This window comes from Chrysemys picta, chromosome 16 (genome assembly GCF_011386835.1).
Source record: "Chrysemys picta bellii isolate R12L10 chromosome 16, ASM1138683v2, whole genome shotgun sequence".
Taxonomy (NCBI): Eukaryota; Metazoa; Chordata; order Testudines; family Emydidae; genus Chrysemys; species Chrysemys picta.
Window position 1 is genome coordinate 15020343 of NC_088806.1, and position 140296 is coordinate 15160638.

Consider the following 140296-nt stretch of genomic DNA (forward strand, 5'->3'; position numbering starts at 1 on the left):
AGCAGGCTCCAGTAGGTATCCCACAATGCACCACAAGGGAAGTCCCAGAATTTATTGAGCCTAACGATGAAACATTGCACCATGGGATATCTGCACAGAATGAAAAGGCACAGAGCTGTGTGACCACAATACACAGGAAGGATCTTAAGTTGCATAAACAAAGCGGTGGGGATGCACAGTATAGTTACACCCGTAGAGTTATAGCAGAGAAGCACACCAAACAAATAGTCCCATGTAGACAAGGCCTTCGATGCTGCAACGTCTGCCTGAGTCTACAAACAGCCTGAAGCAATAGCTGTGAGAAGTGTGACCATCTCTTCTGTCCATTGATCTCACTGGGGTGTTAACTCTTAAGACCACTGATGACACTTTAATGTAAGCAATAACTATTTAATTGCTGATCATGTTAGCAGCAGGAGTGGGGAAAGGGGTAAGAGTGAAGCCCATGTAGGCGGGTATGTGACAGTCAGAGTCCAGACATACCAAGGAGAGAACAGAAGGTCTAAATCCAGAAAAACAAGCAGTTAAACCAACTGATTTCATGCTATGTTATTTTACTGTAATAATATATTGGGTGAGATCTTTTATGCACACTTGTAATGCACAGAACTTAATAGTCATGATGAGATACGTACACAGGTTATGGGGTGTGTGTGTGTGTGTGTGTGTGCGTGTGTGTGTGTGTGTGACATTAGCATCACCTCACAACAGGGAATTATGCACACTTGTAATGCACAGAACTTAATAGTCATGATGAGATACGTACACAGGTTATGGGGTGCGTGTGTGTGTGTGTGTGACATTAGCATCACCTCACAACAGGGAATGAAGCAATCAGGCAGGGAGGGGCTACTTCCCCCAACCACCCAGCCTGGCTTCAAGCACCTACCCATTGTCCAGCCCAGGAAAAAACAATGAGGAACCATGAAAGCAAATGGGAACAGCTTGAAAGTGCTTAGACAAGCCCAGTCTTTGGTAGCTAGGAAAGGAGGGCATGTTCCCCACACTGGTGAAGAAAAAGAACCACCAACCCTTTTAACATGGAAGGGGCTTGAACTGAAGATCACTGAGAAGTTGTGGGTCAGTCTTGAGGCACAAGGCTGTCTGAGAATGCTGGATTCCTTCGATAGCTGGGTGTGATGCTGGCAGAGCAGGTCATGGCAGAGTGTATTCAGGCCAATTCACTTGTGTATAGCTCTCAGTGACCGTTGAAGGGAAAAGAGTGCATTTGGCTTTTAGACTTCATAAAGCTAATAGGACATTACTTGCCTTGTTTTTCACTTAGCTGTATCCTATTAGAGTGTACTAGCCCCCATTTACATTGTGTACACCCCTGTAACCAAATAACACATCAAAGAAGTCTCATGAATGCTAGTGAAGGACTTTAACAGAAAAGTGCTAATTTCAAAGCCCGTGGCCCTTGTGCGTAGTGACCAGAGGTCAGAGACCCAAAGTGCATTCCTCACTCACCCTCACCAGAGGGAAAGCCCACGTGGGTGGAGGCACTGGCAGCTTGCTTTCTGTCAGAAGAAGCTATACGCAGGCTTCAAGGAAAGATGCTTCATCTCTGCACCGTTTGGACTCTTACAGGGAAGTGTACTGGATGCAAAGCAGAGATCCCCAGAGACAATCTGGGTCCCCTGACAAGACTTTTACATCACTGCTACCATTGGGAATTACAAACTGTAACTCACCAGTGCATACATTTTACCTGCTTGCACCTCTCAATAACTCGCTTCCTTTTCTTAGCAGATAAACCTTTAGTTAGTTTACTATAGAATTGGCTGCCAGCGTTGTCTTTGGTGTAACATCGAGTATCAATAGATCTGGGTAAGTGACTGGTCTCTTGGGACTGGGAGCAACCGGATGTGGTATGACTTCTGGTTTAAGTGACCTTTTATCATAAAGTTCAGTTTGTCTGGGTGGCAGGATAGACTGGAGAGTCTAAAGGGACTGTCTGTACTCCATGGTAAGGCTCATACAATGATCCAGGAGTTCACATTTGTTACTGGTTTGGTGAAATCTAATTAGAGTCATAGGGTCATAGAGTTTAAAGTCAGAAGGGACCATTATGATCGTCTAGTCTGACCTCCTGCACAACGCAAGCCACAGAAGCTCACCCACCCACTCCTGTAACAAACCCCTAACCTATGCCTGAGCCATTGAAGTCCTCAAATCAAAGTTTAAAGACGTCAAGGTGCAGAGAATCCTCCAGCAAGTGACCTGTGCCCCACGCTGCAGAGGAAGGCGAAAAAACCCCAGGGTCTCTGCCAATCTGTCCTGGAGGAAAATTCCTTCCCAACCCCAAATATGGCGACCAGCTAAACCCTGAGCATGTGGGTTCACCAGCCAGCACCCAGGAAAGAATTCTCTGTAGTAACTCAGATCCCACCTATCTAGCGTCTCATCACAGGCCATTGGGCATATTTACCGCTAATAGTAAAAACCCAATTAATTGCCAGAATTAGGCTATCCCATTATACCATCCCCTCCATAAACTTATCACGCTTAGTCTTAGCCAGATATGTCTTTTGTCCCCACTGCTCCCCTTGGAAGGCTGTTCCAGAGCTTCACTACTCTGATGTGGAAAAATTGGAAAGAGTCCAGCAGAGGGCAACAAAAATGATTAGGAGGCTGGAGCACATGACTTATGAGGAGAGGCTGAGGGAACTGGGATTGTTTAGTCTCCAGAAGAGAAGAGTGGGGGGGATTTGATAGCTGCTTTCAACTACCTGAAGGGGGGTTCCAAAGAGGATGGAGCTCGGCTGTTTTCAGTGGTGGCAGATGACAGAACAAGGAACAATGGTCTCAAGTTGCAGTGGGGGAGGTCCAGGTTGGATATTAGGAAACACTATTTCACTAGGAGGGTGGTGAAGCACTAGAATGGGTTACCTAGGGAGGTGGTGGAGTCTCCTTCCTTGGAGGTTTTTAAGGCCCGGCTTGACAAAGCCCTGGCTGGGATGATTTAGTTGGGAATTGGTCCTGCTTTGAGCAGGGGGTTGGACTAGATGACCTCCTGAGGTCCCTTCCAACCCTGATATTCTATGATTCTATGATTCTATGGTTAGAAATCTTCATCTAATTTCAAGTCTAAACTTCCTGATGGCCAGTTTATATCCATTTGTTCTTGTGTCCACATTGGTACTGAGCTTAAATAATTCCTCTCCCTCCCTGGTATTTATCCCTCTGATATATTTATAGAGAGCAATCATATCTCCCCTCAGCCTTCTTTTGGTTAGGCTAAACAAGCCGAGCTCCTTTAGTCTCTTTTCATAAGACAGGTTTTCCATTCCTCGGATCATCCTAGTAGCCCTTCTCTGTACCTGTTCCAGTTTGAATTCATCCTTCTTAAACATGGGAGACCAGAACTGCACACAGTATTCTAGATGAGGTCTCACCAGTGCCTTGTATAATGGTACTAACACCCTTATCTCTACTGGAAATACCCTCGCCTGATGCATCCCAAGACCACATTAGCTTTTTTCACGGCCATATCACATCGGTGGCTCATAGTCATCCTGTGATCAACCAATACTCCGAGGGTCTTCTCCTCCTCTGTTCCTTCTAATAGAACACACCGCCAGCTTGGGGTGTCGGACCTGTTCCTGACAGTCTGCCCTGAGATAGGCACTCACAGCTGTGAGCCACTCCAGACAACGTGACACTCTCTCACCAACAGAGTGTGGTCCAATAAGAGATATTCCCTCCCCCACCGTGTCTCCCTTCTTTGAGTCATTTTCAGCCTGACTCCCTCATCGGGGCAAGCCCGTCAGCCAGCCTGCTCCTGCCTCCCGTGCAGGAGAACTCCACCTGTCATTGCCCTGCATCCCACCCCCTCCCGGAGCACAAACCTTTCCACTGAAATGTTTCTAGTGAGGAACTGACCCCAAACGGAATCCACCCAAGGCAACTCTTCAGACAGGGCTGGCCCTGGTGTGCAGCTCTCGGGGCAGCGTATTGGCCCAAACCCTCCGGAAGCAGCCAGGGAGTTCGGCTGTGTAGAAAGGATCTCACCTGAGGCAGGAGGCATCCGCCTATTTGTCTCATTCTGTCACTAAAAGCCCTCCTGGGCTCTTCCTACTGCAGAGACCCTCCTGTCGCTGACTCGCCAGCTTCCTCGGAGATGCCCAGATCCTCATTCTCGTCATTTCTTTCTCCACTTGTGGAGGCACTTGCCAAGGCACCTTCTGGCTCAGCAATGCTGGCAGGAACAAGTTTCAGTTTCCATTGGCTCCCATTTACCGTGCAACAGCCAGTATCCCCATAGGTATCTAGATGCCCTTCCTCGACGCTGGTACCTGGTACACAATCACACTCTCTGGATTGTCTTCCCCAGTGTGTGGTCTGTGCATTACCGTTCCCTAGGCAGCTTTCCCTTCTGGGGGGCGGGGGTAAACTGGAGATGCCTTGCCCTAGTCTGATTGCCTCTGCTAGGCTAGCATGTGATTGGTGGGATGTGACAGTGAGCGCTGCACCCACAGCCATCTCTCTATCTACCTCCAGCGGTGGCATGCAGGCACATGCAGGGTGGCCTCTCTGTGTATCTGAACACGGAGGAAGGGTGCTTGGCCCTGCTTTCTGCCTCTGGCAGCCCCTCACCATTTTGGGATGGCAGGGCACCTCAGCGGGGCCCAGCTATTTGCCCTTCCTTTGTCTTAGCCTTGTTCTGGGCCCTTTCCCCCTGGGCGTGCCCACAGTCGCAGTGAGGGCACTGCCTCCTGCCTCCATCTTGCTGGCCTTTCTGCACCATATTTCATTTCTCCCCCTGACTGGCTCAAACCGTATTGCCGAGGCCAGTGGGGAGATGCCCCCAGGGCTGCATCTCGCTCAGCGAGCTCAGAGCAACGAGCTGTTTGGATAAATCTCTGCCGTGATGGTAACGGCAGGTCCCTATCAGCAAGAGCTCCCAGGGGGCTGGAGTCAGTCTCACTGCAGAGCTGGGGTTTGCTGGTTCTGGCACATTTCAGACAGATGTCCCAGGGCTCAGATGTCTGACCCTGTGTTCTGTCCCAGGGACTAGACCACTCCTTAGGGGCCTTCACTGGTTAGCAGGCCACAGAACAGACTCTGGTCTGTGAGCTCTCCAGCACTGCCGTCTCTGGCGATGCAGCTGCTGCTGTAGGTCAGCTGTCCTCCAGCCTTGCTTCTTTCCCTCTATCTCCGTTCTCTTCCTTTTGTTCAACATACCCCTTCTGGCTGCTCCTTGCACTGGGGCTGTGTCTGCCTTCAGAGGGAAGTCCACAGTGGAGGCCAGCCAGGTTATACAAGGAGAGGCTGGGTGAGTTCAAGAGTTCTGGGCCTGAGGGTGGTTGGGCCAGAGACAGGGTGGCTGGAGACCAGGGGTGGCTCTATGTATTTTGCTGCCCCAAGCACAGCAGTCAGGCAGATTCGGCGGCGTTTCTGTGGGTGATCTGCCGGTCCTGTGCCTTCGGCACTGAAGCCACGGGACGTGCCGCCGAAGGCTGCCTGACTGCCGCCCTCATGGTGACCTGTACGCCGCCTCCCGCGGCTTGCCGCCCCAGGCACTCGCTTGCTGCGCTGGTGCCTGGAGCTGCCCCTGCTGGAGACCCAGGTACTTAAAGCTGTTTGTCTGAGGATCGTCTCCTGGGTGACTGTCCCATAGTGTATTTATTGCCCTGTTAGTCACTCTTGCTTCCAAGCAGTAACCCGGCTAGAATTAACAAAGATGTGCCCCAGCCCAGCTCGGTGTCACATCCAAAGCCTGGCATGGCAGTCACCTGCCACCACCCACTCCCAGAAACTGCCACCACCCACTCCCAAGGCACTGAAAGCCAGAAGAGCTTTGGTGCTGGGCTCCACTCCAGCAAACTCCTGTGCTGTCCAGACACGGTGCTATGGAACACCCAGTTCCAGCAGGGACGCCTCACCTGTTTTCCAGCTCATTAGAATTTCCCACCTGCCTCACAAAACGTTTCGCTGCGAGGAGCCAGGCCAACAAGAGTATTCTGAAAGTCCAGCTCACAAGGCGGCTGCGTGTGTGAAGGGATAGCAGCAAAACACAGCACTGAATCGTCTCCTGTAAGAATCTCTTTGCAAACATGAGTCACCTCGTCTTGCAGACCAATTGCTATTGCTATTCACATTGGCTCCCTGCATTCCTTAAGCCTTGATCAATGTTGGGAAAGATGGGGCTACGTGTGGTGGAAATCCAACCAGGCTACAGAAAAGGGAATTAATGAAACAGAGTCAATCCTATTAGTTCCGGCCCAGATGGCTTGGAGGTAGAGGACGGGGCAGGAGGGGGAGAAAGGAAGGCTCTCACCATGACTATAAGCCGAAGAATGGGAAAAACTGAACTGTAACAAAATGAACCACTTCCTTGTTTACGTCCAAACTTGAACAACGAGGAGGATTCAGGAGGATTTTTAAGGGAGTTTAGCTGCGTTTTGGTCAAGAGCTTCAAATGCAAAATGAAGGCGATGGCTCTTTTCACTGGGGGGTGATAGATTCTTTTCCCCATTGCTTGTCAGTAAATGTGTGTCAGTGCTCGTGGGCTAATGGTGACATCTTCTCCTCTCCCCCAGCTAGTGCACCTCCTCTCCTACCCCGGCTTGTGCACCTGCCACATACCACGGCTAGTGCACCTGCCACATACCCTGCTAGTGCACCTGCCACATACCACAGCTAGTGCACCCGCCACATACCACAGCTAGTGCACCTGCCACATATCCTGCTAGTGCACCTGCCACGTACCCGGCTAGTGCACCTGCCACATACCACAGCTAGTGCACCTCCTCCCCTACCCCGGCTTGTGCACTTGCCACATACCACAGCTAGTGCACCTGCCACAAACCTTCTGCTCTTTGGGGTAGATCTGGCAGCCACTGGAGTCAATGAAAGAGATCCTATTGACTTTAGCAGTGGAGGGCCAGGTCTTAGTGAGCAGAGACCAACAGGGTAGAGGTTTGTGATGCAATAACTGGCCTCTAGAACAGGAGAGCTCAAACTCCTCCTCTCCGTCTGCAGTGATCCATGTCCTACAGAGGAGGCAGACGGCACTGAGCCAGGGCAGTCCCTGGAAGGGAAGGAACAAGAATCACTCCCTCCCCGTCGCACACAGAGACCCTCCCCTGCACGGTGCACAGCACAGGAGTCGTGGGTGCTTTGGGGTTACTCTTCCTGCTGTTTTCCTTGCTCTTCAGATTCCCCTCACAGTCTCCCAAACCTGCAGCTTTGGCTCCCCGCGAGCGGGTGGAGTCCGTCAGATGCCTCAGTAACGACCAAGGTCGGCTGGTTTTGTGGTTTCTAAAGTGCAGAAGAGCTAAACCAAAGCACAAAGCCAAGAGGAGATCCCAGCCTGGTTCCCCAGCCCAGCAGCCCCCCTCTCCTCAGAGACATCCCCCTGCCTGGCACGCAGGGTGCTGAGGTTCCTGTATTCCCTCTGAACCACGGTAAGCAGGTCAGTCCCCAGCCTGCTGCCTGATTGTGCTCTCTGCGTGGGCCCAGGTGTGCAGAGCTAGCACCCAGCCTCAGTGCCCATCACACACACAGCTGGCCCCTTCTCAGGTGACTGTGGCCAGGGGGCCTGCTCCAGCTGTTCTCATTGGCCACAGTCTCCCCAGCTTCCTGCATTGTTCTTGGTGACTGGAGGCCAGGAGGCTTCTCCCCTTTGCTGAGTCCGGGCTCTGGACAGTGCCACGGGAGTAGGGCCTTTACAGAAGCATGATGGGGGTTTGTTCTTCAGTGTGTCTGCAGTGGGTGAAACCGCCCAAATGTTCCCAGCTCTTGGGCTCCCTGTGACAATGTCTCTCTCACCTAGGGTGACCAGATGTCCCGATTTTATAGGGACAGTCCTGATTTTTGGGTCTTTTTCTTATGTAGGCTCCTATTACCCCCAACCCCGTCCTGATTTTTCACACTTGCTGTCTGGTCACCCTACTCTCACCCGAGCAGAGCTCCTCTTCGCCCTGATTTCCCTGCATCCAACCAGTGCTGCCTTCTCCAGCTGAGCAATCCACGAGCAGCAGGTGAAAGGGGATGCCCCAGTGACCCTGGGGCGCAGGGTCTCTATTTAGCCACAGAACAACAGCCTGACGTGCTCCTCCCCTCACCAGCAGGCCTCAGCCCTGACCTGGAGGGGCCTGCGGCCTCCATGCCATCCTTGGCCTCTCTATGGGGGCCTGAGGGCAGAGCCCCTTATGCTGGTCCTATGTGCAGGGTGAATGACAGCCATTTCCTGCTCCTGGGGGGTGGGTTCTCTCAGCCCTTATTCTCAGCTTGGCAGCCTGTTTCTAGAGTCTTCTATTCAGATACTTTAACCCATTTCATGTATCGTTCGCATCCCTCCCTGCAGCAAGTGATAAGTCTTGGACCAGGGCCATACTGTCCCATGATTCAGGCCCATTTGCTGAGCTTTCGCTACTGACCAATGGCCAAGCAAAGAACTGAAGGGATATCATCAGCTTCCAAAACACTTTCACGGGTTCGTAGATTTTAAGGCCAAAGGTGGCCATGATGACCATCTAGCCAGACCTACTGACTAGCCCCCTCAGTGACTCCTGCACCCAGCCCAACACCTTATGGTTGAGCTAGAGAAGATCTTTTAGACAGAGACACCCAACCTCCATCAGAATCCACCACATCCCTTGCTAAATTGTCCCAGTGGTTCGTTACCCACGTTGTTAAAATTTGCATCTTATACCCCCTGTGAATTTGGCTAGCTTCAGTTTCCAGCTGTTGGCTTGTGTTCTGCCTGTCTGCTAGAGTGGAGAGCATGGAAATCATGTCTACCCCTGTAGATACTTACCAGTTGAGGGGCTATACTGAGTGCCATGCCATGGAAGGTGGATGATCTCCTGAGGGAGACAATAGACGTAGATTTTTAAGGCTAGAAGGAACCGTTTTAAGGAAGTTGGAACCCCTGTCACCATCCCAGGAATACGAGCACTTCCTCTTTGCCCCTGTCTTCAGCGGGTGCTCCCCAGCCCATCCTGGCTGTCCCGTGTGTAACTCCCTGGAAAGTTGCCCGGGGTTAGCCCTGCCCCCAGGGCAGCTGAAGGTATATTAGGATGCACTGACCTGGAGCTGCTTTGTTGACCATCCCAAGAATGACTGCATTGTTTCTGAGCAAAGAGACACTGAAGTGAGTGTCATGGGATGAGGAGGGTCTTGCGCTGGGGCTGAATTTCTGACACATCTCCATCTTTCCAGTAAACAGCCCTGGGTACAGAGCCCTGGGTACAGAGCCCAGGCCAGGATTCTTAGGGCATAGACTCATAGACTCTAAGGTCAGAAGGGACCATTATGATCATCTAGTCTGACCTCCCTCATCTAGTCTGACCTCCCTGAAACACTTTGTTTTACTGCAGGCCTGAAGCCGCACTGAACTGGATGGCTGGTAGGTGCGAATGTGATGCCTGCTCCCCTCCGCCCCCACAGACGGCTGGGAAGTTGTTGACTTTATTTGCAGGATGAAGTAAATTCCAAGCCAGTCTGGGTGGTTTAATAAAAAGCCAGCGGGGGCATTCACAGCTACTCAGTTGAAGGGCAGTGGAGACAGGTAATGTGAAGCTCGTTTAAGTTCATCCCCAGCCCCGCCTGGGGACAGTCTCTGGTTTGGATAGAATGCAACAACCATCTGTTTCACGTCAGAAATAGGGGGAATCTCAGCGGCTTAAACATGGCTCCCAGCGTCTCAGCCAGACAGCGCCGAGACACCTAGCCTTTCTCTAGGGGGCTGCAGCCTATGCCATGACTTTGAGACAGATGGGTCCCTAATGTGGCTCCACAGTGATATGATACATGGATGGGCACCACCTTACCCAGTGGAGACCTCAGTGGTCACACCAGGCTGTAGCTATGGGGGAGGAAGTGCTGTCATTCAAATCCCCCATTTACTCTTGGAGCTGAAATTGCTCATTTTGGTCTCATGCGAAAGGAGATGCTTTTCTAGTCAATACTGGTTGGGGAGTGGAGGAAAACGCGTCAGGCACTGCATGAACCCTATAGCTGCTTGTTCGGTGTGTGCATCCACACACTGCTTTGGGTGATGCTTTTGAGTCTGGCCTGTGCTGTGCTCAAAGGGACACAGGGACTGGGATCATTTCAAAATGAGGGGCTCAAAAGTGATAAATAAAGGGAAAGAATCATCGTCGGAGAATTTCCCAGTGCTCTACTTGGGTGGGTATCAGTATCCCCCCGTCACTGGTGGAGAAACTGAGGCATGGGGCACATCAAGGTCACATCAGGAGTTAATGGCAGAGTCAGGGATCGAATTTTTATGGGACTTACTCCCAGTCCCTACTTGGTCCGCTAGCACGTGGTATGACAGTGCTCCAGGTCCGTTCAAGACATCATTTTCCTACCCATCTCTCTCCCTCTCTCCTTAGTGGCATTACTTAGTGCCCTCTTCCCCGCAGTGAAATGGGTTGTGCAGAGGAGAGCTGCCCTGCAGGGTTAATTACACACATGCTGTATACAACACATTTGGAGCAGGCACACTGCATGTCTGCGCCCGAAGGTTAATGGCTGATCCCTTCATCTGCCTGCCTCGCCTTCTGCTCTGTCTCACTGAAGCTTTTACCTTTAAATCAAACACTTTAAGGTTGGCTGGGCCCATATAACTAAATGCTTTATGGCTCCCCAGGCAATTCAGAATGGAAAATGGATTCCCATTGGAAGAAGAAGAGCTCCCACATAAGAGGAGTGGCTGATTCTGAGAGGTTCCTTTTATATCCCTGAGACTTGTCTCTGTTGAAGCAATTTGGGTGTTGGTTGTATTGGGAACGGAGACTAGAAGCTCACCAACATCAAGTGGCCCCTATTCCGGGCTCTATTAACCCCAATATTGTCCCTTCCCTCTCCTTGCCATTTTGCAGCTGCCAGAGGTGCTACCACCATAATCAATAGCAATGGATTAAGGGGTGGTGCTGCCTCTTCTCAGCTAAACCTACAGGACCCAAGCCCATTTGGTGTGAGGTAGGGAGTTTGGGTCACATGGAGGTTTGTGATCTGCTGAAAAAAATTGCCCCAGAATCAAACTCCTCTGTGATCAGCAATAAACAATGCCACTATATGCAGTGAAACACTTTTTCTGCAGCTGTAGAGAGTATATTAGGTAGCTAATGAGAGGCGTGCAGGCAGGTGGCTAAGACACCTGGCTCTGCTGCAGGAGTTTGATTTATTGTAGTAGGTTAAAGCCCTTCACATCTGCTAGCCCAAAGGTTAGCAAGTGCTGCTGAAGAATAGAGACAAAGCACAGCTGTGGGTTTGCTTCTGGCTTGGGGCTACTCCTAATTCTAGCTTCATGTGGGGGTGGGGAGAGTGGAGACTATGTTGATCAAAAACCTCATCTAACCTATTAATAAATGGGATTTTAATCTCTTGTAGCACCCTATGAATGCTACCCTCAGCCCTTTATAGCTTTCCCATGTCCCTTGGTGCCTCCATTGACTCTCACATTTCTCTTGCACCTGTAGGTGTTTGGAGTGACTGTGAGGAGCAGCTGGAAGGCTCTGTGCATGGAGACCAGGGTACCTCCACCTCCTTTTGCCTTTCCTGGGCTAACAGGCTGGAGTCCCTGCTGCAGGGATCACTCCTCTAGTCCAGGGAACCCTCATGGTTTTCCTCAGCTCCTGCAGGCTCTTCAGAATGGGCAGATGCCTCAAAACACCATGGATGGGTTGGAGGCCTGGGCCGGACAATCAGTGAGATGGGGATGGGAATGTGTACAGCATTTGCAACCTCGTGCTCCTGTGGATTCCAAACTGCTCCTCCATCTACTCCACTCCCTGGGCTCCATGGGAGTGGAGAGGACAGAGGAGCAAAGGCCACGGGGCAGGACAGCAGGAAAAGTGAGTTGGACTGATTCACTCTGAGCCCAGTGCAGTCACTGGGCCACAAGCGTCCAGAGCAAGCTTCCCCTAGGAAGAAACGCTCCCTAGGGTCTCCCCCCACTGCCAGAGCCAGGATGCTCATTCCCTCCCCTCCAGGGCCCTGTGGAAAGAACACACCTCTGAGAGCGTTGCCTTACTCCACTGCTCACCTGGCCTCTCTGCAGGGCCCTAGAGCAGAGTGCATGTGGCACCATCTCCAGCTGGCAGGGGTCAGGGGGGCCTGCCGGCCATTTTCAGGAGATGAGAGGGGTGCCTTTCCTGGCTCTCCATTGCCCAGGGCTCAGCGCAGGAGCCAGCTGCTCACAGACAATGCTGTTTCTTAGCTTCACCTGATTACCAAGCTCTGTGTGAGGTAACAGGGTACGGAGGCCTCCACCCCAAGGTTACCAGTTCAGATCTGAATTCAGCTGGCAGTGACTGGGGGCCTGGGGCTGGCTGTTGGGGGCCTGTGTGACATGGGTCAGTGCCTCTCAGTCCAGCTTCTAGCGGACAGTTGTCCGTAACCCCAGCTCTACCTCCTCATGTGGCCCCTGGCGACAGGTCCAGCAGAGAGGCCAAGAACTGGTGAACAGGGCCTGGCCCCTTCTCCATGCAGTCAGGGCTGAGTGGGAGCAAATGTAAGCAGAGTCAGGATGAGCTCTACCCTGACATCTGGTGGTGAATTGTGGCGAGTTGTGGAAAAGAACTTCAGGGGCTGATCTTGTTTGCATAGGCACACCCACCCCATTTAGCATGAGCCCACAGCAGCCCAAATGGTCGCTTTGGATGTTGTGGAATCCCGTTTCTCTGTTATTGGGGCAGGAAGAGTTAAGTGTTGTTACCCTGATTACTTGAATCAAGTAACAGAGGGACTCGCCATCAACTAAGTAGCACTCGCTAGACAAGGGACATGGGTTCCAATTCCCAGTGAGTGGAGAGAGACTGGGGATAGGTATTAGTACTTGAAACAACAATTGTACCATCTCTCTCAATGGTGGTATATCAGAGCTAATTTTGATTCTATTAGGTGTCTAGTTACAGATTGCTGTGCTGAATTCATTTTGGGCCAATGGTGCACCAGCGCTAAGGCTCCCCTACTACAAGCTGAAATTACTGAGTGCTGTGGGGAGGCCTGAAGATATGTTGCTGAGCGGCTGGCAGAGCAGTTTGCAGGATGGCTAGAGCAGCTGGGGGAGTGGCCGGTGGAGTGGAGCAGTTCGTGGGATGGCTGGAGTGACTCGTGGTGTAGGCTGTAGCAGAACCCCACGAAGAGGTGGGGCAGTCAGCCTCGGACCATGTAAGGTGCCCTTTAACACCCCTGCGTGCCCCCCCCCCCCGGCTGGGAGGTAAAACTCTGCAGATAAACTTTTGAACTCTGGGGCTGCACTGACCAGGGAGGGAGACTTTTGGGGTATTGGACTTTTGGGTGATTTTTGGGTTGCTGGACTTAAGACCCTGAGGGGAAAAGGACTGCCAAACTTACTTTGGGGTGGGTCTTTTGCTCATGGTTTGTGTTATGAATCCTGTTGGTGGTGTTTCCCCAACATAATGCGGCATAGTTTCCTTCCTTTTAAGGAAGGAAACAATGGTTATGATTATCTAAGTTTTAAGGAAGTTGGAACCCCTGTCACCATCCCAGGAATACAAGCACTTCCTCTTTGCCCCTGTCTTCAGTGAGTGCTCCCCAGCCCTTTTAATAAAGGAAGGAAACAATGCGGCATTATGTTGGGGAAACACCACAAACAGGATTCGTAACACAAAGCATGAGCAAAAGACCCACCCCCAAGTAAGTTTGGCAGTGTCCTTTTCCCCTCAGGGTCTTAAGTCCAGCAACCCAAAAATCACCCAAAAGTCCAATACCCCAAAAGTCACACTCACACTCAGGCTCCATGCTTGTGAGAGGGGAAATATTGTCTCTTAGAGGCGCCCGGAGGGGGGGTATGTAATTGTCCCAGGTCACTGGCTGGGGGCTTGAACCGGTTTTGCATTGCGTTATTGAAACGGAACCCCTAGATACTGAACCCGGCCCTTGTTGCTGCCAGCTCTGACGGGCAGAAGGGTTACACAGGTATTGCCACTGCCTGTGCTGGGGTGCACTCTCTGTGCCTAGCCCTAGACAGAGGCCTCTGCTTACCAGCCGCCCCTTCCCCGCAGCCTGCGCTGGGGCTCTGCGAGGGCTGTGGCAGGAACCAGGGCAGCATGGCTGCAGTACTGCTGAGCTCCAGCTAGTCCCAGTTGCTGGAAGGGCCCTTTGGGGACACAGGCATCTGGACTGCAGCTGCTCTAATTTGTGCCAGGGTCAACCCCCACTGGCTCCAGAATAGGGGAAGCCCCAAGCTGGCTTAAAGCCACCTCCACTCTGTTCCTGCCGCAGGTGCAGAGACTCAGGCCCTGAGCGCTGCCATGGCACCAGTGTCTCTGTGGCCCTGGTTGGTGTCCCCATGGCCACACAAGGGCCTTTTGCTTAAACCATTATTGGACACCAGGAGGTGGAAAAGCTCCAAGGAACATGGCTCAGCGGAGGCATCTAAACCAGTTTCTAGTCTAGGGGATCTACCCCTGCAGGATTAGCACCCACATCAGCCCCAGCCCTGCCCTCTGCCCCAGGGGGGAAGTGAGAAGAAACCTAGAATCCAGAGAGCTGGTCTGGAGCCAGTCCCTGCCACGTGCCCCAGGAGAGCAGGCCTCAGGTGTACAGAGAGCCTGCCGCACACGGGGCTTTGCCTGGGCCCTGGCATGGGGAATGGGCCCTGGCATGGGGAATGCTAGGAGGGTTAAATGCCTCAGGGGCTGCCTGGGTCACTGCAGAGGCAGACTGGGGAGGTTGGGCCCTGGAGCCATCTCAGAGGCTGCGCAGTAATTGGCTAGGCGGCTGCAGGCCCACACAGCCGTTCCCCTGGCTCCACGTTCACCAGCCAGCGCTGTGTGAGCTCCACCACAGCCCATCTCCAGCGTGGCGGCTCCCCCGGCTCTGCAGCGCCCTGCCTTGTTCACACACATCCCCTCCCCCCGCCACTCCCCCAGGCTAGTGGGAAAATCAGTGGAACAAAGCGGGGCTGGAGCAGTATTTCACTGGGGGCTCGGAGCAGCCCCCTTTGTCAGATGCCAGCTGGGAACGAGGCACAAAGAGAAGCCCCTTCCCTGCAGCCTGGGCCACCTCCATTGAGCTGCAGTCAAGCAGAAGTCGGTCAGAGCCTCAGCACGTTGCTTTGCTCTTTGTTGAAGCACAACCCCCCCCCCACCCGGCGACTCGCCCCCTCCCCGACATGCCCCCCTGGACTGGGCAGCCTGCAAATGAGGTGGACGCTCTATGTTAACTAACTCAGAGAAACATCCCCAGACTCCATCCTTCCTTTCAGGGCGCAGGCTTGGCAGCAGGGAGGTGAATGGGCCAGAGGCCGGGGCTGGCCCACCGGTTGCCATGGGAACAGCGCATCGCCTTTGCCAAGGGAAACAATAAGCTCCGGGGGGAAGAAAGGCATCCCCCAACGTGCTCACCTGCAGGGAGGGAGCGGGGGGGCTTTCCCAGCCAGCTGCCCTTGCTGTGCTCCCCTTCCCTCGCGAGCTGTCAGCGTGCACACCAGGCCAACAAAGGCCCGTGGCTCCGGGCAAATGGCCTCTCCTCGGGAGGCATCCGAAAGCCCCGTCCTCCCGGTGGGATGATTAGGGACCAATTTAAAGGTCAACCCCAGAGAAAAAAGGCCCCTGCTGCTCGGAGCTGTGCGGGGCTACCTGCCTGCCAGGCAGGAGTGTGTCTGCACAGCCCCCACTGCGCCGGTTCACAGGTGAAAGCGGGGGCGGACGTGCTCCAAGGCACGCGGCAGCTAGGCTGAGAAGTGATCAGATGGGGAGGGAGCCCCTTCCGCTGCCAGCCCCAGACGGGGGCGGGGCACAAAGGCCTGTACAGCCTCCAGCCCTCATTGGGGGTTATGGGTAACAGATCAATGACAGTCCTTTTGTCAGTCAGGGAGGGGGGAGTGAGGGTGTGCCTAGTGGGCAGAGCTGGCAATCCGGCCTCAGGTTCAATTCCTGGGTCAGCTGCTTACGCCCTGTGAGAACTTGAGCACGTCACTCAGCCTCTCCGGGGCTCAACTTCCCCACTGCAGCATGAGAATGACCAGGGCCTGTGCGTGTTGGGAGATCCTCTGCTGGAAGGGGCTATAGCACAGAGATGAGCCAGGACAGACAGTCAGACAGACAGCATACCTGCACCTGCTGGATGTGAGTTGCACATACTGAGTTGTGCGCATCCCTGCACATGCTGTCTACCTGCAGTTGTGTGCGTCACACTGATGGAAGACGGCAGGGCCCCCTGACTTACAGAATGTTCCATTACTGTCGTGTTCTCCTTCATAGTTGTCTAACCTAGAAACTTTAATGTGCACAAAGCCCTTTGCACAGCAATTTCCCTGTACACAAAGGGCGTGATTCTCTGTTGCCCTGCGCCTTGTGCATTTACACCAGTGCAAATTGAGTGTAAAATGTTCCCAGCTCAGAATAGTTTTTCACTGAGTTTAGAGCACTCACTTGGGACCCTAAGGCGCCACCTTCCTGACCTGTACTGGCCACCTGCATCGCCAGGTTGTGTGCACAAGGAACAGCGGCCTGTGCGGGCGGGGTGGGTGGGTGGGGAAGCAGGCTAAGGCCCCTCTGCCTAGTCCCTGCTCTGGCCAGTGCAGCACAGCAGGCATGGAGGTGGAAGGGAGCATGGCCAAGAGAAAGGCTAGTGCCGTGTATTTGCCCCATGGAGCAGAGGGGAAGCTGGGCCCAAGGTCGGATGCTCCAAGGCCCTATGATGCCCCAGCTCTGCTCCTGGGCCAATGCGGAGCTGCACGGCCCCGCACTCAGGCTGAATCACATGGTGTCAGTTAGGGCTGGTCAAAATGTTGTCATTGGCACTTCTCAGTGGCAAATGGGGTTTCTGGTGAAGTGAAGATTTGTGGGGGAAGTGCCTGCTCGCAGCCGGAGATTTTCAGTGGGCAGCTTCAGAGGGAAATGAACATTTAGACAAAAATGAACAAGAAATGGGTTTTGTTGAAATTTGCCAACCATCCTTAGTGTCATTCCATCCCATGGTGATTTATGGGTGTACAGTGTCAAAGGGGGGAACTGGAGCTCTCAGCTCCTGGGAGCTGCCCAATGTACCGACCGTCCCCTTGGGGAACCCAGCCCAGCCCTGGATGGCCAGGCAATGGGGCATGCTAACTATGGGAAACTGAAGCAACACAAGAGGGGGGCCGCTAGAAAGTTGGCTCCTTCCTGGGAATCAACAACCAAGGTAGCCTCCCGTGTGTGTGACTCAAAAAGACTCCATATTAATCAAGACTTCGCTGATTGACACCTTCCTTTAACCCCTTAGTGACCAGCCATCCCAGCTCTGCTGTAACCAGGATGTTACCATGGGGATACCTTGGTTTAGTTCAGTAGTGGATGTAAGGAAAACAAGCAGAAAGGAAGTAGAATAGCTCAAGATAAACCGCCCCTCAGCAAACACTTGGGGGTTGTTAGGGGACGATGGCAGAGCCACTGGCTCAGAGGAGTCTGGCTCGGTAACGGGCTGGTTTTTGACAAGCAGAGCCCAAAGCCTGGAAATCCAAGCGCAAAGGCACTGTGGCTGGATGAAAGAGACTCTCTCCTGTCAGAGAAGAGGCAGTTGCAGGGGAGCTGTCCAGACTGACACAGGCACTCGCTGGGGTGGCCAAAAAGCTGGGCCTGCCAAGGTCACTGTCAGGGGGCAGCAGAACTCTAGGGACGAGAGCCGTGTGTGGACTGGCTGCTTTGACAACCCTTTCTTCTGAATGCTTTGTTCCGACCAGTAATCTACACACAGCTTCGTTGTGAGACGGCTGCCTGGCCACTGTACTCACCACTGGTCACAGACTCCTGGAGGGAAGCACTACGGTGCTGACATGGGGTGACGGAAGCTCCCTAAAAGTCGGGGGGAGGGGCCACTAGTGCCCGAACCATGGCTCCGCCCCCCCATGCTGCTCCTTCGCCCTGAGGCCCCGCCCTCACGTTGCCCCTTCTCCCTTAGGCCCAGCCCTCGCTCCATCTCTTCCCCCCAAGACCCGGCGCTCCGATTCACTTCTCTCTGCCCCCTCCCTCCGTCACTCACCCTTACAGCTGGTAACAGGCAGAAGGGCACAGCCCTCCCACTTTAAAAGTGATGGGGCCCCGGCCACCTTGTTCCAGCGCCCCTGGTGCCGACCCCCGTCACCCCTGCTGCGGAAGCCTGGTGGATACCGAGGGTGCAGTAGCCCAGGGCCCGTGCCAAGGGTGAGAGAGCTGTAGCATTCTGTCCTGGGAGAGGTGAGGGCAGGAGGCCCAACACACCACGGGGCTGCACTCAGTGAAGCCAGAGGTGCAGCGAATCCAGTAATGGTGACATCTCGATGGCAGCGCGTGTGGAACGGGGAAGTGGCGAAGTTCCAGCAAGTGACGACAGCAGTAGAAACAAGTGTTGTAGAGAGAAATACAAGAGAAAAATGTCCCAGGCTCTTAGGGGTAAGAGAACAGGAGCCAACAGAGAAGGTTAGTTGTGAACACCTCAGGGAAGAGGAGCTAGGGAAGCTGTCCAGGGAAAGGAAGCTAAACCCTGCAGAGCTGAAAAGGACAGAGCTTTGCTTCATGAAGCTGTCCAAAGGCAGAGTTGACCAGGAGCTGGGAAGAGGGTCCTGGCTCTCTGGTAGGGCATGCAGGTGTTTAACGGGGCGGTCACCCTGCTCCGACTCGGAAAGGGTTACAAGCCAGCGCTTGGAGAGGGCTGGGGCTGAAAGCAGCCGAGGGAGGCTGATTGGGTAGGCAGCCGCAGGTGTGGCCACACCCAATTAGGGGCCAGCTGGCCCTGATAAAAGGGCTGAGAGCTAGGCAGTGGGAGTCTCACTCTAGTGCTGGAGTGGGAAGGACCTGGCTGCTGGCTAGAGAAGGGTATCTCAAATAGAGCAGAGCTGGGGCAAGGCCAGGCGAGTCCCCAGGCTGAGGCCATGCTAAAAGGGCCTGTCGTGGTACTGAGGCTGCAGCGGTGCAGCCAGGCCAGGAAAAGGTAGCAGGTCCAAACCCCCTTGCCAATGATGAGTGGCCACTTCAGACTGCAGTTTGCCCCTGAGGGAAGGGGCTAGATGAAGACTGAGGCAAGGTGGGCTTTAGGGAATTGGGGTTCCTCAGGGAGGGGAGGACCCCTGAGTATGGGTTACTGCTGGGGGCAGTGCCTGAGCAAAGGGACACTGCAGGCCGGGAGGGATGCGGGACCTGAACTAAGGTGTGGTGGAGAAAAGGGAGAAGCAGGGGGCAGCAAGGGAGACACTGGCCAGCAGGAGGCATGCCGAATCTGGAAGAGCTAATTTCCAGACCAACCAGCAGGAGGCACTGTGCCAGTGATTGTTCCGACGTGTTACAGGGTGCCCCAGGAGACACAGGCCAGAATGGACCAGCAGGGATGGCAAGGCTGCAATGAGGTGCCAGAGGGAGGTGTGCAGGAGGATGTCAGGCGCAGAGGGGAGGGATAGCTCAGTGGTTTGAGCATCAACCTGCTAAACCCAGGGTTGTGAGTTCAATCCTTGAGGGGCCATTTAGGGATCTGGGGCAAAAATCTGTCTGGGAATTGGTTCTGCTTTGAGCAGGGGGTCCCTTCTAACCCTGATATTCTATAATTAAGCTCTGCCTGCATTAGGAGAGTTTGCCCATCATCTTCTTTCATATGCGATAGTGGAACAATGAAAGCAACAGAGTGGCTCCAGTTGGATCTTAAGGTCTCTTATCCAGAGCAGAGGGGGTAGCCATGTGAATGGCTGCAACACCTCCAGGATGAACATGGATTGGGCAGTCATCTGTGATGTGTCTAATAGTTTGCACCAGGCCACAGTTGCCATTCAGCAATTCCCTCACTTTCCCTCTACAGAGTAAGCATGCGTGGGTTAGAGCTGTCCATACATGCTGTGGGGAGGAAAGCCCGGCACTTGCACAGTTGGGTCATTGATTAGATTTTTCTTTGATGCGTTGGCAGCTGTCCAGGCTTCAGACCATCTTCTGTGAATGTCCTTCTCTTCCGCAAGGAGGGCTGGGGCACGAGACCAGATGGGTTTTCTTGATTTGAGTCGGAGGCAAGGGGGCCGTTCTCAGCCAGGGTGGGGTGGTAGTGTGGGATTTGCCATGATCTTTATGTACTCCCTAACTGTCACAGCGTCTTGTTGGATATTTGCCGGCGCAATGTTAGCCAGCACTGATAGCCATGGAAGTGGCGGGGATGTGGGGGTTTGCCAGTGTACAGTTTGACTTTCAGCTCCAGCTTCAGCTTCGAGTCTGCAGGGCAGGCAGTTTGAAATGCAGCCTTGTGACAGATGTGGAGACACCGAGAGACAAGGCCCACGTGGAGCCCATGATGCCATTTTTATAGCGTCCCTTTTCAGACCATAAGTCTGCTGTAAGGTCAGGCGGTGATGTTCTAGCAGCAACCACAATTCAGCCCTCCCCTGCACATCACAGGAAGGCTTTGCATTGCACGGTCTCACACACCCCACAGTCGTTGCTGTAATTAGATCCGGCAGAATTATTCCATTTGTATAAATCATTTTTGTCTGTTCATGTCCTGATCCTGGTCTCTAGGAGCCTCTTCGTTACTCATACGTATTCACCAAGTCATTCCAGTGGACAGCTGTAGCCCGCATTCACTCCAGCAAGTTCCTCTTCATTATTTGTAGCATGTGGCTAGTCACTTAATACTGTGTCTGTTCTCTGACTGGACTACAGACACTTCTTAAGCAGGAGAGTAATTAGCAACACCGTCCCACTCACACTGGGGCTAAAGTTCGTGAGACTCTGACTTTTGGTGAGTACCAAAGACAATGACTGAAAAGGACCTTGAAGTCATTGCCGATAATCGGCCGAGCACAAGCTCCCAGTGCAGCATTGTGACAAAAGGTGCTGACATGACCCAGGGATGTATAAAAGGGAAATCAAGCAGCAGCAAGGAGTTGGGGCTTAACTCTGTATTGGGCACTAGTGAGACCATTACTGAAATGGCATCCACCCAGCCAAAGGATATTGATAAATTGGAGAGGGTGCACAGAAGAACCACAAGAATGAATGCCTGATAGTGAGAGAGATTGAAGGGGCTCAATCTATTTAGCTTAACAACGGGAAGACTGAGGTCTGGTCTATACTACCCGCCTGAATCGGCGGGTAGAAATCGACCTCTCGGGGATCGATTTATCGCGTCCCGTCGGGACGCGACAATCGATCCCCGAATCGGCGCTCTAACTCCACCAGCGGAGGTGGTAGTAAGCGCCGCCGACAAAAAGCGGCAGAAGTCGATTTTGCCGCCGTCCTCACAACGGGGTAAGTCGGCTGCAATATGTCGAATTCAGCTACGCTATTCACGTAGCTGAATTTGCGTATCTTAAATCGACTCCCCCCTGTAGTGTAGATGTACCCTAAGATGTGCCTTGGTCGGGGTCTACAAGTGCCTACGCGGGGAGGAGATTTCTGAGAGCAGATGACTCTCTAATCTCCCAGCAAAGGCAGAACGTGAGCCAATTGCTGGACACTGACGCTGGACAAATTCAAACTGGAAATAACTATTTCACAGGGAAGGGAATTAGTCACTGGAACAGCTTAACCAGCAATGCTGCTAAGGCTCCATCTCCAGAAACCTTTACCTCGAGATCAGGTGTCCCTGTCTGAAAGCTCCACTCCAGCTCACCCACAAGTGCTGGGCTGGAGGCAGGAGTCACTGAGGTGGGGCGGGGAGAAGATGTCTCTGGCCTGGGCTATGCAGGGGGTCAGACTGGATGGTCAGGATGGGCCCTTCTGGCCTTGTCAGCTATGAATCTATAGGAGTGCACTGAACTCACAGCAGACATTTATCAACCAGGCTGTGACTCCTTCTGTGCATTGTTTGGCCAACTCCAGTTGTGTCACGATGGGCCCAAACCAAACCCACAACTGGGCAGCCCTGGGCGATGGGGAAGGAAGCTTCTGACAGGCCCTTGTCTGTTCATGGGCCACACCGGAGTTGTGCGGTCCAGCAGCCCCACGCTTTGGGCACTTTCAAGTTTGGGGTCAGCCCTCAAGGCACTAAGCCACAGAGATGAGGTGACACGGCTCTGCCTCTGGAGCTGAGGCGAGGTGCTGATGGCTCTGCGAGCTGGGGGCAGGCAGGCGCCCAGAGGAGAGAGCTTTGCTTGTTGGGCGTCTGCATTCTGGGTGGGCGGATGGCTGGGTGGGGAGGAGCTAGGCGGAGCTGGGAAGATAGATGGCTTTGCACAGGAGCTAACTGGGTACTCTTTCATTTAATTATGTTTGTTAAATCTTTCTGAGTGAATAAAAAGTCCCAGAAAACAAGGGGAAAGGGAAACTGGGCTGGAGGAAAAACTGGATTGAACCATAAGAACAAAAGGAGCCCCCCTGATTTTCAGCAGTGGAATGATGAAATAATTGGAGCCAGTGCAATAACTGTAATTGTAACCATTTAAAGTGCCTGTCTCCTTTTGACAAATGAACATGTCTTAGGCCCCCTCCGAGCTGCACCATCTCACTCCAGTTTGACAAAGGAGCAGCCGACAAGCGGTTAAATCTATCAGGGGACGGTCAATTTTGTTTGAAAACAGCCTTTTCTAAAGCGGGGGGCATTCCTTTATGGAGCCAGTCTCGCTGGGCCGGCTGAGGGCGCAGGCACGGCAGAGAAAGGGGTTAAAGGCAGAGATGGCTGGTGCTGAGAAGGAACCACAGAGACGTCGTTTGCCTTTTCTCCACTGATCAGTTAATTTAGTTCTTCACAATATTGCGCCCAACTCCTGGTGGTGCTGCCCCCCCCTCGCTGTTCTGATGTCACAGATGGTGCAGAGAAAGCAGCCCCTGTGGCGCCACGCAGCCCCCTCACAGCATGGGGCCTACATGCCTTCCTCCCCCATTGTCCACAACTTCAAAAAGAAGAAGGGGGGAAAAAAAGGAGGAAAAAAAGTACAAAAGCAGCTGAAAAACATGCTTCATAACAAATTCCCAATACCTTCCCCAGCGGAGAGGCTGGAGCCAGGCAGAGCCGTGCAGGCAGGGCGGGGGCAGGAGCCTCGCCTTTGGATCCTTTGACTGGAAAGAACTTCTTGTGGGAAGTTGCTTCTCCGAGCCAGGATCTGGCTGGGAGCGTTTCTCCTCGAGATGCTCTCGGCACTCCTCCTGCTGGGCTTGGCTTCCCTCCCCTGGAGCTGGGGCTCCCAGGTGTGCCAGTGTCGCTGCACCTGGCCAGAGGGACAGGGGAGGAGGGGCCTGCAGGGGCCCAACAGGCAGACGAGGCAGCTTCAGCACCACCCGCGCAGGCAGCGGCACCGGCTGCGAGGTAAGCACCTTTCACCAGACTCCTGAGTCCCACAGCCGGCTTGGCTAGAGGCAAGCAGCCCGGGGAGCAGCACGACCCACAAACACCTGGCTGCCCCAAGTGGTGGTTGTCACTGCAGCGCATGTGGGAAGAGCAGCCAGGCTGTGGGATGGTTCTTTTACTTCCTCTCACCTCTGGGGAATTGTTCGGCTGAGAGGATGCTGCACCCCAGGGATTTAGAGGCTGGTGATAGACACTCCAAATATTTACCTCCTTGTAAAAGCTTGCCTCAGCCTATATGCACAAGCAATGGCTGAAGGGACGGAAAAGGAGGTCTGGGTGATCGGGATGGGTCAGAGCAATGATTGGGGGTTGATATAGTGACGGGGGTGAGAACTGGTGACGAGGGTAGGAGTAGTGACTGCACTGGGAGAACTGGTGTGGCGGCGCTGGATTCTCCGAGCATGGGGAGGAAACTGCTTGTTTATTAATATTTATTCTTTGTTAGATACCAGTGCTCAGAGCCATTCATGGCAAACAGACAGTCCCTGCCCCAAAGACCTTACAAGCTAGGAGACAGGGCGTACTGGGAAATCCAGGGGGAGGAACTCAAAACAGGTGGGCACCACAGAGGTGTTTTTAGGGGGATTTGATCATATTTGTCCTTGAGTCTATGCTGACCCCGTCGGTGTTCCCACTGCCGCCACCTCCAATCCTCAGAGATACTGTGTCTCTTTCCGTTGTTTCCAAGTAGCACTTCAGATAGAAGCCAGGCAGGTGAATCAATGCACTTTCTCACCAAAGTTTCAAGAGCCTGACACTTCCCAGTAAAATGGTGATCAAACTAATGAGCGCGGTCTGGGGGACAACTGGAGAAGAGAGGTGTAATTACCAGGCCATGTTAGAAGAGAACGAGGTGGTCGGAGAGGAGGAAGTGCTCTCCGTTTGTACTGACCAGTCACTAACCCATTGCCTAGGTCAATCTCTGTCCTGAAAGTCAGTGACCAGCCAGGGCCTCTCTTTATTCTTCATGGCTTTCCAAACTGATCCCCAAAGCTCAGATCACCTGATTTCAGAGCTGTACTTGTGACCCAAGCCCCAAGAACTTCCAGGGGGCTCACACTGATCCTTGACACGAGGGGGTCTCAAGCCGGGGGTCATGACCCCTCAAGGGGTCGCGAGGTTATTACATGGGGGACGTGAGCTGTCAGCCTCCATCCCAATCCCCGCTTCACCTCCAGCATTTATAATAGTGCTAAATATAAAAAACTGTGTTTTTAATGTATTAGGGGTGATCGTGCTCAGAGACTTGCTGTGCAAAAGGGGTCACCAGTACAAACATTTGAGACCACTGCTTTATGCCCTCAGAAACTAACAGCAGGAGAAAACACTGGTGTTGGCCAGAACGCGGGAACATTTTCCTTTGGGCCATGTGCACAAATGCTGCCACCCAACGTGGCTTTCACACAGATTTTGTGCACCGTGCGCACACGGTGTGCACCCAGCAGGGTGAATCAGCCGGCCACTCGAGCACCCTGGCGTAATATCTTTTTTCTGCAGACTGGAAAAGCTGACTTCTGCCAACCCAAAGCCTGTGTCTGAGTCACACTGCAGGTGTAATACAACAGCACAGCACTGTTTGCCGTGCTGCAGGTACTCCTTAGACCATTTCTAGATATCTATTTCTGTGGCCTCTAAATATCAACACTCCAGGCTGTGGCTGCCTGGCCCTCCTTGCCCTGCATTGCCTGGTATGTGACATCAGGGGCCGATCACAGATGCCTGCACTATGCAGACAGGAGAGCAGGGGACACCAGTTCTTGTCCATTGTGGTAGTGGGCTTCCTTCCTTTAGGGATAGGGTTTGGCAAAGGAAAGGAACCCGTCCCGCCCCAGGAGGTGACCTGGATACCCACGCTGGTGCTTTGGACATTCCTAGCACCAGGTTTAAACCCAGAAACTGTGCATGTTTGGTTTGAGATCTGGGACCTGTCATGTACTCGGTAGGTTGCAGAGCAGATACAGTACTGCACGAGTAGCAGATACAGACTGACTACAGCGCTCCCTTCCCAGAGAGATGCGCACCAGAGGTGCTGACTGGAGAGTCATTTAATAAGTATTTTACACACTGCACCACCTAGTGGCTGAACAGCATAATACCGTCTAGCATTCTGCTAGTAATGGCAGCTGCCTCCTCCAGAATAACTTTGGTCCATTGTGCATGAAAATCAAGAGTCTTAAATGCAGCATGGGCTGCCCTGACTCCAGCAGCTCTGTCACATTAGTCTGCAGCTGGATCACAGCCAGCCATTCTCCTGCTCCCCATTCCTGGAGCCTGCTGCCCCGCCCTGCAGGATCCGGGTAGACCAAAGGCAGTGGGTGTTTGTCATGTCCTGCATGCGGAGACACAGTCCCTTTCAGTGGGAATGTGGTCACAGAGGGTGGCTTAAAGCTTAGAGCTCTTGTAACACTTTGCAACCGATTGTGGATGAATCCTGAAATGAAACCCTTTCCAAGCCCTACTCATGGGAGGAAGGACGACTCATGTGAGTCCAGGATCATAGGATCCCTACATCATTCTGGTTGTGTAAGAAAGTTAATGAACGTACTGTGTTTATAGATACTGACTGTGACCCTGCAGCCCATAGTCTTCTTAGTTGTATGATTATGATGTAGTTATGACATAATTATGATGCATTTTGTACCAGATGGATCATGTGAGGTGTCATTGGAAAAGTTATGATTATGATTATCCTATTTGTATGCATGTATCCTTTTTGTATCTGAAGTTATAAATATTTACTATGTGTCCGTGTTCCAAATATGCTTACTCTGAGTAACACCCACAGCTAGCCTCTCAGGTAAACAATGAAGAAGCTAGACAGGGCTGGTGGCCCATCAGCAAAGACAATGGACCATGAAAGGACTTAGCCTTCCTGTAAATGTTTCATCCGGCCTGTAAGTAATGCCTGCTATGACTCAGCAAGGGCATGTGACCAGACCACATGATACTGAACTCCATTTTGGGTACCTGTATTTTACCACAAACTGGGCTGTGAACTGAGTTTGGAACAAAAGGGTTCCCGCCATATAGTAAAGCTATATTAGGTGGGGTATGACATCATCTGGGGGCCTCACTCCCCACACAAGGACACCTGGAAACATCTGAGAAACAAAGTCTGAACTGGGGGAAGTGCTGGTCTCGGGCTAAAAGGATGTCTAGCCTGTGTATGGAAACCTGGTGGATTGCTCGTATCATCAGCCAGGGTGAGAATTTGCTAATTCATATCCAATCTTTCTAGTATTTTAGGCTTAGTTTGTAGTTTTGTTTATTTGCTAGGTAATCTGCTTTGATCTGTTTGCTATCCCTTATAATCACTTAAAATCTATCTTTTTGTCGTTAATAAACTTGGGGATTTTTAGCTTTATCTAAACCAGTGTGCCTTTGAGTGAAGTGTCTGGGGAAAAAAATCTCAGCTTGGTTAACACAAGTGTGCATATTCCTCTCCACATTGAGGGAGGGGCAAACTGAGTAATAAATTCATACTGGTCAGGTTTTTGACCAAGGCAGGATGGTAGAGCTCTGGGGTACAAGGCTGGGAAGCTGGGGGTATCTTGGCTGTAGCCTCTCTATTGTTGGTTCATGCAGTGGCTGGTCAGAATCTGCATGTAACTGCAGCTGGGTGTGTCCCTGCCTTTGTGAATGCTGGTGGAAGTGTAGGACCCGGAGTGGTCTGCAGATTGTCACAGCAGTACAGTGCTGAGAGGGAGCCCAGGCTGGAGGGTCAGTGGGCTCAGTGGTACCCCGGTCCCAGGTGGCACCCCAGGAAGAACCCATCACACCGACTTCTTCTCCCCAGCCCCATATTTCCTAGATAAGAAATCCCTCTCTAAGAATTTAAGAGTCATCTGCCTTATTTTCTATATTATGCATCATTGTAACTGGCTGAGATTAAATAGCATCTTTATTATCATCACCGGTAGCTGGGAGACGTGTGCTTTATACTCGTGGCTAATTTTTGTAACTCAGGAGGGCTGCACAGAGTCGGGTCTGTTCATGCAGTGAGCGCCTGCCATTGGAATAATTCTCTCTGTCTGTATGTAAAGGTATGGGGAGCCTGGCTGGCTGAAGACAAAAGGAAAGACTCTGCTGTGTGTGTGAAGCGCTGTCAGCTTTTCTTTTGTAAAGTGCTGTCAGCTTTTCTTTTGTAACTTGTTGGCTTGCAGCTGTAGTGGTACTTGGTGGTTGTTTGGGGCTGGGTGTGCTGAGAACACGTCCTTGTGGGATATTCCTCCAGCAGGATTTCTGACTGTGCGTGCATTAGAGAGACTTTAGCGACTGGGCCTCTGGGGCATCTCGGAGTGATGCTCGACACAGAGTGGAGTTTCAGAGGGGAGAATTTACTGACTCATGGTCTATGCAAGAGGACAGAGTCCTTCACAGCAGGATTCTCAAAAGGGGCTGCGGGACTTAGGAGCACAGGTCCCCATGACTCTCAATGGGACTTGGGCTCCGGACGCCATCTGGCACCCACACTTGGGAACTAGTTTCTTTACTATTTATTCCTCTGACTACTGGTCAGGTGTGAGTTCTTACCTTTGACCACGTGCTCAGCCCTGGAGAAGACACGAATGAAGCCAGTCCCTCCCTAAGGAGCTCACATCTCACAATGATCATGTTTGCATACTCTGATGGATGGCAGTGGGACAGGGCATTGCTTATTTAATGCTATAATCTTCCTGAATTAGAGGAAAGGCTTACGAGAGAGGCCCTGCAGGAAAGCTCCAGGCTCCAGCTCTGGTAGGATCGTTGTTATTCATAGAGCTGCACACGCACATGACGAAATCATGTCCCTGTCCCAGACAGCTCACAATCCAAGAGGCTTATGAAGTTCAGTGTCTCTAGCTTATCAAAGTAAAGGGGAAGAGGTGACTTGATCACAATCACAATCCCCTATGCAGGAGGGATAGTTCTGCTGGGAAAGACCTCTTCCCTCTGGCAGATCAAGGCAGAAAAGATCCAGTGGCTGGCAGCTGAAGTTTGACACATTCAAACAGAAACTATTGTGCACATTCTTTTTAGGTGACAAATCTGAGAAATGGTCCCAGATTAAGGTGTCATTAGAGGAGGTTTTGGAACAAATTGATAAACCAAACAGTAATAAGTCACCAGGACCAGGGCCGGCTCTAGGCAAAACAAGCTGGTGCTTGGGGCGGCACATTTTTAGGGGCGGCATTCTGGCGCGGGCCGTGCCGCCCCTAAAAATGTGCCCCGGCCACCCTAACTCACCTCTGCTGCTGCCGCTCCCGCGCCGCTGCTCGCCCTCCCTCCCAGGCTCTCAAACCCGGGAGGGAGGGGGAGAGCCCCAGCTGCCGCGGCGCGTGAAACAGCTGATTCGCACGCCGCGGCCGCTCGAGGGGGAGGGCGGCCAAAATTGTTTTCGCTTGGGGCGGCAAAAATCCTAGAGCCGGCCCTGACCAGGACCAGATGGTATTCACCCAAGAGTTCTGAAGGAACTCAAATCTGACATTGCAGAACTACTAACTGTCATCTGTAACCTATCATTTACATCAGCTTCCGTACCAAATGACCGAAGGATAGCTAATGTGACGCCAATTTTTAAAGAGGGCTCCAGAGGTGATCTCGGCAATTACAGGCTGGTAAGCCTGACTTCAGTACCGGGCAAACTGATTAAAACTCCCAATAAGACAGCTGAACTTTTCTTGATGGCCAGTCAGGATCAGGTCCGTCCGGGGGACTCCAGTCTCTGCACGGTGTCATTGGCAGAGTGTTGAGATCTGGCAGCTCTGATCTTTAGGGGGGTGACCTGGAGTTGGTTCCCAAAGAACTTCCTTTTGGACCCCACTTTATATAGTGAAATTTGAGTCCTGTTTAGTTATACCTTAACCAATCATTATACTAAATTTTTACTAACCAATCCTAACATAGTGTAATAAAATTCTCCAACCAATCCTACCCCACCATCTTAATTAATTTACCCCTAGCAAAATGAATTATATAACAGACAGAAACAATCAAAGAACCAGACCAAGACCATACAGATAAACAATAGGAAAGTGGGGACCATAATGACAAAACAATAAAGAAATGAGGATTTCACAACCACAACTATTGATAAGTGATTTCTTGACAGACAGGGGCGATGCTATCAAACTAAGTTTTCTTTAACCATCTTAAGATCTGTTTCTTTATCTGGTGATAGTGGGGGCCATTAGGACGGGGTCTCCTTCTCAACAGCCCGATATGACATTGTTTTAATGTAATTTAGGCCTGGTCCACACTAACCCCCCACTTCGAACTAAGGTACGCAAATAATAACGTGAATAACGTAGCTGAATTCGAAGTACCTTAGTTCGAACTTACCGCGGGTCCAGACGCGGCAGGGAGGCTCCCCCATCGATGCCGCGTACTCCTCTCGCCGAGCTGGAGTACCGGCGTCGACGGCGAGCACTTCCGGGATCGATTTATTGCGTCTAGACAAGATGCGATAAATCAATCCCAGAAGATCGATTGCTTACCTCCGGGTCCGGCGGTAAGTGTAGACCTACCCTTTGATGGAATGTGAGGATGTGACTTCCTGCTTCTCAGCGAATGGCTGCGGCTCGGCTGCTCTTTTAATCTGGCTGCAGACGAAGGCCTTATCCTTACAGTTGGGAAGAGGAGTAAATTAATGTTTGGGAAGTACTCCGATGCTCCAGTGCTGAGTGCCATAGTGAAGCCCAGGAGCAAAGGATTCCCCTGCCTTCAGAGCAGGGTCTGAACAGTAAATAAGGAAGGGGACTAGCCGCCTGGTTCAGCGAGCGCTGCCCAGCCTGGGCACTGATGAGGAGGGGTCCTCTGGAAAAGCTGGCATGTGCTGATGTAACTAAAGATTGGGTGCATAAGCACAAGGGTCTGCGCCAGGTTGCTCAGGTGACCTTCTGGCAGTTCCTGACTTTGGAGCACTGTGATTCTGGGTGGGGTAAAGACGTACCTTACTTGCTCCGCTGCTTGGGCACTCGCTTGGCACGCCTCTCTGCCAGCCGCCTGCTCACCGCTCTCATCGTGCTTCTCCGCTGCCCGCTCATCACACCAGCCACTCATTCATCAGCTGACTGGCAGCCGCCTTCTGCTGTCACCTGTCCCTCTGCTTTGATCTCTGTACATTAGTCTCCTAGTAATTTTCAGCTTTGCAGTCTGGGCAGAAACACTGCCCCATCTCAAGTGATTTCAGCTCTCAGTGATTTTTAGTTAGCATATAGACTATCAGGGTTGGAAGGGACCTCAGGAGGTCATCTAATCCCAACCCCCTGCTCAAAGTAGGACCAATCCCCAACTAAATCCCCAAATGGCCCCTTCAAGGATTGAACTCACAACCTTGGGTTTAGCAAGCCAATGCTCAAACCACTGAGTTCTTAGGCAGGGTACAAACACAGTCCTACCACAACTGATTTCAGCTGTGTTTGGGCGTTTAACATAATAAAGAGACTCCGAATGAAGCCTATTTAGTTTTAGTCTTTGAACAGTGGGGAGGACCCTTGAAGCTGTACAGCCTTCTGATGGGGGATATCTGTCCCCACCCTTTTTCCTTTCACAGGGCTCTGACATTCGAGCCCCTAGCTTAACGGGGTTCTCAACTGAGGGTGGCCCCCTCATTTGGGACAGGTTAAGCACAGTCCTGCTTTCCTGTATTCCTACAATAATTACAACAGTGGTAACCATATTTCACTACCCCTGCATTCAGTACCAAGGTGATATGTACCCAACACCCGCCAAAGTTGATCACGTTGACACTGTTGAACCTGTTGAATATATAATCAGAGCAGGAGCAGTTATGTATTGACATAAACACACCCAGAGTCTCTTCCCCTCCCAGCTAGCTGTCAGGGAAGCATTCATTCAGACCCTGTTGACATGACAAACAAGGTGTGATCTGGCTGGGGAGCACGGAGGGAGGTGGGAGGCGTGTGCGTGTGCATGTGTGTGTATGTGTGTGGGCGTGGCTCTCAGCTGGGAGGGGAGCCAGTGCCCTTACTGCTATGCCTGCCAGCAGTGCCAGTTTGGCAGAGCAGTCCCATGCCAGGTCCCATCCCAGACCGTGCCCCCAGGAGCCTAGTGAGTTGAGTTGTGGTTCTTTCCCTGAAGGGCAGGGGGAGGAGGCAGACTTAGAGGGGCTGGGACAGGTGCTGGGGTATTTCAGTGCAGACTCAGGGAGGTTCTACGCTTGGAGGGTGGGGGAGCTTGGCCTCCACTGGCCTCCCACCAGGCCCTGTTGCTTGGTTGTCCTGCCTCCCCGCAGGCTGTGTAGGAGAATGTCCTGCGTCCCCGACCCGTCAGTGTGCAGAGCAGCCGTGTCTCACCTGACAGAGCCACCACCAGCCCAGTCTCCACTCACCCGGCCCAGCCTCGGCCCTTAGTCCCCACAGAGGCACCTCCTGGCCCATGCAGTGTCACTGGGGCTTGGGTGCGGTGTGAGTCCAGAGGCCCTGCTGCAATGCCGGGGTCTGTCCCTGCGTGGCCAAGCTGGTCAGAGCTCCCTCCTGAGGGCTGGGCTGCTCTCCCAGCCTGGTTGGGGTCATGCTCCTTGGGCTGATTCCCCCCCCAGCCCCAGGACCAGGCTGCATTTGAGCTTGCTCCCTGCAACAGCAGGCTAGGCCCTCTTCCAGGTCCATCCCTGTTCCCATGCAAGCAGGGCTGAGCTCCACTGTGGCATTCCCCTCCTTAGCTGGGGGTAGGGTTACCATACGTCCGGTTTTTCCCGGACATGTCCGGCTTTTCGGCAGTCGAACCCCCGTCCGGGGGGAATTGCCAAAAAGCCGAACATGTCCGGGAAAATGCCGGCCGGGCACTTCCCCTCCCGCGGCTGCTCTGCTCCTCCCCTGACTCTTCGGCTCTGTTTAAGAGCCGAGCTGCCCGAGCGCTATGGGCTTCAGGCAGCCCCCTTGCCTCCGGACCCCAGCCGCCGGCCGGGCACTTCCCCTCCTGGGCTCCGGCGGCGCAGGGTCCGGAGGCATGGGGGCTGCCCGAAGCCGGTAGTGCTCGGGCAGCTCGGCTCTTAAACAGAGCCGAAGAGTCGGGGAGGAGCAGAGCCTCCTGCCGCGGCGGCTCTGCTCCTCCCCTGACTCTTTGGCTCTGTTTAAGAGCCGAGTGCTACGGGCTTTGGGCAGCCCCCGTGCCTCTGGACCCTGTGCCACCGGAGCCCGGGAGGGGAAGTGCCCGGCCGGGGGCGCAGGGTCCGGAGGCATAGGGGCTGCCCGAAGTCCAAGCGCTACCGGCTTCACGGTTTGCCAGGCAGCCTCCAGACTCTGCGCCCCCGGCTGGGCGCTTCCCCTCCCGGGCTCCAGCTGCGCTGGGGAAGCGCCGGCCGGGGCGCAGGGTCTGGGGGCTGCCCGGCAAACCGTGAAGCTGGTAGCGCTCCGGCAGCCCTTTTCGCGTGGCTGGAAGTGGGAGGGAGGAGGGGGCGGGGTTAGGGCGGGGTTGGGATGGGGCTGGGGGTGGGGAAATGGGCGGGGGCAGGGCCAGGGCCCCGTGGAGGGTCCTCTTTTTTTATTTGTTAAATATGGTAACCCTAGCTGGGGGACAGGCTGGAAGCTCTGGGCAAGGCCCATCTGCCCTCTGTGCCCTCCCCCTAACTGCTCAGGGCATGTGGGGTGGGGCTGGCCCATCTGCCCGCATCCTCTAGCTGACCATGAGAAGTGACCTGACCCCGTCCTGCTGCTGCAGGCTCTGGGCTCTGCTCCAGCTCCTTTCCCGGAGGGAGTCAGCAGCACATGTGGCCCTGCCCAGGACGTGTGGCACTTTCACACCTCTACAGCACAGCGGGCAGGCGAGCCAGATGTGCCCATGAGCTGGCCTAGCTGGGAGCCCGCTGAGCGGGTGCCCTGCAGCCTGGGCAGAATGCTGCTCCAGTCTGCCAGCGAGCTGCTGCTGTAGCCCAGGCCCCCTGCAGGCCAGGCCCCCCCAGCTCCCTGTGCCCCCATCTGCAGACTGTATTGCAGTGTCGCCTGCACTGTCAATTGCATGGAGAGTCCCGCCGTAGCTGGTGTTTCCCCAAAGCGCCAGTGTCTGGAGTCAGGGGATGGCATGAGAATCTCCGTGTCCTTTGCAAAGAATGTCAGTCCTGAACCTGCCCCATCCCCCATCAGCGCAGGCCCCAGAAGGCAAAGGACAAGAGCCAGTGTTGTTCGGAATGCATAGTCTTGTGATTTGTAAGCTAATCTCATGATTTTCAGGCCCTGACCCACCACCCTCATAGGCCCAACAGGGCTCAGCCCTGGTCCTTCTTGGCTAAGGAGCAGGGAGCACAGACTGGCTCTGGGGAGGGACACAATAGGGCTGGGAGCAGCGGAGAGAGGCCCAGTATGGATTTGAGTACAGGGTTACTCGTATTTGGGTGAGGGAGCAACAGAGCTTGGGGTGAGTGGGTCAGGGTGCTGGGTGTGGGGGGGGCAGTGGACTGGGGGGCTTCTGTGCCAGATGTGACCCCCCTGTGGCCTCACTTCTGTGCTGGGTGGGGGCTCCACCCAACAGCCTCAGTTGTGTATCCGGTGGGGGGGGTGTCCCCCTGCAGCTTCAGTTCTGTGACAGTTCCAGGTGGGGGGTTCCCCCCACCCCCAGCCTTTAGCAGATATAAAAATCCTGCCTGCAGCTGCTGGTTCCCTACCCCCCCCCCCCCCCCCACCTCCGCTGCTCCCCAGCAACCCCAGGATGGAGAGGCGACAGGGAGGCTTCCTGTCCCAGCCCTGATCTACAGAGCCACATTCAGCAGATCATCTAATGGCAACAGTGGGCCGGATCGAACACAATGGGAGCTGGAAACATGAGTCATCTGGCAATCCTGGCCTTTCCCATCGCCCCCCCCCCCGCCCCCTCCCCAGGAAGAGCCAGCAGCTCCCACGCCTGAGGCCCCAGGCTAGGCCCCTGACGTGAGGCCGTGCAGAACTCTGCCGTGCGATGAGCCGCCCGCCCTCAAAGCGGCCGTCGCCTGCGCTCCAAGGAGGAGCACGTGTCGCGGAGGGCTGGGGGGGGGGGGGGTCCTGAGTACGCCAGGAAAACAGGAGACTAAGACCAGAGTAAAGCTCGTCTCTCCTCCCCTGCCCTGTGCCCCATTCACAGTGACCGTGCCCCCGCCTGTGTAGCACCCCCAGCCGTTGGCTGAACAGCCTGCCAGCCATTGCAGAGCATTGAGGGACTCTTTCTAATGGTCCCATCGTTGTAGTGCCAATGGGCAGCTCCTTTCTGTGGGGGGGCGGGACACCGTGGGGCGAGGAGGTTTCTCTCAGGTGGGTTGGGGCAGGGCGTGGGAGCCCTGGGCTACACTTTGATCAATGCAGAAACCCAAATAGACAAACGCTGCCACCGATTCTCCACGTGCCCCTGGGCAAGGCCCTGCCATCCCGTGACCCCAGCCCAGCAGTACCTAAGTCTCTGCTTGAGGCCCAGGAAAGCCAGCACCTCTCTGCCCACAGCTGAACTTTGAGGTTTCCCCCCAATCCTCTCAACCAGTCTGGGATCTTGAGAGGGTGAAAAAATCCTTTTGCCCTTTATAGCAATTAGTGCCGCCTCCCCCCCACCCCCCCAGAAGGACCTCCGCAGGCAGATCGTGGAGATGCGGCGAGCTCTCGGCCGGAAGGACCGGTCTGATCACCCAGGCTGACCTGCCGGCACAGAACTTCACCCCAAGATCCCTGCACCAAGCTCATGGCTCGGACTGGTCAGAGCAGGGCCCCCACATCCCTTGCACTCTGGGAATTCCCCTCACTGGTAGCCACTGCATCTTATTTCCCGTTTCAACTTGGCTGACTCCAGCTTCCAGGCATTGGCTCGTTCTGCCTTTGTCTGATCTGTCCGTCTGTCATATGCAGTATTGTTGTAGCCGTCTGGGTCTCAGGATATTAGAGAAAGAAGGCGGGTGAGGTGATAGCTTTTATTGGACCAACTTCCATTGGTGAGAGAGAGAAGCTTTTGAGCCATGCAGAGCTCGTCTTCAGGTTGGTCGGTCTGTCTATCACATGGCTTTATTCTGCCAGCTTCCATGTCAAATCAAGAACAACAGCAAAGTTCCTAGTGAACTTCATGGAGTTTGTGGCACTTCTCCCTTTTTGGGGCGAAATCTCTGCTGGGGGAGGGCGAGATTAAATATCGTTAGTTCACCGTTATTAATGTATTTTCTTACCATGGATTTTCAGGGTTTGTTTGGGTTTGTGGTTTGGTCGGTCGGTGTGTGGGGGTAGAAAGGGTTTTGGTGTCAGGGTTGGGGGGTAGAATGGGGGCTGGGTTAGTGTCAGGGTTTGGGGGTTGAAGAGGGTGCCAGTGTAGGTTGTTGCAGGGAGTGTTAGGTTTTGGGAGCTGGGAGGGTCATTCTCATGCGGGATAAGGCCTGTTAGAGGAGCGAGCTGTGTGGTGTCAGACTGCGATGGGGTGTACAAACCCCACGCTACAGAACAGGGGGTTAAGGAGCACCCAGCCGCACCTGCTGGGTGTGTTGAGGTTAAAGGGCTCAGCACAGCTCGTGGTGCTGTGTGCCAGGGAGCAGCTGGAGGAAATGGCATGTCTGGGGGAGACAGCTAACCGAGGTCAGCAGCCAAATCGGGGCCCATGTTGCTCATAAGCCACAATCTTCCTTGCCGAGGCTGGAAGTTCTGCACATCTGATGTCACGGTCAATGCAGAGAGGCCACAGAATGCATTGCTCAGCCCAGGTAAATCACCTGCCAATGACACGGCAGAAGGTCGAGTTCTTACAGAGCAAGAGGAACGTGCACCAGGCTTGCTCTGCCCAGATCACAGAGAATCTAGGAGAAGCTTGGAGGTTCTTTTGGTGGGTGCAGAGGTTGAGGGGAGCAGGAGCTGTGAGAGGCACAGACATTACACACCCAACAGCCCAGGCAGGACAGGACAGGAGGTCTGTGTCACTGAGCAAAGTGTGTGTGGCACCTGCACATGCATGTGGCAGACTTGGGTGTCGTTCTCAGACTAGGGCCCCACTTTTGTGTGAAAACTCCTTCCTTCCAATTGCACATGCTGCTTATTTCCAGTCGTTTGCAACTGCACCATGCTGCAAATGCATCCTCCTTGCACTGACCCCTGCCTCTGATGGACCAAATTGAGAGCGGGTGTTAGGGGAGCATCTCCCCAAAGCCCGTTACCCTCTTTCGAATAGTCTGACTGTGGCTGCCGTGTGCTGGGGTGGATTAGTTCTATAAAGGATTCTCTTGTGAGTGCTTCTAAACAAACTCCTCCTTGTAATCAGGGCCACGTTTCCCTGTCTTGTCCGGTTAACACACCTCTGACAATGCTCTTGTCATTCACCAGCGACCAGCGTCTCTCAGGCTGCAGTTGCAATGGGATTTGCTGCCAAAAACGTCGACCGCCCCAGTGGGAAGCTAGTGCAGAGGGGGGCGTATTAAGCACCATGCTCAGTGCAGGTGCACACTGCATAGCAGTCTCCAATTGCCCTCCCCAGAGCTGCCACCGATGGCTCAGACCCTGCTAGGGGCAGGTGACAAAGGACAAGGGTTCACTGTCTCCGAACAAGTACCTCACTGATGCACACACTCACCCAGTCCCTCCCTGCAGGATCTGGCACCGCAAGCTCATGCCCTGGCCAGGAGGGTGGATTTCTGAAGCCATCCAAGGGACCCCCTGACTGTTAGAGAGTTGCCACCTGCCAGGGGCTGAGAGCTGGGAGTGAGAGAGCGTCTGAGAACCAAACCAGGGCTGGCTAGAGCTGCCCCAACGCCTCTCCTGCTAGGCAGCCGTGTTCTCCTTAAGCATGTTCTGTTTACGTTCATTGCAGCACTTCCTGCCTGCTCTGGAATGTCCTGCTATTGTGAGCCCCTGCTCCCTGCCAAGTCCTGCCGTGGGGACAGTTTCACAGGGTGAACGATAGGAATAGTCCTTGGGATCGAACCTCGGTAGTAACCGTTTAAAATGGGATGATGCAAGCTCCTCCCGTTCCTCCCGCCCCCGTGGTGTGACCCAGTCTCCAGTGCGCTCGGCGCAGGGGCCCTCTGCGCAGTCTGGTTCTGCAGCAGGCGTGCTGCGTGTGCTCCGAGTGGGGTGTTTCCCTTTGCGGGGACTGGCCAAACATCCCAGTGCTGCTCTGTGCATTCGGGGCATTGTCTGCACTCGCCTTTTTCCCTCCAATCTCCCGTCGTCACTGGCGCCGGCGCCGCTCTGCTGAGGCAGCCTCCGATATTTTACCTTGTCCGGTGCCACACGGGGTTCACTGACACTGGTTGGAAAGTCTGGGGCCAGCCTGCCTCCAATTGGAAATGGTGCAAAATCAAGTGCAGACACCGCCTGAGGGCAGCACAGCGTCTACCGGCCTCTGCCCTGCACTAAACACCTGTGGAGCTAGGGCAGGCGGGGCCACATTACGGCGCGGGGCTTCGATGCGCCGTCCTGGCTGGGGCAAGAGCTAAGCAACTTCTAGTCAATTCAAGGCGTCACCAACTCTTGCAATTTTATCTCAAGTCTCATGATAGTTGGCGTTTTTCTCGAAGTCCCCGCGCCTGGAACCAGGAGAATAAAACTCGGCCTTCATAGAAAAAAGGAGCCTGGTTCCAGAGTGGAGAGATGTGGAAAAATGTGGTCCGAGTGCAACCTCCGTGCTTGGACCCCAGAAAGCAAAGCCCCACCCCCACCCCGCAGTGTGTTATTTTTCAGAATCTCCTGATTGGAAGCCAGTCTCATGGTTTGGGGGCTGGACTCCTAGTTTTGGGATGTGTGGGGTTTCAATCGTTCCCAAGTGAAGTGTCTTGGGGCTTTGGACTGGATTCCCAAGGGGATTCTGGTCCCATTTCCTTCCGGGACCCTTAGCCAGTGGATAGCGCACCCATGTTCAGACCCCCCAGCTATGGGGTTACCATATTTTGTGCCTCCAAAAGGAGGACACTCCACGGGGCCCTGGCCCCGTCCCCCGAGCCCCCGGCCCGGCCCTGCTCCGCCGGCCCGGCCCCCGAGCCCCCGGCCCGGCCCGGCCCCGCTCCGCCGTCCCATCCCCCGAGCCCCCGGCCCGTCCCGTCCCCGCACCGCCGGCCTGTCCCCCGAGCCCCCGGCTCGGCACCGCCGACCGCCGGCCTGTCCCCCGAGCCCCCGGCTCGGCACCGCCGACCGCCGGCCCCGCATGTCCCGATTTTCCCGGACATGTCTGGCTTTTTGGGATTTTCCCCCGGACGGGGATTTGGAGCCCAAAAAGCCGGACATGTCCGGGAAAATCCGGACGTATGGTAACCCTAGACTACTGGCGGGTGGTCACTCTCAGGCTCTCCTGCTGAAGCTGCTTCACTTTGTATAATAATTCAGTATTCAGGGGAGCAGGAACTGGAGCCCAGGCTTGGCCCCCTCATCCCCAGCTCAGTGCCCCACCCACTGGGATACAGAGTCATTCTCAGTGTCTCGCTCCGGCCCAAGGCCTGGGCAAGGATTTGATGCCATGTGGAACAGCGTCAACAAGCGAAGGTGAGAGGCCCACACTGCGGCCCGGGGGTTGGGCTACTCACCCAGCAGGGGTCAGAGCTGGGCTCAAGTCCCTGTCTAGAGTGGGGATACCAGCGTGGTGAGTGCTCTAAGCACTGGACTCAAGGGTGTCAGGGGGCACAGGACCACCACCTCCTTGCCCTCCTCCAAGTCTGTGACTCTAGCCCTTAGTTCCTTTGCTTTTGTTAAAAATGCCCAAAACAAAACAAGGGTGTTTCCAATTTGTCAACATTTAAAAAAAAAATTCAGGTTTGGTTCGACCCAACGGGAGCCATGTGTCTGATGTGTCAAAACTGCCAGTCAGTTATCGGCCCCGCACTGCTGATCGCCTCCCCGAGAGCAGCAGCGCTCCAAGCTCTGTGTGTGCTCTGAGACCAGTCTCTGCAGCAGGAGGGCCTTGGCTCTCTGGATAGGTGCCTGGACATGCCATGGGACTGGGACCTGGGGCAGCCCAGGGCTAGCCACAATGAGGCATGCACCGACATTGGCACAGCACCAGTCTTGTGGCCCACCCAGCCCTTTGCCTCCTTCTAGCACTGATTTGCACTTCGGCACTGCCTTCTGTAGCACTTTCCATCCGAGGATCTCAAAGCACTTCACCAGCATTAATGAAGAAGCCCTCCCAATGTGGTAGGTCAGTGCTACCAGCCTGGAGCAGCACACGTGTGACAGAGCCGAGACTACAGCCTACACCTCCTAAGGCGTGAGTCTGTGATGTAACTGCTGGGCAACACTACACCCTGTATCAGGGGATGGGATGCTACAAAACTGCCTATGCGTAAAGCTCAACGGTAGAATTAAAAGCAGTTCCAGCCTGGGACTGGCACCCTGGTAAATGCCTGTCTGTCTGTCTGGAGTGCAGCAAATGCTCCTGCTTGTTTAGTCTGGCAGACCAGGGATCCGGGGAAGGGTGGAGCAGAGAAGAAACCTACTCTCATTTTGCGCCCGCTCGTTTAGACAGGGACATGGGCTGTAAATACAACCGGGCCTGGGGCTGGGGGCTGCGGGCGGGCAGCTAGTCATCTATAAAAAAAGAGAATTCCTACGGCAATGGGCTTGTTTGTCTGCGGCGCTGGCTTGGCAGGGGCGGATCCCAGCTCTCCTGCCATGCAGCAGGAAACAGGAAGGTTTGTGCTCCCCCCCTCCTGCCTGCGCTCTGACGAGGGCTCATTAAACAGCCCTATTTTCAAACTGAAGTTGCAGGCAACAAAGCTGGAGTTCACATACACTCCCCTCCACTCAGCAAACAGGCGCCAGCCTGCACCCGGCAGGGAGAGGAGCCTTCTGAGGTGTGTGGGGGACAAACCGGTGGGAGCTGCAGAACCTCAGGCCCAGGTGCAGCGCAGCAGCTAAGGGGCGAGTGAACAGGTTCACCCTTCGCCTCGAGTCCATCTGCACCGACCGTCCCAGCGACTGGGAGAGCATGGCAGCACCGCGGATTGCACTGCAGAGGCTCCTGCTGGGTGCAGCCTTGCTGCAGCTGGAAGGTGAGTTCATTCCCAGGGCCAGGCCCCTGGCACTGTCCTTGTGGCGGGTTATAGCCAGCAGGGCTGACCGGGGCAGGCAGGGACAATCTGTTACTTTCCTTCTCCGCACTGTCTGCGGGTAAGATGGGAACCCCCTGCCTTAGAACTCCTGCTGGTGTCCTTGGAGGAGCGAGTGCTCGCACTGCCCGTGGCGAGCTATTTCCTACGGCTTGGAATTGCCTTTTCCCTGAGATCGGCACAAGAGAGCCGGGCAATGTGCAGTGGCCACCGGGTGTGGCCGGGGGAGGACAGTCTGCCAGGCTGGGGTTGTCTTGAACCCTGTTTTATTGGAGGTTCTTTCCCATGTAGCACAGCTCCTGGGTCCGGCCCATCAGCCGGTTGCTGAGCAGCTCCGAACACCAGAGCAGACCAACCAGGGAAACGCTGATTCCTTGGGACGGAGCTGTTGTCTTGCCTCTTTCCATTTCTTTTGTGCATCTCAAACTGCGAGTGCCTCGAGGTCAGAGGCTGCTTTTCTCGATCTGCATCGCTCTGTGTTCAGCTCAGGTGCCAATGCTGGCAGCGCAGTGCTCTAAGCGCTGAGCTGGGGTGCAGCTGTGTCTGCCTGGGGTCGGCACAGACCCACCAGCCGGCTCAGTCTCTGCTCACAGAGGTGGCAAAGCCGCTTTTTGTCCCTTCCCAGGCGGGTGAAGGAAGCATTGGAAACACTTAGACAGAGCGGTTCTGGAACTCTGAATAGGGACAATGCAGCTTTGAGTCACTGCAAATTATCCTCTTTCACACGGGCTCGAAATGTTCCCAACGGCCAAGCTCCCACCGCTGCCCTGGCTGGTGTCGCTGAGCATTCGCTCCAGGGGTCGGACCCTGCAGCTACTGTACAGAACGGAGAGTAATTCCCAGACAAAAGCGCCTTCATTTCCTGCAGTTAGGGCTGTAAACAGGAATCGGGAGCGAGACGGGAAAGAAAGCAGAATGCAGCATTGGTGTGTTTTAAAATAACATAAACAGCTGAAAAGGAGGAAATTCAAAGTTAATGTTACACAGACACGCACACACACAAACCTACAACAACATGGAAATGCTGAGTCCAATACCCTTAACTCTGCCCTTGTAGTGCCGGCACCTCGCCTAAGGCAAGTGCTTCCCAAATTTTTCATTCTTGCAGCCTCCTCGTCACCCATTGCTGGTGTGGCCGGGCTCTACTGAATCCCACGCCGTGCGGTGAACACACCCAGACCAGCCCTGGTGCATATAGCAGCTTGCTCATGTTCTGCAGCAGAATGCAATAACAAATGTAACATTTCACCTTCTGCCATGTCAACCATTTGTCTGATGTTCCTGGTTCTGTTCCCGCCACCCTTGTTCATGCCAAGCTCCCTACTCTTAAGACAGTCCCTGGGACACCAGGCCTTGTAGTGTTGTCACCCGTCTGAGTTTTACCCGGACACTCCGGTTTTTGGCTTCTGTGTCCAGGTGCCATTTAGGGTTGCCAGGTTTCGACCAGAAAGGCCAGTTGAAAAGGGGACCTGGCAGTGTCCAGTCAGATGTACTGACCGGACACCAAAAGTCTGGTTACCACAGGGCGGGGGCAGGCGCCAGGTCATTAACCTGTGCCAGTCCCTGCTCAGCCAGGGCCACCACCTACCTGCAGGCAGGCTCTTTGTCAGACTGCAGCAGTGCCTGTCCAAGCCCCGGAGCAGAGGGAGCCAAGCGATGAGGGGAGAGGGAGAGGAGTGAGCCACGGGGGCGGGGCCTTGGAAGAAGAGGCAGAGAAGGGGTGGGACATGGAGGAAGAGGCAGAGAAGGGGCATGGCTTTGGGGGAAGAGGTGGTACAAGGGCGGGGCCTTGGGGGGAAGAAGTGGGGGGGGCTTCGGGGGCCAGTTACCAGCAGTTGGAAAGGTGGCAACAACCCTAGCCCTGTAAGGAAGGAATGCTCACATGTTAGTGGCAGGATCAGATCCCATGTCTCTGGTACTGACATGGCCCCATTGTCATGGGATTGGAGTGCTGGATAGATTTGGCTGGATTTATCCACACAAACCCCATGATCTAGGGCAGTGATGTGAACCCCCATTACCCTGGTGAACTAGCTTGCTCTCTGTGTTAGGGTTTTGTCCTGCCACCCATCACTGGAGTACCTGAACGCCTTCCAGGGGAAAATCACTAGCAAAGTCCCTAGTGGACTCCATGGAGGCTCTGGCATTTCTCCCTTTACAGGGCCAGAGCAGAGCTCTGCTTGGGACAGAAGTTTCTGTTTGTTTGGGCTGAGGAAGAGGAGGGCCTAGAGTCACACAGGAAGCCTGGGGGAAGCAGGGACTTGACTCCGGTTGTCTCTGTGGCAGGCTAGTGCCCAAAGCACTGGCCCAGCCTTCTTCTCCTCTAACTGTGGGGCATGCTTCAGTTTCTTTGATCCCCCAGCAGTTCCCTGCTCTCTTGGCATCACCCAGCACCCTTCTCACCTGGGCTGAGGCCTCTGGGATTTTGCAGCTCTACCTGACGCTAGGTAAGAAGCCTCAACAGTGTCCCCGGGAGCAGAATGGATCCCGGTGCCAGATTCTTGCTGTCCAAGTGGGTACGAAAGCCCCCCACTCCCCCATCAGGCCTCCACAGAAACTGCCACAGTTCCGGTGGGCAGGGTGGTCCCTGCGGCAAGCTGCAGGCCAGGCAGTGGGGTCAGGCTGAGGGCTGATGGCTGCCAGAGCTGGCTGAGAGCACACGGCGCTCTACACCGTGTGGGAGAGCTACTGCTCTGGTTTGTGCACCTTGGAGCCCAGCTGCAGCCAGCTCCAGTGTCACCTCCACCGCATCACACCCAGGGCTCAATCTCACCCCAGGGTCTGCAGGTTGTATGGCCCTCGTTGGGTCCTCACGGAGCCCAGGCACTGCAGGGATGTGCAGTCACGGGGGCACATCCCTGTCCTGCTCTTTGGCACTGTGGGCTTTTAGTGACTGCTGCGTGTAGCTGGACTTTCAGAAAGCCTTTGATAAGGTCCCTCACCTGAGGCTCTTAAGAAAACTCAGCTGTCATGGGATGAGAGGGCAGGTCCTCTCATGGACTGGTAACTGGTTAAAAGACTGGAAACAAAGGGTAGGAATAAATGGTCAGTTTTCACAATGAAAAAAGATAAATAGTGGTGTCCCCCAGGAGTCTGTACTAGGACCTGTGCTGTTCAACATAGTCATAAGTGATCTGGGAAAATGGGTAAAGAGTGAGGTGGCAAAGTTTGCAGACGATACAAAACTACTCAAGATAGTTAAGTCCCAGGCAGACTGCAAAGAGCTACAAAGGGAGCTCACAAAACCGGGTGACTGGGCAACAAAATGGCAGATGACATTCAGTGTTGATAAATGCAAAGTAATGCACATTGGAAAACATAATCCCAACTATACATATACAATGATGGTCTAAAATAGCTATTACCACTCAAGAACGAGATCTTGGAGTTGTTGTGGATAGTTCTCTGAAAACATCCACTCAATGTGCAGTGGGAATCAAAAAAGCGAACAATGTTAGGAACCATTAGGAAACGGATAGACAATAATCCAGAAAATTTCATAATGCCACTATATAAATCCATGGTACTTTTGAATACTGTGTGAAGATGTGGTCGCCCCATCTCAAAAAATATATATTAGAATTGGAAAAGGTGCAGAAAAGGACAACAGAAATGATTAGGGGTATGGAACAGCTTCCATATGAGGAGAGATTAAAAAGGCTGGGAATGTTCAGCTTGGAAAAGAGATGACTAAGGGGGATATGATAGCAGTCCATAAAATCATGACTGGTGTGGAGAAAGTGAATAAGGAAGTGCTATTTACCCCGTCACATAACACAAGAATCAGGACCCATAATGAAATGAATAGACAGCAAGTTTAAAACAAACATAAGGAAGTATTTCTTCACACAATGCATAGTTAACCTGTGGAACTCGTTGCCAGGGGACATTGCAAAAGCCCAAAGAATAACTGAGTTAAAAAAGGAATGAGATACGTTCATGGAGGATAGGTCCATCAATGGCTATTAATCAAGATGGGCAGGGATGCAACCCTATGCTCTGGGTGACCCTAAACCTCTGACTGCCAGAAGCGGGGACTGTATGACAGGGGATGGATCACTCGATAAATTGCCCTGTTCTGTTTATTCGCTGTAAAGCACCTGGCACTGGCCATTGTTAGAAGACAGGACACTGGGCTAGATGGACCATTGATCTGTCCCAGTCTGGCCGTTCTTATGTTCTGTTCTAATATTATGGCCCTTGTGTGCATCTCCAGCAGCTGCAGACACAACCTCACATCCCCTTCACCAGTAAGGACCTGCCCATGTTTATATATACATTCAGATTCCAAGGTGAAGAACAAATCCCATGATTCCCCTGACCTGGCCCCACCCTCAGGGCCCTGGTGCAGGGAGGCAATGGCCCAGCACATCACAGTCCAAGGCCCCACATCCAGAAATGTGGGGGAGGGGAGGGACAGTCAGAGGATGCCAATGCGGCTCAATGGAGGGGCCTTCTCCACCACCACAGGAAAAGTGGATTGGGGCTCCATCGCAGCGCTCTGGCAGCATCAGGAAATGTGACCTGCTCCTACACTAAGACCCCTTTTCCTGTCAGCATGGGGCCTTGGCGTGGCTGAGAATCAGGCCCAGAGTGACTTGGCTGGGAGGGTGGTACTACTGCACTGGGCCTGGCATGAATGCCTGGTTCTGAGCCTGGACACTGGGCACGTCACCTAACCCGTCTGCTGACCAGGCAGGGTGTTAACAACTCTCCAGACCTCGCAGGGGTTGGGCAGTCTGGCTAAGTGGCCTGCACAGTGTAGTGGATGTGCAGTATTATTAGAAAAGGCAGTCAGCAGCCCAGGGGTTGGGCTAGAGTCAGCAAGTGCTGGCTTCCAGCCCTGGGCTCACTGCTGCGCACCATCTGACCTCTGCTGCTCTGTGCTGTTGTGATTGGGGAGACCCGTCCCCTGGTTCACTGACTACTACAGCAGCCTCGGTGCCTTGTGCATGCCAAAGGGTAGGATATGGAATGACACATCCCAATGAGGGGCTTTCTGGATAATGGGATCTGTCAGTGGATAGTTGGAAGTTGATAGTAATTAATATAAATCAGAAGTTAGGAACTGTAGTAAATCGATAAGGGAAGCAAAGGGACACAAGGAAAAATCTATAGCCAGCAGAGTTAAGAACAATCAATATAAGCTTACAGAAAATAGATCCTATCAAATTAACAATATCTTTTTTTGATGAGACTGCAAGTGATAAAGGTAACAGTGGTCATGGGATATACTTAGACTTCTGTAATGCATTTCACTTGGCACCGCACAACATTTTGATTAGAAAACTAAAACAATTTACAATTAACATGGCACATATTAAATGGATTAAAAGTTGGCTATCTGATAAGTCTCAAAATGTAACTGTAAACAGGGAATCATCATCAATTGGGTATGTTTCTAGTGGGGTCCCGCAGGGTTCGGTTCTTGGCCCAACACTATTTAACATTTTTATCAATGACCTGGAAGAAAACATAAAATCATCACTGATAAAGTTTTCAGATGGCACAGAAATTGGGGGACTGATAAATAATGAAAAGGACAGGTCACTGATTCAGTGTGGTCTGATCACTTGGTAAGTAGGTGCAAGCAAATAATATACATTGTAATACAACTAAATGTAAATGTGTGCATTTAGGAATCAAGACAGTAGGCCATACTTACAGGATGACTCTGTCCTGGGAAGCAGTGACTCTGAAAAATATTTGGGGGTCATGGTGGATAAGGGGGAGGGATAGCTCAGTGGTTTGAGCATTGGCCTGCTAAACCCAGGGTTATGAGTTCAATCCTTGAGGGGGCCATTTGGGGCATAAATCTGTCTGGGGATTGGTCCTGCTTTGAGTGGGGGGTTGGACTAGATGACCTCCTGAGGTCCCTTCCAACCTGATATTATATGAATCAGCTGAACGTGAGCTCCCAGTGCAACGCTGTGGCCAAAGAGCTAATGTGATCCTGGGATGCATAAACAGGAATCTCAAGTAGGATTAGAGAAGTTATTTGACCTCTGAATTTGGCCCTGGTGCTACTGCTGCTTAGAGTCCTGTGTCCAGTTCAGTTCTGTGCTCACAATTCAAGAAGGATGGTGATAAATTGGAGAGGGGTCAGAGAGGAGCCACCAGAATGATTAAAGGATTAGAAAACCTGCCTTATAGTGAGAGACTCAAAGAGCTCAGTGTATTTAGCTTAACAAAGAAGGTTAAGGGGTGACTTGATCACAGTCTATAGGTACCTACATGGGGAACAAACATTTACTAACGGGCTCTTCAGTCTAGCAGAGAAAGGTCTAATGTGATCCAATGGCTGGCAGCTAAAGGCAGACAAATTCGGATTGGAAATGAGGCGTGAGTTTTTAACGGTGAGAGTCATTAACCTTTGGAATAATTTACCAAGGATCGTGGTGGATTCTCCCTCACTGACAAGTGACAATGTTGAAATCAAGATGGGCTGTTTTTTCTCAAAGCTCTGCCCTAGGGATTATCTGGGGCAGGTGTCTGGCCTGTGCTGTACAGGAGGTCAGACTAGCTGTAGCCGCTTTGGTCCCGAGATGGGTTGTAATTGTTTGTGCTACCCCGCATGGGTTCTGGTGAGGGGTACATGTACATCATGAATCGAGCTCTCTGGTGACCTGCTGACAACAGCCGCCCCAGTGCTGTTCAGACACGACCCCACGGGCAGTGAGGCCAGGCCCCTAGCCTCGCTGTAACCCTGCCCTGGCTGGGCTGATGCCAGGGGGTGGGTCCGGGACGCGTCCTTGCGTTGTGTCAGGAGGGGCCTGTGCTCCTGGGGAGGGATCTCACCCAGGGATCAATGGCCCCTGGTTTGTTTTCTGGAGCCTCCCCCCGTGCTCTGGTTCTGTGGGGCTGTGCGCCATTCACTGCCTGTCAGGGCTGTTCTCCAGGCAGGACAATGCTGCGATTGTGCAGCCCTGCTCCCAGGGCGGGTCACTTTCTGCAGACACATTCACATGGAAAAGTTTCCTGACAAAGAGGGAAGGAGAGAAAAGCTGGAGGCGAGAGGGGGGGACGGACACCAGCCCCCAGGGGAGAGCACCCTCAGCCAGGGACTCCGCACAGCCGCTGAGGAGTGCAGCTCCCATTTGGAAACCAGGACTCGGTGGTCACAAACCCCGTCCTGGCCACTCTCTGACACTTGACTTGCCATTTTCGGAGCAGTTTTGCTTCCACGGAGCTGGGGCCCAGCAGAGAGAGGATGGCAGCCCCAGGCCAGCCGGACGGGGAGGGCGTGGGCCTGTCCAGTGAACTACACAAACCCTATGCCTTGGGCTCCCCCTCTGGCCCAGCTCGCCGCGAAGCCTCTGTCTGTTCTCCTTCTGCAATAGCTTTTGGGGCATACGTAGCGCATGACAGCAGTGGGGCCACTGACTGTCCCAGGCACAGCGCAGTGTTGTCCCGGCAGTACCACGCGGCTCCCCGACACCAGCCCAGGCCCCAGGACAGCCACACGGGCCAGTGAGCCCACTGCAAGCCGCGTCCACTGCATGCGAACCAGACACTGTCGGCTGGAGGAGAGGGGCTAAGAGGCCGTGGGGTGCTGAGCGGAGGAAGGGACTGGTGCTCCAGGAGCTCAACCATTGGCTTGGGGCGCTAAGTGCTACTCCTGGGGGTGGCAGAGTCACTCTGTTAGCCTTTCTGAGTGCTAGTTTCCTGACCGTCCCCGGGGAAGGGGATTGACGTGCAGCGCCTCCAGGGCTGCCTGTACTTAGCAAAGGGTTGTTAAGGGCTGCAGGTGTCAGCGGCAGGAATGGAGCCCATTGCTGGCCCCTGTGCTGGGCCCTGTCCACTAGACCATGCTGCCCCCAGGCCACTAGCGCTGGGCAGTGGCAGTGCACGTGGATTTGTTCCCACCCACTGTGAACGCTTTTCAACCTCCCCATTCTGCCGAAAATCAAAACCTCATTAAAGGAACTGGCAAAAACCTGCTCAACTTTAGGGGTGGGGCTGTGACCATGGATGCGAACAGCGCCACCTGCTGGCTAACCACCCCCATTCACTGCACTCACATCGCATACTGCTACTCACCGGGGAGCCCATGCCTTGGGACGCGGGGCTGCCCTCCAGCTGCCCAGCCAGCAGAGGGGGAGAAGAGATGCTTCTTGCCCAGAGGCAGAGAGGAGGCCAGCAGCAATGGGCAAAGGACAGCAGTTCCCCCCCAGCGTCAGCCCCCTCCCAGGCCAGCGCCTCTCTGCGATGTAGGGACTACGCTACAACAAAGCCGCACCTGGATCTGCGCGAGAGGGGACAGAGACTATAGAGCAGTAGGAAGGCAGCAGCGGTGCTGGCTTTCCCCAAGGTGGGAGCTGCAGCCCCAGGGGAGGTGACCCACTGTCCAGCATCACCATGTCCTACTGCCATCCCCCAACACATACACTGGACTCACCCCCTGGTGTCAGCCCAGCCAGGGCAGGGTTGCAGCGAGGTTGGGGCCTGGCCTCACTGCCCGCGGGGTGGTGTCTGTACAGCACTGGGTCGGCTGGTCTCCCAGCTGGTGTGACTCAGCATTGCTCCAGGGGGGCCAGCGAGCTGCCGGCAGCCCAGGAACTGGTGTGTATGACTTGCATGGCTGTAGCTAATTCCGGGCAGGGGAGAGCCGGCCCTCTTGTGCATTGCTCTTTTTTCTGTGCCAGTGGCCAGTGGACCTAGTGCTAATACGAGCAGAGACAGAGGCTTTGCTGCCTGGCTCGTCCGTGCAAAGGGAAACCAGCCAGAGGGAAGCTGGGGAGGTGTTAGAGATGGCCACAGACAGCACTGTCAGGTGGGGACTCCCCATGCTAATGTTGGGTTTTAACTCCCACCCAGGACTCGCCCCAACACCGTTCTCAGCTGTATCAGCAGCAGTCACCTTGGTCGGCCAAACACAGCCCTAGCGGCCCCAGCCACCGTTCAGGCACAGAGTCATAGAATCATAGAATATCAGGGTTGGAAGGGACCTCAGGAGGTCATCTAGTCCAACCGCCTACTCAGAGTAGGACCAATCCCCAACTAACTCATCCCAGCCAGGGCTTCGTCAAGCCTGACCTTGAAAACCTCTAAGGAAGGAGATTCCACCACCTCCCTAGGTAACCCAGTCCAGTGCTTCACCACCCTCCTAGTGAAAAAGTTTTTCCTAATATCCAACTGAAACCTCCCCCACTGCAACTTGAGACCATTAGTCCTTGTTCTGTCATCTGGTACCACTGAGAACTGTCTAGATCCATCCTCTTTGAAACCCCCCTTCAGGTAGTTGAAAGCAGCTATCAAATCATAAGAATGGCCATACTGGGTCAGACCAAAGGTCCATCAAGCCCAGAATCCTGTCCTCTGACAGTGGCCAATGGCAGGTGCCCCAATGGGAATGAACAGACAGGTTATCATCAAGTGATCCATCCCCTGTCACCCAATCCCAGCATCTGGCAAACAAAGGCTAGGGACACCATTCCTGCCCATCCTGGCTAATAGCCATTGATGGACCTATCTAGCTCCCTTTTGAACCCCGTTAAAGTATTGGCCTTCACAACACCCTCTGGCAAGGAGTTCCAGAGGTTGACAGTGTGTTGCGTGAAAAAATACTTTCTTGTGTTTGTTTTAAACCTGCTACCTATTAATTTCATTTAGTGGCCCCTTGTTCTTGTATTATGAGGAGTAAATAACACTTCCTTATTTGCTTTCTCTATACCATTCATGATTTTATAGACCTCTATCATATCCCCCCTTAGTCGCCTCTTTTCCAAGCTGAAAAGTCCCAGTCTATTAATCTCTCCTCATACGGAAGCTGTTCCATACCCCTAATCATTTTTGTTGCCCTTTTCTGAACCTTTTCCAATTTAAATATATATATTTTTGAGATGGGGCAACCACATCTGCATGCAGTATTCAAGGTGTGGGCGTACCATGGATTTATATATAGGCAATATGATATTTTCTGTCTTATTATCTATCCCTTTCTTGATGATTCCCAACATTCTGTTCACTTTTTTGACTGCCATTGCACATTGAGTGGATGATTTCAGAGACCTATCCACAATGACTCCAAGATCTTTTTCTTGAGTCGCCCAGTTTTGTGAGATCTTTTTGTAGCTCTTCACAGTCTGCCTGGAACTTAATTATCTTGAGTAGTTTTGTATCATCTGCAAATTTTGCCACCTCACTGTTTACCCCTTTTTCCAGATCGTTTATGAATATGTTAAATAGGAATATGTTAAATAAGACTGTCCCCTGGGGGACACCACTATTTACCTCTCTCCAGTCTGAAAACTGACCATTTATTCCTACCCTTTGTTTCCTATCTTTTAACCAGTTACCAATCCAGGAGAGAACCTTCCCTCTTATCCAATGACAGCTTATTTTGCTTAAGACCCTTTGGTGAGGGACCTTGTCAATGGCTTTCTGAAAATCCAAGTACACTATATCCACTGGATCTCCTTTAACCAAATGCTTGTTGACCCCTCAAAGAATTCTAGTAGATTGGTAAGGCATGATTTCCCTTTACAAAACCCATGTTGACTATTCCCCAATAATTTATGTTTATCTATGTGTCTGACAATTTTGTTCTTTACGATAGTTTCAACAAATTTGCCCGGTACTGAAGTGAGGCTTACTGGCCTGTAGTTGCCGGGGTCACCTCTGGAGCCTTTTTAAAAATTGGCGTCACATTAGCTATCCTCCCATCATTTGGTACAGAAGCCGATTTAAATGATAGGTTACAGATGACAGTTAGTAGTCCTGCAATTTCACATTTGAGTTCCTTCAGAACTCTTGGGTGAATACCATCAGGTCCTGGAGACTTATTACTGTAAAACCGCCTCTAATGACACTCAATTTGGGACAGTTCCTCAGATCTATCATCCAAAAAGAATGGCTCAGGTTTGGGAATTTCCTTCACATCCTCAACAGTGAAGACTGATGCAAAGAATTCATTTAGTTTCTCCTCAATCCCCTTATCATCTTTGAGTGCTCCTTTAGCATCTCGATCGTCCAGTGTCCTCACTGGTTGTTTAGCAGTCTTCCTGCTTCTGATATATTTAAAAGATTTTTTGTTATTTCTTTTGGAGTCTTTGGCTAGCTGTTTTTCAAATTCCTTTTTGGTCTTTCTAATTATATGATTACACTTCATTTGCCAGAGTTTATGCTCTTTTCTATTTACGTCCTTAGGATTTATCTTCCACTTTTTAAAGGATGCCTTTTCGCCTCTCACTGCTTCTTTTACTTTGTTGTTTAGCCACGGTGGCACATTTTTGGCTCTCTTACTATGTTTTTTCATTTGGGGTATACATTTAAGTTGAGCCTCTATTATGGTGTCTTTAAAAAGTTTCCATGCAGCTTGCAGTGATTCACTTTTGGCGCTGTACCTTTTAATTTCTGTTGAACTAACCTCCTCATTTTTGTGTAGTTCCCCTTTCTGAAATTAAATGCTACAGTGTTGGGCCGCTGTGGAGTTTTCCCCGCCACAGGGTTGTTAAATGTAATTATATTCTGGTCACTATTACCAAGTGGTCCAGCTATATTTACCTCTTGGACCTGATCCTGTGCTCCACTCAGGACTAAATCAAGAATTGCCTCTTCCCTTGTGGGTTCCAGGACCAGCTGCTCCAAGAAGCCGTCCTTAATGGTGTCAAGAAACTTTATCTCAGCATCCCTTCCTGAGGTGATATGTACCCAGTCAATATGGGGATAGTTGAAATCCCCCATTATTATTATTTGCTTTTTTATTTTAATAGCCTCTCTAACCTCCCTGGTCAGGTGGTCTGTACTATAGCCCTACTGCTATATTCTTATTTTTCAAGCATTTAATTACTATCCATAGAGATTCTATAGTACAATTTAGTTCAATTAAGATTTTCACTTCATTTGATTCTACACTTTCTTTCACATATAGTGCCACTCCCCCACCAGCACAACCTGTTCTGTCCTTCCGATATATTTTGTACCCTGAATCCCCCCTCATTCTTCTCTTCTGCAGACTAAACAATCCCAGTTCCCTCAACCTCTCCTCATAAGTCATGTGCTCTGGCCCCCTAATCATTTTTTTTGCCCTCCACTGGACTCTTTCCAATTTTTCCACATCCTTCTTGTAGTATGGGGTCCAAAACTGGACACAGTACTCCAGATGAGGCCTCACCAATCCCAAATAGAGGGGAATGATCACGTCCCTCGATCTGCTGGTAATGCTCCTACTTATATAGCCCAAAATGCTGTTAGCTTTCTTGGCAACAAGGGCACACTGCTGACTCATATCCAGCTTCTCGTCCACTGTAACCCCTAGGTCCTTTTCTGTAGAACTGCTGCCTAGCCGCTCGGTTTCTAGTCTGTAGCAGTGCAGGGGATTCTTCGTCCTAAGTGCAGGACTGTGCACTTGTCCTTGTTGAACCTCATCAGATTTTTTTGGGCCCAATCCTTTAATTTGTCTAGGTCCCTCTGTATGCTATCCGTACTCTCCAGCGTATCTACCACTCCTCCCAGTTTAGTGTCATCTGCAAACTTGCTGAGGGTGCAGTCCACACCATCCTCCAGATCATTAATGAAGATATTGAACAAAACTGGTCCCAGGACCGACCCTTGGGGCACTCCGCTTGATACCGGCTGCCAACTAGACATGGAGCCATTGATCACTACCTGTTGAGCCCGACCATCTAGCCAGCTTTCTGTCCACCTTATAGTCCATTCATCCAGCCCATACTTCTTTAACTTGCTGGCAAGAATACCGTGGGAGACTGTATCAAAAGCTTTGCTAAAGTCAAGGAATAACACATCCACTGCTTTCCCCTCATCCACAGAGCCAGTTATCTCATCATAGAAGGCAATTAGGTTAGTCAGGCATGACTTGCCCTTGGTGAATCCATGCTGACTGTTCCTGATCACTTTCCTCTTCTCAAAGTGCTTTAAAATGGATTCCTTGAGGACCTGCTCCATGATTTTTCCAGGGACTGAGGTGAGGCTGACTGGCCTGGCATCTCCTTCCCCTGGATCTGTGGCTGAGGCCTCTGTGCAGCATGGTGGGCTCATGGGACCAAGAGCTCAGGCTGCTTCTTGGGCTTGTTGCCCCAGCCAGAGCGCCAACTCTCCAATTGTCTTAGATTATTGTGTCCAGTTTTTGTTCAACATCTTTATTATGATCTGGAGGATGGGATTAATTGCACCCTCAGCAAGTTCGCAGATGACACTAAGCTGTGGGGAGAGGTAGAGACAATGGAGGGTAGGGATAGGGTCCAGAGGGACCTAGACAAATTGGAGGATTGGGCCAAAAGAAATCTGATGAGGTTCAACAAGGACAAGTGCAGAGTCCTGTCATGACCCGGTCTGTGGTGTTTCTATTCCTTTGGGCCAAAGAGAAGTGATCAATGACAGTTGCGCTGTAATTCTGCCCCCTGGGGCAGTGTCCAGCGAATGGGAGTGGAGCCTGCCTGGCGACGCCTAGCATCAGATGGGGTTTCCTGCGCTTTACTTAGTTTGGAAGTTCTTTGGGGCAGGGACTGTCTTTTTGTTCTGTTTCTACAGCCCCTACCATGATGGGGCTCCTAGGTCCATAGGCGCCAACTCCATGGTTGCTCTGGGGCTGGAACACCCAGAGAAAAAAAAATAGTTGGTGCTCAGCCCCCACCAGCCCCCTGCCCTTCAGCTCTTTGGTGGGCCCACCTATCAGCTGTTTGGCAGCGGGTGGGGCAGGAAGAGGCGGAGCAAGGGTGGGGCCTTGGAGGAAGGGCCAGAATGGAGGCGCGGCCTTGGAGCAGAGCAGGGGTGGAACACCCACCCAGAAAGAAGAAAGTCAGTGCCTACGCCTAGGTTTATGGCAATGCAAACAATAATACTGTTAATAATTAATATCCTGCTTCTGCAGGACTGAAGGGGTAAGATGGTGGGAATTGTTCTCCTTCAGGGGCCCACCTGGAAATGACAGTTTGTCACCAGAGATTAGCTCAGGCAGCAGCCATCTTCCATAGAAATGCTGGAGCCGAGCTGGAGGAGGGTCAGGGGATGTTTGGTTGCTGGGATCTCAGAATCTAAACCCAGCTGAGCCACTCAGTCTAGCCCCTGGAAACACCTCAAAGAGCGGCTTTAGAAAGGGTGTAAGAGAATGACTGGCCAGGGCTTCCCACTGGTGATCGTGAGGCTGTGATGTGACGTGGGGTGGCAGCGTGACGGGGGAGGATGCGGCGAAAGAGAAGTTGGATGATGTCATGTTCTGCCATTTTATCCCTAGGATCAAAGTCCCATTCTGAGGAGTTCCCGCCCTACATCATTGATCACCCAACAGACTTGGTGGTGCGTTGGGACCAGCCTGCCACCCTGAACTGCCGCGTGGCAGGGAGCCCGGCACCCACTATTGAGTGGTACCGCAATGGGGAGTATGTGGAAACGAGCAAAGACAACGTTTATTCCCAGCGCACCCTTCTGCCCGATGGGTCGCTCTTCTTCCTCCGCCTCAACCAGCGGAAGGGCCAGTCCGACGAAGGGGTTTACACCTGTGTAGCCACGAACCACCTGGGCACAGCCAGCAGCAAGAACGCGTCCCTGTACATTGCCGGTAAGGCGTTAGGAGCTGCCCACTGGATTGAGTGCCTGGAAATGGCCGTGCTTACTGGGCAGCCGAGAGATTTGACTTTGCTTTCAGTGCTTTGCTGAGCCTGCTAACAACAGAGGGGAGGGATAGCTCAGTGGTTTGAGCATTGGCTTGCTAAACCCAGGGTTGTGAGTTCAATCCTTAAGGGGGCAATTTGGGGATTTAGTTGGGGATTGGTCCTGCCTTGAGCAGGGGGTTGGACTAGATGACCTCCTGAGGTCCCTGCCAACCCTCATATTCTATGAATACACAGCTTTCCCCCAGCTCTTTGGTTTAACAAATCAGCTGGGGAACAAACAATATTAACCCATGATGCATCAGTGAAAGAGGATAAATAATGCCAGCAGCAATTTCCCATGTCCCACTCAGGGGTAGCCACAGGGGACCTAATCTGAATGGCGCTAAGCACTCTCAACTTCTTCAACTTCTACTGAAGTAGGGTTGGGCCCATCAAGAGTTTTCACACAAGAAATGAAGCGAAAGCTGGAAATTGAGAGTTCTGGGTGGTAGGTAGCTCCAATGCAGCCTCTTAGCCCCTGCTCAGGCTGAGACACACAGATATGTTGAGAGGTCCCCATGTCACCACTATGAGACACCGGGGTAGCCTCCTGCATGCCAGCTCCCTAACGCATAGCCTTCCAAGTATGCCCTTGCACTGGGCTTTGGTTGGAGAAGAGGAATGTATCGACTGAAGGGTACTTCTCTTTGTCTGGTCTGTGCTTGGATGGGAAGGCAAATGAGCCAATTTCCTGCAGTATCTGGAGCTCCGGCCCAGACACTGCCATCTGGTACGTTGTCTCTCTGTCCAGAACCTGAGTAAAACTCAGGGAGACGCTCATTGCAACTGGACTGGGAAGAATGTGCTGAAACTCCCCAGGCAACTCGCCTGCTATTTATAAGGTAACTTTCCAAGGCCTCCATGCCATGGGGATGATGGTTATTCACTCAGTGCCCGCTGAGTGGGAGACACTTTGCAGATCAGTAGGAAGTAGAGCGGAGTGACTAATGAATTTTTTGGTTCAGGGGCTGTCATGGCTGATTCCCCACTCTGGCACTTTGAGTGCAGAAGGTGGTGGCCCGCAAGGATTCTAAAAATTAATACTGGTCACTCCAGGCTTGTATTAAATTCCCAAGTTTAGGACTTGTTGGGACCTTTAATGGGTAGATACTGCCACTACCCAAGTGCAAAAAAAACCCTTTGGACCCAGGAAGGCGCACTTGGGAATTTCTCGCTGTGGGGTACCCTCAAGCCCTTTCATCCCCACCCCCCTTCCAGGGAAGAGCTGAGAAAGAAACAAAGGAATACTTAACATATGCACAAACCTCCTAGGACACAAAAACCCAATCCTGTTCTCAAAAAAGGTAAATTTTATTAAAAACAAAAAGAAAGAAAATACACCTGGAACTTAGGCTATTGATAGATTTAAAAAGAGCAAATATAATAATTAAACATCAAAATGGTTTTCTTGAGATTAATGGTTGCAAGCAAAACAAAAGCGGTTGGGGGTTAGCACAGAGGAGTCCACAAGCCAGTAAGAAATAAAAGAAATAACCCTAATCGCATCTTCCTAGATAATCCCTGATTTACTTACATATCTGGGGTTTCAGATAAGTAATTCCTAGGTATAGATTTGATGATTTTTCGTACCTGGTTTAGCTTCTTACAGCATCTCTGCTCTGTGTCTCCTCTCTCCGGAGAACAACAACAGACAGACAAAGGGAAAGTTTTTTCCCAATTTTAAAAAGTTCTAGCCCTCCCATTGGCTCTTTTGGTCAGGTGCCCACTCCCTCCCTTTTACCTATGATTTTTTTTAACCCTTTACAGGTAAAGCAAGTAGAAAACAGCTACTAACAGGGATTTTACAGCTAACTGGCTGGCTGGGTATCCATCAAAGGGAGCTACCCCCCCCCTTTATTTATCATACCCTGTGCCCCCCGGCCCCGATTCCAGCATCACGTTGGTCATTGTCTGTCATGTGTTGAAGCTCAGCTGGCTCCAGGCTTCCTGCATTGGGGTAAAGTGACCTCGACTTTCTCATCGTCACTGACTTGGCAGGTGAAATCCTGGAGGACAGTCCCTGCTCTGGGCCAGATGAGCTGCACATGCTCGCTGCTCCCTCACTGCATGTCTGCTGTCTGAACCCCCATGTAAGGGGGCTGTCTGCATTTTTGGCAGCTGCAGCTCTGGAGTGTAGCAGCCGGTCCCCCCTCGGGCCCCCTCCCACAATATTTCCTCTTGCAAGGGTTGCTCAGCACAAGAACCCACATTTCATTAGTGATGCGATGCAATGCAATCCTCTCTGCTGGGCAGGCCCAGAGCCTTTCCAATTAACATTTCGTTACCGATCAGGCTCCCTTAAGTCTCTGGTTCCCACAGCTCAGCCCAGGGCCCTGTCCTGGTGTCGGTGGGTTATAAATACACATCTACCTCAATATAACGCTGTCCTCGGGAGCCAAAAAATCTTACCGTGTTATAGGTAAAACCGCGTTATATTGAACTTGCTTTGATCCACCGGAGTGCTGCTTTACCGCGTTATATCCGAATTCGTGTTATATCGGGTCACGTTATATCGAGGTAGAGCTGTATTCATATGGGTAAACCTGGTTTGGGAGATGCTTTTATTAGCAACACTAATGAAGCCCTGGGTAAAGTCCTGGCTTGTTGTATGACGTGCTGGCCTGATGAAGCGCCATCCACTTTCTCCTCCTCTGCAGGCACAGGCATGAGAGGAGCTTTCAGAGCCCTTGCTGGAGCTGGGCCTGGTGTGGCTAAGCCAACACTGCCAGAACTCGGGGCTGTTGTCAGATGCTTTCGGTGTGGTGCTCTGCTCTGTTCAATGTTGATATCAATCGGCTGCGTGCGTGTGTTCCCTCTGTGTGCTGCCCCAGCTCTGCGCAGAGAGCTGACACAGCAGACCCCGAGAGAACCCCCAATGGCCACAGACTCTAGTAAGGTACGAAGGCACGTCGGCCAGGTTTATTGTCTTTAGAGATACACAGTCTCCAGCTCCCGGGCAAACGAAGTCCCAGGTGCTGCTAAGGTGCGGCTAGCCAGTACATATGTTCTCCCTTGACAATGGGCTCAGCTCAGTCAGTGGCGGGACTTTTCACTGCCCCCTAGGCCGGACAAAGATATTCACTCAGGGATGCATTCTTATACACAGATACAAACAAGTTACACATCACTCCTGACGTATTGAGGTGCAACCCCTCTACGCAGCAAGGTACAACCCCTCTACGTAGTAAGGTGCCGCCTCTCACCTTGTACATGTTGGTTCGAACAAAACAACTCTATCCATTATATTCCCCTTTTGGCCCTGTCATTGGGATGGGTCAGCTTGTTCCTGGTTATGTGTGGAAGGTACAAGTATTGGAGTGTTCTGATATCTAGTGTTTAGTACCTTTTAGGTATGTCTCTTCTTGCAGCATCAGCCCTTTCCTTGCCAGCTTGTGTGAGCAGGGCCTTCCTCTGGCTCACAGCTTAACTTTGCTTTATGTTAGCAAAGTCTTGACCATTACTTTAGTTCAGGCTTTAGGCCTCATACCGGGCCTCTGATACCAAGGTTTATATCTTAGGGCCTCCTCTTACTACAGGGGGGGAGCCAGGGGCCATAACCATATGGGTGTAGTTTGGGGGGGCAACGCCATCCCTTCTGCCCTCCAAACTATGCCCATGTTAAAAAGTGGGGTGCATGGCCCCCTCCCCCCGGTTCCAGTGCTGGTGGCTCTCCACTTCTACAAAGGTTCTGGCGCCCTTGGCTAAGGCTGCATGGTCCTGCCGTGGATGAGGGGATCTGAACCTGTCCATGGATGAGGGGATCTGAACCCAGCTTCCAGAGGGTCCGTGGGACTCATGGTCTAAGCCGGTCACTTGGGAACATAGGAGCTGCCAGATGGGATCAAACCAGGCTGCCTGGTGGACCTTGTGTGGGAAAAGGAGAGTCAAATTCAGATGGGGACTCAGCACTCCTCTTGTTTATTTGTGGTGAGCAACAGAGCACCTGAAACCCCTGCAGCTTAGCTGGGCACTGCCAGACTCTGAGCCCGGAACGAAAATCCAGCCATAGGAAAGGAGAAGTAAGGGGAAGCTCGTCTTTTACTCCTTCTGTTCACGGGAGGATGCCACGGATCTACCCGGCCTCACCCAAGAAAAGGCAAAACATAGCCTGTGTGGAAGATCTGATTGCGTATCAGTGCTGGGTGGCTGCACCGGCCCCTCCCTGCAGGTGTTCGGCACAGTGTCTGCACTGCCAAAGCGCTGTTGTAAAGAAAACGAATTCATCGCCCAGAACATATGTGACCAAGACCAACAGTGGAGAGTTCAATAGAAACCATCGACATCTACAATTTGTTCCTCAGAAAGAACAATCAACAACAGAGCAAACGCTACAGCTGGCGGATGCAAAACAAGAAAAGGAAGACTCAAGGGTTCTAGACTGACCACAGCCAGCTGTTGTAACTACTGGACAGCCAGATGACCACGTAGTTACGGGTTTGGGTCGTGTAATTAGAAAACCAGTGTGATTCAGAGACACTTAACAGACTGATTGGCACTGAAGTTCAAAGACAGCATGATCGTCTATTTAGTGTAAACGGTAGGTATGTAGAACTTAGAGGGGGAGATGGAATGACGTGCTAAACTGTATTATACTGTTCAGCCACTTGGTGGCACTGTGTGTAACGTACCTTGTTTCAGCTCCTCTGAGCCATGGGGCAGAGCACCAGAGGGCCTGATGCTGAACGCGGTTGGGGGGCTCACTCAGCAGGAAGCTCCGTAGCCCGTCCATACCTGGTACAGGACCGTGACAGCCGGGCTCAGGGAAGAGCAGGAGGCTGGAGGGTGCCTAGCGTGGCTGTGGGGCAGCTGGCTGAATAGACATGACGGACAGGGCCACATTCCATTCGCTGCTCATGGATTTTCAGCCAGATGCTCACAAAACCCTGGGCAAATCCCAGCAAGGAGCAGAAGCCATCCCAGGTGGGTGAGGGCACCCACCAGCCCGGGTCCAAGGAAGAGTCCGTGTGCCCCTCCCCCCACAGGCCCTACCCACTGGCAGGAGCAGGCGGATGTGCCAAAAGAGAAACAGGGCTCAAGGCCGGGGAGTCGCCGGGCCAGATTCTGCCTCTCGGCCAGGGCAGCAGGAGGGCTGGAGGCCTTGCCCTGTGGTTTGGCTTATATTTGGTCTCCTTGCAGCGCTGCGGGAAGATTTCCGGCTGCAGCCCAGCAACCTGCTGGTGACGGTGGGGGAGCAGGTGCTGTTAGAGTGTGCACCCCCGAGGGGGCATCCCGAGCCCACCATCTCCTGGAAGAAGGACGGGGTCCCCATAAGCCAGAAGGCTGGCCATTATGAGGTAAGCTCGGTCCTCTCCCCCCTCCTCACACACTACCCTGCCCTGGCTTTTCCCACCTCCAGGACCGAGCAGGGGGCTTGGTTGCATGCTAGAGCACCAAGCCTCATGGCGTTTGCTGCCTGCAGACGCGGGGAGCCGCCTCAGCCCCCAGCTCCTAGTCCCAGGGTTCGAACAGACCGGCTTTGGCCCCTGGCCCTCGGGCTGGGACAGAGCTGCCTTGGCCACCGGCTTCCTGTCCCAGAGTTCAAACAGAGCCGCTTTGGCTCCCTCTTCCCAGGGCTGGGACAGCGCTACCTCAGCCCCATGTGGGTAGTCAAGTCTGTCGCTCTGTAGCCCAAATACGCGCTCTCTCACTCTCTCGCTTTCAGCCGTCCCTCTGTTGTTCTGGACTTGGTGGGGTGCTGCCATTCCTGCTGCTGGCCCAGTACGTGGGGGCACAAGCTAAGCTCCCCCCAGATGCTGAGTTCCTGCACTGGGGCTGGCTCTGGCTGGGGCGACACGTGGGGCCCTGACTCCCTCTCTCCCTCCTTGCAGGTCTCCAGCGGGAAGCTCCTGATGGTGCAGGCCCAGAGGAGTGATGCGGGGCTGTATGTGTGTGTGGCTTCCAACCAGGCAGGCCAACGAGAGAGCAAAGCTGCCCTGGTGTCTGTCCTGGGTGAGGAGACAGTCCCCTCCTTGGGCCTTGCCCACTGGGCCTGGCGCCCGGCTGATAGCCAAGTAGCTGCCGTGGCATCACAGACCCACAGCTCTGGGACACGCCCTGAGAGGACCCCTTCAGTGCGTCAGCCCCCTTCGGGTCACTCTCTCACTGGGGTAAGCCCCTTGGCTTCCCTGCCTCCTGGGACCGAACCTTAGAGCCTTCAGCCCCCCGGCTTCACGCCGTGAGCAAACAGCAGCCAGTCCACCTGAGTAGGACTTGCACACCCAAAGGAAGCAATGCACCCTCAGCTTCCTGACTCGAGTGACTCCCAGCCAGTGTGACAGCAGGAACAGAGTGCAGGACATCCTTAGTTAACATAGTGAATGGGAAGTTACAGCAAAGTCCAGCTGGGTCAGTGCAGAGTCCAGAGCCCCTCTGAGGCTCTGTAGTCCCAGTCCAGAAGCGACTCCCCATCACACACTTCCAGCAGCCCACCCTTAACAACTCCACCTGGCCCCTCCTCAGTCCTTTGCCCTTGTTCCCAGGCAAACACAGTCATCTGGCCTCCCCCTTAGCCCTTTGTTCTCCAGCTGGTCACACCTGACTGGCTTCCTAAGGAGGTTGGGCCATCCATAGTCGTTAGTTGCTAGGTGCCAAATGTCCAGGGAATTTGAGTGGTCACTGTCTTCAGGGACTTCCCCTGGGCCCAGGCCCCAGACAGCCAGGGTCAGTCTCACCTGGATCTCTGCAAAGAGTAAACAACCTTTCCTTCCCACCTAGTTAACCATGCAGCACATAGGGGAAACTGAGGCACGCACAGTATTCAGACAAAACATTAGGAAAAATCCACACTTTGTCACACGGGGGTGCCAGAAAACCAGCCAGGTGACCAATGAGACCACTGGTAGAACCCATATGGCCTGTGCCCAGGATGCCCAGTGCGATCACCGTCTGAGGGGCATTAATAGCAGGTGGCACCCATGAGAGGGGCTGGTTCTCCTAGACCATAACAGCAGCTCCCCCTCGCAGGTCGGCAGCAGGTTTGATGACAGCACCCAAGGCATCCTGCTCCCCAGGGCGAGGGGACCAGTTCAGGCTGGCTGGGACCCAGGCGACGCTCCCTGGAGCATCTGAAGCCAAGCGCTCAGGAGTGCTGCCGGCTGCCGGGAATCCCTGGCTACCCTGGCTCCCTGCATGGAAAGGGCCGTTCCCCTTGTGGGAGGAGATTCCTAGCCAGGTGATCTCTGCCATAATGGCCAGGATGTGCTGGGAGAGCAGGCGGCCCTGAGGCCCCTCCTTGGTGCCCAGCCTCCTTGACCTGGAATGTCTCCGTCCTTCAGGAGCCCTTCTTGGGGGCAGCCTGGCCCCTCTGAACACACGGGTCTCTCCCCGGGAGCTTGCTCCATTTGCAGCTTCACTCCATGGCTCCTGGTTTGGAGCCTGCACCCCGAGTCCTGGAGAATATCAGAGGCTTCCAAAACCAGTCCCTGGGCCTGACTCAAGCTGCAGGACTCTTGTGACAACCATGTCGAACCACAAGCCAGTGCATGGTTTAGAGACTCACTGGGCTGGCTTCTCTCCCACATTGCTTTTCCTGGAGACACGTCCCAGCCTTAGCTGCAGATGTCCAGGAGATGGCTCCCTTTGAACTCCAACCTTTCGGAATTGCTGCGTCACTTCCTCCCAGTTCAGCCACATGGGAAACCATTTAGAATCATAGAATATCAGGGTGGGAAGGGACCTCAGGAGGTCATCTAGTCCAAACCCCAGCTCAAAGCAGGGCCAATCCCCAGACATATTTTTATCCCAGATCCCTAAATGGCCCCCTCAAGGATTGAACTCACAATCCTGGTTTTAGCAGGCCAATGCTCAAACCACTGAGCTATCCCTTCCTCCAAGCTTACAAACAGCAGTGTGGACAGGGCTTGAGTCAAGCCAGCCTCTCCCAGTGCCCACACACACACACCTTCTGCCCTGGCAACGGGCAATCAAATAGGAGAGAAATGATTGAAATTCTGGCACACCATAATTGACATGCTGTGTTTTAAACTATGAACCCCATTTTAAAGGATGTTTCCTCCCTCAGTGAACTAAACGAGAAAGCCAAAGCTTATCACGTACAGTAGTAACACACACACCCCTGTGGGTCACCAGCAGGGACTGACCCCAACCTGGGAACTACAGCAGCAATTGCCATGTGCCCTGTGGACCTGCTGCTAGACGGGGGCTTGACACACACTATCTCAATGGGTCACACAACTATTTGTTAGACAGCAATAGAATAGTGGAGCTCAGGAATCCTGGCTCTGAGAGGGGCCTGTGAGGTAGTGGTTAGAGGTAGGCTGACAGGGGTACATAGATTTGGCACATTCAGTGTGGAAAGCAGTGTGGCTGAGGTTGGGGTTGTCATGTTAGAGATGTGGGTTCTGTGGACAGTGGGTGCTAGCATTATATCAGGGGCCTTTTTGTTTGACACATTCAGTCTCGGTCTCCCTTTGGCAGCTTTTCCCTCCAACATTTGTTGTTACAAGTTACTGTAGCATCTAGGAACTTTCACTGCTTTTCACAGTTGTGCTCACAGTAAGGATACATTTATAGATCCAGTTATCGCAACACCCCCAATGCAGGCAATGGCTGTTGAGAGCCACGTCCTTCCCCTTTCTGACTGTCCTTATTCCCTGAGGGCTGCACATGCTGGTAGGGCAGAGGTACTCCCCCCTAGGGTGGCATGGAGGAACATGGGGGAGGGGCATGGCGGGTCTGGGCCAGTCCCCACAGGGGGCGGGGAGGGAGTGCCCACCCCCCCCAGCTCTGGTCTGGCCCCATCCCCAGCCATAGCCTTGGCTCCCGGCCCCGCACCTGGTCCCATCCCCTGCCTTGGCACGGCTCAGAACTTGGCCAGGGGCCCGGCTGCCTGCCCCCCACATGGCCCAGCTGCTGCTCTGCTCCCAGCCCTGCCCCGCCCCCACCCTCTGCCTCAGCCCCTGGCTGCGACTCCATTCCCGGCCCCACTCCCAGCCCCACCCAGCCCTAGTTGCAGCTCCAGCCTCGGCCCCTTTACCCCTGTCCACATCTCTCCCCCCCTTTCCCGAGCCACTCCCGGCCCCAGCTCTGGGAGGGGAGGGGACACAGTCAGGGGTAAGGGAGGGCATGACCCTCAAAAGTTTGAGGACCACTGTGGTAGGGGGTGGAGACCTCCTGGGGGCACAGGAGGTTGTGGGGCTTGGATCCTGTAACATGTGTCACTGACTCTAATTCTCACAGCCCAGAGCTCCATCTCCCAGCAGAGCGGGGACGTGTCACTGAGATCTCTGCTTCTCCCTCCCCAGAAAAGCCAACGTTCACTCGCAGACCCAGTGATATTGTGGCCAAATTTGGCAGCACCGTCCAGCTGGGGTGTGGTGTTGAGGGGGACCCACTGCCCAAAGTATGGTGGCACAAGGAGCACGGAGAGCTGCCCTGGGGCAGGTATGTGATGTATATTCGGAGGCTTCTGAGCTTTGGCGCTGACCCCCCAGCTAGCAGGGCGGGTATCCGAATACCCAGCACTCCAAGCTCTGAGTAATTCCCATAGCCCATTGCTGCAAGGTAGGTAGAGGATGCCAGGCTCACTTAAGGCCACGGGGGAGAGGGGGAACTGTGCCTGTTCGATCCAGCACCTGGAGGGATCAATGGAGGCAAACCCAGCCTGTCACCTGTTCCTGTTCTCCTGGAGGTGGGCAGAGTGGGGTACAGCCTGGCATTGTTACTGGTCATGAGCATGAGCAATTCCCACCCCTTGGAATAACGGCTCCACTGGCTCTGATGAGGCAGAGGGAACCATGGTCAGTGGTTGCTGCAGATGCAAAATCCCAGGCTCCGGCTGCCCATGTCCCGCTCACCCATGGTTTATTGTTATTATGAGTCATGTGCATAACGATGGGGCCTACAGGCCAGCCAGGACAGGGCTTGGCACAAACACCGAGTGGCCGCCAGTCCCTGTTCCATGCAGCTCACAGCAGCTGTTCTGTCTCACACGCCCAGGCACGAGGTGGACGAGGAGAACACCTTGCGGATTCATTATGTGACGACGTTTGACTCCGGCAGGTACATCTGCACGGCCCAGAACCAGGTGGGCACCGCCTCGGCCAAGGCCTCGCTCGCTGTGCAGGGTAAGCAGCTCCATGCAGCCTTCACCGCCAGCAGCATGCCAGGGCTGGGCCATGCCCATGGGCAGCAGAGAGATCTTAGTGCCCAGCACACCCTGCTTCCTGCATGCCCCGGGAACTGGGGGAGGCAGAAAGCTGTCACCTGCGACTGGGCACACGTAACATCCCTGCCCTGCCCACCCACCAGCCCCATCAGCTCTGGCCTTCTCTGAGCAGCCCTGGTGTGATTCTCTCCTCTGCTCCCCAAGACTTGACAGGCTGGGGTCCCAGCATCTGGAAAAGGGGCAGGCCAATGCCCTGAACTGCCTGAAACAACCCCACATGAGCTCCAAGAAAGCCCCTTTCTGTGCTACTTACCCCTGCGCTACCACAGGCCCAGGGATCGGGGCGCAGTAGCACTTGGATGTTCCATCAGGAGACAATGCCCCTGGCTGCTGGGAACTCCTGTTGCTTCCTTGGCAGGGCCTGATCTGCAGACACACCGGGGAAGCGCACCTCGCATGGCCCGAGTGATTCCGCTGCTTAAGTGTGTGCAGGATTGGGCCCGTCACTTCATGGCTGGCCCAGCCCCCGCCCCCTCCAGCTCTGCCTCTCTGGGGGTTTGCCTCATGGAGGGGGTTGAAGCTACAGCAGAGTCTCTCCCGGCTCGGCTCCGTTGACCCTTCCCGGCTTCCAGTTCGATTCCTGGGGCCTGTGGTCTCCCCACTGGCTAGGGTTGCCAACTTTCTACTCGCACAAAACTGAACACCCTTGCCCCACCCCAGCCCCGTCCCTCCTCCAAAGTCTCACCCATACCCTGCCCCTTCTCCAAGGCCCTGCTCCCACTCACTCCATCCCCTCCCCCCCCTCGCTCACTCTCCCCACCCTCACTCGCTCATTTTAACTAGGCTGGCTCAGGGGTTGGGGTGCTGGGGGGTGAAGGCTCCAGCTGGGGGTGTGGGCTCTGGGGTGGGGCCAGGGATGAGAGATTTGGGGTGCAGGCGGGGGCTCCGGGCTGGGACCGAGGGGTTCAGTGTGTGGGAGGGGGATCAGGGGTGGGGCAAGGGGTTGGGGCATGGGGGTGGTGAGGTCTTTGGCTGGGAGTGTGGACTATGTGGTGGAGCTGGGATGAGGGGTTTGGGATGCAGGAGGGGGCTTCGGGCTGGGACTGAGGTATTCGGAGGGTGGGAGGGGGATCAGGGCTGGGGCAGGGCTGCAGGAAAGGGTGCAGGTTCCAGCTGGGGGTGCAGGCTCTGGGGTGGGGCTGGGGATGAGGGTGCTCTAGGCTGGGATTGAGGGGTTCGGAGGGTGGGAGGAGGATCAGGGCTGGGGCAGGGGGTTGGGGCCCGGGAAGGGGTCAGGGGTGCAGGCTCCAGGTGGCACTTACCTCAAGCAGCTCCCGGAAGCAGCAGCATGCCCCCTCCGGCTCCTATGTGGAGGCATGGCCAGGCGGCTCTGCACACTGCCCCGTCCGCAGGTGCCACCCTTGCAGCTCCCATTGGCCACGGTTCCCAGCCAATGGGAGCTGCGGAGGCAGCGCTTGGGGTGGGGGCAGCGTGCAGAGCCCCCTGGCTGCCCCTACACATAGGAGCCGAAGCGGGGACAGACATACCAGCTGCTTCCCAAGAGCCATGCAGCATGGAGGCTAGCAGGGAACCTACCTTAACCCTCCCGCGCAGCACCGCCAACCGGACAGTCAATGGCCCAGTCAGCAGTGCTGACCGGAGCTCTCAGGATCCCATTTCGACTGGGTGTTCCAGTTGATAACCAGACACCTGGTCACCCTACCACTGGCCTTTCCCGAGGGCACTCTGCCCTGATGTCGATGGGACAGCTCCGACTGGGAGGGGCCCTGAGTCACAGACCCCCTTCCCCATGGGCTGGACATGGCCCTGAACAAGAGATAGACCCTCCCATGTTGTAGGTGGGACTGTGCATTACAGATGTCTGGGCTGGGGGCCCTGCAGTGTCCATTAGCTGGGTGTCTGGGCTGCCAGCACATGGTAACAGCCTGTAGGCTGGGGTTGTTAGAGGGGAGAGGGAGCAACTTCTAAACGTGCTCACTGGGGGTGGTATTGCCCCGGGGAGTTCCTGTTGCCCATGCCCCCAACCCCACGCTTGTCCCTTTCTTGCCCGTAGACCCCCTGGACACTGGCCAGAGGGAGTGGCCAAAGGACGTCCCGCGGGAGATGATGGACGTCCAGCTGTACCTGGACAACAGCACCGCGCTCCCCTCCTCACCCGCCGTCTACCTGCACTGGAAGGTGAGTGAGGAGTCTCCACTAGTGTTAAGTGCACTGGGACCCCGGTCTGGAGTGTCTGCCAGCGAGCCCTGGGCAGCCCCTCTGCCTGGCTCGGTGACGGGTGGGAAGTGCTGAGGGTGGCTCTCCCCAGGGGCACCCAGGATTTGGAGGCCCTTAGTGTGAAGTGGGCTTCTCTGTGCCTGTTGTAGCTCAGCTCCTTGAAACCAGCAGCCTCTGGCCACACAAGCCCTATCTGACAGGCCTTCCCAAACCTCACCCTCTTGGTGCGGGTTAGCGATAGGCACCAACCAGCGAGTCCTCAGAGCGGCCCCTGTGGTGCCCAGCCCGTGCCCACTGGACACTCACAGAAATTACTGGCCTGCTGTCTCCAGCGGCCTCCTGCCCCCCGGTTATTTTTAGTAAAGTCATGAACAGGTCACGGGCTCCATGAATTTTTGTTTATTGCCCATGAACTGTCTGTGACTTTTACTAAAAATAACCGTGACAAAAACTTAGCCTTACTCGTAAGTAATGATCATAGAATCATAGAATATCAGGGTTGGAAGGGACCTCAGGGGGTCATCTAGTCCAACCCCCTGCTCAAAGCAGGACCAATCCCCAACTAAATCATCCCAGCCAGGGCTTTGTCAAGCCTGACCTTAAAAACCTGTAAGGAAGGAGATTCCACCACCTCCCTAGGGAACCCATTCCAGTGCTTCACCACCCTCCTAGTGAAAAAGTTTTTCCTAATATCCAACCTAAACCTCTCCCACTACAACTTGAGACCATTACTCCTTGTTCTGTCATCTGGTACCACTGAGAATAGTCTAGATCCATCCTCTTTGGAACCCCCTTTCAGGTAGTTGAAAGCAGCTATCAAATCCCCCCTCATTCTTCTCTTCTGCAGACTAAACAATCCCAGTTCCCTCAGCTTCTCCTCATAAGTCATGTGCTCCAGCCCCCTAATCATTTTTGTTGCCCTCCGCTGGACTCTTTCCAATTTTTCCACATCCTTCTTGTAGTGTGGGGCTCAAAACTGGACACAGTACTCCAGATGAGGCCTCACCAATGTCGAATAGAGGGGAATGATCACGTCCCTCGATCTGCTGGCAATGCCCCTACTTATACAGCCCAAAATAATAATAATATATGGAGATATACCTATCTCATAGAACTAGAAAGGACCCTGAAAGGTCATTGGGTCTAGCCCCCTGCCTTCACTAGCAGGACCAAGTACTGATTTTGCCCTAGATCCCTAAGTGGCCCCCTCAAGGATTGAACTCACAACCGTGGGTTTAGCATGACCACTGTAACCCCTAGGTCCTTTTCTGCAGAACTGCTGCCTAGCCACTCGGTCCCTAGTCTGTAACAGTGCATGGGATTCTTCCGTCCTAAGTGCAGGACTCTGCACTTGTCCTTGTTGAACCTCATCAGATTTCTTTTGGCCCAAACCTCTAATTTGTCTAGGTCCCTCTGTATCCTATCCCTACCCTCTAGCGTGTCTACCACTCCTCCCAGTTTAGTGTCATCTGCAAACTTGCTGAGGGTGCAATCCACGGCATCCTCCAGATCATTAATGAAGATATTGAACAAAACCAGCCCTAGGACGATCCTTGGGGCACTCCGCTTGATACTGGCTGCCAACTAGACATGGAGCCATTGATCACTACCCGTTGAGCCTGATGATCTATTCAGCTTTCTATCCAGCTTATAGTCCATTCATCCAGCCCATACTTCTTTAACTTGCCGGCAAGTTAATCATAGAGTCAGGAATGGTTCCATAGAAACCAAAAGGTATTAACCCATTTCGTAGAGTCTCCGCTGAACTGTACCTGGCCAAACCCTAGTTTGAAGTACTTTTTCTCTCCAAGACAATCTCCCAGCGTCTCCAGCCAACCTGGCCAGGATCCCTCCTTCGTGAATGTAAAGAGCTCTGTCCTTTTTGCTTCCCAGTCCAGTGTAACGAGGGCCCTTCTGCCTTCTCCTTATATCCCCCCAAATCCATTGCTGATCTCCAGAGTCTGGATGGCCCCCAGGGTCTATCCCTGGTGTGCTGACTTCATGTTGTTTTCACATCCTCATGTTGCCTTCCTATGGAAACAGGGCTTCCATTTTGTCGGCTCCCAGTCCTTAATATATGTGGGAACTGAGGCAGCCAGGGGAACATACACCCTTGTGTTCCCGTTGCCTGTTCTCACCCCAGGCCCTGCCTGCGCTTGTGCAGGTCCCGAAGCAGCTCAGGGCCTGTCCGAGCCAACCCCCTGCTGGAAGGGCGAGCGCCTAGCCATGTTGCAGTGCATTTGATCAGGGCAGGGAGCAGAGAGAGTCGCAGGTGACATGGTCTGCTTCTGCCCAAGTGACAGCCCCCCTCTCAGGGATGGCCGCAGCACGGTGCTCCCTGGCTCACAAACGGCACCAGAGTTCAAAAGCGGAGAAGTCCAGGGAATGTGTCACTACAGGCAGTGTCAGGGAGAGTCAAGGCATACACCCCATTGCATGTCAATAGAGCATTTGCAATAACACAGGGGTTCTCAAACTGGGGATTGGGACCCCTCAGGGGGTCGCAAAGTTATTACATGGGGGGTCACAAGCTGTCAGCTTTGCATCCAGCATTATTAATGGTGTTAAATATATTTTAAAGTATTTTTAATTTATAAGGGGGGGTCGCACTCAGACTCTCCCACCCACCCCTCCATCTAACCACCCATCCATCCCACCCCCCAGCTACTTACCCACCCACCCACTGACTCTCCCACCCACCCATCCATCTAACCACCCATCCATCCCACCCCCTAGCTACTTATCCACCCACCGACTCTCCCACCCACCCACCCGTCTAACCCCCATCCATCCCACCCCCAGCTACTTACCCACCCACCCACTGACTCTCCCACCCACCCATCCATCTAACCACCCATCCATCCCACCCCCCAGCTACTTATCCACCCACCGACTCTCCCACCCACCCATCCGTCTAACCCCCATCCATCCCACCCCCAGCTACTTACCCACCCACCGACTCTCCCACCCACCCATCCATCTAACCCCCCATCCATCCCACCCCCAGCTACTTACCCACCCACCGACTCTCCCACCCATCCATCCGTCTAACCCCCATCCATCCCACCCCCAGCTACTTACCCACCCACCGAACCACCCATCCACCCATCCATCCCACCCCCAGCTACTTACCCACCCACCGAACCACCCATCCACCCATCCATCCCACCCCCAACTACTTACCCACCCACCGACTCTCCCATCCATCCATCCATCCATCCATCCCACCCCCAGCTACTTACCCACCCACCGACTCTCCCACCCATCTTTTCATCCCATCCACTGAACCCAACCAGCCATCCAGCCTCTGACCCTCCCATCCCCCCAGCCACCCATCTACCAACTCATCCATCCACTGGCCCATCCTCCCGCTCTCCCATCTATCAACATTTATACAGCACTTTCTGCCATAGCAACCACACTCTGAGCTGCCTTCTCCCAGCGCATAGTCCTGCTGATGCAGCTCTGGCAGCCTGTCCCAAGCCCCTTGCCCAAGGCAAGCACCATCCTGGGCAGGTGAGGACAAGAGGAGACTCGGATACGGGCGGGCTGGGGGGTTGAGCAGATCTCTGCTGGCCTGGCCTGCGCCCCCACTGACCACGGTTGCCTTTCAGGTGATCCGCCCGTCCCAGCACACTGAGGGTCATGCCGTGCTGTACCGCTCCCTGCTGCCGGTCAGCACGGACTGGGTTGAATGGAAGGTGCCCAGGGAGCACGGCATCATCATCCCAGCCCTCAAGAGAGGCTACAAGTATGAGTTCAAGGTTCGGCCCTATGCCGGGAAGGTCCATGGCCCGGACAGCAACGTCAGGCACCTCTGGATCCCGGAGGAAGGTACAGCCCGAGGCGCCCCCAGTCCCTCCAGCTCCGGGCCCTAACTCAGCTTGCTCTGCAGAGCAAGGTCACACGGGTTCTAGAGGGGCTGCTGGCCTGGCAGGGAGTCCATGAGTGACAAGCTGGGCGGGTTTGAGGGCTTGGCGCATGGCTGCCTGCAGGTCCTTCTCCATGGTGCTGCTCCTTACAAGGCCGATGCCTCGCCGGGAGAGCATGGGCAGGGGGTCCCGCTGGAGCACACGGGAACCTGCCCATTCAGCTGTTGTGCATCCCCTGGGTGAATGGCGCGGTGGGTGCCCCAGTGTGCTCCGGCACCCCAAGGCTGCACCGTCCAGGGATCTTGTGCGGGGGCCGTGTGGGGAAGTGCCAAGGCGGGGTCTGTCACTGTCCTGCTAGAGGGGACAGGCAGGGACGAGGAAGAGGATGGGGAGGAGGAGCAGCACCATGCACAATCTCAAAGGACCCCTGGGCAGTCACTCCCTCTCTGCATGGCCCCATGACCTGCCCTGCCTCTCTAGCGATACCTGCCCAAAGCCCAGATGGGCATCTTGGTGCTGGTGGGAGACCTCAGGGACCACAGCTCTGCTGCCCTCCACCCAGGGGTGAAAGTAGAAATAGGGACTTACCGGTATGGGGCTGGATTGGGGCCGGCTCTGACCCCCAGAAGGGGCGGGGCCTCGGGCAGAAGGGGCGGGGATGGGGGGGGTCAGAGCCAACCCCGGCCCGCTCTGTACCGGTAAGTGCCCTCCCCCTCCCCCGCTGGGGTAGCAGCAGCAGCCGGGGGCTCCGACAGCAGTTTAAAGGGCCCGGGGCTCCAGCCGCTACTGGGAGCCCCAGGCCCTTTAAATTGCCGCCTGGGGAAGCTGGGCCCCCGGGTACGGCGCACTGGCTCTTGCCGGTACCCCGTACCGGGGCATACCGGCTTTCACCTCTGCCTCCGCCTCACACTCCCAGTGCTCGGAGTGCGGGGCCTGGCTCCAGGGACCACAGGCTCCGTGTCCGGAGAGCAGCCTGGCCCCGCGCTGCCCAAGGAGGTTTTCAGTGGCTCTCTCTTGTCCTCAGTGCCTAGCGCAGCTCCTCAGCATGTCACCATCACGACAGTGGAGGATGGGAATGGCACAGCGCTCATCAGCTGGGACCCCCCTCCCCACCACGCACACAACGGCATCATCCGGGGCTACAAGGTGAGGCCCAGCATGACGCTGACGTGCTCGGTGCTCACGGTGGGGACGGAGGTTAAAGAGCTAAATCGGCCTGGCTTGGCCAGGCTGCAGCTAGTAGGAACCTGGCGGGAGCTCTGGCTCGCGGAGGGATCTCACCCGAAGGTGGGGAGGTGACCGGGAGGGTGCCAGGAAGCAGGGCCGTGTGCCCTGGGAGTGCTGCCGGGCTGGGCTGCATCCTGCCAGAGTGACACGCCCTCTCAGTCACTTTCAGGAGCGTTCACAGGAGTCAGTGTTTGCTCGTGCAGGGATCTCGGGGGCTGCTCTGGTCGGGGCTGGAAGCAGCCCCCAGGGGCCGTGTGCCAGCTGGGCAGAGCTTCAATGAGTGATGCCCCTTACACAGGACCTGGGGGCGCCTGGCAGAGGAGCCGCACCAGCTGAGGCCCCTCAGTGCCTGTGCAGTCCTGCCTTTGGAGTAGCTTTTGCTTAGAGTTCCTGGGGCTGCTTGTTGGGCCTGGGGTGGTGGGGGTCACAGCTATCCATGGGGCCTGGGGCAGTACAGGTCACAGCTATCCATGGGGCCTGGGGCGGTGGGGGTCACAGCTGTCCATGGGGCCCAGGGCAGTGAGGGTCACAGCTATCCATGGGGCCTGGGGCGGTGGGGGTCACAGCTGTCCATGGGGCCTGGGGCAGTACAGGTCACAGCTATCCATGGGGCCTGGGGTGGTGGGGGTCCCAGCTATCCATGGGGCCTGGGGCGGTGGGGGTCACAGCTGTCCATGGGGCCTGGGGCAGTACAGGTCACAGCTATCCATGGGGCCTGGGGTGGTGGGGGTCCCAGCTATCCATGGGGCCTGGGGCAGTACAGGTCACAGCTATCCATGGGGCCTGGGGCGGTGGGGGTCCCAGCTATCCATGGGGCCTGGGGCAGTACAGGTCACAGCTGTCCATGGGGCCCGGGGCAGTGAGGGTCACAGCTGTCTGTGGGACTTGGGGTGGTGGGGATCACAGCTGTCCATGGCAGTGGGGGTCACAGCTGTCTGTGGGGCCTGGGGTGGTGGGGATCACAGCTATCCAGGGGGCCTGGGCGGAGCAGATCACAGCTGTCTGTGGGGCCCAGGTGGTGCGGGTCACAGCTGTCCATGGGGCCTGGAGCAGTGGGGGTCACAGCTGTCCATGGGGCCTGAGGTGGTGGGGGTCACAGCTATCCATGGTGCCTCAGGTGGTGGGGGTCACAGCTATTCATGAGGTTTGGGGCAATGTGGGTCACAGCTATCCGTAGGGCCCGGGGCAGTGGGGGGTCACAGCTATCCAAAGGGTCCAGGGCAGAGCAGGTCACAGCTGTCTGTGGGGCCCAGGGCAGTGCAGGTCACAGTTGTCTGTGGGGCCTGGGGTGGTGGGGGTCACAGCTATCCATGGGGCCTGAGGCAGTGGAGGTCATAGCTGTCTGTGGGGCCCGGGGCAGTGGGGGGGTCACAGCTTTCCATGGGGCCTGGGGTGGTGGGGGTGTATCTGGTCGTATGACAGTATCAGTGTCTGGGGGTATGACAGGTCTGGGTTTGTCACAGCCGTGCTAGCTCTGTCTGGGTGTGTTACAGGTCTGGTACCTGGGCAATGAAACTCACCATCGCTCTAACAGGACCGTGGATGGAGGGACACACAGTCTGGAAACAGTCTTGCTGCCGGCTGGGGTTAAATACTGTATCCAGGTGGCAGCCTTCAATGGAGCTGGGCTCGGGGTGCCCAGCAATGCCACATGCAGCAGCGTAGGTCAGAAATGGTTTGTTCGTAGAGCTCTTTGTCCAGCAGGAAACCCCCACATCCCCGTGATGGGCCCAGAGGGAGCCGGTGAGCACTGTGATCAGAGAGCCGGCTGGGGATGGTGGGACAGACAGATCGCTCGCTCACTTGCCCTCCCTTTGACGTTCTGGCTCCCCACGCTGGCACACTGGCCTGCTGGCTGTGCTCAATTGCTTCCCTTAGAAACCCTGCTTCAGTCACCTGGACCCTTGGCACCATTGCCAGCTGGCCAGACTGGAGTTTTAGGGAAGTCTGCAGGGACCCTCTAGGGGGGCAGCACGGAGGTCATGCTCCTTGGTCTGTGTCCCTTCTCTGATGCCTGCCCAGTGGACCATTGGCTCCGGCAGCACTTGGGAGGGATATTTTTCTTCTCTGCATTTGACTCATTTCACGTGAGCCCCCAGACAGTGCTGGCTTTCCGCGGGGGCTTGGCTGGCACCTGGGACTAAGGAATATTGGCTGATGGTTCGAGCCGGGAGCTGGCTGTCTGGAATCCGGTTCGGTTCCCGGCTCTGACTGCCTCTCGTTGGGTCACCTTGGCCATGGCCCATCCCACTCCCTTTCTGCCAGGTGTGCCGCTCACTGGGCTCCAGCCCACAGGCCCTGGGGGTGTGCCCGGAGTGGTGGGACCTGCCCAGCCCCGCAGGCTGACTCCCTCTACCTGCTGGGCCAGTCTCTCCTGCCCCCAGCATTATCCCAGCTCTCAGCCTGGCGCCCCAGCGACGCCCGCACAGAGGGTGGACCCCAGCCCTGGAGCTGTGCAGGCAGGAGGCTCTTGTGCCCCTCCAAGCAGCAGCCCAGGTGTTGCTGAGGGGAGCAGGCTCCGTGGTAACAAAGAGGGACTGGAGCCTGACCCGCTCTCCTGCTGCAGCTGGGCTTTTGCTGTTAACCTTTCGGTGTCCTGTGGGCAGGCGGGTGAGCAGGTCAGCTATACCCAAGGCACGGCTCTGCGTTGGATGAGCTCTCTGCTGCGGCCCCTCAGCCTGTCACCTCCACCTCTGATCCACCCCTTCCTTCCCAGAGCCTTTGGTGGGACAGACGGCCAGGACCCCGGCGGTGCTCTCCGTCAGCCACATCCTGGCAGTGATTCGCCAGCCTGTCTTCATCGCTAGTGTGGGCTCGCTGCTCTGGCTTGTGCTGATGGTGCTGGCTGTCTACCTGTGCCAGCACCACGCCAGGCATTACAGCCGAGAACAGCAGCATGCCCTGGGCAAAGGTGAGCGCGACTCTGGGGCTATGGAACTCGGAGCCCAGCTGTCTTCCAGCAGTCACTAGCATGGGGGTGGGGGGCAGCAGGGGCCCTGGAACGACACATTATGCCTGGGCTCAGTGAGTTTGAGAAACCCCAGCCCTTAGGGGCTCGGGCCAGTCCAGCTAAAGCAGGGCTCCCCACCCTCACCCCCGCTCACTGGGCCCTGCAGCCCCCACACAGCCCTGGACATTACACTGGGGCTTGATCTTAGACGGCTCTGATTTCTGCCCAAGCGCTACCCTGGGAGATGTCCCCAGAAAGGGGCCTGTCAGTGCAGGAGATCAGCAGGGCCCCTGCCCTGGGTGGTCTGGGGTGAACCCCAGGGGTTCCCTATCTCAGTGCTGTGGGAGCCCAGGAGTTATCCAGAGACTGGTGCTGGGTCCGGTGAGGAGCTGGCCGAGTCCCCAGCATGGCGAGACCGGGTTGCAATCAGCCGTGGGGACGAGATGAATCTCAGGCAGGGGAAGACAGGGGCCTGCTGAGAAAGATGGCCAAGAGGGGCAGCAAACGGGCGCCATTCAGCTCAGGACAGTCTGCTGGAAGGGGAGCACCCTGGTCATTGCAAGGAGCCATCGCTGTGCAACTAACAACCTCCCTGCCTCTCTCCCAGGTCTGTGCCGATACTCCAGTGAAGACACCATCGTCAAGCACGCGTGAGTGATGGCTCGGCCCTACCACGGGCAGTAACCTGCCTGGAGAAAATGGTTTTGATCCCCACGGCATGGGCTGGCCTGTATCCCCACTCAGCAAGCCCGAGGGCAGCCCACTGACAGGGAAGATGCCTGCTTTATTCCTGACCTGCAGCCCCCTGCTATCCCAGCCCTGGACTCCCCCTCACAGCTCTGCCGGTGCCCCTCAATCCCGACCCGCAGCCCCCTGCTATCCCAGCCCTGGACTCCCGCTCACATGCAGCTCTGCCAGAGCCCTTCAATCCCGACCCCCAGCCCCTGCTACCCCAGCCCTGGGCTCCCCTCCCCAACGCAGCTCTGCCGGTGCCCCTCAATCCCGACCCGCAGCCCCTGCTATCCCAGACCTGGGCTCCCCTCCCCAACGCAGCTCTGCCGGTGCCCCTCAATCCCGACCCGCAGCCCCCTGCTATCCCAGCCCTGGACTCCCCCTCACAGCTCTGCCGGTGCCCCTCAATCCCGACCCACAGCCCCTGCTATCCCAGCCCTGGGCTCCCCCCACAGCTCTGCCGGTGCCCCTCAAGCCCGACCCGCAGCCCCCTGCTATCCCAGCCCTGGGCTCCCCCTCACATGCAGCTCTGCCAGAGCCCCTCAATCCCGACCCCCAGCCCCTGCTGTCCCAGCCCTGGGCTCCCCCCACAGCTCTGCCGGTGCCCCTCGATCCCAACCCACAGCCCCTGCTATCCCAGCCCTGGGCTCCCCCCACAGCTCTGCCGATGCCCCTCAGTCCCGACCCACAGCCCCTGCTACCTCAGCCCTGGGCTCCCCCCACAGCTCTGCCGGTGCCCCTCAATCCCGACCCCCAACCCCCTGCTGTCCCAGCCCTGGGCCCCACATGCAGCCCCTCAATCGTAACCTGCATCCCCTTTCTATCCCAGCCCCAGGCCCCACATATGACCCTCTGTAAGACACCAAACAGCTTACAGTTTGCAGCAGTCCCTGCCAGCCCTACCTGTGCCCTGTGATGGTCCTGCAGGCACAAGGGGGTGAGCGCAGGCTGGAGGGGGAGCAGAGCCGGCTGGTCTCTGCTGGGGGGCATGTGATGGCTCTGTGATGAGAGGCTGCCAAGCTAACACGCCTGTGGCGTCCTGGTGCAGAGAGAGGCAGGTGCCCAGGGTGCTGTGAGTTACGCAGCGCTGGGGCTTTTCCCTACAACAGATGACCAGATCCCCTGCTCGTGTGGGTGCTGTGCAGCACCTGCCAGCAGGAGGGAGCCCGAACCTGCCCACTGCCCACCCTGACACACCCCTGCCGGGGGAGGCAGACCGAACCTGCTAGGGCTCCCCAGGCTGGGAACGCAGAGGATCTTCCCACTCCCTCTGCACTGCCTGAGAGCATAAAGGAGCGGTGCTGGCCCGAGCCTGGCCCAGTAACAGCACAGTGCTCCCCTCCCATGGCCAGGGCTGGAGCGGGGCACTAGCGCTGTGCTAGCCCCTTCCACACGGACACAGGAGGAAGGTGCCACAGACTCACCCAGCCCGATGTGCCAGGGCTCTCCAGAGCTGCTGCAGATGACAGCAAAGTTCCCACCTGCTGCCTTCACCTGTACGTCTCCTCCCCTCCCCAACCCCAGGATGGACGTGAGTGACTCCCCGTGGCTGGCTGACAGATGGAAAGCCACCTCCTGCTCCAAGACCTTCAGCAGCAGCAACAGCAGCAGGTCGAGCAGCCAGCTCCTGTGGGCTGAGACCAAAGACAGCCTGGACTTCCACCGCTCCAGTGAGTCCCTGCCACGCCGCGCCGCGCCGCGCTGCTCTGTTCCTGGCCATTCCCTGCCCGGACAGAGGCTCCCGCGCTGACCAGCCCACACCTCTCGCTGCACCTTCAGGGCAAAGTCAGGACCTTCCGCAGAGAAGATGACGCTCCATGTGTGGGATCCCGGGAGCCCGGCCGCAGGCCGGCTGAGCTCCATGTGCGGGATCCCAGGAGCCCGGCCGCGGGCTGGCTGAGCTCCGCGTGCGGGATCCCAGGAGCTGCCTTTTCTGTTCTTCCCATGGCATCAGGGAAGGAGGCAAAACGGGTTCTCTGACTAGGGAGAGGGTGATTTTCTGCTGGGTTTTGCTGTGAGAAATTCAGGGCTGGTCTCCCTGATGTTCCCCCGAAGGCTCCCCGGAGGACTGGGGAGCTAGCAGTGGGGGTGGGGCCTGGTTCATTGCGGGGGAGGCGATGGAATGTCTGGGGTTCCTGACTGGGGCCTTTCAGCTTGCACTTGAATGCCACGGGTTGGGGGATGGGGAGGGTGAGAGCTCCAGATGGGGGTGTGGGCTGTGGGGTGGGGCCAGAAATGAGAGGTTCAGGGTGGGGGGGGGGCTCTGGGCTGGGGCGGGGGGTTGGGGTGTGTGGTGGGGTGCGGGCTCCAGGAAGGAGTTTGGGTGTGGGAGGGGGCTCAGGGCTAGGGGTTGAGGTGTGGGAGGGGGTGAAGGTTCTGGCTGGGGGTGTGGGCTCTGGGGTGGGGCCGGGGATGAGGGGTTTAGGGTGCAGGAGGGGGCTCTGGGCTGTGCCAGGGGGTTGTGGTGTGGGGTGGGTGCAGACTCTGGGATTGGGCCGGGGATGAAGGGTTTGGGGTGCAGGAGGGGACTGGGGGCTGGGGTTTGGGAGGGGGTGTGGGGTGCGGGCTCCAGGAGGGCGTTTGTGTGCGGAAGGGGACTCTGGGCTGGGGCAGGGGGTTGGGGTGCGGGAGGGAGTTCAGGGTCCCGGCAGCACTTACTGCAGCTCCCATTGGTCACGGTTCCTGGCCAATGGGAGCTGCTAAGCCGGCACTCGGATGCCGGCAGCGGGCAGAGTCTGCCTGGCCATCCATGCGCCTAGGGGCCGCAGGGACCTGGTGGCCGCTTCCCGGAGCCTTGTGGAGCCAGGGCAGGCAGGGAGCCTGCCTTAGCCCCAGGCCCCTGCTGCGCCACCGACCAGATTTTTAACGGCCTGGTTGGCGGTGCCAACCGGAGCCGCCAGGTCCCTTTTTGACCGGGCGTTCTGGATGCCTGGCAACCCTAGCTGTCAGTAAAGCAGCTAGCACAGAAACAGGAGGCAGCTTGCCCGAGGTCCCGGGAGAGCCAGGAAGGGAACCCCGGTCTGCAGGCCAGAGTCTGAGCCACAAGCCCCATCCAGTGCTGCTCGTGAGCCCTGGGCAACACTTGGTGCTAGTGCCAGGGGTCTGGCCCTGGGCTCCGCCACACCAGGGAGGCAGGGTGGAGAGCTGAGGGCTGGGTGTGTCTGTGGGGCGGGGTGGAGAGCTGCGGGCTGGGTGTGTCTGTCGGTGCGTGGGGCTGGGGGAGGAGAGCTGCAGGCTGGGTGTGTCTGTGGGGCCGGGGGCAGGGGGAGAGCTGTGGGCTGGGTGTGTCTGTGGGGTGGGGGGCAGGGGGAGAGCTGTGGGCTGGGTGTGTCTGTGGGGCGGGGGGCGGGGGCAGAGCTGCAGGCTGGGTGTGTCTGTGGGTTGGGGGGAGGGCTGTGGGGTGGGTGTGTCCATAGGGCGGGAGGAGAGCTGCGAGCTGAGTGTGTCTGTCGGTGCGTGGGGCTGGGGGAGGAGAGCTGCAGGCTGGGTGTGTCTGTGGGGCCGGGGGCAGGGGGAGAGCTGTGAGCTGGGTGTGTCTGTGGGGTGGGGGGAGAGCTGCGGGCTGGGTGTGTCTGTGGGGCCGGGGGCAGGGGGAGAGCTGCAGGCTGGGTGTGTCTGTGTGGCGGGAGGGGGGAGAGCTGTGGGCTGGGTGTGTCTGTGGGGCGGGGGGGAGAGCTGTGGGCTGGGTGTGTCTGTGGGGCGGGGGGGAGAGCTGCAGGCTGGGTGTGTCTGTGGGGCGGGGGGGGAGAGCTGCGGGCTGGGTGTGTCTGTGGGGCCGGGGGCAGGGGGAGAGCTGCAGGCTGGGTGTGTCTGTGTGGCGGGAGGGGGGAGAGCTGTGGGCTGGGTGTGTCTGTGGGGCGGGGGGGAGAGCTGTGGGCTGGGTGTGTCTGTGGGGCGGGGGGGAGAGCTGCAGGCTGGGTGTGTCTGTGGGGCGGGGGGGAGAGCTGCAGGCTGGGTGTGTCTGTGGGGCCAGGGATGGGGGGAGGGGAGAGCTGCGGGCTGGGTATGTCTGTGGGGCAGGGGGGAGAGCTGCAGGCTGGGTGTGTCTGTGGGGCCAGGGATGGGGGGAGGGGAGAGCTGCGGGCTGGGTGTGTCTGTGGGGCCGGGGGTAGGGGGGAGAGCTGCTGGCTGGGTGAGGCTCATGGAGCCGGGAGCCTAACACAGCGTCTCTCCCCTTTCTCTCTGCAGCCGTGTCCTTTGACAGGCCGAGCCAGAGCTCCCAGATCCCGGCCATCCCACGGGGGCCCGACAGCAGCAGCCTGTACAGGGTGCTCTATGTCGACCTTCCTGCCAAGGACATGCAAACCTTCCACCGCCCCCCGCTGCCCAGCACCCCTGGCCCTCACCGCAGAGCCGCGGAGCCCGGGGGACCCACCGACCCCAGGCTCGGGCCCCGTTACAGGCAGAGCCTCGGCATGGAGAGCAGCTGTGCGAGGGGAGCCGAAAAGAGAGGGCTGTGGAAGCCAGCGGGCCCCGGGCCCCCCAGCCTCACCCTGCAGGGACCCTTGGAGAGCAGCAGCAAGAGAGGTAAGGGCTGCGTGAAGTCCCAGCTGGGAGCTAGGGGCTCTGACCTCAGGGTGGCTGGGCCTGCATTCAGGGGCTGCAGGGTGCCACGCGGGCACACGGGCCTAGCGGGAAGGGTTGGCGTTTCCCTCCTGATCCACTGACCCCGTGGCAACGCGCTGCCCTGCCATACTGCGCCCTGCACGTGCTGACACCAGCCCAGACGCCGGGACCGCCATCGACCTTAGCCTGCCGCAGGCCCCAGCAAGCTCAGCCTTTCCCCGGTGTGGCCATCCCACTGGGCGTAAGCCCCGCCGAACAGCCCGGCCACAGCCCGGTGCCGTGCCCCTGGCATTCCCACCCCCACCCCCCCAAGGTCTGGGCATGGGCCTGCCCCCCAAACCAACCCTGCGGCTGTTCTGCTGGCGTCACAGCCCAGCTGGGCCTGCCCATGGAGGGGACTCGCCCAGGCGCTCCCCTGCCCCAGTGGTTGGCCATGGCCTTTCTTCGTTCTTTGCCCTTGTCCTGGCTTCACACCGGGGTCTGGATCTGCACCCGGGACGAGCCCTGTGAGCTCCAGCATGGCTCCCAGCAGGGTGTTGGGAGAAGGGCAGCGCACTGGCCCAGCCGGTCCCTTCCCCAGGCCCTGCGACACAGGAGGGCGCCGGAGGAGGGGAGCAGCGGGAGCGCTGGCAAGTGTTGTCTGGCTTCCTGCGGCACTGGCTGAGGGAACACGGGGCTGGTGTGTGCCCCGGGGAGGGGGCCAGGACCACACTGACAGCAGGGGGTCAGGAGCCCAGTCTAGCTGTAGCACAGAGCAGCCCCCTCCCCCCACACCTCTGTGCTCTGAGTCCAATGGCTGAACAACCCTCGGGCAGCGCAAAGTATTGCTGGCATCGTACCCCCCCATGCCCTCAGCAACAGCCCTGCCCTGCGTCCCCTCAGCCTGTGCCACCCACTGTTGCGGAGTATGGGGGAGTCAGGGCCCTGCACCCCTCTTCCCGAGATTCACTGCGACTCTCAACCAGCCAGTAAAGCAGAAGGTTTATTTAAGGACAGGAACACAGTCTCAAGCAGAACGTGTAGGTACGACCAGACCCCCTCAATTAGGTCCCTCTGGGAGGTTCAGGGAGCTTAGACCCCAGCTTGGGGTTCCCTGCGTTGCACCACCCAGCCCAAACCGAAACTAAACTCCCAGCCCCTCCCGCTGCTCCTCCCCTTTGTTCAGTCTCCCGGGCAGAAGGTGTTAATTCTCCCCACCCCCGTTCCTGGCTCAGGTTACAGCTCAGGTAGCTTCCTTCAAGGGAAGTCCCACATCCCCACTGCAATCCCCCTGCAACATTCCCAGGTCAAATCTGCCCTGCTCCCAGCTCCGTCACATCTCTCCCCCCTTCGAGACTGAACTGAGCAGGGTCACTCTGACCAGTGACCTGGGGAAGTTCAGGGCTCCCTCTCCGGGACAATGCGTCCGCTATTAGGTTGTCACGTCCCTTCACATGGACCACGTCCATGTCATAATCCTGCAGGAGCAGGCTCCATCTCAGGAGCTTGGCGTTGGCTCCTTTCATCTGGTGCAGCCAGGTCAGGGGAGAGTGGTCGGTGTGCACGGTGAAGTGACGCCCAAAGAGATATGGCTCTAGTTTCTTGAGGGCCCACACCATGGCCAGGCATTCCTTCTCGATGGCCGCGTAGTTCTGCTCCCGGGGTAGCAACTTCTTGCTCAGGTACACGATGGGGTGTCTCTCCCCCTTTTCATCCTCCTGCATTAACACCGCCCCCAGTCCTGTGTCTGAGGCGTCGGTGAACACCATAAAGGGCTTGTCAAAGTCTGGGTTTGCCAGAACTGGGCCACTGACCAGAGCCTCCTTCAGCGCCCGGAGAGCCTCCTGGCACTCCTCGGTCCAGACCACTTTGTCTGGCTTCCCCTTCTTGCACAGCTCAGTGATGGGGGCGGCTATGGCGCTAAAGTGGGGCACGAACCTCCGATAGTACCCTGCCATCCCAATAAAGGCTTGGACCTGCTTTTTGGTTTGAGGAGCGGGCCAGTCTCTGATCACCTCCACTTTGGCTGGTTCCGGCTTTAGGCAGCCGCTTCCCACCCGGTGGCCTAGGTAGGATACCTCAGCCATCCCCACCTTGCACTTCTCCGGTTTTACGGTCAGCCCAGCCTTCTGGAGTCGGTCCAGCACTTGTCTAACCTGGGATATGTGGTCCTCCCAGGTCTGGCTAAAGACACAGATGTCATCGATATACGCCACGGCAAAACTCTCCATCCCCCTCAGTAGCTGATCCACCAGGCGCTGGAAGGTGGCCGGCGCTCCCTTGAGGCCGAAGGGCAGGGTCAGGAACTCATAGAGCCCCAGAGGGGTGACAAAGGCCGATTTCAGCCTGGCATCTGCATCCAGCGGCACTTGCCAATAGCCCTTTGTAAGATCCATGGTGGTAAGGTACCGAGCACCTCCCAGCTTGTCTAGGAGCTCGTCCGGTCTGGGCATGGGGTAGGCATCGGCTACAGTGATGGCATTGAGCTTCCGATAGTCCACACAGAACCGGATCGACCCGTCCTTTTTGGGGACCAGCACCACCGGCGAGGCCCAAGGGCTGGAAGACGGCTGGATCACCCCCAAAGCCAGCATGTCATTGACCTCTCTTTCCAGGTCCTGAGCAGTTTTCCCTGTGGCTCGGAAGGGGGAGCATTTTATAGGCGGGTGCGATCCTGTCTGCACCCGGTGGACAGTCAGATTAGTGCGTCCAGGCTGGTTGGAAAACAGCTGTTGGTACAGATGCAGCACCCCTCCGATCTCAGCTCGCTGGGCAGGGGTTAGCCGATCAGAGAGGGGAATTGCTTCCAGGGGGAAGCCAACTCTTGTCCCAGGGAATAGATCTACTAAAGGGTCATCTCCCTGCCCCTCCCACTGTCCACACACGGCCAACACCATATTCCCCCTGTCATAATATGGCTTCATCATATTCACATGGTACACCCGGTGGTGGTGTGCCCGGTTCGACAGCTCCACCACATAGTTTACCTCGTTTAGTTGCTTGACTACCTTGAAGGGCCCTTCCCAGGCGGCCTGGAGTTTGTTTTTCCTCACGGGGATGAGGACCATCACCTGATCCCCAGTGGCGAAGGCGCGGGCCCGTGCTGTGCGGTCATACCAGACCTTCTGCTTCCTCTGGGCTCTGGCCAGATTCTCCCTGGCCAGGCCCATGAGCTCGGCAAGTCGTTCCCGGAAGGTCAGGACATACTCCACCACCGACTCTCCGTCAGGAGTGGCCTTCCCCTCCCATTCGTCTCTCATCAGGTCCAGGGGCCCCCTTACCCGCCTTCCATATAGCAGTTCGAAAGGCGAAAACCCGGTAGACTCCTGGGGTACCTCCCTGTACGCAAACAGCAGGTGAGGTAAGTACTTGTCCCAGTCCTGCGGGTGCTGATTCATAAATGTTTTCAGCATCATTTTTAGCGTCCCATTGAACCTCTCCACCAGCCCGTTGGATTGGGGGTGATATGCTGAGGCCCAGTTGTGCCGGACCCCACATCTCTCCCACAAGCACCGGAGTAGGGCCGACATGAAGTTGGACCCTTGGTCCGTCAAGACTTCCTTGGGGAACCCCACTCGGCTGAAAATGGTCAGCAGCGCATCCGCCACAGTGTCTGCTTCAATGGACGATAAGGGCACTGCCTCGGGGTAGCGGGTGGCGAAATCTACCACCACCAGGATGTATTTCTTCCCAGACCGGGTCGTCTTGCTGAGAGGTCCCACTATGTCCATGGCCACCTTCTGGAAAGGCTCCTCTATGATGGGCAAAGGTCTCAATGCTGCCTTCCCCTTGTCCCGGGCCTTCCCCACCCTCTGGCAGGGGTCACAGGATCGGCAGTACTGCCGGACGTTGGTGAAGACCCCGGGCCAGTAAAAGTTCTGTAGCAGCCTCTGCCTGGTGCGCCGGATCCCCTGGTGCCCTGCGAGAGGGATGTCATGGGCCAGGTACAGTAGCTTGTGGCGAAACTTCTGGGGAACCACCAGCTGCCTCCTGATCCCCCACGACTCCACTTCCCCCGGGGGAGCCCACTCTCGGTACAGGAACCCCTTCTCCCACAGGAACCTCTCCTTGCATCCTCTCCTCATGGTCTGTACCACACTGAGGTCAGCCAGGCCCCTTAGCTTCCGCAGGGAGGGGTCCTTCTGCAACTCGGCCTGGAACTCGGCGGCTGGGGAAGGGATGGGGACCTGCTCCCTCTCGTCGGCTGGGTCGGAAGCCCCAGCCACCCCGCGGCCTGTCCTTGGGTGTTCCCTCCCCACCCGGGAAGGGTTCGGTGCCTCCGGTGGGACATCCTTCCCAAGGTCAGGGCGTAGTGCCCCTCGCCGGCTCTGGCTACGGGTCACGACTAAGGCGGTCTGGGGGCTGCTTGGCCAGTCCTCTAGGTCCCCCCCCATCAGCACCTCAGTGGGCAAATGGTGGTGCACTCCCACGTCCTTGGGGCCCTCCTTGGCCCCCCATTTCAGGTGTACCCTCGCTACGGGAACCTTGAATGGGGTCCCGCCCACCCCGGTCAGGGTCAGGAAGGTGTTGGGCACCACCCGATCTGGGGCCACCACCTCGGGCCGGGCCAGTGTCACCTCTGCGCCCGTGTCCCAGTATCCATAAACTTTCTTCCCATCCACCTCCAGGGGAACAAGGCACTCGCTCCGCAGGGACAGCCCCGCGCCAACCCTGTAAACGGAGAACTTTGAATCCGGAGCATCTGGCCCCCCAGAGAAGCTGGCCGGGGGCCCTTCTCTCTCTTGAGCAGTTGATAAGCTGCCAGCCCCTCTTGCGTGAGAAGCCTGCCCCTCGTCCGTCTGGGCCTCTACCAAGTTAACCCGGTGCGGGTTCGGTCTGCTCAGTCTGTCTTTGAGCTTGGGGCACTGGGCCCGAACGTGGCCTCTTCGGCCGCAGTAATAGCAGCTCAGGTCCCGTGGGTCCCCTCGAGCCGGTCGGTTGTCCCTGATGCTGGGCATTCCCCGTGGGAGGGGATTCCCCATATTCCCCCTTTGAGAGGTCCCAGGGTGACTCTCTCTCTGCATCGCGGCGGGCCTGTTCCTTTGGGGCTCCTCCCTGCCACCCCCTGACCGGCTCTTTACAAACTCATCAGCCAGCTGCCCGGCGTGTCGCGGGTTCTCTGGCTTTCTGTCCACCAACCACAGCCTCAGGTCGGATGGGCACCGCTCATACAGTTGCTCCAGTACCAGCAGTTTAATCAGGTCCTCCTTCGTCTGGGCCCCACCAGCCCACTTGCTGGCGTATCTTTCCATGCAGACGGCTAGTTGCAGGTATGAGATCTCAGGGGTTTTATCCTGACTCCGGAACCTTTCCCGGTACATCTCAGGAGTCAGCCCAAACTCTCGTAGCAGGGCCTTTTTGAATAGTTCGTAGTCCCCTTTCTCTGTCTCTCCCAGTTGGCGGTACAATGCCACGGATTTGGGGTCCAGTAAGGGGGTAAGGACCCGGAGTCTGTCCGTGGGATCAACCCGGTGCAGCTCGCAGGCCGTCTCAAAGGCCTCCAGGAAGTCATCCATGTCCTCCCCCTCCTTGTATGGGGCCATGATGCACTTATCAAAGCTCCGTGCAGTCCTGGGTCCCCCCTCACTCACCGCAGTCGGGGGTTCGCTGCCCTTCAATCTCGCCAGTTCCAGGTCATGCTGACGCTGTCTCTCATTCTCCTGTCTCTGTCTCTCATTCTCCTGTCTCTGTCTCTCATTCTCCTCCCGTTCACGCTGATGCTGTCTCTCTTTCTCCTCCCGTTCACGCTGATGCTGTCTCTCTTTCTCCTCCCGTTCACGCTGATGCTGTCTCTCTTTCTCCTCCCGTTCATGCTGACGCTGTCGTTCACGATCCTCCAGCTCTCTCAGTTTTAGCTCTTTCTCCCATTCCAGCCAATTCCGCTCCCCGGATGCCGAACGTCGCCGGGAGGATCCCCTGCTGGCCGGCGAGCTTCGCCGGGAGGGTCCCCTGCTGGCCGGGGGGCCACGGCGCCTTCGGTATTTGCTGGGCTCCTCCCCACCCCTCCCCTAGGCATAGGAAGGAGGGGTCTCGGGAAGCCCTCAGCAGCCGGCTGACCACTCCCAGCTGGGACAGACACTGGTGCCTGCGCTGCATTTGCCAGGCTGCTTCCCTGAGACACAGGGATCAGTTCATTCGCGCGATCTTCCGCCTCCAGCTGGGCAATGAGCTGTTCTTTGGTGAGCCTCCCAATGCGCAGCCGCCTCTGCTTGCACAGCTCCACCAGGTCGCTCTTAAGCCGCTTGGCATACATCTTCCTGCTGGCCACTCACTGGCCTGTGTGCTCACAGCTCCCCACAGTTCCCAGGGGGACCCCTAGTGTGCCAGCCCTTCTCGAGGTCACCACCTCTCTGCCAGGGTCGAGCTGCAGACTCCTCCGCCCCTGGGACCACTCCCAGCCCCTCCCGCTGCTCCTCCCCTTTGTTCAGTCTCCCGGGCAGAAGGTGTTAATTCTCCCCACCCCCGTTCCTGGCTCAGGTTACAGCTCAGGTAGCTTCCTTCAAGGGAAGTCCCACATCCCCACTGCAATCCCCCTGCAACATTCCCAGGTCAAATCTGCCCTGCTCCCAGCTCCGTCACACCCACCACCACTGTCCCACATGCCAGCTGCACCCTGTCCTTGCATCCAGCTCCTGGCAAACCCCAGGGAGGGAAACGCGTGCTGATCCCAGCAGCCTCACTGCCTTCAGAGGGGCTGCCAATGTGGGAGAGGGAGGCTGCTGAGGAAGGGGTGCTGAGGGAGGCTGGAATTTAATTATCTCCAGAGTTCAGGGACAAGCTAGCACCAGGGAGGTTAGAGAAAGCCCATGGACCCTGGTTACTTGCCACGAGCTGTGCGGTGAGCGCTCCCTCCCTGAGCTGCCCCAGGGTGCTGTGCCGTGCTGGGGTGCAGGTCGCTGGGTGACAGCGTAGCCGCTCCTCCGTCCCAGGCGCTGTCTGCACCTTGGGCCCCAGCTGCTCTGCCTTTGGGGATTTCAGCCAAGACAAGTGCATCCAGAGTCCAGTTCGGGGGGAGGCAGCACCGGGGAGTGACTTTGGCCCCCGCCCCAGATACGTGCTCTTGAGTGGGCAACAGGGACACTACATGCTGTGGGGAGCCAACACCTCACCCCAGGACAGTTGGCCTGGCCAGTCTAGCGCAGGATTCACTGGTGGAGTGAGATCCCCATGTGATGGGATCCCCCCGGGGTGCCACCTGAGACTGGGGTACCAATGAACCCTCTGACTCACGAGCCTGGGATCCCTTTCCCACTGTGCTGCTCCCGGTCCTACACTTCCACCAGCATTCGCACAGATAGGGACACTCCCAGCTGGAGTTATCTGCAGGCTCTCTGACCAGCCACTGCATGCACCAACAACAGAGAGGCTACCTCCAAAATAACCACCAGCTTCCCAGCCTAGGACCCCCCCGCCCCCCCCATGCCGGAGTATAAACCCAAAATTATACCATCTTGCGCTGCACAGCGGACTGTACAGTGCAAGCCCCTCAATGTGGACAGGAAATGCAACAGCCCCTGCCCCTTGAGCTAAGATTCCCAAGCACTTCATTCCAAACTTACTGGTTCAGATTAAAACAGAAAACAAGTGTATTACCTACAAAAAGATAGATTTTAAGTGATTATAAGGGATAGCCAACAGATCAAAGCAGATCACCTAGCAAATAAACAAAAACACAAACTAAGCACTAGAAAGATAGGATATGAATTAGCAAATTCTCACCCTGGCTGATGATACGAGCAGGTTGGCAGATTCTTAAGGCACAAGCTACACTTGTTTTGCAGCTTGGACGCCCCAGGGTTTTCATACACAGGCTAGAAATCCCTTAGCCTGAGTGCAGCACTTCCCCAATTCAGTCTTTGATCCGCAGGTGTTTTCCGGAGTCCTCTAGTGTGGGGCGCAAAGAACAACCGATGATGTCACTCCCTGCCTTCACAGAATCATAGAATCATAGAATATCAGGGTTGGAAGGGACTTCAAGAGGTCATCTAGTCCAACCTCCTGCTCAGAGCAGGACCAATCCCCAACTAAATCATCCCAGCCAGGGTTTTGTCAAGCCTGACCTTAAAAACCTCTAAGGATGGAGATTCCACCACCTCCCTAGGTAACCCATTCCAGTGCTTCACCACCCTCCTAGTGAAAAAGTTTTTCCTAATATCCAACCTAAACCTCCCCCACTGCAACTTGAGACCATTGCTCCTTGTTCTGTCATCTGGTACCACTGAGAACAGTCTAGATCCATCCTCTTTGGAACCCCCTTTCAGGTAGTTGAAAGCAGCTATCAAATCCCGCCTCACTCTTCTCTTCTGCAGACTAAACAATCCCAGTTCCCTCAGCCTCTCCTCATAAGTCATGTGCTCCAGACCCCTAATCATTTTTCTTGCCCTCGGCTGGACTCTATCCAATTTTTCCACATCCTTCTTGTAATGTGAGGCCCAAAACTGGACACAATACTCCAGATGAGGCCTCACTAATGTTGAATAGAGGGGAATGATCATGTCCCTCGATCTGCTGGCAATGCCCCTACTTATACAGCCCAAAATGCCATTAGCCTTCTTGGCAACAAGGGCACACTGTTATCCAGGGCATACTCATATCCAGCTTCTTGTCCACCGTAACCCCTAGGTCCTTTTCTGCAGAACTGCTGCCTAGCCACTCGGTCCCTAGTCTGTAGCAGTGCATGGGATTCTTCCGTCCTAAGTGCAGGACTCTGCACTTATCCTTGTTGAACCTCATCAGATTTCTTTTGGCCCAATCCTCTAATATGTCTAGGTCCCGCTCTATCCTATCCGTACCCTCCAGCGTATCTACCACTCCTCCCAGTTTAGTGTCATCTGCAAACTTGCTGAGGGTGCAGTCCACGCCATCCTCCAGATCATTAATGAAGATATTGAACAAAACCAGCCCCAGGACCGACCATTGGTGCACTCTGCTTGATACCGGCTGCCAACTAGACATAGAGCCATTGATCACTACCTGTTGAGCCCGACGATCTAGCCAGCTTTCTATCCAGCTTATAGTCCATTCATCCAGCCCATACTTCTTTAACTTGCCAGCAAGAATTCTGTGGGAGACCATATCAAAAGCTTTGCTAAAGTCAAGGAATAACACGTCCACTGCTTTCCCCTCATCCACAGAGCCAGTTATCTCATCATAGAAGGCAATTAGGTTAGTCAGGCATGACTTGCCCTTGGTGAATCTATGCTGACTGTTCTTGATCACTTTCCTCTCGTCTAAGTGTTTCAGAATTGATTCCTTGAGGACCTGCTCCATGATTTTTCCAGGGAGTGAGGTGAAGCTGACAGGCCTGTAGTTCCCCGGATCCTCCTCCTTCCCTTTTTAAAAGATGGGCACTACATTAGCCTTTTTCCAGTCATCAAGGACCTCCCCCGATTGCCATGAGTTTTCAAAGATAATGGCCAATGGCTCTGCAGTCACATCCGCCAACTCCTTTAGCACCCTCGGATGCAGCGCATCCGGCACATGGACTTGTGCTCGTCCAGCTTTTCTAAATAGTCCCGAACCACTTCTTTCTCCACAGAGGGCTGGTCACCTCCCCCCGATGCTGTGCTGCCCACTGCCTTGCAGATCTTTAACATATGGTGGGACCCTTTGTCCCAAACTCAGTTTGTGGAAAAACACGGACATCCCAAGATGGAGTCCAGAGTCATGTGGCCTGGTCACATGCACTTGCATACCTTGCTGAGTCATAGCAGCCGTTACTTACAGGCTGTCTGGAAAGTTCACAGGAAGGTTAAGTTCTTCCAGGGTCCATTGTCTTTGCTGATGGGCCATCAGCACTCTCTGGCTTCTTCATTGTTGTACCAGAAAGGCTAGTTGTGGGTGTCATCCAGCATAAGCACGATTGAAATACAGACATATAGTCAATATTCATAACTTCAGATACAAAAATGATACATGCATACAAATAGGATAATCATATTCAGCAAATCATAACTTTTCCAATGACACCTCATGTCAAGGCTGAATCCCCACTCTGTTACTTTGAGTACAGAAGTGGGGCCCGCAAGGATTTTGAAAATTAATACTGGCCGCTCCAGGCTTGTATTAAACTCCCAAGTTTACAGCTTTTCTCTGACCTTGGCTTGGTAAACGCTGCCACCACCCAAATGCAAAAAAAACCCTTGGACTCAGGAAGGAGCACTGGGGAATTCCTCCCTGTGGGGTACCCTCAAGCCCTTTCACCCCCCTCCGGGGAAGAGCTGAGAAAGAAAACAAAGGAAATTAGCTGCTGCTACCAGCTAATCAAACAACACGTGCACAAACCTCTTAGGACACCAAAAATCCAATCCTGTTCTTAAAAAGGGTAAATGTTATTAAAAACAAAGAGGAAGAAAATACATCTGGAACTTAGGCATTTTGCTAAATCGTAAAAGAAATAATTACAAAAATTAAGCATCGAGATAGCTCTCTTGAGGTTCAGCTTAAAGGTTGCAAGCAAAACAAAAGCATCTGGGGTTAGCACAGAGGAGATCCACAAGCCAAAATAAAGAAATAAACCTAATCGTGTCTATTTAAACATGCCCTGTCCAATGATTTCTTCTAGGTATGGAAGATGAATTTTTATACCTGGTTCAAGCCTTACACAGCATTGCAGCTTAAAGCATTGCTGCTCTGTGTCTCCTCCGGAGAACAACAGACAAAGAGAAAGTTTATTTTCCAATTTTAAAAAGTTCTAGCTTCCCATTGGCTCTTTTGGTCAGGTGCTCACTTTTTCTTTTTCTTTTTCTTTACCTGGGGGACTTTTTAACCCTTTACAGGTAAAGCAAGTAGAGAATAGCTACGAAGAGGGATTTTACAGCTCACTGGCTGGCTGGGTGTCCATCAAAGGGAGCTACCCCCCCACATACTTCATTTATCACACTTCACATGACCCATCTGGTACAAAATGCTCCATAATTATACCATAATCATATCATAATAATATTACTGTGAAGAATATGGGGTGCAGTGTCACATCCTGTCCCTCCTGCCCTACAGAGTTCCAGAGAATTTAAGGTCCATCAGGATCACCTGCTCTGACTTCTCCAGAGACCCTCATCCAGGTGCCCTGTCATCTTGCCCAGTAACTGGTGTTTGCCTGGGTGCTGAGCCTAGCTCTTTCCGACCCAGGCCTCTAGGAACACCTGGCCTAGGTGCTGGAAATAGGGGTGCTGGGGATGTTGCAGCACCCCCTGGCTTGAAGTAGTAATAACAACTCAAACACATGGTTTCCACCTTCAACACCCCCACTATAAACATTGCTTCACTGACACCTGGTTTCATAGGAAGTGAATTCACTGATTTCCGTGGTCGAGGAAGGACGGTTGAACAAAGAAGATGATTGAGTTCATAATCTCTCATAGCTGGAAATCGTCCATCAGCAACTGCAGAACTCATCGGTCTGCCAAGCCTGGCAACAGCGACCACTAATTAGTCTCTGCACGTTTCTGTCTTAGATTAACGAGCATAGGCAAAGCGACGATTGGGTTACCAGAATTCAAATGATCCAACCTAAAATTCAGTAGCATTCGAAACCGCAGTGCAACTGAAATCTCAAACAGGGTTGAGACTGCCAAAGTATACTGGTTCTCCCTCCGCCTGCATGGGCTTCAGATCCCAGATAACAGGTCCACAGGAATGCCACAGATTCCTGCTGCCTGGTTTCCCTTATGTGTCCACTCTGTGGATTTTGGTGGATTTGCCAGGATCGTTTTGCATGGAATGGGTCAACTCAGCAACAGCCTTAATGTCAGGGTCCCGCAAAGCTGAGAGTGTATTTACCAGCTGGCTGACATGTTCCCTCCAGCGTGCCACAGACTCCACCTCTGCACTGAGTAGCTGATCAGAACTGGAGTCGATCACACCAAATGAAAGCTCTTTCTTGGGGGTGAGCTCCACAAGTGTTTATAGAAGGAGGCCACGTTGTTCCTGGCAGAAGATTCCTCGAGGATGACAACTTTGACTCCCATAAGAGCTTTGTGGTCATATTGCTATCGGGGCCGGCTCTGGCTTTTTTGCCGCTCCAGGCAAAAAAGCCTCCTGCCGCCTCCCGCCCCCCGGCGGGGAGCGCAGCAGGGGAGGGCGCCGAGCCCGGCCGCGGCCCCGCTCTCCTCAGCCAGCCAGAGCACCGGGGGAGGGCGGTCCCGCCCGGCCGCAGCTCCGCTCTCCCCGACCGGAGCGCCAGGAGGAGGGCGGAGAGCCTGGCAGCGGCCCCGCTCTCCCCGACCGGCCGGAGCGCCAGGAGGAGGGCGGAGAGCCCGGCCGGGGCCCCACTCTCCCCGACCGGCCGGAGCGCCAGGAGGAGGGCGGAGAGCCTGGCTGGGGCCCTGCTCTCCCCGACCGGCCGGAGCGCCGGTGGAGGGCGGCCCCGCTCTTCCCGGCCGGCCGGAGCACCGGGGGGAGGGCAGCGAGCCCGGCCGCGGCCTCGCTCTCCCCGGGTGAGCGCCACCCCCCTCCAGGTGCCGCCCCAAGCACATGCCTGGAGGGCTGGTGCCTGGAGCCAGCCCTGATTGCTATGACTATCCTTGATCCCCAAAATGGCTAAGAAGCCCTGGATCTCCATTAACACCTTAGCCGTGTTTGAACAGTGTGGCATGGCTCATTTGGGAGGTGATATGGTCACGTGTTGTAAGCTAAATAACATTTGTAATCAAGCAATGCACAAAACACGGACTGAAACAAGACTGAAAAGAAGCTGGACACCAGTCAGATGAAGCATTTCTGAATATCAAAAATATCAAATGGTTCAAACTCAAGTTGAATGAAGAGACCCATTTTCTAGCTACACAGGTCCCGCTCTCTCAAACAGTCGCCCAGCGCTCTAAGAGGACACGGTTATCTGCTCCGAATGCCTACCAGCTTCCCTGCAAAAATCACCTTCGATTTGGAGCTGGACGGAAAGGACGCCCTGGAGGACCTACAACACGATGGCTGGATGCTGTTGACAGACACCTGTCCCTCACTGGCATCCTACCCTGTCACGCGCCAGATTTGGCTCATCATGGAGTCGCAAACACGTTCAGGGATCTCTACGCTGGCCAAGCTACTAGACAATCGCAATGATCCCTTCTGGTCTTCGAATCCATGACTCTAGGAATCCGCATGGCCCTTCCCTGTACTCTGGGGCCAGTCAGGGCGCTGCTCAGCACCCATGTAAGGGGATGTCTGCGATTGCAGTACGGGCAGATCTAGCTAGATCGAAGCTACCTTGGGGAGCAGCAGCAGCGAAGTTGCGGCAGCACCAGCAGAGAGTGTATCCGGGGTCCTGGGTGGGCAGGGCTAGCCTGTACCACCCCCATGCTGCAATGGCTTCACTGCTGCTGTTACCTGACCTTGCTTTGATCTAGCTAGATCTGCCCTTTCTGCAAACACACCTGCAGCTGCAGTGTAGACAGACTCATAGGCTTGAAAGTTATATCGGCATAGCTACGTGAGTCAGGGGTGTGAACCAACCACACCCTGACCGGGGTAGCTCTGCGCACCTAACAACCGGAGTAGACACAGCTATGCTGACAGAAGAGGGCTTCCATTGACATTATCAAGCTGTCTGGAGTGGCTCACAACCATGAGTGCCAACCCAGGGCAGACTGGCACAAACCAGGGCACAAACCCCAAACGGGTGCTGTGTTTCACAGTTAGAATTCACCAACCCAGTGACAAGTGTGAACTCCTCCAACACTGTAACAGCCTAACCATGGAGTCACAGACAGTCCCCTTGGGCACTCCAGTCCATCTTGCTTTTGTGATAGATGGTCCCTTACACCAAAAACCACAACACTCAGGTTATCTCCAGTCACAAAGGACAAGTCACTTACCCCAGGTCAATGACACCTCAGATCTCAAACCCAAGACAACGGCTGTAGCCAATCCTATAATAAACTAACTAAAGATATATTGGAGAAGAAAAAGAAATGAGAGTTAAGGACAGGGTTAAAGCGGTAAACACACACACAAATGAGTTACAGTCTTAGGTTCTAAAAGGTAACAAAAGTTTCTGTAATCAGCAAGCTCTATATGGCCTCGCTCTTGCGTACCCTTAGAAGTCTTTGCCCCGCACAGTTCAAGCAGCATAGAGATAAAGTTCCTTCTGGCCAGGCATTTTTATTCCCTTCCCCCAGAGTTCGAAGGGATGGGACGAGCACGTCTACTCTTCAGGGGTATGAGGGGAGCAATCAGCGAAGTCTTTCGTGCACTGATGTCCCACAATGGCTTGTCTGGTGTCTGTAGACCTTTTGTGTGGGCAGCAGATAACGCCTCTTGTGGTGAACGAGTATTTCACACCTGGCCGTGCTTCCTCATGACTCGGGGCTTTGCAGGTTCATAGCAAACGCTTCTCTAGTTACAGAGAAAATACGTAAATGTTGCCCTGTAACATGGGATACAGATGTTATATGTGAGATGGACACATGCAGCAACTCACAAGCATGTCATAAAGTCCCAACACCGAACACATTATAGCTCTAACATCCGTTGTAACAATGCTAACACACTGGTGAGGCAGGCTGGTTTCCAGCTGGGCATTTGTCAGGGAGGCCGGGGGGCCTTGGCGTGAGCTGGCACCTGGCCTGACAGTGTTGCAGACATAGCTAATGTTCTCTTCTGCCAACGTTGGCTGCATCTACGGGACACGGCTGTGCCGGGATAGCTGTGCTGGTGTAGTCTCCACAGTGTGGCTGTACCCCAAGCCGGGGCAGCCTGGGGGCCCTAGGAAGCGAATAGCTGTGGCACAGCGTCCACCACCCCGTCCCAGCGGTGCTGGGGGCAGAGCAGGGCAGGCCGGGGGGACTGCGCAGGGGGATTCCCAGGCTCAGTCACAGAGTGAAGTCGAATGGGGACTGGGCCCAAAACCTCCTCACAGGTTCCTCCATGCTTGGTGACAAGTCCAATGCAGCAGCCACTGTCGCGGGCCAGATTCCAGGCACCACCACTGGCTTCAGTGGGCTCACCCCCGTCTGCACAGCTCCAGCTGAGAGCAGGTCTGGCCTCAGAGGGGCAGCTCTGGTTATCCCCCACCACTGTCCCACTGCTCACCCCTCCTCTCCTTCTCCCCCAGAGCTGCAGCAGGCGCACAGCACCCCTGTGCTGTCACCCAGCCTCCCGGCATACTCCACCAGCCCTAGCAGAGCGCCCAGCACCAGCAGCTCAGGAAAGCGTCACGCAGGCAAAGGTGAGCAAAGCCGCGGCCTGCCCCACGGACCCTCCTCCAGCCCTGGTCCCGGAGCGCTGAGGCTGCAGCACCAGGCCAGGCTGCCCTTCCCCGGTAGCCTGGGGGCTGGAAGGGAGGGGCGCTGGGGAAGGTCAGGACACCTGGAACTCCAGCTCTGCAAGGCAGCAGTGGAGTGCAGAAGAATTTCCTGGGTGCTCTGCAGGCCTGTGAGTGCTATGGGACCTTGTGGGACACTGCAGGAAGTTTGGGGGAGATTGGGTTCACCCATGGGGCCCTGTCGTAGTCTGGGAGGTGCACGGGGGGCTGTTAGCCTACAAGGCTCTCTGGGGGGTGAGGCTGTGTTAGCGGAGGAGGTGGTGCTGGACGGCTGCATTAGTGGCAGGAGTCTCTGGGCACTTTGTTAGTGGGAGGTCTGGGGGGCTGTGTTAGCAGGCGTGTCTCTGGGGGGCTGTGTTACCCTCTGGAGCTCTTGGGCTGGGGAGTGTCTGGGAGGCTGCATTAGTGGGGGAGTTTCTGGGGGGCTGTGTTACCCTGTGGAACTCTCCGGTGGGGGGCAGGGGATGTAATATTCCCTGGTCTTCCGTGAACCTCTGGCCATGAACCCAGGGCCTTCCCCCTCCACACACTGCGGCTGGCTGGAGCCATTTGCTGGCATCACTTCCCCGACAGTTGGTGGAGATGCCCGGGGGCCAGCCTACTTGGCCCCGACTGGGGCTCATGCCTAGCCAGGGAACTCAAAGGCTGGGCTTGTCTGGGGCCTGGAGACTCAGCCTCCTCTGCTGCTCCCTAGGGACTCTCACTGGCCCCCCATGTCTCCCCTCGGGTACCCCCAGGCCCCTCTCCTGCTCCTCTGTACACCCCACCCCCACTCCCTCACACTGCCAGACGCTCGGGCTCCCCCAGCTGCCCTCATCCTTCGGCACTTGCCCCCTCACTGTCCACATGCTCCTGCTCCACCTTGTCCCCTAGGGCTGGTCCCCCTCTGCCGCCCTGGCCCCACTCTCCCGGAGGCTGGGGGCAAGCAAGGGGAAGGTGTGGGAGCCTTGTGAGGTCTGCATGGCCTGGGGAGCTGCACTGGGAACCGTGGCCAGGTGCTGCCATCCCAGGCCGGGCCCCAGCGAGGGACAGCGGGACATCTGGCCTGCAGCTGGGAGCATGTCCCTGGCCTCTTGCTGCTGGCCCTGGCCACTGAGTGAGGTGGATTCCTTCCTTGGAGCATCTCTTGCCCCAGCTGCAGACACCTTCCTCCGACGCCACGGACCACGCTGAGCAGAGCCACCCTACCCAGAGGTACCTCTGGGATGGCAGCCTGGGCTGGCCTAGGGCAGAGCTGGCAGCATCCAGGCCTGGGCAAGATGAGGAGACTGGCAAGAGAAAAGGAGGCGATTCTGTAAGCCACCTCCCTGGGGCTCCAGGCCCGGCCGGGGGACGGCAAACGCCTGGGGGCAGGGCTGGAGTCTGTTACCCCCTTCCTGACCGTCCCCATGCCTGGGCTGCTGTGAACAGTTTGGAAATCCATTGCCTCTCCTGCGCTCCGTGCGGCGCTGAGCCAGCCAGGGCGGCCATGTCTAGATCTCACTGCCCAGCCACATAGAGCATCACTGCCCAGTGGAGAGACCAGCCGGAGTGGCTCTGCGTTCTGCCAGGGCTTGCACGACTAGAGAGTCGGCAGCAGGGGGCACCAGCGCCCCACACACAGCCGCAGCCGGGGCTCTTCGGTAGGGAATCCCCCAGCCCGGCCCTGCCCAGTGTTCATCCTATGCACCCCTAGCTCTGCCCCCCAGCCACGGGGATGCAGAGTGGCTATGCTAGTGCTGCAGGAGGGACGGGGGGGGAGCACTATGCTGGGCGCTGCCCCTCCAGCCACTCACCAGGGCTGCTCCCCCATTCGGCACACCCCGTGGCTGGGAGTGGGGCTTGCAGCCCCAAAGGCTGGGCGGGCTGGACTGCTGGGCCCGCCTGCTGGGACTGATTAATGGGTCCAGCCTGGGTCTGGCTCGCTTTCAGCCCCACAAGGTCTAAACCCCAAGTCAGGCCCCAGACATCAGACACTGACCCCCACATCATGATACTTTTTAAAAAGAGAAATCCTGTGGTGGGGGGCTGGCCCCCGGGCTGGGAACAGTCGGCCCCCTGCTGAGCTGGGCTGCATTCAATGTCGTGCCCTCCAGGGGAACCGCTCACAGCCCGGCAGCAATGCCCTTAGGCAGCCCATCCCCTGCAGGCACAACCGGTCGACTGGGAGAGCGCTACATGTATTAAATCCACTTCTGTCCCTCCCTGCATGTTCTCCCCCCACCCCCCGGGCGCTTTCAGCCGCAAACACTGTCTGCCCCCACCCCTGCTTTTCAAGACACAGCCCCAGGAGCCAGGCTACAACCACTAAACATGCAACAGGAAACCCAACATTTGTGCACCATCCCAGGTCCCATCAGCTCGCAATGCTGTGATGTGAAACCCCTCCAGCAGGAAAGCAGGGCCTTGCCCCAGCTGTCATGCAAAGGGGAACGATGTGTGGCAGAGCAGCTAAGCTTGGCTTCTCCTCCCAGCTCTGCCTGCCCTGCCCTGTGGACAAGCTGCCCGTTAGCGTCTCTGTGAAACTGGGGAGATGTGGAACCCTGGCTCAGAATCAGGGCAGTGAAGGGCACCGAAATAGTAACAGGAGCCGCTGGCACGTGGCCTCTGGTTTGCAGTTCAGCCCTTCCACCGTGGCTGTGGTCCCCGGCTCCCTTCCTTTGCTTCCAACAGTCATGTGACGGCCGCAGGTCTGCGCATCGCCACGAGACCCCTGCAGCAGGGGTCAGTATAGTGCTGCTCCCGCACTGGTACCACGGCCCACAGGAGAAACGTGGGGGGGGGGGGCTCAGCCCTGGCCCCCTGCCATAGCGATCCCCGACAGAGAGGGTGTTTAGCTGGTGGGTTGAGCCTGTCTCAAACTCATCCACAGCTTTTATGTAACTCTTCCTCCGACCTCGCTCGGTGTTACAGCTGTCGGCTATGTTCTGTACCAGCCAGTGAACTGCTGGCTTGAGACACTCACCCAGGGCAGTCTGTGGCAGAGCTGGGAGCTGACCCCCGGGCGGGCTCCCAAGAGCCAGGCTAGCGCTCCACCCACTGGGCCACGCTGCCTCTCCGAGGGGAGTGCAAATCCTCAGAGGGAGGAGGCTCCCCCAAGCAGCGATTCAGACTCTCTGCCCCCAACGCCTGTTGGCTCCACTCTGGGCACAGCTCAGCTGTCTCATCTCTATATTCTTTGAGAACCTTCAAATTGCTGGGCATGTGGAGCCGTTAGGAGCCCCACCTCGCTGAGGGCTTTGCAGCCAGCTCTCGGGGGGGAGGCATGAGCAGCTGTGCATCATAGGGAGGTTGGGGGGCCTGTTACCCCGCCCCTGTGCAGTCAATTGCACCCACAAACACTGACTTATATTTCTCCCCATGGGTGCTCCATCCCCGCTCCACCCTGAGTCCCCATCCCCACTCTGCCTCTTCCTGCCCCTCTCCCGCCACCCTCCCTTGATCCGCCTCTTCCTGCCCCAGCTCCGCCCCCGAAGCCCCCGGCCAGCCCATTGCTCGCTGCTGTCCGCCTTCTCCCAAGTGCCACCTGCCAGCCGCAAAACAGTGATCGGTGGCCCTGCCAAACAGCTCTGGCTGGTGGGTGCTGAGCACCCTCTATGTATTTTCTGTGGGTGCTTGAGCCCCGGAGCACCCCCAGCGTCGGCGCCCATGGTTGCACCAGTGTGAAATGACCACACTACCATTGTGATCTGGTAGCAGTTGCACTGGGGCGCGGCGCTTCGGCAGCTCTCTTCAGCCTGGTCCCTGGCGATGTGACTGGCGGGAGGGGGTCCCAGGGTGGTTTGGAGTCTCTTCGGCAGGTTCTATCGGGCCCCAGCCCTCAAACTGTGTGGGCTCCTCCCACACCGCCACTGCCTGCCTGTCTAATGAGTGTCCATCGCCTTGGGTCAGCCAGGCCAGGATCCAGCCCTTCTGCTGCTCAGTCTTGCCCCAGCCAGAGGCGGATTAAGGTTTCCTGGAGCCCTGAGCCAGAACAAGTGGAGGGCCCCTCATAAGTTCCTGCTAAGCTGCGTGGCCACGCAGGAGGCCATCAAGAGCTATGCATTGAGGCTCCCCCAGCCCCAGGGCTGTGGCAAAGGGACACGCCTCTCCCTCCCAGCTCCAGGGCTGCAACAGGGAGAGAGGGCTATCTCCCCGGTCCCACCCCAGAGCCTGCACCCCAAATGCCTCATCCCCTGCCCCACAGCAAAGCCCTCACCCCCAGCCGGAGCCCTCACCCCCCCACACCCTAACCCCCTGCCCCAGCCCTTAGCCCCTTCCCACACGCCGGACCACTCGATCCCACCTCCGCCACACATCACCTCCATATTGGTGCATATAGCAAAATTCATTCTGCATATGGATAGGAAAACTAAAGGGAACATTGGGCCCCTCCCCACCCCTTCCACCTGCAGCCCTGCCCCTGTTCCATCCCTTCTGCCTGTGGCCTCACCCACAGCCCCACCTCTTTCTGCCTCTTCCCCCTGGTCTGCCCCACCCAGGGTCCCCCCCATTCTGCCCCCCCACTTCAGCCCCCCACCCCTTTTTGCTCCTTTCTGCCCACCGCCCCTGCAGCCCCAAGACCAGAGAAGCTCTCTCCCCATGCCATGGCCCCAGGGCCTTAGGGGGGTCCGGGTACTGGGGCTTCCCCCACCATCCTCTACACTTCTGCAGGGGACCAGGGTCGGGGCACTGGGGCTTCTCCCACCCCACCTGGCGCTTCTGCTGGAGAGCGGGGTCGGGCGTGGGGGGCTTTCCCTGCCGCCCCGTGGTTTCTGCCAGGGACAGGGGCGTTGGGGTTTCCCCCGCCCAGGGGCTTCTGACGCGGATGGGCTCAGTGACTGCTGCGTGAAGGGCTTCCCCCATCATGTGGCTTCTGCCGGGGACAGGGTTGGGGGATGTTGTTGGGGGGGGCTTCCCCTGTCCCGCGGTTTCTGCCAGGGACAGGGACCAGAGCCGCTGGGGGGTTGCTGCCGGTGAATGGGGTCGGGACATGGGGGCTTTCCCCACCCCGCCCATCAGACGGCCAGGGCTCCAGGCTCCCACTGCACGGTGGATTTTTTCCAGGCACCCCCCAGTTGGCTAATCCACCATTGGCCCCAGCGCCCCTGCCCCCTCTCAGCCCCCCGTGGCACACCTGGTCCGAGGGGATCAGCCTCACAGCGTATCAGTGCCATCGCATCTCCCATCCAGGGACGTTGCCATGTTCACTGGAGCCTGGCGAGGTGCTGCTGGGATGCCAAGGAAACGGGCTTTTCGTACGGGAAGGAGGCCGAGCAGCCTGCCGGCACTTACCGGATGTAAAGGTGGCTGCAGGAGACTCCACGGCCCAGAGTCCTTGGTGCATCTCTGTGGCGCTCAGGGACGGGCAGAGGGATGTTTTCTGGGGAGGGGAGGGTTTCTGCCTGGGTTCCTCTGCAGTAGAGACATCAGGGCTGGCCTTCCCTGGTTTGCCAGTCTTTCCTGGATGGCGCCAAGGTGAGGCTGGGGGCTGTCAGAGGCCTAGGGATGCCGGTTCCCAGCACCAAACTAAACACAGAGTCTGATATGAATCCCGTCACTGCCTATCAACCCGGCTTCACCTCGTCGCTGCACTCACAGCATGGCCCAACGTAACCAACAAGCAGAAAAAGCCCTTGAGCTCCCGAGACTCCCAGCCCTTCCGTCATCCGACAGAAGCGCCCGGAGCCCACGTTTGCAGGGCGCCTGTAAAGGGTGGGAGGTAGCTCTGAGACATCGGGCGCACCTGCAGCGGCACTGCGATTCCCCAGCCCGGCTTTGAAGGGTGAGCTGGCAGTGAGCAGGAGCTGTGAGCCCAGGCAGCTCCCTGCCGAAGGGCGGGGTGCTCAGCCACGCGGACGGAGAGCACTCAGTAAAGTCGAGGAGTGCGGGGAACACCTACAGACCAAAGGGGCCAGCCGGCCTGCGGTGCAGGGGACCGTGAAGAAGCATCGCCTAGGTGCTTTGATCTGCTAAGAGCAGCTGAGGTTGAGAGAAGGGCTCATGCCTTGCGGGGAATCTCATTGCTCATCGCTCCTTCCCCACAGCTGGTGGAGTTGCCATGTGCCGAGTGGTTAATGTACTTTTGTTCTCTCTTCTGAGCCCATATGGTTTCCCCCGTTGGGATCGGATCGGACCGGAGGGGAGGGCAGTGACAGGAGACAGATAACACCTAGCAACTGGCTTAAGAGCAAATAGGAACGGCTACGGGGGCTGGCCAAATACTGCTCCCCAAGTGACAGTCTTTCAGCATCTATGTGGAATAACACGAGGAGCAAAAAGGACAGTATCATAGAATCATAGAATATCAGGGTTGGAAGGGACCTCAGGAGGTCATCTAGTCCAACCCCCTGCTCAGAGCAGGACCAATCCCCAACTAAATCATCCCAGGGCTTTGTCAGGCCTGACCTTAAAAACCTCTAAGGAAGGAGATTCCACCACCTCCCTAGGGAACCCAGTCCAGTGCTTCACCGCCCTCCTAGTGAAATAGTGTTTTCTAATATCCAACCTAGACCTCCCCCACTGCAACTTGAGACCATTGCTCCTTGTTCTGTCATCTGCCACCACTGAGAACAGCCAAGCTCCATCCTCTTTGGAACCTCCCTTCAGGTAGTTGAAAGCAGCTATCAAATCCTCCCTCATTCTTCTCTTCTGGAGACTAAACGATCCCAGTTCCCTCAGCCTCAGTAGTTATGGTTAGGCTGATTTAGTTGGGGATTGGTCCTGCTTTGATCAGGGGGTTGGACTAGATGACATCCTGAGGTCCCTTCCAACCCTGATATTCTACGATTCTAGGCTGACCAGATAGCAAGTGTGAAAAATCGGGACAGGGGGTGGGGGGTAATAGGAGCCTATATAAGAAAAAGCCCCAAATATCAGGACTGTCCCTATAAAATCGAGACATCTGGTCACCTAGTTATGGTCCGTCCGTGGCGGGTGGGTGTGTGTCACACAAAGCCTCCCTGAATGGCCATCAAAGACAATTCTTTTCAGCTGCATTGGAAATGAGACAGGGCATCCCCGGGGTGGTGGAAGAGATAGTGTCTACTGGCCGGGTGAGGAGAGCCGGCCTCGGAGCTCAGGAGGCGGCTTGTGGGTGAGGGGCAGCCTCTGCCCATGATCCTCATGCCTCGGTGAGGGGCTGGCGGGGTCCGGGCAGGAGGGGGCTGAGTGCAGTCTAAAGGCACAGATGGACAAGGTAGGGATGTCAGCAATGTACCCTCATGTCCCTGCTGCTAGAGGAGGGAATGGCAGCCTCGGGCCAGGGTCCATGTCTGTAGCTCCCCTGGTGCCACGGACCACGTTATTCACCCTTGTATTGCGTCCATCCTCTGCATATTTCTGTGCAGGGAGCAGGCTGCCAGCATGTGGGACAGAGCTTGTGCTGTGTGAGAGGAGAAGGTCCCGCGGGAAATCGGCACTGGGAAAGGCCTGTACTAGGTTGGAGGAGGCCTAGCACGGCTTGCCAGCCATAAGCCTGTAGAGGGGGCAGATGAGAGAGACCCACGGCAAGCTGGCCCCCAACCAACAGGACAACAGTTCCCATCTGCCAGGGCCAGTCCTGGGCTTCCCATTGCACTGAATGAAAAGATTAGGCGGTTGTGCACATGTAGCCTGCCTGCCACCAGGCCTCTGAACAGCCTCAGGATCCGCTGTGTGCGGTGGCTGAGGGTCCGTTGGCTGGGCTGCTTACCTGGTCGCTCCTTGGGATTTCAGCCTGAGGCACTGGGGAGCTGAGCTCCTGAAACCTGGAACCTGGTCAGGGGGTGGGTTGACTGGGGGATAAAGGGGTTACATGGGGACTGGTGGGTAGGTTAGTGGAGCAGGTGGGTAGGAAGTGGGCTAGGGGACTGGTGGGCGGGTTAGTGGGTTGCAGGGAGCAGGTGGGTAGGAAGTGGGCTAGGGGACTGGTGGGCGGGTTAGTGGGTTGCAGGGAGCAGGTGGGTAGGAAGTGGGCTAGGGGACTGGTGGGCGGGTTAGTGGGTTGCAGGGAGCTAGTGGGCTAGGGGACTGGTGGGTAGGTTAGTGGGTTGCGGGGAGCAGGTGGGTAGGAAGTGGGCTAGGGGACTGGTGGGCGGGTTAGTGGGTTGCGGGGAGCTGGTGGGTAGGAAGTGGGCTAGGGGACTGGTGGGCGGGTTAGTGGGTTGCGGGGAGCTGGTGGGTAGGAAGTGGGCTAGGGGACTGGTGGGCGGGTTAGTGGGTTGCGGGGAGCTGGTGGGTAGGAAGTGGGCTAGGGGACTGGTGGGCGGGTTAGTGGGTTGCGGGGAGCAGGTGGGTAGGAAGTGGGCTAGGGGACTGGTGGGCGGGTTAGTGGGTTGCGGGGAGCTGGTGGGTAGGAAGTGGGCTAGAGGACTGGTGGGCGGGTTAGTGGGTTGCGGGGAGCTGGTGGGTAGGAAGTGGGCTAGGGGACTGGTGGGCGGGTTAGTGGGTTGCGGGGAGCAGGTGGGTAGGAAGTGGGCTAGGGGACTGGTGGGCGGGTTAGTGGGTTGCGGGGAGCAGGTGGGTAGGAAGTGGGCTAGGGGACTGGTGGGCGGGTTAGTGGGTTGCAGGGAGCTAGTGGGCTAGGGGACTGGTGGGTGGGTTAGTGGGTTGCGGGGAGCTGGTGGGTAGGAAGTGGGCTAGGGGCGGGTTACTGGGTTGCGGGGAGCAGGTGGGTAGGAAGTGGGCTAGGGGACTGGTGGGCGGGTTAGTGGGTTGCGGGGAGCAGGTGGATAGGAAGTGGGCTAGGGGACTGGTGGGCGGGTTAGTGGGTTGCGGGGAGCAGGTGGGTAGGAAGTGGGCTAGGGGACTGGTGGGCGGGTTAGTGGGTTGCAGGGAGCTAGTGGGCTAGGGGACTGGTGGGTGGGTTAGTGGGTTGCGGGGAGCAGGTGGGTAGGAAGTGGGCTAGGGGACTGGTGGGTGGGTTAGTGGGTTGCGGGGAGCAGGTGGGTAGGAAGTGGGCTAGGGGACTGGTGGGCGGGTTAGTGGGTTGCGGGGAGCAGGTGGGTAGGAAGTGGGCTAGGGGACTGGTGGGTGGGTTAGTGGGTTGCGGGGAGCAGGTGGGTAGGAAGTGGGCTAGGGGACTGGTGGGTGGGTTAGTTTGCTCAGGGCCGTCCTTAGGCATATGCAGCTGCGTAGGGCACCAAATTGCGCCTAATTTCATGGTGCCCTAGGCTGCTGCATGCTGCATATGCGGCAGCACCAGCCCCAGCGACCAGCCCTATCCCTCGGCCTCAGGGGGGTGTGGGGCCCGGGACAACTCCCTCTGCCCTGCCTCTTACCCTTCCCCACTGCTCCGCCCCCAGCCCATCCCCATTCCACCTCTTCCCCTAGTGACCCCACATTCACTGGCAGCGGTGGGAAGTGAAGCAACCTGGCCCCAGCCCGCTCTACTTCGCCAGCTCCCAGCCGCGGCGCTCCGCTTCCCGCCGCCAGTGAGTGCGGGGAAAGGCTGGGGCCAGGGTGTTCTGCTTCCCACCGCTGCCGGTGAGTTGGTGGGGATCCCTTCCCCCAAACTCCCTCCCCCGAGCGACACGGCTGGGACCGGGGCGAGGGAAGCAGAGCGGGCTGCTCCTGGCCTCCCACTAATCCTCTGGGCCTGTGGGGCCCCCAAAAGTAGCCCCCCACAGCTCCTGCCTCCCAGACCCTGGCGGGGGGAGGCCTGGGGCCCCACACAGTCCCTCACGGGTGGGGGGCTGCATAGGGCACCCAAATGGCTAGGGACAGCCCTGAGTGGGCTGGGGCCGGTGGGTAGGTTAGTGGTTTGTGGAGTGGGAATTGGTTGCTTGGTGACTAGGTAGGTCAGTCTCTTGGGAGACTGGAGAGTTGGTTGCAGGTAAGTGGACATGTTGGGTGAGGGCTTGGGACATTGGATGGGGAGTTGGTGAAGTTGATGGGGCGTGGCTGATGGGTCAGTTGGTTTCTTGGGGCCTGGGGATGTGGTGAAGGGCTGGGTGAGGATCAGTTGGTCAGTAGGGGATAGAGGCCTTGGTGAAGGGCTGGGGGGTCAGTCATTCAGTATGGGGCTGGGGAGTTGGTTAGCTGGGAGCCGATGGAAGGGTTGAAGCACTGGGATGTTGGTTGGTGCTGGATGGGAGGTTTGGGCAGCTGGAGAGTTGGGACCACTGTGATCAATTAATCTGAGTACAGCCCAGGCCATAGGACTTCCCTGGATTCTCTTGCTTAAACTAGAGCAGATCTTTTAGAAAAACATCCAGCCTTGATTTAAAAATTGCCCGTGGAGAATCCACCATGACTCCTGGTGAATTGTTCCATTGATTAATCACCCTTCACTGTTAATTTGCTCTTTTGAATTTGTCTAGCATCAGCTTCCAGCCAGTGTATCTTGTTGGGGTGGGTGGGTTGGGGCTGGTTATCTGGGGCCTGTTGGGGTGGTGGGGAGTTGGTTGGTGGGCTGGGAGGGGTAGCTGGGGGCTGGGGCCAGGTGGGTGATTGGCCGGTGGGCCGGGTGGGGGGTGGCAGCGAGCTGGACAGCTGGCTGATAATTTTCTCATGGTTTTATTCCTAGGAGAGGAAACCAAAGTGCTGAAAACCTTCAGCTCCCCCAAGCTGCTGCAGTCCAGAGGCTCACTGCACGGAACTGGCACATTGCCCCCCCCTCCAGCTCCTCCCACTCCGCACAGCCCCCAGGGCCAGGGCATGCAGCCAGAGTAAGGACCTTCTGATTTTATGTTACGTGCCTGTTTACCCCGCCTTGCCTGCCAGGTGAACTGTGCTTTAGAGTTCCTTCAGCCTCTCTGGAGTGCACCCCCTGGCCCCCTCTGAAGGGCAGATCCCTGGCACCCAGCCACGCTGGGCTCGGCATTGCCGACAGGGGCAGCCAATTGTTTGCCTGCACTCGGGGTTTGTTCCTAACAATGTTCCTGAGGCTGAATAACCGACGGTAGCCAGAGGGACAGTAAAGGCGAAGCAATCCAAGGAGGAGGGATGCACACCTCCAGCGGGTTCACCTGACCTGCTTTGGAGAGATGCCTTTCCCTAGCAGTGCTGGCAGTCGGATTTACAGGCTGCAACACTCTTTGCACGTCACTGGATCCAGCCCACCAGTTTGTAACCAGCTCCACGTCCTGCTGCTGCCCGGGGGTTCCAGGTTAGGCTGTCGGGCGGGGTATGGTGGGGGCGTCATGCCGGGCGAGGGCCCCAGGAGACGCTGGCACTGGGAAGTTTGAAGGGGTGTTTCCTGCCCCTTCTCACAGCTGGTCGTCTGGGTCTGGACAGCAGGCGAGTGCCAGACTGTGCTAGACAGACTCAGTTGCCCCAGCCAATCCCTCTCATACTGGCCCAGGTCCTGACATCTGGATTCCCAAGGGGATGGGGCCCGTGCTGGGCTCGGAGCCAACGGTGGCGGTGGCTGGCTCAGGGATTCCTTTCTGGTGCTTGAGCGTTACCTCGGCCCACCGAGTACCAAGCACAAATCTCTGATGGGGAGCGCACAACCAGTCTTGTGCCCAGCACCCCCCATGCCCATTCCTCCGGCAGCACTTAGAACTTGTCACCTGCAGCCCCCACAGCCCTGAAGCTGGCACAGGCAGTGTGTGTAGGGGCCACGGGGGAGTAAAGCCAGGCCCTGCCTTCTACCTGCTTTGTGCTTAAAAATGACATAAAAGTCGGTTCCAGAGTGGGATGGGAATCCCCCCTATGCTGTCTATAGGTCGGTTCTGGAGCCAGGCAGGAATCCCCCCTCGCTGTCTATAGGTCGGTTCTGGAGCAGGGCGGGAATCCCCCCTCGCAGTCAATAGGTTGGTTCCGGAGCGGGGAAGGAATCCCCCCTCGCTGTCTATAGGTCTGTTCTGGAGTGGGGAGGGAATCCCCCCTCGCTGTCTATAGGTCTGTTCTGGAGCGGGGAAGGAATCCCCCCTCGCTGTCTATAGGTCTGTTCTGGAGCGGGGAGGGAATCCCCCCTCGCTGTCTATAGGTCTGTTCTGGAGCGGGGAGGGAATCCCCACTTGCTATCTATAGGTCGGTTCCGGAGCGGGACGGAATCCCCACTCACTGTCTATAGGTCGATTCCAGAGCAGGCCAGGAATCCCCCTCGCTGTCTATAGGTCGGCTCCAGAGCGGGGCGGGAATCCCCCCTCGCTGTCTATAGGTTGGTTCTCGTTTCCCATGAGGATTCATTTAACTACTTGTCAAATGTGATTAGGAACTTCCTGGTCCCTCCTCCCCAGCCCTCCAGGCATGGGGTGAGTGCCCTCTGTAGGGGGGTGGGAGGTGCTGACAGGCCAGGCCAGTGGGCCCACAGGCGCCCTGAGCTTGCCGGCCTTGGGGACGGAAGAACAGGTACTGTGTTCTCTGTCTTAGGAGGATGGAGGGGTTTCTTCAACACCCAGCTGACAGCGGCCCCTGGACGTTTGCCACAAGTCCTGGGCTTCACATTGCAGGGCGAGGAGCCTTTCACTGCCATGGGAGCCCATGGGTCTGAAGGGGGACCGGGGGGCTCTGGTGCTGAGCAGGACTGGGGGAGACGGGGCAGGCGAGGTCGTGACAGGGATGTGCCAGGGCCCAGCATGGCAGGCTCCCTACACTGATGGTGTCTGTGCCTACAGGAGCAGAGACGGAGGGGAGGCAGCCAGGCCTTTCCCAGCTGGAGAATTGCAGCCGAGCACAGAGAACGCCCTTCGGAGTGTGCTGCCCTCACCCTCGCTGCCCTACCGCGCTGCCTCTCCTGCACCCTCGCTCGGCGACGACGGGGAGGCCGTGCTGACGCCGGACCAGGTGGCCGCATACCTGGAGCTCAGCGCGGAGGCCGAGTGCCAGAGGTAAAGGCGCCGGCCAAGTTTGGAATCCCCTCCCCAGCCTGCTGCAAGGCCCAGTGGCCGGGCACAACCTCTCGCTGCACCCACCCTCGTATCACACCCTCCCTCTGCTCCACCAAGCAGGCTGCACACCCGCCTGCACACTCACACAGACCCCTGCACGCTCACACCTGCACACTCACACACACATGCACACTCCCACAGACCTGCACACACACACCTGCACACTCACACAGACCCCTGCACGCTCACACCTGCACACTCACACACACCTGCACACTCCCACAGACACCTGCACACACACACCTGCACACTCACACAGACCCCTGCACGCTCACACCTGCACACTCACACACACCTGCACACTCCCACAGACACCTGCACACACACACCTGCACACTCACACAGACCCCTGCACATGCACCCTCACTCACCTGCACACACATGCACACACTCACCCGCACACTCACACCCACCTGCCTGCACACTTGTATACACCTGCCTACACACACCGAGCCACCTGCACGCACATCCAAACACACACCTGCACACACACAGTCACCGCCACACACACCTGCCTGCACACACACACCTCTGTGCACACACAGCCACCGGCACACTCCCGCACACAGCTACCTGCACACTCACACACACACACCTGCACACTCACACAGACCCCTGCACATTCACACATACCTGAACACACACATACAGCTACCTGCGCACCCCCCCACACACACCTGCACACACACATACCTGCACACACACACACACACCCATATGCACACACACACCTGCACACTCACAAACACCTGCCTACACACACACACACCTTTACATTCACACCCCCATGCACACCTACCTGCACACCCACGCCTGTCTCTATGCACACACATGCTTGCACACATCCACCCACCCATACCTGCCTGCACACTCACCCCCCTACAAGCACATGCCTGCATACACACACACCTGCATACTTACCTCCACAACCACCTGCACACTCACCACACCCGCCTGCACACTCACCACACCCGCCTGCACACTCACCCACACACGTGTACTCACCTGTCTGCACATTCACCTCCACAAACACACGCATCTGCCTGCAAACTGACACATACGTGCCCGCCTGCACATTCACACACCTGCACACACACACCTGCCTGCACACACACATCTCTTCACCCTCACTTGCCTGTGTGCTCCAGCTGTGAGGGGTCAGGGCAGCCTTAGCGCTGTAAGGAGCAACAGGGTGTTTTGAATGGGTTTATTTCATAGGTGCCAGGGCCAGAAGGGACCACTATAATCATCTCGCCTGGTCCCCTGCACAGCACAGGCCAGAGCCCTGCCCCAGACAATTCATAGCGCAGATCTGCTAGCAAACCAGCCCGGCCGGATTGAAAAACAAAACCTACCCGCTGGTACCTGCAGCCATATGGCTCTAAGGGGACGTCAGCCAAGACGCGAACCCTGCCCCGTCAGACCCCCTGCACCCAGCCCCATTGCATCGAGCCACAGCAGGCTTCACACCCCATCAGCTCTAGTGCATCAGACAGGTGTCCCCCATTTCAGTCACGGCTACGCTCCACGAGCTGGGGGTCACACCCTGCCGGTTTGACGGCTGAGAACGTGTCAATAAGCTTGGGCTGGACCCTGAATGGGCCTCGGGGAGCGTGGGTGGGACCCTGGACCATGTGTCACTGGGAAGTGCAGGGCTGGCGGTGAACCCCCCAGGAGTGAGGCTTTGCCGCGGCAGGGATCGGAGCCCCCCCCAGGGAGCCCAGGCCCAGCCTTCTCTGCACTGGGGCCGTGAGTTCCCGTCTAAGGCTACTGCCCACGTTAATGCCAGCTCCACGTTCTCTCGCCAAAGGCACCGGCAGGAGAGCGCCTTCTCCCCCCCGCACACCTACGGGTACATCTGCGGCCCGCTGCGCTCCGAGCTGGGGGCGGGGCCTGCTCCCGAAGAGGACGACGACCCCAATGTGGAGGGGGGCGGCTGTCAGTCCATGCCCTTCTTGCGCCGGTACTGCCGGACGCCCTCGTCCAGCCGCAGCGAGGCGGAGGGCTCGCTGGGCGGCTCCCTGCTCAACGGCTGGGGCTCGGTCTCCGAGGAGAACTTCACCAGCACACGCTGCAGCCTGGTCAGCTCCTCCGACGGTTCCTTCCTCGTGGACGCCAACTTCGCGCAGGCCCTGGCCGTGGCCGTGGACAGCTTCTGCTTTGGGCTGAGCCCGAGCGAGGCCGAGCAGGCCTACCCAGGTACATGGATCCCTCCCGTGCCGAGAGCCCGGGGGATAGGCGCTCAAAGCGCTTGCACTAGGCCCTGCTTTCGCCAGGCCTTGGGGGCAGTTGGAGGGGGGCCGGGGCAGGCGGGGACAGGTTAGTTTTCTGTTTCTCTTAGGACCGAGAATGCCAATTAACTAAGAGCTCAGTTGCCAAACCTCTTTGGCCTGCCCTGGAGAGGGGGCTGCAGATGTTAATTAATGGGGGCTCTGAAGAACCACTGCACCTAACCCCTGGGAAAGTCACTGGAGGGAGGGTGACCTGGCCGGGCTCATGGCTTCAGGGCCAAGGCGTCCCCCCAGCACCAGGCTCTGTGCCGGCCGGCAGAGTAGAGCAAGGTCTGGCATGAAATCTGTACCCTGGAGCTGACAGCGCTAGTCAGGGCGGGCCTGTGCTCCCGCCCCCGCGGCCCCTGCCTGCACGTTGGGGCCTCGTGCACACGGATCCAGCAGTGTGTGCCGGCGCCCAGCCTCGGGGCACACTCGGCGCAGCCGCTCCTGTGTGAGGAGAGGCTGCATTTAGAGAGGACATTGGGGCCTGATTTTACACCCCCAGGCTGGCCAGGGTAGGTTGGGCTGGTCTGGTCTAGGATTCGCTCTCCCACGGGCAGGGCAGACGCCCGCGTGGCTATTGCACTTGTCTGGCTCTATGCTGCAAACCAGCGTCCTGGTAGCTGCAGCCTGGGTAGCACCGTGGGGATCCCTGCTTGCCCCCACGCTTGGGGCACTGCCCTAGGGAGCTGGGCGGGGGGGTTGCTCAGACACACTCTCCCCCCAGATCTCTCTCCCTGAGGCGGGAGACGTCTCATCCAGATGTGGAAAGAGCAGTTTGTGTTGCAGCGGCAGAAGCAGGGACCTGCACAGAGTATGGGCAGCAGGGGGAGGTGCAGGGCGGAGGTGCACCCCCAGGGAGAGCGTCCAGAGGCCTTGCACTCAGGGGTCCCCATGCCTCCTGGGGGTCGGTATGCGGTGTGCAGCCTTCCTTCTCCAGGGGGCGGGCTGATGGTCCCTGGAGTCCGGGGCCCGGCGGGGAGGTGTTCGCCCAGGTTAGCAGGTTAGGGTCTGGGCGGGCGCCAGGGGGACGTCGGTTCTCAGGGGTTGGGAATTCTGGTTGCGATGCCCCAGGTGGCGTTGACTCACCTCCCAGAGGCACAGGCAGGACATGCCCCCAGCTCTGCCCAGCCAGCCAAAGAGCTGCTCATGTAGTAACCCACTGCCAGTGTAACCCACACAGCGTCTGGGGGCGGCGTTCTGTCCCATCTAGCAGCTCCGAGACCACTTAGAGATTAATGAGTCTGTTCTACAGCGTTAGCTCACAGCCAGTGGCTTTTAGCTCATGCGGTAGAGGCTCATGCACGAAGCTCCAGAGGTCCCCAGTTCGATCCTGCCCGCTGACAACCAGGGTCTGTCGGCGTTACACTAGCAGAACCCAACTGTGCCCATGCGCTGCCCGCCGTCCCCGCAGAGGGGCCCCGGCCGGGGGGGGTCAGGCCAGAGCGTGCCCCACTCTCTGCACACTGCAGCCTCAGGCGTCTGCGTGTACTGCATTGTGCCTGCGGCTCAGGGTCCGGGCTTCAGTAAATCCGCCGTCACTCCAGGTCCCCTAGAGCTACCGTTAACCCGAAACGACAGCACTGGGAGCAGACGAGATAGCAAAAGGAAACGAGACGCGCGGTCTTGGTGCATCCTGCCCCGAATCGCTGACGAGCCGGCTAGAGAGCCAGATGGGCCTGTGTCCCCCCTTAGCTCTTTGGGGAGCCACATGATTCTGTTAGTTACTGGGCCCAGAACTGCTCCCAGCTGTTTCCAGCCCCTCACCAAGGGCAAGGGGCTCTCGGATACCCACCTGCCCCTGTGACGATGCCGCCCATGGGAGCCAGCTGAGGTCACTCAGTTAGAATTGCAGACAAACCCCAGAAGCTGGTGGATATTCCAATACTTAGATTTACCAAGCCAAGCCAGCACAAACAGCTTCTATAGTACCTCACTGGTTACTCAGAAGTCCAAATAATGCAGTTCCCTTAAAGTACCCAGCCTCAGGCCTCCGTCCAGACACACATGTGAAACATATGATGATGATTACTGAAAATCTTATCTCATCATATAAAGAAAAGGTTCTTCCAATCCCAAAGGATCAGCCACACACCCAGTTCCAATTATAACTTAGATCTTCCCCAAAATACACACTTATAACCAATTCTTGTTAACTAAACTACAATTTGTTAAAAAAGAAAAGAGAGAGAGAGTGTTGGTTAAAAGATCAATATACAGACAGACTTGAATTCAATTCCTGAGGTTCAGATACTTAGCAGAGATGAGTTTGTAGTTGCCAAAAGTCCTTTTAGATATAGTCCATAGGTTATAGTCCAATGTTCAGGGTGACTCCAGTTGGTGGCTGGGAATCTCAATCCTTATGGCTTAAGGTTTCCCCCTCTTGAAACCCAAAGCAGATCTGAGATGAAGAAGGATCGTGTCCCAGGGTTTTTATACATTTCCAGCAGCCTTTTGGCCTGAGAAAACAATAGGCTTAACTTTCCTTCTCCTCAACTTCATGGCAATTAGCACAGGGCAATTTATCCTTTGAACAGTTCAGATACAGGTTACCACAACCGTCAAAGAGACAGATAGACTAAAATGCTATTTCACTCAAGGGTCTTCCTAAATGTTAATATTCCTTTTTCGATCTTTGAATCAAAGCTGTAGCAATAGACAAGACTTGTTTGCTTACATCACAAGCCCTGAGCAAACCTCTACCCTTCTATCTCTAACCATGCAGACTTGCATTGCAAAGCTCTATTCATTTACGCATCTTCCTAACCAATCTCTAAAGTTCGGCCATGGGTCAGGTCAGTCTGTGAGTTAATTAACTTTTTCTGGCCCTGTCACCTTTCAATGAGATATTATAATATACTCATAACATCCCAGCCCCTCACCGAGGGTGGTGGGTTCTCAGGGATACACCTGCCCCTCACTGAGGGTGGGGGGTTTTGGGGACCAATATACCACTCACTGAGGGCGGGGAGCTCTCAGGGATACACCTGCCCCTCACTGAGGGCGGGGAGCTCTCGGGGACCCATGTGTCCCTCACTGAAGGTGGGGGCTCTCAGGGGCCCATGTGCTCCTCACCGAGGGCAGGGGGCTTTCAGGGACCCACATGCCCCTCACCGAGGCCCTGGAGCTATGCAGGATATTTGATGCGCTGAGCTCAGCCGTACCCTATGGCACCCACGTTTACACAACTCACACCTCGTCCACGGGCAACTGTGCTCCAGGAGCTGCCTTTCCTGCCAGGCCTAGTGGGAACCAGCTGGGTTAGCGCCTCTCCGGGCTGCTTGTACCTTGTCCAGCTGAAACAGCTTCACTGGCCCAAGGCGCAGCTCCTCCTCCCGCCAGCGCCCGCCGCAGTGCCAGCCCTGTGCGTCACTCCCAGCCTAGCTCCAGCTGCCGCTCCGCAGTGTGCCTGGCACGCACCTACACTGTGCCTGTGAGGGGAAGGGCCACAGCTGGTCCCAGGGTGAAGCTGGATGGGAGCCAGGGGGCGGGAGGTTGCTGCAGACCAGGGGCCCTGCAGGAAGCTGCAAAGGGAGCAGGCTCTGAGGAGGGCCCCTCTGTGTCTGCAGAGGGGCCTGACTGCCTGAGGTGCCAGCTGGCAGTGCCAGCGCCATGGATGGGACACCAGCCCTGTGCGATGCCAGCGAAGTGGCAGTGTTGTCAGCCCCTAGCACCACTTCTCAACTAGCAGAGCAAGGCCACCTGTCCTGGGCTGGGGGCAGCCACGTGAGCATCGAGGTCAGGCCTGTCCCCATGCAGTGGCCGGGCTTCAGGGTCACGCCCGTCCCTGCTCTGAGACGCACATGCCCTGGCAGCCCATGGAGTGGGCTCCGAGCTCTGCTCCACTTGCTGAACACTGGCATGGGAATGGCCTAGCCCTTTGGCCTGCGCTGCGTCAGCCACGCTGCCCTTCTGCTGCTCCTGCCACGCCAGCGTAACCCCTAGTGACGGTGGGGTGGGGCGCAGGCCAGCCCGGGGATCCCTGGGGTCACCGACTCTCGCCCACCCCCTCCCTGAGCCTCGCAGCGTAACTCTTGGGTTGCTCTTTCCCACAGACTTCTCGCCGCCCGCTTCCCCGCTGGATGGGCTCCTTCCCCGTCCCGAGCGCTGGGAGGGCGTGGCGTGGGCTGGAGCAGAGCCCCTTCCCCTTCCCACCTGGGAGTGGAGCACTGGCTGGCTGGAGGACATGGAGGCCAAGTACTCCCAGAGGCCCGAGGGGACACCTGCTGCTGAGAAGCCGGAGGGGAAGGCAGCACTGAACGGGACCCGGCCCCTCGCTGGGCCAAACGGCAAGTGTTAGTGCCCGTGCTGCCCGGCACACGGTGACTGGGAAGCTGCGGGCCGGCCTGCTCTGGCATCGCAGCACTGCATCCTCCCCAGCCAAGGGCACAGTCGCCTCACCCGCCAGGCCTCTCCTGGGGGCCAACCACATGCACCATGGTTCCCAGGGTGCCCGAAGTCTGCTCAGGCACCGCACTCTCTGGGTAGCCCTGGACTCGCCCCCTCCCCTGGGCAGCACTAGGCCAGGAGATCAGGCAGAGCCGTTAGCGTCCCCGGGCCCTTCAGGGCACGTCTACACTTAGACCCTGCGGCTGGCCCTGCCAGCTGACTCGGGCTGCGGGGCTGTTTCATTGCGGTGTAGACGTTCAGGCGTGGGCTGCAGCCTGAGCTCTGGGCCCCTCCCTCCTGGCAGGGTCCCAGAGTCCTGGCTCCAGGCCTTGCTCCCACGCTGGGGCTGGAACAGAATCCTGTCCTCTGTGGAGTCCCTGTGACACACACCAGCGGGCACATGGTGCCTAGGTGAGGTGCCAGCCAGGCCAGACACAGGAGCACCCTCCACTCACCCCTAGAGCAGGGGCTGGGAACTGCCAAGGCTCCTAGGGAGCACCAAGAAAAAACCGCTGGGAGACTCCCCAGGAGGGGAGGCAGAACAATCAAAGGGAGAGTCCTGGAGCCCGCTCCTACCCAGCGGCTAGGAAAGGGAGGAGAGTTCCCCACCCAGCCCGTGACCGGGAGCAGGAAAAAGTCCCCAAACAGCCCCCTCTGGCGACTCCTTGGATAAGTGTCCCAGCCCCTTCCTGCTACCGAACACCCTCTGCCCCGTAGCGCTCCCAAGTGTGAGTGCCAACCTCAGGGCAGACTGATAAAAACCTGGGCACAAACCCCTGAACTTCGAACCAACCAACTGCCCCAAGTGCAAACTGCCCTGGCACTCTGACAGCCTGAACACGGCGCCCCGCCAGCCCCAGGGTACTCCGCTCCGGCTTGCCACCCACGGCAGCGTGTCTCCCTGACAGGTGACCCTTCTTAAGTTCAAGAATCACAGCAATAGTCAGGTACCCCTAGTCCCGAAGGACCAGTCACTTGCCCCAGGTCAATTGCATGTTAGGTCTCACCAAGGACAACGCTTGTGGCCAATCCTCTAATAAACTATATGAAGATTTATTACCTAGGAGAAGAAAACTAGAGTTATTTCCAAGGTTAAAGCAAGCGAATAGAGACACACACCAATGAGGGTACAGTCTTAGCTTTCAAAGGGTAACAGAGGTGTCTATAATCAGCAAGCTCTATTGTCCTTTAGGACTAACCCAGGCTGAGCACTGGGGATCCCTTGCTTATGCCTAGGAAACTCCCCCCCCCCCCCCCCCCAAGTCCAAGCAGCACAGATACCTAGTTCCTTTTGTCTGGGGGTTTTATCCCCCTCTGGCCATGTGCTCTCAGCTGCAAACTCAGCTGACGGAGGAGTCCACTTGTGTGACTCATCTTCACGGGGAGGGGAGAGCAGGACAGGAGAGCGTTTAGTTTCTCAATCCGGATGTAGGAGTTTCCAGTCGCAGGATCCCACCAGAGCCTGTCTGGTATCGCTGGGTCTCCTCCTTCAGGAGGGGGTGTAACAACTTCGGCAGAAGAGCAGCTCCTCACACTCATTAGTGGCGATTCATAGAGGCTCACCCTCCACCCACTCCAATGGTATGGAATACAGATCAATGCAGGCAGCATCTCCCAGGCTTTCACTAGAAGCCAACCACTAAACACGTCCTTATCATCCTCATACCTATTTGATCAGTATTAACCCCCACGTGAACTACAGCGATTCCAGTCCTGGGTCTGTCAGTGTCCAGTAGAGACATGGGGACCTTGGCATGAGCTGGCACCTGGCCTGCCAGCATCACTGCCCCCCCCCAACCTCTTTCTTCCAGGCGGTGCTCTCTGTAGATTACCAACAGTGCTGGCCATCATGGAGCAGCCTGCCCAGGTCCTGGGGTGAGCTCCAGCCTCCCCACAGCATGGCACTGTCCCCCCCTACCCGCAAGGCTATCACAGAACCAATTAAATGAACATGTGCCTTGACCAGCAGTTCGAGCCAGCGCTCCTGCCGCCCAGCAAGCAGGCTGCTGGCCTCCCTGTAGCTGCGGTGTGTGCTTCTGGAGTGCGGCATCGCTGCCTGGGTCCCACTGGGCATCTGCGAGCAGGGAGGGGCTCGGGGACCTGGGCCAGCACGTGCAGCCCTCGCTCCCCATTGATTGCCAATGCGCCGGCTGGCCGACGCAGACCTGTACAGCCTCGCACACCTCAGTGAGCAGGTGAGACGCTCGGCTAGAGACGGGTGCCGGCTGCAGGGCAGCCTGCTTCCCCCGCCGCAGCCACGCTGGAGCCTGGCCTCGCCTCGCTGCGGGAGGACAGTGAGGGCAGCTGCAGGGAAGAAGCCAGTCTCTTCCTCTTAGCGATTACTGGCGCCTTGTCCCTTCTCATGCCGGCCTGGCCTCAGGAGTGGCCACGCTGGATCAAACCAGTGAGCCAGCCAGGCCAGGCCTCCCCAGGCTGGGACACTGGCCTGTCCAGCTGATCTGGAGGCAGGTGCAAATTTTAGTGAACTTTGGAATAACCCGCGCAGCCTGGGCTGGGGGTGGGCGGGCACAAGAACTCTACCAGCTGGGCACATGGCGCTCTAGGGCCCGGTTCAAGCACAGACACACCCTGGGGCTCTGGACGCAGCTCAGCTCCACACAAAATAACCTGGATTTGCAAAGCCTCTGGTGGTCTCGTGCCAGCCCTGGAGCTCCACAGCCCAGCCCCCATGCACTGCCCCCAGCCAGGCTGCCGCTCCCCACAGCGGGCTCAGCCCGTCCGTCCCTGGGGCACTGCACTGTACTGCATGCAGTGATTAGCTCCCAGCAGGCACTGATCTGGCTCTGAGTCCCAGGACACCCTGGCAGGTGACTGGTGACATGGGCACCGCTTGGGGTGAGGGTGAGGCAAGGCCGCTTTGGGCAGTGCTATGGGAGCTGGGGGTCAAGCTAGTAAGGGGCACTGGGAGAAAGGGAGCCAGGTTACATGAGTGTGATGTGGGAGCGATGCCTGAATCCACGGGGGCTGGACGGGGCAGAGGAGAAGGTTTGATCCAAGGTCAGGCGCTGGGCCAGATACATTTTGACCTGGACCCTCGACACGCTGATGTGTCCTGCGCTGCGACCTTCTGCTCCCATGTAGGCCTCTCTCGGCTCCTGGCCATCATCCCTGAGCGGGGCGGCTTGTTCTCCCGCTGCCCGGTGCGGGGTGCAGGAGGCGGGGACGTGACCTGTGGTGCAGTGAGGCTCTGCCCGAGCCGGAAGAGACACTAGGTCTCCTGGCCCACTGCCCTTGGCTTGTCGCTGAGTGCTCTGTGCAGGCAGTAGGCCAGACCCGGCCCTTCCAGCCCCTCAGCCTGCAGGTTTGCCTCTGGGCATGCCCCTGCCCTGTGCCAGTTGGAGACGCCATGGCTCTGCGTGGCAAGTCCTGCCGTCGTGCCCGTCCCACGAGGAAACAAGCTCGTTGGGCAGAGGCTCAGAGTGTCCCTTGTCATCAGCACCTGACTCCCAAATGGGCCAGCGGGTTTTTTCCTCTGAGCCTCTGGGCCTTCACTCGGGCTCACGGCCTGCAGGGGGAACACGGTACAAACGATCTCCTTGTGAACAAGGAAAATTCCCCGTGGCCCCTCGGAAGGGATTGCTCTGCCCAGGGCTGGGGTCCCCATGCCAGGCCTGGCCGGCCCATGGACGGCAGAGTCACGCTCTCAGCCTGCTCGGCCGCTGCTGCTCGCTGTTAGTAAAAGGTGATTCCTTTCCAGGTGCCTGCATGGCGGAATCCAGCAGCCCCACTGCGGGGACGATGGGGGAGTGCCAGCCCCCCTGCCCTGCTGCCCACAGTCCCATGCCAAACAGCTCTGCCATTCCCAGGAGGGGCGAGAAGACCAGGGTCGTGCTGCAGCCGCTGGACGCGGGGGCGACAGGAGTCCAGGCGTAGAAAGCCGAGCACGTTCTGTGCCAGGCAGGCGCAACGTCTGTAATGCCCAAAGCCCAGAGAGACTCTCGGGGCACCGTGGGCCTGGGGGCGAGCGCTTGGCTACTACCGTGCCCACCCCCAGTGCCTGCTAGACACGTCTGGCCCCTGGTCATTGGCAACAGAATCCCTGAAGAAAGGCTTTTGACGCTTCCCCCAACGTGGGCTGCGATACCATGGGGGAGGGATTCCCCAGGCTGCCCCACACGCTGAGGGGGAGCATTCAGCATGAGAGACGGGAAGGGCCAGGCAGGTGGGGCAGCGCAGAGACCCTGCCGAACTCTACACCAGCCGCGTGCAGGAGAGGAGCCCCACGCAATATGGCTTGGCGCAGGCACTCTAGCCAGCAAACGTTGCCTCCTTTTCTCTTGAGTGCCTGGTCCCTGGCAGGACTCCACCCACTGCCCCACTCACAGGCTGGCGCTCCATGTGGGGCCCAAGCCCGGATTCCTGCTATTGGCTTCAGGGTCGATCTCTGCTCTGTGACGCTGTCTGGGGCACCCGCCATCGTGGGCTTTTCCCGGTTCATACGGGAAACCCTCGGGTTTGGAGGCCCCTGCAGCTGCTGTCAGTTGCCAGAGGCCTGCATTTGCTGCCCAGGTTGGAGCTGGGAGCCCGGCGGCCCTGCCCACCCAGCTGGGTTCACCACACTCGAAGCTGGGGGTTGTTTGGCAATTGCCTGTTCCGGTTTAGTCAGCTCTGCAGGGGCGCTAGCCTGGGGGCGTTTAATATTTCCTTTCATGGCTGTTGTGAGACGTTTTCCTAACCTGCCTGATTTCCCAGTGCTGTGGCCTTATTCCTGTAAATAAAGAGAGCTTTTCCAGCGAGCTGCTGGCCGCTGAGTCACCCGCTGCACAGCGCCTGGCGAGCCATGGGGGTCGCACCCACGGGGCGTGTGTGTTAGTGCCCCAGGAGCCCTCCACCGCCTGGGCAACACACTGCAATGAAAGGCGGCTGAACACAAACTCCTGACAGCTGCGAGTTCAATCGGAGAGCATGCGGGGGCTTCATTTGCCTCAGCACTCGCGTCTCTGCCCTCGGCTCCTGTCCGGCCAGCGTGCAGGGAGCCTGTGCTCCGCGGGGCTCTGCGTGTGGTGGGCCCCGCCGCCGCAGTCACTGCAACGTGCACTAAAGCTAGGGAGGTGCACGCTGCAGTGGCTCTGGGGGTGTCCCAGCCCAGCCCTCCCGGCTGCGGACGCTCAGCGCTGTGAGACTCCCCTCTAGTAGTTAGATCGCCCTGGTCCAGCAGGCAGTGGTGGTGTTTGGAAAAGCCGCCTCCCCGCCCGGCTGCTGTGGGGAGCCCCAGACCATCCACCTGCCCTGGATAGGGGGCTGGAGTGCACAAGGGCAGCCTGTGGCCCGTGTCCCCACCCCCCCGAGGCGCACCACCGAGGGCAGGTGGGGCATTACTCTGGCCTCTCCAGTCCTTGTCAGTGCCTGGCAGCCACGCTCAGGACGGGTCACACACCTGAGCACAAGTTGCTGTGACCCTGAAACCAGGCACATGTAACTGCCCCAGGAGCTGGGCTTTGGGCGAGCTCCCCGCCATTGCTAGAGCGACAACGCTCTGGGTGAGGCCTCTGCCAACACCTCGCCCCGCAGCCGTTCCCCACCCTGGGGCTGTGCGGCTAATCCCCGCTGTGCAGCGCCACGGCTCCAGGTCAGGCCGAGAGGCAAGTTCCCCTCGGCATTCATAGAATCATAGAATATCAGGGTTGGAAGGGACCTCAGGAGGTCATCTAGTCCAACCCCCAAGCAGGACCAATCCCCAATTTTTGCCCCAATCTCTAAATGGCCCCCTCAAGGATTGAGCTCACAACCCTGGGTTTAGCAGGCCAATGCTCAAACCACTGAGCTATCCCTCCCAAGCCCTGGGGGCTGGGCAATGGGTGTGCCTGGGGCAGAGGGCCTGGACCCTGCCATCAGGGCAGGCCACTGCAGGGGGAGAGGGAATGGAGCTGGGACTCTAGGGTTATGTCTACACAGCATTTTGGAGCACACCGCCCAGCCCAGGTCAATAGACTCGGGCTAGCGCTCTAAACAGCTGTGGACAGCGCTGGGATGGTGTGGCTTGGGGTGGGGGGGGGAGAGGAGGTCAAGAGGCTGAGCTGCAACCCGAGCCGCACCGTCAAAGCACTGGGGGCTCGCTCCTGTGCAGGGCAGACGAGGCCCCGGTGTGGCCACCACCTGTGTGTGCAGGTCTATGGAGCACGGCTCGGCCGGCTCCCCAGGTACAGTGCAGGGAGCCTGGTTCAGAGCACCGTTGCTGGGGCCCCGCTGGCTCTACCTCCCCGACGCCCTGGGCTGTGTGATCAGACGCTCAGTGGTTTGAGCATTGGCCTGCTAAACTCAGGGTTGTGAGTTCAGTCCTTGAGGGAGCCACTTAGGGATCTAGGGCAAAAATCTGTCTGGGGATTGGTCCTGCTTTGAGCCGGGGGTTGGACTAGATGATCTCCTGAGGTCCCTTCCACCCCTGATAGTCTATGACTAGGAGGGTGGTGAAGCACTGAAATGGGTTACTTAGGGAGGTGGTGGAATCTCCTTCCTTAGAAGTTTTTCAGGCCCGGCTTGACAAAGCCCTGGCTGGGATGATTTAGTTGGGGATTGGTCCTGCTTTGAGCAGATGGTTAGACTAGATACCTCCTGAGGTCCCTTCCAACCCTGATATTCTATGACCTGGAGCCAGGGGACCTGCAGCCACAGCCAGGCCTCTGCACGTCTATCCTGCTGCTGGGAGAGTCGCATGCATGGTCCCAAGCCCGGCAGCGTCTCCAGGGACCCAACTACCCGCCGCTGCCTGGGGAAATCCACGCACTGCCGTACACATCACCTCAGGGTCACCAGGTCCTGCAGAGTCAGGCAGGCTCCATGCGGGGCCAGCCCAGCCGCCCTGGGAGTGACAGCCTCTGCCTTTGCCATATGCGTGTAGCGGGCGGGCGGAGAGCCAGGGCTGGCGGGGTTATCGGCGCTCCTGACAGGCTTCCGGCTGGACTGTGACCAGGGCACAGGCTCTCAGCAGGGCACCCAATCATCAGCCTTTGTGCCCTGTGCGTGCGCGATTCGGGCCCTTTCCTTCTAGGCCACAAACATGTCCCCGCACCTGGGGCGGGTGGGTCTGGGGATGCTGAGTTTAGCGTCTGCAGGCCAGGCAGGAAAACACGTCACCTTCATTCAGGAGCCAGCACTCCTCCTGGGACTGCAGGGCTGGTCCAGAGCTAGCGCCCGTGGATTCTGCTGCCAGGTGTTGGCAGTGCCCCTTTGAAGACAACACAGCTGGGCAGGGAATTTTGTGCTGGTTTTGTTGTGTCTCCCCCCTCCCCCCCCGCCCCCGAGAGAAAATAGTGGGGAGTCTGGTGGGCACTTACTGATGGGCTGAGGAGAGTAGTCCAGCTGGCAGGGCTGGGTTAGCCATGCCCAGATGGGTGTGTTCTGCCCTGGCATGGTGGGGAAATGCCACCCATCCATCCCCAGCGCCAGTCAGACACGTCTATTGATGGGAGCGCACTGGGGTGCGAACACCAACATGGCAGCGTGGTACGCTCACCTGCATGCAAAGGTCCAACCGGCGTCTTTCTGAGTGGTAAAGCCCCAGTGCAGAAGGTGGCTGGCAGATCAGATGGGTGGCATCCAGGCCGCTGGCTGCTGTGCTGGGCACAAAGCACCCATGAGCGGGGGGGTGAGAAAAGAGGGAGTTCTCCTAGTTTGCCCATTAGGTCTCCTCGCCCTTGCTATTCCTGATGGACTGCGAGTGGCTGGGGGATTGTTACGCTGACTGCTCCAAACACGCTGGACTTCATTAACTCCCATATCAGTAACTGCCCAAGACAGTGCACAGGCCACAGCCCGAGCCAGGCAGGAATGGCCCTGGCACCCGGACACTCCTCCGGGAAAAAACCAAACTGTTCCGAAAACACAAACCAGACTTTACCCGGCACTGAAGAGGCAGAACCAGCCCCAGCTGGGTTCTTTGCAGGGCACTTTCAAAACCACCCGCTGGCCACAATAAACATAGTCTAGTGCCTCCCGCCATGCCGGCACCCACCTGCCATCGTAACCCCAAATCCTAACCCGCCCGGCTCTGCCCAGCTCCCCGACCAAGGCCACCCAGAAGGGGGGGGAGCAAGTGGGGCAATTTGCCCCGGGCCCCACAGGGGCCCCCATGAGAATGTCGGAGGCTCCCTCCCACCTCCGCCTTCGCCATCCCCCGGCGCCTCAGTGCACCACGTCCAGGAGCGGCCCTGGACAGTGCTACAGCGGGTGCCTGAGGTCCTCCCGCTCGGAGCCACGTGGTAAGGGGGTGGGGCTGTGAGGTCCGGCGGGCTGAGCCGCAGGAACTCCTGGACGCGGCTCGCTGAGGCTCTGGGAGGCGGGGGTAAGTGGCATGGTAAGCCCCTCTGAGCCTGGCAACCCCCGACCCCCAGCTCCGAGCCCAGCCCCTCTGAGCCGGACACCCCCTGACCCCAGCTCTGAGACCAGCCCCTCTGAGCCGGACACCCCCTGACCCCAGCTCTGAGACCAGCCCCTCTGAGCCGCGCACCCCCGATCCCATTCCCCCCCAAGCCCTGACCCCTAGCTCCAAGACCAGCCCCTCTGAGCCGGACACCCCCTGACCCCAGCTCTGAGACCAGCCCCTCTGAGCCGGGCACCCCCTGACCCCAGCTCTGAGACCAGCCCCTCTGAGCTGCGCACCCCCGACCCCATCCCCCCCAAGCCCTGACCCCTAGCTCCAAGACCAGCCCCTCTGAGCCAGGCACCCCCCAAACCCCAGCTCCGAGCCCAGCCCGTCTGAGCCGGGCACCCCCAGACCACATCCTCCCGCCCAGCCCTGACTCCCAGCTCTGAGCCCAGCCCCTCTGAGCCAGGCACTCCCCCGACCCCGTCCCCCCCACAGCCCTGACCCCCAGCTCCGAACCCAGCCCCTCTGAACTGGACACCCCCATCCCCCCACAGCCCTGACCCCCAGCTCTGAGCCCAGGCCCTCTGAGCCGGGCACTCCCCTAACCCCATCCCCACACAGCCCTTACCCCCAGCTCCGAGCCCAGCCTCTCTGAGCGGGCACTCCCCTGACCCCATTTCCCCCCCCCCCAAGCCCTGACCCCCTAACTCCGAGACCAGGCCCTCTGAGCTGGGCACCCCCCGACCCCCAGCTCCAAGCCCAGCCCCTCTGAGCTGGGCAGCCCCAGCCCCAGAGCCCAGCTCCCCACCCAGCCCTGGGCAACAGCAGCACCACCCCCAGGCATCGACAGCCCATTGGCACCAACCATCACCATCACCCAGCGACAGCCCATTATGTAATTGCAAATGTATACAGACCATTAAAGCATTTAATGTTTTTAAATAATGTATTTCGTGTATTTTCAAATTATTAAAAATTAATTGTTGAATGTATTTCACTGGTTATTTTTTACATTTCCAAATACATGTTACTAGAGTATTGCAACTTTTTTTAATGGAAGGGGCCCCTGAAATTGCTTTGCCCCAGGCCCCCTGAATCCTGTGGGTGGCCCTGTCCCCCACGCTGAGCATGCGGGGCCCAGCCTGGCCCTGCTGTGACGCCTGGGAACTTGTCTGGACACAGCTGGGTTGCTAGTGTGGAGCCCATGACCCTGGTGCGGTAGGGAGAGCCTCCGTCTGGCGCACAAGCGCTGCGGGCCAGTGGGGCAGCAGACAGCAGTAGTGCCAGCACTTTGACCACAGCCGCTATGCTGAAGAGGGACTGTGTTCAAGGGGAAATCCAGTGTAGGGTTACCATACGTCCTCCTTTTCCCGGACATGTCTGGCTTTTCGGCACTCAAACCCCCGTCCGGGGGGAATTGCCAAAAAGCCGAACATGTCCGGGAAAATGGCAGCTCTGCTCCTCCCCTGACTCTTCGGCTCTGTTTAAGAGCCGAGCGCTAAGGGCTTTGGGCAGCCCCCATGCCTCCGGACCCTCTGCCGCCGGAGCCCGGGAGGGGAAGTGCCCGGCCGGGGGTGCAGGGTCCAGAGGCATAGGGGCTGCCCAAAGCCCGAGCGCTACCGGCTTTACGGTTTGCTGGGCAGCCTCCAGATCCTGCGCCCCCAGCTGGGCGCTTCCCCTCCCGGGCTCCAGCTGCGCTGGGGAAGCGCCGGCCGGGGGCACAGGGTCTGGGGGCTGCCCGGCAAACCGTGAAGCCAGTAGCGCTTGGGCAGCCCTTTCCGCGTGGCTGGGAGTGGGAGGGAGGAGGGGCGGAGTTAGGGCGGGGAAGGGGCGGAGTTGGGGCGGGGAAATGGGTGGGGCCAGGGCCCGTGGAGGGTCCTCTTTTTTTATTTATTAGATATGGTAACCCTAATCCAGTGTGGGGGAGTGGAAAGGTCCCAAACACAGACAGAGAACGGCAGCTGTTGCGCACGGAGGGGAGGGGGGATATATATAAACTGCCACCCAAAGAGCTACACAGGAGGCAACATGGGGGACACAACGCCCAGGGGCTGGCCAGGAGAGAGGGCAAGCAGGGGATGGAGGCTTTGTGAGGGAGGCACAGGCTGACATGGCCGGCCGCGGGGGGGGGGGGGGGGGGGGGACGAGGGGCCATGCAGGTAGGGTGGTTGTTGGGGTCTCTGTGCTCTGGCCTCTCATGTGCCGGTGCTGCTGGGAGCGCTTACACAGCACAGCGTAGGGAGCGCAAGCCCTGGGACTGCCACGGAGCTGGGCCCGGCTCAGGTCTGGGCAGCCGGTGAGGAGCAGCAGGGGGCTGAGCAGGGAGGCGGTGACTGCAGCCGGCTGTGCTTTGAGCCCTTGTGGGTGCGGGGGCCGGTTTCCCAGCCCCGGGATGCTGCAGTGCCAGTTGTGCTGTCCAGCCCAGGTGCTTAGAACTGATGCAGAGGGAGGCGGAACTGGGGAGGGCGGCGGCTGGGCCCCCCATCGGTGCAGGACATGGAGCAGAGGTGTGCCCAGCGCTGCGGGCACCGTTCATTGCAGGGCACTAAAGGAGGCTGCTGCTCAGGGTGGGAGCTCAGGCGTGAGGCAGGCCTGGCCTGTCGGTGCTCGCTCTGCAGTCCCAGCACAGCCAGACGAATGGAGCTGGACCCCCAGCCCCACCATTGGCAGGCCCACCCTGAGCCATGGCCCCCACCGCCTGCCCCGCCGGGTGTGCCAGCGCTCAGTGAACTTCACTTCACCTCCCGAGTCACTCAAACAGCCCTGCCCGTGTGAGAATCAATCGCGCTGCTCCGGGGGCGATCGATGGGCTGGGCGCTGGAGTGAGAGCACATCCTCCGTGAGCGGTGATGCCTGAGTGAGGAGGGCTGGCAGCGCACGGTGCATTAGAGAGCAAACTGATAACATCTGCAGACAATACCACGCGGGGAGGGGGGTGCCTGTGCTTTAGGGGATACGATTAAAATTCAAAATGATCTGCACAAACTGGAGAAATGATCTGAAGTCAATAGGATGAAATTCAATAAGGACAAATGCAAAGTACTCCAATTAGGAAGGAACAATCAGTTGCACACATACAAAATGGGAAATGACTGCCTAGGAAGGAGTACTGCGGAAAGGGATCCGGGGGTCACAGTGGATCATAAGCTAAATATGAGTCAACGGTGTAACGCTCTTGCCAAAAAAGTGAACATCATTCTGGGATGTATTAGCAGGAGTGTTGTAAGCAAGACACGAGAAGTAATTCTTCCGCTGTACTCCACGCTGATTAGGTCTCAACTGGAGTATTGTGTCCAGTTCTGGGTGCCACATTTCAGGAAAGATGTGGAGAAATTGGAAAAAGTCCAGAGAAGAGCAACAAAAATGATTAAAGGTCTAGAAAACATGACCTATGAGAGAAGATTGAAAGAAGTGGGTTTGTTTAGTCTGGAGAAGAGAAGACAGAGGGGACATGATAACAGTTTTCAAGTACATACAAGGTGGTTACAAGGAGGCCAGAGAAAAATTGTTCTCTTTAACCTCTGAGGCTAGGACAAGAAGCAATGGGCTTGAATTGCAGCAAGGGCGGTTTAGGACATTAGGAAAAACTTCCTGTCAGGGTGGTTAAGCACAGGAATAAATTGCCTAGAGAGGTTGTGGAATCTCTGTCACTGGAAAGTTTTAAGAGCAGGTTAGACAAACACCTGCCATGGATGGTCTAGATAATACTTAGTCCTGCTACGAGTGCAGGGTCCTGTGAGTTTATGATTCCCCTTCTTGGACTGCAGGGCCAGACTCACCACCTGACACGGGGCAGCTGGGCAGAGATTCATAGAGTCCAAGGCCAGAAAGGACCATTGTGACCATCTAGTCTGGTCCCCTGCATAGCACAGGTCAAAGACCTGCCCCACAATAATGCCTGGAGCAGAGCATTTGGAATAACAGCCAATATGGATTTAAACATTGCCTGTGATGGAGAATCCACCACAACCCTGGGGAAATTACTCACTGTCAAAAATGTACCCCTTATTTCTAGTCTGACTTAGTCTAGCTTCAACTTCCAGCCATGGACCGAGTTAGACCTTTCCCTGCTACATTGAAGAGCCCCTTAGTCAATATTTGTTCCCCATATATGTACTTATAGGCTGTGATCATGTCATAGAATCATAGAATATCAGGGTTTGAAGGGACTTCAGGAGGTCATCTAGTCCAACCCCCGCTCAAAGCAGGACCAATCCCCAACTAAATCATCCCAGCCAGGGCTTTGTCAAGCCTGACCTTAAAAACTTCTAAGGAAGGAGATTCCACCACCTCCCTAGGTAACCCATTCCAGGGCTTCACCACCCTCCTAGTGAAATAGTGTTTCCTAATATCCAACCTAGACCTCCCCCATTGCAACTTGAGACCATTACGCCTTGTTCTGTCATCTGTCACCACTGAGAACAGTCTAGATCCATCCTCTTTGGAACCCCCCTTCAGGTAGTTGAAGGCTGCTATCAAATCCCCCCTCACTCTTCTCTTCTGCAGACTAAATAAGTCCAGTTCCCTCAGCCTCTCCTCATAAGTCATGTGCCCCAGCTCCCTAATCATTTTCGTTGCCCTCCACTGGACTCTCCAATTTGTCCACATCCTTTCTGTAGTGGGAGGCCCAAAACTGCACGCAGTACTCCAGATGTGGCCTCACCAATGCCGAATAGAGGGAAATAATCACTTCCCATGGTGTGCTGGCAACGCTCCTACTAATGCAGCCCAATATGCCGTTAGCCTTCTTGGCAACAAGGGCACACTGTTAATTCATATCCAGCTTCTCGTCCACTGTAATCCCCAGGTTCTTTTCTGCAGAACTGCTGCTTAGCCAGTCGCTCCCCAGCCTGTAGCGGTGCATGGGATTCTTCCGTTCTAAGTGCAGGACTCTGCACTTGTCCTTGTTGAACCTCATCAAATTTTTTTTGGCCCAATCCATCTAGGTCACTCTAGACCTTATCCCTACCCTCCAGTGTATCTACCTCTTCCCCCAGCTTAGTGTCATCTGTGAACTTTCTGAGGGTGCAATCCATCCCATCAACTAGATCATTAATGAAGATGTTGAAAGAAACCAGCCCCAGGACAGACCCGTGGGGCACTCTGCTTGATACCGGCTGCCAACTAGACATCGAGCTGTTGATCACTACCCATTGAGCCTGACGATCTAGCCAGCTTTCTATCCACCTTACAGTCCATTCATCCAATCCATACTTCTTTAACTTGCTGGCAAGAATACTGTGGGAAACCATACCAAAAGCTTTGCTAAAGTCAAGTTATATCACATCCACTGCTTTCCCCATATCCACAGAGCCAGTTATCTCATCATAGAAGTAGGGTTACCATATTTCAACAATCAAAAAAGAGGACGGGAGGAGCCCCGCCCTAGCCCCGCACCTGTCCTAGCCCCGCCCCCATCCTGTCCTAGCCCCGCCCCTGCCCCTTCCACTCCCTCCCACTTCCTGCCCCCTCAGAACTCCCAACCCTCCCCCCCACTCCTTGTCCCCTGACTGCCCCCCAGGACTCCACCCCCTCCCTAAGCCTCCCTGCCTCTTGTCCCCTGACTGCCCCCTCCTGAGACCTTCCCCACATCCTAACGGCCCCCTAGGACCCTACCCCCTACCTGTCCCCTGACTGCCCCAACCCTTATCCACACCCCCACCCCCTGACAGCCCCCCCCCCCCCAGAACTCCTGACCCATCTAAACCCCTCTGCTCCCTGTCCCCTGACTGCCCCCTCCTGGGACCCCTGCTCCTAACTGCCCTCCAGAACCCCACCCCCTACCTAAGCCTCCCTGTTCTTTATCCCCTAACTGCCCCTTCCTAAGACCCCCCCCCCAACTGCCCCCCAGGACCCTACCTCCTACCTGTACCCTGACTGCCCAAAACCTTATCCACCCTCCCCCAGAAAGTCCGCCCCTAACTCCCCCCCCCCGCTCCTTGTCCCCTGACTGCCCCCTCCTGGGACCCCTGCTCCTAACTGCCCCCCAGAACCCCACCCCCTACCTAAGCCTCCCTGTTCCTTATCCCCTAACTGCCCCTTCCTAAGACCCCTCTCCCTAACTGCCCCCCAGGACCCTACCCCCTACCTGTACCCTGACTGCCCAAAACCTTATCCACCCTCCCCCAGAAAGCCCGCCCCGAACTCCCCCCCCCCGCTCCTTGTCCCCTGACTGCCCCCTCCTGGGACCCCTGCTCCTAACTGCCCTCCAGAACCCCACACCCTACCTAAGCCTCCCTGTGCCTTGTCCCCTAACTGCCCCCTCCTGAGACCCCCCCCACCTGTACTCTGACTGCCCAAAACCTTACACCCCCAACCCCCAGACAGCCCCCCCCGAACTCCTGACCCATCCAACCCTCCCCCCTGCTCCCTGTCTCTTGACTACCCCCCACCCCAGAACCTCCCTGCCGCTTCTCTGGCCCCCGGCCCCCTTACTGTGCTGCAGAGCAGTGCGCTCGGCAGCGGGGGAGGGGAGCAGGGTTGGAGCTGCAGACGGCCGGAGGCCGAGGCGACGGCCGGCGATCTGTGAATGCAGGGAGGGAGGGGGAGGGAGAGGGAGGGAGAGGAGGGGAGTGGTGTCAAGTTTCAGGAGAGAGGAGGGGGGAAGTGAAGGAAGGGCTTTGGCTGCCGGAGCCCCGGCTGCTCTGTAAGCCGCGCGCACGCTCTGTATGGGGGGGGAGGAGGGGAAGTCCGGACATTGACCAATTCCCCCCGGACGCTATTTTTAACTTGAAAAAGCCGGACATGTCCGGGGGAATCCGGGGGAATGGTAACCCTAATAGAAGGCAATCAGGTTGGTCAGGCATGACTTGCCCTTGGTGAATCCATGTTGACTGTTCCTGATCACCTTCCTCTCCTCCAAATGCTTCAAAATGGATTCCATTATTTTTCCAGGGTCTGAGGTGAGGCCAACTGGTCTGTAGTTCCGCGGATTCTCCTTCTTCCCTTTTTTAAAGATGGGCACTACATTTGCCTTTTCCCACTGAGGGCTGCTCCCCTCCTCCCCATACTGTGCTGCCCAGCGTAGCAGTCTGGGAGCTGACCTTGTCTGGGAAGACTGAGGCAAAAAAAGCATTGAGTACTTCAGCTTTTTCCACAACCTCTGTCACTTGGTTCCCTCTCCCATTCAGTAAGGGGCCCACACTTTCCCTGACCTTCTTCTTGTTGCTAACATGCCTGCAGAAACCCTTCTTGTTACTCTTAACATCTCTTGCTAGCTGCAAGTCCAATTGTGCTTTGGCCTTCCTGATTACACCCCTGCTTGCTCGAGCAATATTTTTATACTCCTCCCTAGTCATCTGCTCAAGTTTCCACTTCTTGTAAGCTTCCTTTTTGTGTTTAAGGTCACCGAAGAGTTCTCTGTTAAGCCAAGCTGGTCGCCTGCCATATTTGCTATTCTTTCTGCACATTCGGATGGTCATCACTAGTTACCTTAACAATGTCATAGTTTTGTTAAGCTAACCAGCCCGAGCTCCTTGAGTCCATCACTTACTCCTGGGGGAATTCTGCACCACTGTGCAATGCAGAATTTTGCAGAAATTACTGTGCGTGCAGAATTTCCTTCCCCCCCCAGAAATGGGCTGCCGTGCTGCTGGCCACCACTAGGGGCCGCTGGACCCAGCAGAGCCCAGCTCACACAGAGAAGACACTGCCGGGCAGGGGAGGGGGAGGAAGCTATAGGGTTCCTGCCACCTGCAGTTCCCAGCATGCCCTGAGGGAGGCGCACAGGAAACTGCATGCAATTGCAAGCCTGGTACTGAGTATCAGGCTGTTTCTCCCTTTGAATCCATGGGCTTGGGGGGCAGAGGATGTCTGGGCTGGGGGGCCACAGCTGGACTCAGGGGGTGGGGGTGCAGGTATCTGGGCTGGAGGGGTCCCACAGCTGGGTTCTGGGGAAGAGGGGGTTTGGGTAGGGTTACCATACGTCCGGTTTTTCCCGGACATGTCTGGCTTTTCGGCAATCAAACCCCCCTCCGGGGGGAATTGCCAAAAAGCCGAACATGTCCGGGAAAATGCCGGCCGGGCACTTCCCCTCCCGCGGCTGCTCTGCTCCTCCCCTGACTCTTCGGCTCTGTTTAAGAGCCGAGCTGCCCGAGCGCTACCGGCTTCAGGCAGCCCTCTTGCCTCCGGACCCCAGCCGCCGGCCGGGCACTTCCCCTCCCGGGCTCCGGCGGTGCAGGGTCCGGAGGCATGGGGGCTGCCCGAAGCCGGTAGTGCTCGGACAGCTTGGCTCTTAAACAGAGCCGAAGAGTCAGGAGAGGAGCAGCGCCTCCGACCGCAGCGGCTCTGCTCCTCCCCTGACTCTTCGGCTCTGTTTAAGAGCCGAGCGCTACGGGCTTCGGGAAGCCCCCGTGCCTCCGGACCCTGTGCCGCCGGAGCCCGGGAAGGGAAGTGCCCGGCCGGGGGCGCAGGGTCCGGAGGCATAGGGGCTGCCCGAAGCCTAAGCACTACCGGCTTCACGGTTTGCCGGGCAGCCTCCAGACCGTGCCCCCGGCTGGGCGCTTCCCCTCCCAGGCTCCAGCTGCACTGGGGAAGCGCCGGCCGGGGGCGCAGGGTCTGGGGGCTGCCCGGCAAACCGTGAAGCCGGTAGCGCTCGGGCAGCCCTTTTTGCATGGCTGGGCGTGGTAGGGAGTGGGTGGAGTTAGGGCGGGGTTGGGGCGGGGAAGGGGCGGAGTTGGAGCGGGGCTGGTGGTGGGGAAATGGGCGGGGCCAGGGCCCCGTGGAGGGTCCTCTTTTTTTATTTGTTAAATATGGTAACCCTAGGTTTGGGTGCATTGGCTGGGGGGCCCCGCAGCTGGACTTGGGGGGGGGTGGATTGTGGGTGTCTGGCCCCCCCGGCTGGGCTCTGGGGAAGTGGGGAAGGGGGCAGAGAAACAGGAACTGGGTTGTCATAGGGGTTTCTTTAACTCTCTACTCCTGGGGGAATTTTTGTGTGTGTCTGTGTTGTTACAGACATACTGGCTGACAGGTATTTTGAAATAAATGATGAAAATAAATGAAACTGGTGGGATTATGTCGTGTTATTTTGACAAATAAAAGTTGCAGAATTTTAAAATATTGTGCGCAGCATTTTTTATTGTTTGGCACAGAAGTTTTTCATGCCGAATGCCCCAGGAGTAGTCACTCTGAGGCGAGTTTTCTCATCCTCTGATCATTCTAATGGCTCTTCCCTGACCCCTCCAATTTATCCACGTCCTTCTTGACCTGTGGACGCCAGAACTGGACGCAGGACGCCAGCACAGGCACGCCAGTGCCCAATACAGAGGTAAGATACCCTCTCGGCTCCTATTTGAGATTCCCGTGTATGCCCCTCACCCCCAGAGCAGCAGGATGGATTTGCACACAGGCAGGGCTGCATGTGGGACTCAGGAGGTGACGTTCACTCTGCTGCTGCTGCCCCCCCATTCCTGGGGGGGAGGGAAGGAGGTAACCGGGGAGGGTGATGGGAGGTGACCCACAGCCCTGCTGCTCCTAGGAGGCCTCGCTGAGCCGCAGAAGCTGGGCGTAACTCCTAGCCCGGGATCTGAGTCTGTGCGCAGCAGCACCAGCAGGAGAGAGCTGAGTGCACGGGTGCCCCCCAGCCCGGGACCTTCTCCCAGGTGCCGCTGGGAGCGCTGGTGACTTCTGCACCGTCAGTCCCACTCACGGGCCGCTGAGGGAGGGAGCGCTGTAGGAGGCCAGCACTAGACACCTCAGCTTCCGAACGACCTTGGCTTGCCAGGACTACAGAACACATCCTGGTGCCTGCAAACACTGCGTCTGCAGCTCCCCCCTGCTCTGGCCCTACGGCCCGGCACTGCCAGGGGATGGCATGCTGGCCCCACGGGCAGAGGTACAGCTGTCCCAGCAGTGAGGGGAGACACAGAGACCCCTCGGCTCAGCACTTGCCAAGCTGTGACCTGCTGCCATCGCCCCGGGGTAGCTGCGCTCGCCAGACACACGTGTAGCCAGTGCACTAGCACTCTGACCCCCATGCGCCCCAGTCGTGCCCCGAGCAGGCTCAGCTGACACGGCCAGGGCTGCGCTCAGCACGGTGCAGCGGAGACGTGCACGGGGTGGAGAGGGGGGAACAAGACCCGTCCCAGAACACTAGCACGTCTCCTGCTCCGGTGAGCTCGTGCCCAACTTCACAGGGGGCTGGGCATGGGCGTGTTGGGAGGCCAGGCCCCTCCCCTGCTCTGAGCTTCGTGTGCCGTCACAGGCAGCGTGTCCTTAGCACAGGGGCAGCGGCCTGGCAGACATGGCATCTCACAGTGCCCCAAGTGCCCCACCTGCTCAGCTCCAAGTCCCCACGCCCCCCCAGCCCGTTCTGAGCTGCCATGGTGCCGAGTGCCAGGCTGGGCTGTCCCTCCCCCCTTGCTGGGGCTGTCCCCCCCGTCTCGGAGCACTGAGTCCGGCCCCCGGGCCAAGCCCCAGTTTAGGGTTTATAAAAAGCTTTTGCCAGCCCCATCGATCCCTGTCCCTGCCCGTTGGTGACTCGGGTTTGAAGTGACCCTCACTCAGCTGCTGCGGGGGCTAGAGCCCGGCAGTGACCGGGATGAAACACAGAACTAACCCGGGGCCTCCCTGGGCAGGGGCTAGCGGATACATGGCACCAGGCGGGGAACAGGGGAGATTGCTGATACGTTTTCACTTGCAATAAACTGAGCTTTGCCTAACGGTGCAGGCGAGGAGCCCGCTCCGCGCAGCAGTGGGTGCCAGCCTGGCAGTGCGGCATTAAGCACGTTTAGGGAATATTCTGAGGCCTAGGACATGCCCCCCTAACCCCAGGGCAGCCCCCTGCTGCCGCCCATCACCCAGGGCCCAGCCCTCCCCTGTCCCCACCCCCCCGAATAAGAAAAGCCCGTCGCTCCGTCCAGGGTAACAAACAGCTTTATTGGTTGTTTTACAAAAGGGTTCATTAGCTACCAAAAAACACCCCTGTCCACACGAGGGGCTGGTTGGGCTGGCAGTGCCCCCTGGGCAACGCGTGCCGTGCGGGTGGGCTGCTCTCTGCGCCTGGCTGGGGGCTGGTCCTGCCCCAGCTGCCTGCCCCTGCCCTGCTGGGCGCAAACCTTCCTTTGCAGAACTGCCGGCTTGGTACTGAACGGGCCCACGCAGGCCTCACCCACGAGCCCCGTGCCCTGGGTATAAACTGCCTGCCTGGGCCCTGGCCTGCCGCTCCCAACCCCGCCTATTTACAAGGGACTGGGCCACCTGGCTCCAGTCACTGTGTCATCAATTAAACCAAACCAAAGCCCAGATCTCAGGGCAGAGCCCTGCTCTCAGCCTGCGGTCCGCTCACTCAGCCAGCGCCGCTGGCTTCATCTCTTCTCCTGCAAAGAGAGAAAATCGTCAGCAGGGCTGGGACCAGGACCTCGCGGGCATGGGCCAGACAGAGCACGGCTTGGCTGGGCCCCTGGCTGCAGAGAGCACGGGTCCCACTGGCCACGGGGAAATGCCACAGCAGCCCCACCTGTCGCTGGCAGCCATGGCCGGGGGGATCCAAGCTCGCTCTTTCTGTGGGGCCCAGTCCTCCCCTGCCCCGGCGACGCATTCCCCCCCAGGACTCCTTTGGGGCTGCTGCCCTGAGGTGGGGATCCATTGGGAACACCCCCCGCCATGCCCAGCCCACCACAGAAACACCCAGCAGTCCCCGAGCCAGCGGGCCCCTCCCGGGGCTCCCCGCAGCACAGCAGGGCCCATGTGGATGGGGCTTCTCCCTCCCACAGGGCAAGGTTAAAGCACCCAAATGTGTCTGGCTTTGTCAGGAGACTCCCCCGGCCAGGCCAGGCCCCTGGGTGCCAAGGCAGCCTGTTCCGAGCCCTCCCTGCCCCTCTTAGCGAAACCCTTCCCCTGACACTGTCCCTGCAGGTTGCTGCCCGGTGCCACCTCAGCCTGCTCCCCAGTGCCCAGCAGGCCCCCCCAAGTTACGCGCCTCGGCTCACCTCACTCCGGTCCCCGGCTGTCCTGCTGCGGCCGGAGCCGTGGCCCCGGGACCCCGTCGAGCCCCTGGAGGAGGAGCTGCCGGTTGTGGAGCAGTTGCTTGACACCTGGCCTCTGGAGAGGAAGGTGGGCCTGCTGTACGGGACGATCTCCTCCGCTGCAAGGGAAGAGGCAGGCGCGTGGGTAGGGCTGGCGCTGCCTCCCGCATCCCCCTGCCCAACACGCGCAGCGAATGAGCCCGGCGGGACGGGGCCCTGCAGGGAGCCCCCTGCAGCACATGGCAGGGGACGGGCCCATGGAGCCGCTCAGGGTCAGATGCAGCGCAGGCACCGTGGCTAAGCCCTGCCTCCCCTTGGCATTTGATCTTTAATGTACCCAGTGCCCACAGATCCTGGGCAAGGGCCTGGATGCCCATGGCCTCTCCTGGAGTCTGGCTGCAGGGCACCTCGGAGACCCGCAGTGCCCTGCCATGGAACCGCATTGCCACTGCGTCTGCTCAGCGCCCCACCCCACAGCCCTGCCCCGGGGCCATGTGGGCCCTCCCGGCAGCCAGCTGTGGGGCTAGACATTGGGAGGGTCGGGCTCCATGTGTGGCTGGCAGGGGCTGGCTGTACAAACTGTGCCCACAGGACGCGCAATGGAACCACACCAGGCACATGCCTGTCCGTGCCCGAGGGTGGCTGGTTTCGGGTGGGTGCTGCACGGGGTGGGGCCAGAGCACTCTGGGAACCAGCTCCCAGCCCAGCGAGGGGCAGCGAGAGTGAGCTGGGACGCCCCCAGTGTGGTTGGGCGGTGGCTGGCGTTACCGTCTCGGTGCTGGTGCTGGCCCGGCGCGGTCCGATGGCCAGCTCTCCGTTCTGTGGCGCTGGCACTGCTCACGTCCCTCTCCAGAGAGGAGGCGCGGCAGGCCGGTGGTGGTGCCGGGGGCTGAGCAGAGGCCCCAGGGTCCTCGCTGGGCGGTGGCAGTGGGGGTGGTGGCAGATCTGTGTGAGAAGCAGAAGGAATTGTGTCAGTAGGTCAGTCAGGCTGTGCCCCTCCCAGCAGAGACCCTGATGGGGGGTTGGTGTGACTTGGGAGGGGGGCCCTGACACGGGGGTTACACCAATGGGGCCATCGGCTCCCCGGCAGACAGAAGAGCCAGAAGCCGTCTGGCATTGCCGCGGGTGTCACAGCTGGCAGCTCCCTCACCGGCTGGGCTGCCATAGGAAGGACCCGCTGGCGCTGCCATGTGCCGTGCCCACACTCACCTCCCTGTTTCTTCTCCCGGCGGTAGTGGCTGGACTTGGCCTTTTTCTTCGTTCTCGTTTTCTGTGCCGGGGGGAGGGACACGTCACCGGGGGCGGGACGGGCTTTACCTGTCGGCAAAGGCAGCGTGAGTCCCTGACCTGCCTCCGTCTCCCATCTCCTCCCACGGGCGCTGCTGGCTGAGCACTGGGTCCATGGGCCGCGCCCCCAGCATGTGCCCAGAGCGCCTGGCTCGCTGCTCCCCCAGCTCTGGGCAGAGCTCTCCGCAGCCGGAGCGCACCGATCCCACCCTGGCACCCGCAGAGGCTGACCACGAGGGGGAGAGGGGGTGTCAGTCCCCCTGGCTGGGCACAGGTGCCCCCACCTGCCCGGGACCGGGTGCTGCTGCAGGAGCGTCAGGGGCTGGGCTGCACTCACCTGGGCTCGGAGAACTGACGTTCTCAGCACTGTGCGCTGGGGTCTGACTCAGGTTGCGTCTGTGCCCGTGTCTGGGTGTGTGGCCATCGGCCCCGTCCGCAAGGGCATTGAGATTTGGGTCGGACTGGGTCAGGGGAGGGCTCGGGGCCCTGGGCAAGGCCCCTGAGCCGTTCGGCAACCGCCTGGAAAACAGCAAGGACAGCCCAGTTAACCCACGCACTGCCTGGGAGCAGGTGCCTCCAGCAGGGGCAGGTCTCCTGGCACCCACCCACCCCACTCGGGCAGACCTGCAAACACCAGCCGTTGCTACAGCTGCCCCCTGCCAATGGCCCCCAGCTGAGAGGAGAGCCCAGCCTCTCCGGCCCCCTCAGGCTGCCAGTGGGGCAGGGGTGCATACAACTCTGCTCTGGGGGCACCAGCCCAGCAGGGACTGGACCAAGACCCAGCAATCCATCTCCACTGGCTGCATCAGGCACCCAGAGAGCCACCCTGGGTATTAACACCCCTGGACCAGCTGGGTCTCCCTGGAGCCCCTGGGGGACATCCCCGTTCTAAAGCCACAGCACAGCATTGTCCCAGGCGATGGTAAGCATGGCTATTGCAGGTCAGAATACAGTGGAGCTGGGGGAGTCCAGGGTTGGGGTAGCAGAGGTTGCGGGTCAGGAGTGAGGGGCACCAGCAGAGCTGTGTGGGGGGGATCCCAGGGCTGGGGTCGCAGGAGCTGGGGGTTGGGATTGAGGGGCACAGGCAGAGATGTGGGGGGGGCCAGGGCTGGGGTTGTAGGAACTGGGGGTCGGGATCGAGGGGCACGGGCAGAGCTGTGTGTTGGTCCAGGGCTGGGGTCGCAGGAGCTGGGAGTCAGGATTGAGGGGCACTGGCAGGGCTGTGGGGGGAGCCCAGGGCTGGGGTCGCAGGAGCTGGGGGTCGGGATCGAGGGGCACCGGCAGAGCTGTGGGGGGAGCCTGGGGCTGGGGTAGCAGGAACTGGGGGTCAGGATCGAGGGGCACCGGCAGAGCTGTGGGGGGAGCCCGGGGCTGGGGTAGCAGGAACTGGTAGTCGGGATCGAGGGGCACCGGCAGAGCTAGGACACAGGGAGTTGTGTGAGAGAGTTCTCCGGGTGAAGGAGGAGCAACTACGTGGCCCTTGGGGGAGCGGATAATCTGTTACTCTGTTGTGTGCTTGCCATGTGCCTGCTTGACTGGAGTTTCTAGTGTGGGCTGCTCTGAGGGCCGTGTGCTGAGGCTAGAGGCCTGGGATTTCTCAACAAGGCTCCAGCCTGCTGTCCTTTGAGCCCCAAGCCCTTTAGGCTCCCTTGGCAAGGGGCTGGCTCTGGCAGAACGGGGTGAACAGGTCAGCCGCACCTTGAATACTGCGGGCAGTTCTGGGCGCCACGTCTCAAAAAAGATAGATTGGAATTGGAAAACGTACAAAGCAGGGCAACAGAAAGGATTAGGGGTATGAACGGCTTCCACATGGGGAGAGATTGAAACCACTGGGAGGGTTCGGTTTTAAGAGGGGCATAGGCATGGGAAGTAGGCATGCGGGGGGTGCTGCAGCACCCCCAGATTTATGCTGAATCCCGGCTGCCAGCCGCGGAGATCGTTTTGCTGGCTTTCAGCGCCCCCTATAAAAAGCGTTGCAGCGCTACTGAAGGGGGGATATGAGAGAGGTCTAGAAAATCACAAATGATGTGGAGAAAGTGACTAAGGATGTGTTATTTACTCCTTCACATAACACAAGCACCAGGGGTCACCCAATGAAATTGATAGGCAGCAGCTTTAAAACAAACACAAGGAAGTACTTCTTCATACAACGCACTGTCAACTTGTGGAACTCCTTGCCAGGGGATGTCATGGGCAGCGGGTATAATAGTCCTGGGGAGTCAAGGGAGATTACTGAGGAACCCAGGAAACTGAGTAACAAATACTGCCTCCTCAGCCGCCCTGGAACCTGCATGGGGCATAGCAGAGAGATGGACCAGAGAGACGCAGCTTGGGGTCGGGGAGGGGGAGGGGAGGTGCAGCTGGCCTGGGACTCCTCTGGGCCATGGGGGGGTGGGAGTTTTGGGGCACCTCCGAGCAGGTGTATGTGTGTGGGGAGGGGTCCCTTGGGGCTCCGGCTAGCCCAGGACTCATCTGGCTGACAAGTGGGTGCTCAGGCCTCCTCTGGACACCTCCTCTGGACAGGAGGGGGGTTCTTGGGGCTCTGGCCGCGGGGGGGCAGGGGGGCGTGGGCAGAAGGGGTGGAGCCGGGGCTAGCCTCCCCAAAGGGTGGCTCCACCTGCTGCCCACGGGGGATGTTGTGAAGGCCAAATTATAATGGGGTTCAAAAAAGAATTAGCTAAGTTTATGGAGGACAGGTCTGACTATGGCTGTTAGCCAGGAGAGTCAGGACCATAGGCACCGACTCCGTGGGTGCTCTGGGGTTGGAGCACCCACGGGGAAAAATTAGCGGGTGCTCGGCACCCACCAGCAGCCAAGCTCCCCCTGCTCCTACCCCTCCCAAGTGCGCTGCATCCCCGCTCCTACCCTTCCCTCCCAGCGCTTCCCCCCCCCGCCCAACAGCTGTTTGGTGGTGCTTAGGACTTTCCCGGAGGGAGAGGGAGGAGTGGCGATGCGGCGCATTCAGGGGAGGAGGCGGAGAAGGGGTGGGGACATTGGCGAAGGGGGGGATGGGGGCGGGGCGAGGGCAGTGCAGGGGCGGGAAGAGGTGGGCCAGGGGCAGGTGGGGGTCGAGCACCCACTGGGTCAAGGGGAAGTTGGCGCCTATGGTCAGGGCAGCAACCCCACGCTTTGGGTGTCCCTAACTGACTGTGAAGCTGGGACTAGACGACAGGGGCTGGATCACTGGATAACTGCCCCGTTCTGTTCCTTCCCTCTGCAGCACTGTCCCTGGCTGCTGTCAGAAGACAGGACACTGGGCTAGATGGACCATTGCTCTGACCCAGTCTGGCCATTCTTATGTTCTTCCGTGTGTGGGGAGCCCAGGGCTGGGATATCAGGGGGCTGCGGGTCGGGATTGAGGAGCACAGGCAGAGCTGAGTGGGGAAGCTGGCATGACCCAGGCTGGCATCCACCCACACAGCTTCTCTCTCCCGTGAAGGATTCGGGGAAGCTGCCAGGAGCCTGAGCCCCAGGGGTGGGGGCGCCTCCTACCGGGGCAGGTGGGGGATCTCGAAGTGATGCAGCCTGGGGATGTCCTCGGCAGCTCTCA

At 57.1% G+C, this 140296-nt stretch overlaps 2 protein-coding genes across 3 annotated transcripts in view; one reads left to right on the forward strand and one right to left on the reverse strand.

The window, feature by feature from the left end:
* The first annotated feature begins 22862 nt into the window (after positions 1-22862).
* On the forward strand, positions 22863-119927 carry ROBO4 (roundabout guidance receptor 4). Of its 2 annotated transcripts, none has more exons than XM_065570598.1 (20): positions 22863-23163; positions 54363-54686; positions 59917-60074; positions 60609-60729; positions 64044-64182; positions 64738-64865; positions 66981-67105; positions 70759-70978; positions 72041-72162; positions 73737-73908; positions 74960-75154; positions 75801-75843; positions 77450-77595; positions 80114-80452; positions 95523-95636; positions 106198-106339; positions 108236-108448; positions 110319-110707; positions 114837-115070; positions 118889-119927. In XM_065570598.1, the coding sequence occupies exons 1-20, from the start codon at positions 22986-22988 to the stop codon at positions 119062-119064; spliced, it is 3678 nt and encodes a 1225-aa protein (XP_065426670.1). In that variant the 5' UTR covers positions 22863-22985; the 3' UTR covers positions 119065-119927. The 2 variants fall into 2 exon arrangements, with proteins under 2 accessions (XP_065426670.1, XP_065426671.1); XM_065570599.1 differs by lacking the exon at positions 22863-23163 and adding an exon at positions 39813-40111.
* Positions 119928-134350: 14423 nt separating this feature from the next.
* Positions 134351-140296, reverse strand: part of ROBO3 (roundabout guidance receptor 3) — a 224128-nt gene continuing 218182 nt past the window's right edge. Inside the window, 6 exon segments of the mRNA XM_065570415.1 lie at positions 134351-134811; positions 135424-135578; positions 136228-136404; positions 136669-136776; positions 137084-137265; positions 140239-140296. The exon segment at positions 140239-140296 is cut by the window's right edge and continues 170 nt beyond it. Of these exon segments, the coding sequence (XP_065426487.1) occupies positions 134800-134811; positions 135424-135578; positions 136228-136404; positions 136669-136776; positions 137084-137265; positions 140239-140296 (692 nt within the window). The 3' untranslated portion in view covers positions 134351-134799.

What these genes read in the sequence shown, in the direction of transcription:
- ROBO4 (XM_065570598.1), top strand. Translation starts at nt 22,986, where the DNA reads ATGCTCTCGGCACTCCTCCTGCTGGGCTTGGCTTCCCTCCCCTGGAGC. An exon ending in CCGTCTACCTGCACTGGAAG is followed by an intron (nt 67,106 to 70,758) that starts GTGAGTGAGGAG and finishes GTTGCCTTTCAG; the next exon opens with GTGATCCGCCCGTCCCAGCA. An exon ending in CCTGGACTTCCACCGCTCCA is followed by an intron (nt 77,596 to 80,113) that starts GTGAGTCCCTGC and finishes TTCTCTCTGCAG; the next exon opens with CCGTGTCCTTTGACAGGCCG.